This window comes from Aptenodytes patagonicus, chromosome Z, assembly GCF_965638725.1.
Source record: "Aptenodytes patagonicus chromosome Z, bAptPat1.pri.cur, whole genome shotgun sequence".
In the NCBI taxonomy this organism is placed as follows: domain Eukaryota; kingdom Metazoa; phylum Chordata; class Aves; order Sphenisciformes; family Spheniscidae; genus Aptenodytes; species Aptenodytes patagonicus.
Genome location: NC_134982.1, coordinates 38,640,388 through 38,762,283, shown reverse-complemented (window position 1 = coordinate 38,762,283; position 121,896 = coordinate 38,640,388). Strand labels below are relative to the sequence as shown.

Here is a 121,896-nt window from a genome sequence, read left to right as displayed (position 1 = left end):
CTGAAGCTCAGCTACAAATTCAGAGACATCTTGAGCTTCAGGGCAAGTAGCAGGGACTCTGGTCACAACCTGTTAGGTTGCTATTTCATCTCTCCACAACCCAAGGAAACAGAACACACATAACATCGACATACGTAATCGTTTTTAACTGGCAAGGTCTGAATTCAGACAGTATGACACTACAGAAAAAAATGAGGCGGGGGGGGAAGCCAAAGGAAAACACCTTGAGGAAACCTGAACAAAAATGGCAGAACATCTCTTTAAACTAATCTGGTAACAGGCGAAGCCAGCCTCTGCTCTTCCCAGCAGTTTCTGGCTGCCACCAGTCCCCACAGAGCCACTGAGACTGGTAGGCAACCCTGGAAGTCTGTAGCACAAACCCCTGCCGAAGCAAGGCGATGTCCAGTCAGGTCTGAGCCATTTTTTAAAGGATGGAGGCTCCACAACCTTCCAGACAACCATTTCCAGTGTTTCACCACCCTCACAGTTAAAACATTTAAGTGGACTTTCCTGTAGTTCAAGTTTATGCCCATTGCCTCTTCTGGCACAGGGCATCACTGAGAAGAGCCTGGCTCTGTCTTCTCTGCTCCCTACCCACCCCATCAGGTATTTAGACACACGGATGAGATTCTCCCTCCCTCCCTGCCCCCAAGCTTTCTCCAGGCTGAACAGTGCCAGCTCTGTCAGTCTCCCCTTGCGTGACAGACGCTCCAGGCCCTTCAACACCTTTGTGGCCTTTCACTGGAGTCATCCCAGGATGTCCAAGTCTCTCCTGGTCAGCCCAGACGTGGACATAGCACCCAGACATGCCTCACCAGCACTAAGTAGAGGGGAAAGATCACCTTCCTCCACCTACTGGCAATGCTCTGCCTAGTTCACCCCAGGACACTTGGCTTGCTTTGCTGTGAGGGCACTCTGCTGACTCATGGTCAGGTTGGTGTCCACCAGGAACCCTAAGGTTGTTTCCTGCCCAGCTGTTCTCCAGCTGGTCTGCCCCCAGCCTGCAGTGGTGCATGAGGTTATTTGTACCCAGAGGCAGAACCTTTGTGTTTCCTTTTGGACCCCATCAGATTTTCTCCGGCTTGGCAAGTTAGTGACTCTTCCTTTACTCCTCTTTGTAGACAGTGGAAGTTTGTCTCTACAGAGCTGGGGAGAACTACCACTAATGAGTATTCTGACAGTAGATCTGAACACATGAAGGATCAGAGCTTCCTTCTGCTCCTTCTGCTATTGCCTTCTTCCATCACATTCCCTCAAGTTTCCCATGTGATTTTGGCACAGGAGACAGCAGTTCCCTCCTCCCTACAGCTTCAAACCCAAATCCTGTGTTCATGCTTCTTCGGTGATTCCTCAAATGTAAGCTTTTGTTCCTGTCTGTTACACCCTCCCTCCTTCAGCCTCCTCTCTCAACAGGCCACATTAAAGGCAGCACATTAGGAAGGCAGTGTAATATTTTTAGCAGGCAGCATTATTAAATGCAGTCAGAGCAAAACAAGCAAAGTCATTGTGACGTTGACAAGACTATAAAAGTCAAGTCCAAAAGACTAACTGTTCCCGAGTTCCCTGCCTAAAAACGGGCCTGAAAAGAAGAGTTTATTATGAATCTTCTCCACAAGCTACCAGTTTGTGCTATGCCTTCTCTTTTCAGAGAGAAAGGTGTTTAGGGTCTGGTATTCTTATTTTTACTAACAGATCAATGAACTGACTGCCATACATGAGCGAGTTTGAAAGATACTCAGTGGTGAAGGCCTGAAGCGCTTGTCAGTAGGTGGCAGTTTCTACAGCTTAAATTTCATCCCAGCCTCACTCCTCCTGCTCTACCCCGCCCCATTTAAAAAAAATAAAAATCTGACAACTGCATGTAAAGCTGCAAGTATGTTATAAGGCAGGAAGTCCATCGCTGTCTCTTGCAAGCTACGATGTTGTCCTGGTTTCGGCAGGGATAGAGTTAATTTTCTTGCTAGTAGCTGGTGCAGCGCTGTGTTTTGGATTCAGGGTGAGAACAATGTTGGTAGCACACCGATGTTTCAGTTGTTGCTAAGTCGTGCTTACACTAGCCAAGGACTTTTCAGCTTCCCGTGCTCTACCGACTGAGAAGGCTGGAGGTGCACAAGAAGCTGGGAGGGGGCACAGCCAGGACAGCTGACCCAAACTGGCCCAAGGGACATTCCATACCATGTGACTGGGGGGAGTTGGCTGGGGGGGCCGCTGCTCGGGGACTGGCTGGTCAGCGGGTGGTGAGCAATTGCACTGTGCATCACTTGCTTTGTATATTCTTTTATTATTATTGTTATTACTACTACTATTTTATTTTATTTCAGTTATTAAACTGTCTATATCTCAACCCATGAGTTTTCTCACTTTTACTCTTCCGATTCTCTCCCCCATCCCACCAGGGGGGCGGGATGAGTGAGTGAGCGGCTGTGTGGTGCTCAGTTGCTGGCTGGGGTTAAACCATGACAGATGCACTCTGTGCTGCCACTACAGAACAAACCAGAACCGCTGGGAAGTATTCCGCCAAGTAGAGCCACCAACCTGCTCCCACCACCAATTAACGATGCTTTTCCTGGTCAGCAGAGAGCAGCAGCTCTACCGTCAGGAAGCCAGGGTCCATGACTTTCCTGCAAACAAAATCTTCATGGATTCTGACTCCCTCACCCTGGTTTTCAATTCTTCTTACCTCTGCTCGTCCCCATGGCTTGCTTAAGGTGCCACAGAGCCATCCTCTCTCATGAACCAGATCTCCACAAGTGAACCCCGTCTTTTCTCTTCCTCTCCCCCTGCCCCGACTGCTCCTGCTTCTGCTCATTCAGAAGTCACTAAGGTATTAGGAAACAATTCCCCAAAAAGGCAGTCAAAAGTCTCTGCTGTTGCCTAACTACAGGCTGAATTTGCATTTAAGGTTAAATTCTGTCAAACAGATAAGTTCCAATGGCAAAAAAGCTGAACAATTGAAATTTTTTTACACAGGATGCATACATATTTTATTTTGGGAAATACATTAAAAATTGTTTCTTAGTCTAGGATATCTATACAGAATTCAGAATATGCAGAGTGCCCTTTTAAACTCAAGAAACATTTGTCAAATGTACAAAAACATTATAGAGAAACACTTGTTAATCAAAGCACAGTAAATGGATGCCATTTTTCAACAGTTCAAAACAGTCTCTAAACCAGTGCAAATTTTATTGCATTAAAGAAAACTTCCCAGCTCACTTAATAAAATCATAATTTATTCACACTACATCCTTTCATCCTCATTACAATAGTTTATTTTAAGCTCCTAAAAGGAGTTTAATGTGCTTCTAAAAACAGCAAACAATCCCTTTTATTTGCACCATTGATTGATGCAGACTGAAAGAACACATAAAAACCCCATCCGTTTCTCTCCTCATATGCATCACAATATACAGCACAGTAGAATACAGAACCAGAGTCCAATTAAACCATTCAGTTTCAAGACTTAAAAGTTACAAGGGTGTTTGTTTGTTTTTTTAAAAAGGTCCATAATGAAGAGCTGATATACAGAAGGCACCTTAAGGTTTTTATTAGTTAAAAGAAAAAAACCTTTGTTGAAAATGTACAGTTATGTGAATAAGACAATCTGCTTACCATTTAATGAAATAAAGTTATCTGCATTGAAATAATTGTTGAATTAAGTTTTAAAAAGAGAAAACTACCGAGTGGATTCTTCAGTTACTTACATTTTAACAATTTGTTTTAAAAAATATAATTTCTCTTATCTAATTTAATATACATTTTGAAAATATCCCCTATGTTGCAGTTATTCAAGGAAAGCAGTAAACTCAATGAAAGGTATATTCCTCTAGCTGCAGCAATACAAAAAGCCATTAATTCACAGTTAAAATGGAATAAAATTACTCATTCACAAGTGCAACGTAGCTTGAACTTAACCAATGTGAAATTCCACTAGGAACAAGACTAAGTTACTTGCAAAACAAATGAGTTTAGTTTGAAACCCATATACTAAATAAAATATTTTCCATTAAAGTTGTATTGTCTAAGGTTGAGTTATATAAAATGTGAAGACAGGATATGACTATAAGTAACATACAGATGTTTCTAGTAACGTGTACAAGCTGGTACCTATTACTGTGCCAATACTGCAGCCACATCAGTCTCCTATAGCTACGGGGTTTTGAAAGTTGTTATGTCTTGGTAATGTGCCAGAATATATTTATAATTCATAAAGAAAAACTTTGTCACTTAAGAATCCTGATTTTAAACCTTTAAGAACCCATTTGTTGTTTTAATTATACAAAAAATAGCTATTTTGATATGAGCACACAAGCTATATGTAACTGTTTTATAGCTGGGTGAAAGGTGCAAGATGGTATCTTCTCAGCATAACTGACTGAAGCTCAGCATCCTTAGGGCAACAATTCAAGGAAGCTTCTCTGTGATAATTGTTATTCCAACACAAACTTTCTAAGTTCTTGGGCTTACCTGAAATTCATTAACATTTTGCATCCACATACGTAGTCAGTTCGGTTTATACCCTCACTCTGTGCACACATTGCAGGTTTTGAAGTTAATACTGATCTGCAATCATTTTCTTCACGTTTATACTGAGAATTCCAAAATACACACAGAAGAGCCATCTCCTCCTGAACGCTGGCTGCTGAGCTACTAGAAAGAGCATTTGGAGGCAAGAGTTTTGCAAGTGAACAAAATGCTACTTTTTCTGCTTACACTGAGAGGAAAACAGAACCAAGACCAAGCTTATCCACACCCCTCCTTCACAACCCTTTGTCCAGTTCATTCATGCATTATGGATTCAGATAAATTTGGATTACTAGGAGCGGGGTGTCAAACAAGTTAGAAGCATTTGTAGGTAACTAAGTCATTCCTATGTAGCCCAAGAAGTTCATGCTATTACTAACTTGCAGAGAAGAACTTAGAACTTTAGTGCCCAATTTTCAGAAAGATGAAAGTGTTTGCAATGCACTCACAAAAAACTTTTGAAGACTTTTCCCTGTTTATTTTTGGCCAGATTTTCAACCATATGAGTATCAAGCCATGCTAAGCTATTTTATGCCACGCCCTTTTCTTATGTGTGCTCACAGTTCTTTCAGCATTCAAATTAGGGGAGCCTACATGTCAGAAAGTTTGTGTAGGAAAACCTGCAGTCTCTACCTGTTTGGAGGAGGAGACCTAAAAGTCAAAGGAAGAACAGGAAGTGCCATCATGCATTTGAAAGGAGAGAAAGCAACTAGGAAAAAAATACTCAGTTCTTAATTCGTTTCAAATTTTTGTGAACTTTTTTCTCCCCCCAAAAAGCATCTCCTTAGATGAAAACTTAATAAACAAATTGCTTTCAGAGATCTCCCTTTTCATTTGAACTATGGGTTTCATTCATGAACCAGCTGATCAGTTAGCTATTAAAAACTAGGCATTAAAAAAATCCAAATTAGAAAGAGTAAGCACTTACTTTTGTCATTCTATACTGAAGAATTAATTTCAATAGGCAGATTCAAGATTTCAAGTAATTACATGCAGGACTTCTACCACTCTGAAATCCAGGTACATACAACAGGAAGAGAAGTTAATTTGTAGTGTACAGAAACACCAATATGCAGGAGCAAATCAAAGCAAGTTCAATCCTGCAGCTGCCCTTTTCCCCTCAGGCTTTAGGTTTTTATTTGTTTAGTGTATGTACCTGGGGAAAGTCTAACATTTAGCGCGAGATGCTGTGACACAATCTGCTTTGCTGTTTCTACAACACTACTGCCTGATTAATCTATATTTTCATCAACAGATGGGAAGGTTGTTTTGAAATGAAGGTGATCTGCTTACAGATTTGAGTTTATAATAATATTATTTACAATGGTTTAAAACAATTTGGATGTCACCAATTATCTAAAACAGCACTCACTGGACAGATTTTCTTTGCAATTTAATGAGCTGGGAGAATTTAAGGACAACTAAAACTTGATTCATTGCAAGTTGCAATGAATGTGGATACATGACCAGTATCCAGGCCCTTCTTGCCAAGACTGACTACTGTAGTCAATTAGGTATGTGAGGTGAGGAAGTGTCTTATCTACTAGGAGCAATCCACATAATCATATAGTTTGTCCATTTAACACTCAAAAATAGTCTTTGCATAGCTGTATGTTTAAGATCAGTATAGAATTATACAGGAAAATTTGCCATTTTAATTTGTACAAGTTGTTTGGACGACTGCTTCAGAGAGACTTTTACTTTAAAAGGATGGAACCGTGCATGTCAATTATGTAATAGAAAAAGAGAGGAAAATATGAAGAATCAAGCTCTACTCTTCCATTGTGATGTAGGTCAGGTATCAGCAAGCAACTATGCATAAACTCAAAGAATAAAGAATGAGAAAAGAGTCAGTGTGTGCTTTCTTGCTTTTAATTGTTGAGAAAACACAGTATTTTCATCAGGAGAGAATCTGTCCAGGCAATATCCCCATATTAACTTAGGATCAGCACTTTTAGACAAAATACAAGGAATCAGTCTATGATGCAAATGTATTTTGTCACAAATAGTGCAAATCCTTTGTTTTAGCCTCATGAAAAAACAAAAGTTGGTTTTGTTGTTTCATGTAGAAGCTGTTCCAGACAGATTTTCATCCCTCATCATTTTCAAGAATGAAAACTTTTAAGAAAAAGACTAGTATGAAGTAAATACATTCATACTCAGATGCGATTATAGTTTTAGCTATGCTCCTTTAACATGCTACAAATCTTAACTCTTTTTTTCTCTAGGAATAATTCCACCAGAAAAGCCACACCATTAAATTTCAGCAAAAAACCTGGAATAAATCTTATCATATTCCTCAAGTAACAGAAACATTTAAATTGTTGACCAGTATCCAGGCCCTTCTTGCCAAGACTGACTACTGTAGTCAATTAGATACGTGAGGTGAGGAAGTGTCTTATCTACTAGAAGCAATCCGAAAGATGGATTCATCTTTTCAGATCATACACTCAAGCACTTCATTTGTGCTAATATACACTTTGAAGAACATATTTAGAAATACATTTTAATTGAAATATTGAATTTGGACTATCAGTGCAAAATAAGTAACCCACAGGCTAGCATGAAACCATGGGAGAGGGTGATAAAGAATTCAAGGAAAAGACACTTTTTAAGTATACATGCATACAGTATAAAGCATAATTTTTTCAGACAGTATCTGTTTGACAAATGTTGTATGTATCCTAATGCCATTTAAGCTTCCTATCTAATTTTTAGAAAGCCATCCATTTCTGAGCTGCTTAGTGTAGACGCCTATCATTCTTTTGGAGAAAGTGGCAGTACATTCATAGGATCTTCAGTTTGTCAGATAGAGAATACAGAAAAACTGAGTGTAAGTTTCTGGTTTTTACAACTGTAGACATACATTATGAAAAGGTCAGCCAAAGATAATTAAGAATACTGATAGGGACAAGGGTCAGGAGAAGGGTAGCAATTTTAGGTACTGTGATCTGACAAAAGCAACTACATTGCAACTTCCAATCCAAGACTCAAATATTTACATTCATACATACATACTGCACACCAATAAAAAGATCCCTCTTTAGATAAAGGTCATTTTAAAGAAGTAGTGAAGAATCTAAGTATTCTGTGGCAGGAAAGGTATTTCATTAAAATACACAAATATTGGTTGCCCTTAAGAACGTCACCAACTACAGGCTGCTATTTAAACATCACCTTTTTGAACAACTTTATATTGTAGGGGAAAGATTTGAGGAAGGAAAAGGAGAAGTATATACAGGAGAAAAAAGCAGATCAATCACTGAAACCAACTCACCCTATTAATTTAGTTTTAAAACATTTTAACGTACTTTATACTGTGTCTCATGAGATGAAAGACAAGAATATATGTTGTAGTTCAATGAAATTGCTTTGACAAATTGCTCAGTTATCACCTTTTGGGATTCAAAGTGTATATATCACCATGCTCCTGGTTTGTTGACCTCTGCTTTTGTCTCACTGAAGTTTAGCGTGCATCTTCCTCAATTTTATATTAAAGGTGCTCCAAAGCACTTCCTACAACACTCAACCCTGCTGCTTGGTGGAGCATCTATTTTCTGCATCTTTTCAAGAACATCCTTTGGTAGATTTTTATGTGCAAATCTGTATTCATTATCAAAGACCTCTGGAATAGAAAAAGCATAGTTGAAGTTATTTAAGAAACCCTGTACAGTGCACACTACTGTTCCTATAAAATACTTTCGGTAATTGTTATATAATAACAAAATAATTATCTTAACAGCCGCTGATTTTTTTTTTTCCCCCAAAATGCATCCTCTCTGAGAACCTGAAAAGCATCTTCACACTGGAGCATCACAGCGCATCACAGTGGATGCCCATTACTTCTATCACAGTTCAGTTTGCCCATTCCCAGGGTATTTCCCCTTTCACATCCCATAAGGGAGTTCCTTTGCTTGCATAGTCAGGGCAGAGGAGATCAGGAAGGGGTGGGCAATCAGGTGGCTAGACAACATAGGTCTAATATGTGGGTCAGAGAAAGATGGACAACACTGGGAACAAGTTTTCAGACATGAGGAATTAAAGCTTCAAGCTAATAAACTTTGTTTAAAATCACTGATTACTGGTTTCAAACAAAGTAAAAATTAATGGCCCCATCTAAATTACATTTTCATAAAAGCAACACCTACTTGAAGAGTGACAGCACAGTACTTTTCACTAAAACACAGCAATTGAAAAGTTACTTAGAAACTCATGGATGAAAAGTTGATTTTATACACTAGTTTTCATATAAAGTATTAATATATTTCATACACAGGCACTATGCATTTCACATTATTTTTACTTACCAATATCAATGTTCTCTCTTCCAAGAGACACCAGAGACAGGAAAAGAATTTCTCTGTAAAAACTCCTAGGAAATATTTTGAAGGGCAAGTCAGTGAAAGCACCAACTATCCTAAGTTTAGAAAGTCAATGTTGAAGATGCTAATATTCTATTATGTAGTTTCTGCAACTGTTCTGTTAATCTTGCTAGTGAAGAAAGTGAGCAATCTACATGATTCCTAGCTTAAGGTTTTCTCATGCCTGAATATTTTTCCTTAACACATGAAGTTATATTATCACCAAACCCAGCAGTTACATTTTCTATGAAAAATCCCTCTGCCATGTGGATGTGCCACAAAAACTCCAGAAAAACAAGAAATACAAAATTAAGCACCATTTATTTATTAACTCATTCCTGCCTGAGGGTGAAGTACAGGGGGCAGGCTTATTTCGTATCACCCATACTTTGTTTTTTGTTTCAGAATGTCACGATCTATCTCAGAACTGGATTACCACTAAACAACTAAATACTAATTTTTTTCCTTGTGGAACTCAGAGATTCTTCTCTAGGCAGATTAGTTCTTGTTTCTTTTTAGTAACTACAAATCACAGAAGCAGAGATGACTTAGCATGACAGACTTCAAACACATCTTCTATCTGCTGTAATTTACTTCAGAGGCTGTGCTTTTGCATGAAGCCCTCTTTGAATAGTAGTGCAGATGGCAAAATGTACCGTACAAGTGTTATTTACATGTCTCCCTTTGTTTGTGGATCATGCTGTAACCACTTTTCTTAGCCAGTACTCCAGGTTGATAGAATTTCAATAGGTATACCTAGGTAGTTTGCAGACTATTCCAGACACTGCAACAGGATGCTGCACACTTGTATTTATCAATTTGCTAGATCTGGAGCAACACCAAAATCTACATAAGTCATTATCTGTGTTTTTCTTATTCATTTGTAAAATGTCCATTTTGATTAAAGAATTACATTTATCCGTTTGATTTGGATGAATTATGCATCTGGGTACAGAATGCATCTGTTTGTAAACATGGGCATAAACAAATACACACAGTGTTTGGTGGACGCAAATGAAACCGAGTATTCCTGAGAGGTCCTTATGGAATTATCATTATGAAGTGTATACAGTCTGATCTTGTTTAACTTTGAGTGGGGAGAAAGTAAGAAGAGATTACCCCTTTACCTTTGTCGTTTCACATCTGGCTTAACTTTCTGTAGAAGGAAATTGATTGGTGTAGCAACATCATTGTGTTGAATACTTAGTTTGATGTTCTCCAACAAAGTGTTTGTTGCCTGCTGATCTTCTGCCACTGTAGAAGGTCTCTTTTCAGAAGAATCTGGGAAACGCAACAGTATAGATTTACAGTAAAGAAGTTTTTTTCACTTTAATAAGCAGAAGGTATTTCAGAAAGTGAGAGATATTTACAGAACCTCTACTCAATCTACAGAAATTTGTTACAATGGAAAGGCTTTGTCTGCTTAAAGTCTTTACTCCACGACAAAAGTGACAGGATGTATCAAGTATCCATATGCGAGAGCTCCCACATGACAGAGAAATACAAGTGACTGAAGAGTATCCAGCATCAGATGTTGCCTGTGACGGTTTGTTAGCTCAGATTTATTGCTGTACTTAAGTTCACTCCAAGAAGGTTATTTTTACACAAAGGAAAAGAAATAAAACAAAAGAAAACACTGTCACCTTTCTTATCAAAAGAAACTTTTCTTACCAAAGCCCTTCTTAAAAGCCACCTACAATTCATTGATAACTTTGGGCTACATATTGAAATAGATAATGCACAGTTGCATCAAACAGGAAAGAAAATTATCAAGACATTTACCACCATGATTTGTTGCTTACATTGCCACTTCCAGAATAACACTGAACTATTATTCTTTGGAAAACAGTGACTCATGAGGGAATAGTAAGTCCATTTACTGGCAAAAAAATAAGGCTACAGGTTAGGCAGCAAGCACGTGGTGTGTAAATGAAATGTAGACCAAGGCTAGTAATTATAATCACACCAACCTAAAATTTTCATAGAATTGACATATATGATGGTTTACAAATGTAATTGCCTGTTTTCCAAATACTTTCTGACACTGCTGTAGAGCCTATCTACAATACTACTACTTTTCTTCCACATTTAAAACAGTCCTTTTGCTCCTTTATTTACATAAATACATATACTTATGCATCTTCATTCATGTCTGAATGCTCTGGGGATGCTTTTCATCTATTATGCTCAAATCAATGCTTTGGTAGAAGCTGAGGGAAACACCACATCTTATTCTGTGCTCTTGACTGCAATTTCCTGATCAGTCTGTTTATTTTTAGGACACTTTTCAATAAACCCTTTTTTCTTCCTTAGAACCAGAACTAGCATGCTACACAGTTTTTAGTATAGTTTTTAAAAGTTAAAACACAGACTGAGAAGTTTAGGTCAACAAAGGGTTTTTTTTCTGAAAAGTTCTCATAACCAGTCTGCCCGTTTTTTCTTCCTTCCAAATCAAGTTATGGTAGACAATGGCTTTCTTGGAGCTCACTTTTTAACAGTCAAGTAGGCTGCCAAATGTAGATATTAATGGGACTTGCGACCTTTCATTCATTTATAGAAACACAAGATCATTTTTTGTAATACAGTCTTCTTTTTCATGTCGGCATAGATATAACCAGATAATGCAGTGAAAATGTTCAAATCAGATGAAGCTTATTTAGCACCACATCTACAGCAAATCCTGCCAGCCTGTTTATAAGTGTATGACATATAAAGAACAGAGAACATATCTTTTTCACACAGGTTGGTAAAATATTTTCACAAATAATTTGACACCAAGCCTATGTTAAGTACCTAAGGGATTGCACATGCTTCACACACTAAAAAAGCTTTCCAACTTGATGGGCTGTGTACACTTCAGACACTATAAAACAACTGTTTCTTTCCACATCCTCTGCTCCCTCTGCTTTCTGCAACATTTGTTTTACTTACTGAGATTTCTCCAAGATATATACAGGGGCTCCCCTGGCTCTTGGTGGAGGTTGATATTATCCCACAGCAGATCGATGTATACTAGCTTGCTATCTTGAGCAAGAGATGTCAAAGGAAGCTAAAAAACATGAGGAAAGGGAAAAAGTTTTAAAAACATCAGTACAGTCTTACTATTTAGAAAACTGCTCTTTCACTCATTTTGCAAACAAAAAAAGGTTTACTTTATTTATCTTGAATCCAACAAACAGGAACAGTTGACGTCTTCTAGAGGAAACTGCACTCAACCACAGCAAAGTCACAGGTACTGCAACATTCAATTGCCTTTTCTAGTTTAGCCTAAGGTCTGAAGACCATTCAGTTTTCTACAGATATCTGAAGAAAGTATTTATGAGTATGTACTGGAAAATATTTTTTGTGCACCAAACACGTTACTTGATTTGTACTACTTATCATGCCATACCTTAGTATTTTCTGACCTGATTAAGACCTGGTATGCATGTCTATGTGTTGGTCTTCCCAACAAGCAAAAGAATCTGTATTTGCATAAAAATATGAACCATTTATTTCCATTAAAAAATATATGGCACTCAAAACAATAGTTCCATAACTATTTTATAAAATTAAATGCCTCTGGAATCACTAATACCATAAGAATTAGTGGGCAGGAAAAATTTACCACTAGTGTGTCAATTTAAAGTAGTGATTACAAGATATTATCTCCCATCTTGTGTTTTTCCCTGCTAATGCATTGTATTTTTCCAGTATGCTTTAGATTTCATTAGTATTGGTCTTCAACTACATTTCTTGGAAAATTGTTCTTGGTTCTAGGCGTTTGTTTTTTTTCAAATTGAGGGAGAGAATTTTAAAATTAAAGTGCATGCAAGTAGATAGGAAAATACTACTTTTTCACATGCATCATATACAAATACCTATTGAATTTGGTACTTACATACACAAATCATATAGGCTTCAGAAAACATTGCTCATTAAAATGGGAAAAGCAGAATACTCAAAAGATAGCATCCATTCTACGTTCTTTTGTTCTATTCAGTGGAGTTTGAATAGCAAAAACTATTAGTGGAAAAGAACAAAAAATATTGACCAATAACTTAAAAGGTTTGTATACTGAAGAACGTAATCCATACTATGTGGATTACAATGTATTGCAATTTCTGAGTTCTTCACAGACATATCTTGTTTCCTTCTATATATCAGCCTTCTGTTCAATGAATCTTATTCTCTGGCTTTTTAAAACAGAACAGCTTGACTAGAATTTGAATGCTGTTTTCACTCATCTTCCTTCAAGATTCCTTGCAGAGAACAAATCTATCTACTTGTATTATAAAAAAAAAAAAGGAACCTAGATCCAAGCTACTCAGAAATTACTGACCCACTTTTTTTGAACCCAACTCTCAAATTTAGCTTACTCTACTATCTGCAGTTCTAATACGAGGAAGCTACTTACCTGCACTCCTTCATTACAGTGTTCAGATGTTAGAATGAGTCCAGGTAAGTTGCTAGGTAGATCCAGTCGTCGGAAATACCAAACTAGGTTCCAGAAAATTATGGGGTGTTGATTGATGAATTTGGATGTATGAATTACTTGCTCTCCCTCATTTTCCAACAGTGATTCAAGCTCCTTACGCAGTACCAAAGGGCTCAAGTAGGGTACAGATACAGGGAGAGGGTTAGGTCTTTTTATTAAAGGATCCTAAAAACAAAACAACACACACAAAAGAAATTTTTTTTTTTTTTTTTTAAATCAAAGATTTTTCTTCCAGAAATACTCTTCAGGATTACTTGCCCTGAAAAATCCTCCATTGCACAGTTTCTTTTGATATTTGGAAGAAGCCTCTAGAAGTACTGAATACACAATAACTTTAATAGCACCAGCACTTCTGACCGTTGAGGTGTTTTTTCACTTTAAAGAACAATCACCTAAGCTCTTTCTATCATGTGAAAAAGAGAAAATGCTAATTTGTTATAACTTGTTCCTGATTGTGCAGTTTCAAGCTATCTAAGCTGGTACTAAGCCAGTGGTGATGAAGATTGCAGAAAAATGTCAGTAATTACATCAGCTGTGGAACTGAATCATGAGTTCACATGTTAAGACAGCTTCTTGCCAATAAAAAGCACCAGGAAAGAGGAGAAACACTTTGTTTCACATGCAAGAATAATGTAATAGTCTCAATACTGCCTTTTACTGTCTCCCATCTACTCAACAACTAAGCCTAACAGAATATAGAGGAGGAGAGTAAGTAATTCTTGGAAAAGGAACAAACTTCCACTCTTGCAACAGTGTGTTGTTTGCACTATTGTGTTTAGTCTGCTGTAGAAGTTGGGTTATTTTTAAAACAAACTTCCAGCTTTAGAAAGACAAAGACTAGCTACATTCTGCTAGAGAACATTTCAAATCAAGCAGCACTGTTTGTACAATGTACTGAAAAAGCAATTTTAGATTAACTGGACCAAGTTTTTTTTTGTCATAAGAACATGAAAATATGCTTGGCTGTTCCCATTCCCCAAATGGACAAGAACGCTAGTAGTAGAACATTATTCATTCTAAGTTCATTGCATTCAATATTTTGCTGTCAACTGAATGTGCAGCTTCTAGACTTACCACAACTTCTTGCAAACTATTTGGAAGACTAACTGTTGAAATGCCATGAGACGGTCTCTGGGAAAGATCAATGTTTTGCAGTGGACCTCCAACACTGTGGCTCCGAGTCAAGGACACTCCCCTTTTTGGTGGATTATTGGCAGGTGTCTTCATGGTTCTGGAATCTTTACTCTGTTCTCCTGCCACATCACTGTTTGGATTTTAGAAAAGAATATGCTAATATGAAACTATTCAGCATTCCTATGGCAACAGGAAGGAAGTAGAGAAAGGCTGCCAAGTAAGTATCCCAAACCAAGTTTCTCTATTAATAAGGAATCATATTTGCCCAGTTAGCTCCACGGTTTAGAGAGAACAAAACAAAACGCCTCTCAGAACAGTATAACCATCCCCCCAGAAAAGCAGCTAGGTATAACCTAAGACATGAATCTGAAAGCACTGCAATTCTGTATAGGTACCCTTGCTCTGCTACAGCTTTACCTTGCTTAGAAAAACAGCAATGTACAATTTTGTCAACACACAAAGATTATCTTGTTCTGACTGTGCTCATTTTTACTTCCTCTTCCCTTTATGTTTACTTTCTCTAAATGTCATAAGCAGAGCAAAAATATTATAGAAAGCAATTTATAAGTTGCATGCCAAGATAACTGAAAAAATAAAATTGTAAGTGTCAAACTCGTCCAACAAGATAATTTAAGCAAATTCCTATTTACAGGATTGTCAAATTTAATCCATACAATCAAGCCGATTGCAGATCTGGGAATATTTATTTTGTGCCCCTTATAATTGAAACAATGGATAAAAACAATTCAACTATAACACAGAAGAAAAAACACCGAGTGAAACAGAAAATGTCTGTTTCCAAATAATCTGCAAAGAGAGGGAAGAGATTAATTTAGAGGTGACCTTCACTCCTAAATTTGACTTTAGTTAAAAATGTATGACATCGAAGTTAAGAGATTAACATAAGCAATACCATCCTTCATTTTTAGAGTATTAAGACTAACTACTATCACATCGATTTAAGTTTTAATATTCTGATGCAGGCATTAGCTCATTAGCTCACAGGCATTGATACTCAAGAATTCCAAACTGAATAATGATTAAAAAAAGCCCTACTACAGCAAAATGTCAACAAATCCCAGCAAAAAGGTCACAATTCATAGCAGCACTATTTCAGTTCTTCCCTCTTCCAGCATGCACCTTGTCCTTAACACATCTTTCCTTGAACTGTTTCAAAAGTTGTATTGTTGTTCTGAGTTTCAGTTTTACATCAGTATCATTTGTCATAGAATGCATGCTCAGTACAAGTGTTGAGTGCTCCGAGAGCTTTCTGAGTGTTCCAGCAAATGGACTTATTTTTTCCCATACTGCAGTGTCCTTATTGTTAAATTCTAAACACAAGGAAAGGAGAAGTAATGCTTAAATTTCTGTGTGTCTTTAAAAGGTGAGTGTGTTCTAACAATACTGAGTAGAAGTTTTACCTATTACTCAATAGTGGATGGACCTGAAGATTTATTTCTATAGTTGTGTCTCTAAAACCCACTCATTTAGTGGAGCCAGCTTATTTCCAATTGATAAAAGCACACTTAAAACATGCAAAAAGAATGAGAGGAAACAGATGATGGTCAAGTTACAATTGTACTTCTCCACCATATTTGGTACATAAGCCAACCTTCACTTTAGAAGTAGACGAGAAATACTGGAAGTGTTGATACATTTCTGACAGAACTAATAACCCTGTTTTACCTACCTCTGCTCAGCTGCAGAGCTAGTTTCTTCAGCTATGGTGTGGCTGGACTGTGGGTGATCTGAAAAACTGATTAGGTCAGCAGCAGCTGGACTGGACAACAGTTTCTGCTCCACGGGATACGTGGTTAATGGAAGGCTACCACTCTGTAAACTATCTCCTGAGGTACTTTGCTTCAGGAAAAAGCTAAGTTCAACATGAATGGGAGGGGAGAGAAATACAAAGGTTAAGATGTAAGCATAGAGTCATTAAAAAAATTATTATTTCCTACATTTACTTTCAAAAAGTAGCAAAAATATGGAAACACAGCATTAAAAAGCTTGACAACAGGACACAAACTTCATCCTACTCTCTCCACTGTAACTTATATAGGCAGAGTAAACGAACACATACAGAGATGTGATCTGCAAAATAAGAAATCCTATGCTGGACGTAAGACATTACAAGTGACCTTATTTGTCATGGTTCCCCATCAGCAACAATATATCAATAGCTGACGCATCACTGAAAATAGTTGTTATTGCAAGGTGACATTACAGACTAGAAGACCATGCACCATTATAGGCACAAGATAACAGGAATGTGACTTGCTTTGCTAAGGTTTTTTAAGTACACACTCTACAGGTGTTCAGTTTCAGCATTAGAGAACACTAATGGAAGCTCTGTTTCACACCAATAACCACTACAGTGAGAATCCACTTTAAATTACCTTAAAATGAGTTCCAGCCTTCACAGTACAATTAAAAGAGGTAAAAATAGTAAGCGGAGAAGCTTAAACTGGAGAACTACCGGAGAAACAGTAAGCTGGAGCATCTGTAACTAAAAGCTGTTCGTAAATTTAATTTGGGAGAAATTCTTTGCTGGCAGATTTAAAAACTGCTTCATATACTTTTAAAATGTTCATGATCCATTAGCTTTGTTTTAAAAGCTAAACAAAATGAAAACAGACTTATACCTTCTGTACAGTTATGCTTATAAAGAAAATATGAACAGAAAAAGTAGTAAAAAGGCAACCAGTTCTCTGCTTTTTGGTTGTTTTACAATGAAACTCAATAGTTTACATGACTTATAATTTTCTTCAGTACAATCATGACTGTCGAACAAGCAGTGACATTCTTGCGAACATCTAGGCAAAAATACTAGGAGATATAACCAAGATCCTTCTGTGAAAAAATATAACCACGTACAAGTGCGAAGGCAGGAAGAATATAAAACCCACTAACCTTGCAGAGCCACGTAGGTCTTTAAATTCAACATTAAGTAAAGGTAGGAAGGTACTTTTACAGAAAGGACAGGTAGTGTTCAAGTTTGAATCATCTGCTGTCCATCCAGCCATAATTTCTTCATCATAAACCAAAGCACCACAAGCTCTACATTGAGAGCAGCTTGACATCAATACCTAGACCAGCAAAGAATGAATATTATCAGTCTTGTTTCAGGGTTCTTTTATAATTGGTTTTATAGGCTTAGCATCCAGAGGAGTTTAACAGATATCAGAATGCCAGTTGGGAGGCATGAGTTTATCACTACTTACTCACCGTACTCAAGAGCTATCTTGTCCACATAACTTTTACCTATGAAATGCAAATACTAATAATTTATTTTTGTTAGGTATTTTGATACCTGGAAGAAGCATCACCCTGAAATGCTACTAATTCAACATTTGCAATTGCTTGCTCCTATGAAGCCTTCAGCATATACAAATTGTTTTGAATTGTATAAGTAAATGCATGTCTACTTCTCCAAAAAAGAAAAAAAACCCACCAAAACAAAAAAACCAAACAAACACAAAAGAAGCCTTTATGGTGGTGTGATGGGTTGACCTTGGCTGGATGCCAGGCGCCCACCAAGCCGCTCTATCACTCCCCCTCCTCAACTGGATAGGGGGAGAAAAATACAACAAAAGGCTTGCGGGTCAAGATAAGGACGGGGAGATCACTCGGCAATTGCTGTCACAGGCAGAACAGACTCAACTAGGGGAAATTAATTTAATTTATTGCCAATCAAAAGTCAGAGTAGGGTAATGAGAAATAAAACCCAAATCTCAAAACACCTTCCCCCCACCCCTCCCTTCTTCCCAGGCTCAACTTCACTCCGGACTTCTTTACCTCATCCCCCCAGGCAGTGCAGGGGGATGGGGAATGGGGGCTGTGGTCAGTTCATCATACGTTGTCTCTGCCGCTCCTTTCTCCTCACTCTCTTCCCCTGCTTCAGTGTGGGGTCCCTCCCACAGGAGACAGTCCTCCATGAACTTCTTGAATGTGGGTCCTTCCCACGAGCTGCAGTTCTTCACGAACTGCTCCAGCATGGATCCTTTCCACGTGTCCTTTCTACAGGGTGCAGTCCTTCAGGAACTGCTCCAGCATGGGTCCCCCACGGGGTCACAAGTCCTGCCAGAAAACCTGCTCCAGCGTGGACTCCTCTCCGCAGGGTCATAGCTTCCTTCGGGAGCATCCACCTGCTCTGGCGTGGGATCCTCCATGGGCCGCAGGTGGATATCTGCTCCACCGTGGACCTCCATGGGCTGCAGGAGGACAATCTACTCCACCATGGTCTTCACCACAGGCTGCAGGGGAATCTCTGCTCTGGTGCCTGGAGCACCTCCTCCCCTTCCTTCTTCACTGACCTTGGTGTCTGCAGGGCTGTTTCTCTCACATATTCTCACGCCTCTCCCCCAGCTGCTGTTGCACAGCATTTTTTTCCCTCTTCTTAAATATGTTATCAGAGAGGCGCTACCACCGTTGCTGATGGACTCAGCCTTGACCAGCGGCTGGTCTGTCTTAGAGCCGGCTGGCATTGGCTCTATCGGACAGGGAAAGCTTCTGGCATCTTCTCACAGAGGGCACCCTTGTAGCCTCCTTACTACCAAAACCTTGCCACACAAACCCAATACAAGTGGAAAAAACAGAAAGTTGGTTTTTACCTAACAGAAGTCTCATCACTAAACTAGATTGAGAACTGGAGAAAAGATGGTAAAAAATAATTCTGTACTAGCTGAAGAATGGTCTATAATCCTTATTTTTTAGGCTGCTTCTTACTTCATTGTTTTATTCTCACAGGAAATAAAACCAAAAAACCACCACCAAACATAGCTTATAATATATTTTAGATCAACACAGCATAATATATTTTAGATATTTGCCCAATGGCAACATTTTTCTTTTACTATGCTATGCCCATTATATAATGCAGTGCAGAAGTTTGACAAGCCTAGATGTCCAGAAGATCAAACATAAAAGAAAATTACATGGGACCTACGAAAATAACACTACAGCTGAAAGAAAAGTGACCAAGGCAAACGCAATAACCATTGCCTACGTATCTGAAGTCTGAAAGCATCTGCAAGAGATAACTGAAACAGACAGGCATACTAAATGATTATTGTGGTGGGTTTGGCTGGGATAGTTAATTTTCTTTATAGCATTCTTTATGGTGCTGTGTTTTAGACTGGTGACCACCTCCGTGTTGATAACACACCAGTGTTTTAGCTATTGCTGAACAGTGCCTTACACACCATCATGTCCTCTTCTTTCTCATTCTGCCCCCAACCCAGCAAGGAAGCTGGGGGTGGACAAGAGGTTGGGAGGGGACAGCTGACCTCTGCTGACCGAAGAGATACTATATAACATCATACTCAATGATAAAACTCTGTGTGTGTGTGGAGTTTTTCCAAGGTAGCTGTTGCTTGGGGTGTCATGGTGCCAACTGATCACCTTTGCATCACTTGTTTTTTGTTGTCCCCCCTCCTGTTACACCCCCCCCCCCAAATTCACTTATTAAATTGTCTTTGTCTCGAACTTCAAGCTTTTTTTCCTCGCTTCTGCCCTTCTGATGCTCTCCCCCATCCTGATGAGAGGGGAGTAAGCAAGTGCCTGGGTGAGGGCTTAGCTGCTGGCTGTGGTCAACCCACCACAATTATTTAGTAACAACACATAAAGGGGGGAATAAAAAAAAAACAAACAGAAAAATGCTTGAAAGGGAAAAAAAAAAAATCTTGTTTCCTCTCTAATTTCTGTCTCACTTCAAGTTTCGACCCTTTCCTCAGTTGTCTCTTCTCTCTATATATGAGATACATAAAAGCATTTAACACACTTTTCTTTTTTAAAGCTACTGTCACACCCTGGGCTAAAAGTATCAAGCATCTTTGCAGTAGAAACATGGGAAAAAATTGTTTTGAAAAATCCAACCACAATCCAACTAAACAGGTAATTAATGCATACCGTAATATTGAATAATTACGTCTTTCATCTATGAGTTTATTAATCTTACCTCCATTGCATAGTTCTGGAAAATGCTGGATAAACTAGTATTGTGCGAAGAGCTGTGCTCTGACTTCTCAGAATCTAGAACTTTCATACTTCTTGGGAATGAAACTTCACCTGTACAGAAAGAGTCATTTGGGTCTTTTATTCAAGGAAAGAGAAGTTCATCCATTCCCAAAGCAAATAATTTCTGTTCGACCAAGAAAGAAAATTGTACCAGAAGATCTCCAAAGATATGTGTAGCTCTGTAACTTCACTGATACTATAATTACAATATAAATAAATATAATTTTTGTGATTAACATTTCAAAGTTATTTTTCTCTAACACAATATATCACAGACTGGTAAAAGAAAAAAAGCATCAGTGAATAAAATCTGAAAATACAAAGAAATAGAATAATACAAAGAATAAAGAATGGTAAAGAGCAGTAAGATTGCTCAATATATATACTCTAAAAAGTTGTTCAAGATTTCTTGCATGATACATCCATATGTAAATAGCAAACAGGATAGTACCAGGTGAGACACATGATACCAAGTATGCCATTACTGTGCTTAAGTTTTCCCTGGCTAACATTGCAGTCAAACAGATGATCTTTTTCTGTTAAGGCTGGGTTTTAGGGTTATGAGCTTTGCCCGGGAGAAAGGGAAAAAGAGTTGGAATGTTTACCAGAAGGAAATGGTTGGAATCAGTTTTAGGAAGCAAAACTATCATCATTACTTCCTCTGACAAGTCAAACTTCCCTATTAAAAAAATCACTACCAAAATCCCCTCATCATAAAGAAGGCTCCTCTGCTTCTTCAGCTAAAGATTATGTTTATGAACAAATTTTATGTATCTTGTTGATGGCTGCCATTCTTTATAGTTAGTTCTTATAACCCTCCTAACGAACTGGAACTAGAAGATATCTCATCAAGATTTTGCTAAACAGGGCCAGCTTACGTCCAGTCTGCAAGATAGTTCTTCCTCTCTTGATGCATGTGGCTTTACGATATTTGCATCATTAAAGTACTGCAAAGAGAGCTAAACCAAACCCCCAGCTGGTTCAGCAACACATCGTTTTCTCAAAATAAGAATCAAATCTAATTGAATCAAATCTGAACTGAAAATGATTAGATTTACTTCATCCAGTTTTAGAACTGGGGGGGCAGGGAAAGGACAATTTAGCAATAGGCATACATTCATCAATTATTTACCTTCACAACTTCAAATCAAGTATGCATCCAATACCTCCTATTCCACAGTAAAGCTGATGCATTTTTTGTGTGTTGCTTTGTTTTTTTTGTGGGCTTGGGGCTGTGGGGTTGGTTCTGTTTGTTTGTTTTCAGTTTGGTTTTTTTTTTCCCCTGCTCAAAAGATCTGCCTCCATTAGTTATGCAACTATGTGCAGTTCTTGAACACTGCTCTGCTTTTCTGTATTAATATTTCAAGAACTTTCAGGGTATTATGACTTTACATGAATGAGCAGGTGTTCCTGGCTATAATTAGTCAGGAATCTTCATATCACGTACATAGAGGAAGTATTTTTACAGTTAAATCCCTGCATTTTGTATCAACTTTTTATACATTCAACAAAGAGAGAAGCATTAGCTATTTGCTACTGCAAGAGGAGAGTACAGAATGGAAGTAGAAATTTGCTTGTACTTATCTTAAGGGCTTGAAATAATTTCAGATTACCACAGCTTCCACTGTTATGAATGATTTCACACATAAGAGTTTTCCCTTGTTATATTATAAACAAGTTATGGGGGGAAACAAACAAACAAACAAAATCTTACCTGCACTGTAATGCTGTCTTCCTGCATCTCCACTGCTATTGCTACTGCCAAGACTAGTAGTGCTTTGTGCAAGCTCATTAGTAATTAGCCCTGGGACTCCAGTTCTTGATGACAGATTATCTCCTAAAATACTATCTTCAAAACCAGCTGGGAAGTTAAAGTCTGGTCGATTATTTTCTTCCTTTAATAGAAGAAGAAAATTAGCATTTTTGAGTACTTCCAGATCCATTATTTGACTTCCATCTTTATCCTAATAAATAAATAATTAAAGTAGCAGACTAAGATGAAATCCTGATGTAAAAAAATTTATTAGATGTAAGATAAATCTACACAACCCCAAAAAGAGCAGATATTGGACAAATCAGAAGGATATTGGAAAAATGAAAGGCTTTAGCAGTGAAAATACTTAGCTGAGGATCAAACTGAGTGACAAAGCGACAGGGATATAAATTTCTTCATCACAGGAGAAACAGGAAAAATGATGCGGAAATTGTGATTTGGCAGACATTACACAAAAAGAAGGAATTATCAGAAAAAAGGTCTGAGTTAAAGTCATATTTTCAGAATTGAAGACCGGAATGAAACATACCAGCTGAAATGATGCAGCAATAACACAGTCACTAAGACACAGGATGCGACAAAGTATAATATATAATATAAAGGATATTAAAAAAGGGAAGTTACAGAAATAAAAGAGGAGAGTATGAAAAGATCCTTGAAGGAAATTAAAATAAGTCACGTTAAGGGGATTATAATGTGCCATTAAACAACATTCAATGGAACAGGTCAGTATAATAGAAAGGCACACAGGAAAACCTAGGTCACATGAAAAAAAACTCAGGAAAGAAAGCAAACTACTGAATTTTCATTGTCACAGGCAAAATTTGGTTTAAAAAAAAAATTAAGAAAAATGGTGGTTTTTATTTAATAGAAAGGACCCTATTAGTAACATCAGTTAAATTTGTTTCGTGTAGAAATAAAGCCAGACAGCTATCTTCCCCTTTCCCACCTTTTATGAAGGCTGGGGAAAGGAGGGAGGATTTGCAAAAGGAAACAAGAAGCTATCTTAACAGCCTGAAGAGGGGAGACAAATGATCCTTAAAGCCAAATACCAGATTGAGGGGTTAACTGGATCAAGCAGAGGCCTTTCTAAGAGAGAAAACTATGTTTGGAGGCACGATAGCAAGATGTATATGGAAAGGAGGAAGTTATAATAGTCATCCCTCCTTCTCCTCTTTCATTTGTGTCATTATATTCTGAAATGTTTTACTCTGAAAAAGACTCTGTTAATCAAGTGTGCTCACACAAGAACCATAACATTTAGCTTCCAAATTCCTGACAAGTGAATTTACTAGATTTCAGGCTGTCCTTTACTACTTTCAACTTTAATCCTCACCAACCTGACTTCTTAGGTTTGTGATTTTTTTCACAACCTTTTCTTAGTTTTTTAAAATAAGACAGACAGTATGGTATCATTTAAGTTGATATAATCTTGTTCTTACTAGGGTTTCTTGGTGCAGTTTCTTTAAATATAAATAAAAAGATAAATAGATAAAAAAATAAATGGGGGAGGAATGTTGGGAACACAAAGTCAAAGTTTAATTTTACTGCACCAAGACTATTTAATTTGCTTTTGTCCGAGAAGTGTTTTTTTAATGACAGAGGAAAACTCCACCATACATAAAATACAATTTTTTTAGCTAGTAAAAGTCAATAGTTAATAAAAACCACCGTCTCGTGAAACAATCTTCTGTACACAGAAGTTACCCCTCTAACTTTGTCTCCCCAAATTCTTCATATCGAAAAACACTTGCCTCATCATCCGAGTAACTATATTGTGAAGTTACAACTCCCCACATTTTACTGGCCACACTGGCAGCCTGCTTCATGCCTGACTTCAGAACATCCATTTTTGGTCCAGACAGTATATTGTCTAACTTCAGATTGGATAAAGTTGTTACGACAGAGCCTAATGAGCCATGTGGAGAAGAACGACCCAGTCCTGTCAAAGATGAAGACCGTTCCTTTTGAACTCGTGGATGAGTTTGTTGCTTTGGTCGTCCAGTGAATGTTTTGGATCTGGAGACAGAAGGACTTCTCCGATTTTCATAAGACTTGGGGGATGGCAGGACAGGATCCAAAGGCAGGCTTGACCTCCTTTCTTGGGAGTGACCAAGTGTACCAGAGACTTCTGCTTCCCTATCTGGCTTGTGCAGTTCCATGCTGGGAAACTTACTACCCAATGGGTTCTTCAGATTCATATAGCTCTCTATTTCATCTGCCAAATTACGTGCTGCAACTGGTGACACCAACTTTTCCTCAGGTTCTGGATGCCTTGGTTGCATGCTCTCAGTAGCCAGCAAAGATAAAGGGTCCAAGCCTACTTCAACATCTTCCCTTTCAATAGGCTTAACCACTCCATAAAAGCTATTCCTTTTAGTAGTTGCATCTTTGGATTCTGGTTTCTGGTTTTTGGACTCAGCTGACTGTTCAAGGTTCATGTCTTCCACTGTGATCATGTTTTCATCTCTTCCATTCTCAAGATGCTCCTGCCCTTCCCCAAGTTCTTCCAGCACTGCTGAAGACCTATGCTCCAATTCCCAATCACTCTCAGTCACACAACTCCAAGTGCCACTTACGCCAGAAACCTGCTGGTCAACGATACTTTCAAAGCTGTGGGATTTATTCATATGACAGGGTGAAGTTTTGGCCCCAGATAAAGCCGCTGTTAGGATCTTGGCATCTGCTCCCATCATTATTGCTATTTCCTTAGAATGGAAGTCCAAGGTGCCTTTTTTCAGCAGCATTCCTGCTCTGCTTTCACTGCTGAAACTGCAGCTTCTCTCTGAAAACAGTTTCTGCCTCTTCTGTCCTTTTTCACTTGTTTTCTTAGGAGAAACATCACCAAAGACTACATCTTCAACTGAATCCTGAGTTATGAACAGTGGGCTAGAACCAGTTTCTAAAAGAGAAAAGGCATTAATATGGTATCCATAGCCACCAAAAACGTTTATCTCCTGAAATCATGTGAAATCTCCTTATCTCCTTACCGGTGAGAAGACTGGGAGCACCACAATCTCAAGTCATCCATTATGAAGTTACATTAGTATTAACAAGTTATTTTACTGGCTGCAAAGGCATCCTGCAGATCAAAAGTCATCTACTCTTTGACTCCTTGAAGTCAAAGCCTTTTATGGCTTTTACCTCCCTTCCCTGTGCCAATGCCCAGCAGAAAGCAGGTACTACATCCATGAGCTAAAGGAAAGTACAATTATAAGTAAAGATGGCTCTGTTTTTTTTTCCAGAGCTATATTCACAGATCTATACATCAAACTCCACAGTTCATTCTGGTTCTGAAAAAAAACCAAACTATCGTGTCTGCACAACGCAGAACATTACTTTGTTTGTGACACAGCCATATGTAGAAAAAACTAATTAAATTTAGCATGTGGAAGATATAAACTAATCTTATAAATATTCCCATTTTCTCAGGAGAATTGGGAATATTTATTGCCTAGAAAGCTGTGTTAGCTAGGCAAAAACCTCCATAAGTACAGGAATTCTACTATATTAGGATCCCAACAGAGGACCTAATGTACCATATCCACTGCTGGAGGATGTTTGAGTCTCACATTGATCCTGCTTCTTGACTAGTCATCATCTGTCATAAGTGCCAGAAGGGTTCTGGGCAACTCCTTGCCTGAGACCCAAATCTTTGCTATCAAGCTACACTGAAGCTGGACTACACTGCCTTAGTCAAGGACAGGCATAAAGGCAGAAAAAAAAATGAGCCCCATGATTTGGCTTTTATATATCCGTAAGTTTTCCTCATCATAAAGCTCCAGATACGTAAATAAATTTTGTATAGCACAAAGACAACATGTATTGTTCCCAGGTTATACATTGGCAATGTAAGCCACAGGAATAAAGAGACTTGTTCAAGGACAGCGATGTTTAGGTGACAAAAATCGAGAGTAGAGACCCTAATTCTCTTGTCTAGTACATTACTGAAACACTCTCAGTGCGGGACAGGGAAAATCTTGATTTCAATCTACTCAATAGTGATTTTCAACCTTAGAATCTGCAGGTTCCTTCTAAGTCACCTGCAAAGGATAATGGTGGAAAGCAAATGTTGTGCAAGATAGCTGCCCCTTGAATAGAAGTTTTGTTTCTTTTCATAGCATGAAAAAGATTGCAAAACACTATAGCACAACAAGATCAGGACTTTAGCAAGTTCAGTTTCACCCAGTGACTCACCACCACTGCTCTTCCTTCCACTGCTATCAAAAATGCCAGATGGAACTTTTACAATACTGTTACCCCAAGGAGGTGGGTCTGTTGGACTATGAGTTTCTATATTCAGCTGTTGCTTTTCATCAGATTTCTCAGTACAAATCTCTACAAGAAAGAGAATGTGAACTTTAGTTAATTTAACTAAATAATTTCATTTGCACTGTTATGGAAAATATAAACTCAAACACTGTTCCCTTATGTAATTACAACCTAAAGCATCAGTCCTACTAGGTACTGAGCATTTCCTGGAAATAATACCCAGACAGATGACAGTAGACAGTATTATGCAGAGAGTGCTTAGCTGTTCACAAAGTTAGAGCATATGCCAATTTCTTCCCTTGGTATTTTTTTAAATAACCAAAGTAGAGCAGGAACAGCAGGTCTCAGATTTTCATGCGAGGCTATTTGTCTAATGACAGCTTTAGAAGTCCTAACTCACATTAAGGATCTAGTAACACAGATATGAAACAGATTCAGTAATGAGAAAGACAAAATACAGAAAAACTAAGGGCAAAATCTGGATAGAAGACAGAAGATGACTGTATTTTCTACAGCTGGGAAGAGTTTGTAGGAAAAAGTAGTGCCTTTCATTAGGTCAACTGGTACAGCTAAAAAAATGCTCAAGTTTTCAAATATACAAATGAGAGGAATGGAATACAAAATACTGTGTGCCCCAGCACTTGTCCAATTTTTCCATCTATATTAAATTAGGTTCTTAGACTAATATTTTATTAAAAGGCTATTTCTACCTATGTGTATTCCACTGCTATTATCTAGGGCACAGAAGTTGTCCACCAGATTTTATACAGTCATATTTTGACCTTGACAACATTATGAATTCAATACATTAAATATTCGTGGTAGTCTAATGCATGAAGCAGATTTATTACAAAAAGCCTTCATCAATGTAAATATGCATACTTAACCTCCTATTAGGTCTTCAGCTTTAGAAGAAATATCTTTCTCTACTTGTGTTTCAGTTGCATGAAGACTATCCCCATCACCTCTTAAAAGTTCATCCTTGGATCCGTAGCCCTGGTCTGACTGACCACCTGTTTGAAGGAATACAAACACATGCCTCAGATTTGTTTTTCCTTCCTAAACTTGTTTTTCAGTAAGAAAATAAAAGAACTGATATTTATTTGTTTCACATTTTATTTCGCCAGAAAAGTTCATAGTAAGATACCAAAATGCCTAATCTGTAGGCAGATCTACTTGGTGATGGTCACAGCAGAGACAATTAGGCTATAAAATCCAAATTTACTTTTCTAATTATTATATTAAATACAAGTTATTTCCCCAGGAACACTATAGTGACTAACTACTTTTAACGCACTGTATCTCCTTTCATTCCTTTCCCTTCTCATTAGCATGAAATATTTCATTGCTGGGCAAGCTAAATTCTCAAATGCATCTACAAAATAAATTTAGACAAGCGCAGTAGTAATTGAGCAAGCTTCTAACAATGAATACATCCCTGAAAGAATTGTACCATAAACTGTGCTGTATCTTTGTGCTATAGTGCAAAGTATAAAATGTAATGGAAAAAAAAGTAAAAATCTAAACATTTATAAATTGTCTGTTCCTCCTCAATACCAGTTAAACTTGACAGCTGTAACTCATTCTTTAAAAAAAAATTTACAGCAGTCCAAAAAGTCTGCCATAGGAAACAATCCAGAAAGACACTCTTTTCTTTGTTATTTTTATCTGAAGTGCTGCTGCATATGCAAAAATACAAAAATATTGTAGGGGACATATCCCACAGCAACACGTTAAACAGGATTATTTATATGCCTTAGGGTACCTATTAGAATACGTGACAGTATTTAAAAAGATCAAAGTGTAAGTAAGTTACTGAGTGTGAAAGGTATTAGGAAGCTCCGTAAGACTTGAGTGACAGACATAATTTAGCTACAATACATATTACTGCTGTTTATTTTACCAACAAAGAACTAACATGTAAAAAAGAATTAAAAGTTGAGCAGCCATCAATTATTACATTTGGCTACTATATTAAAAACCTTTTATACAGAAAAGTAAGTTCTGACATTCTTCGGTCCTTATTTTCTCTCTATCATCATTTCAATAATGTTAGTATCCCTGCTTTGCACAGAAGTGAAAACGCCCTATCAATAAATGGGTGAATTACCTGCAGAAGTAACATTCAAGGGTAGAAATAATGCACACGTGCATCCAAGGCTTCACACCATATAAGTCTGCACCCCACACCATGATAGCCAAGGACAAATGCGGCACCCAAGTGACAGCAAAGAGCAAAAAGCAGAGCAACAAAGAGCAGAGAGAAGTGAAGTTTAGTAATCTAGGCAGGCATATCAGATGAAGCACAGGAATCAGACTCAAAGTTCTCTTTACACAAGGGCTCAAGATATTAAAAATATGGAGAGTGTGCAAGAACCATTTGTACATTAAGTTTTGAAGTACACACAGAAAGGAAGTTTAGTTGAGACTGTGCACAGGTAGGATGTAATCAGTTCTAAGGGAGATATGAAGAACCATGGATTTTGTCTTGCCGTCTCAAGTGATTAACCTCCTGTGCACTCTTTTTACTCCAGTTTGTCTGGAAGAGTGCACATCACATTTAAGGCAGAGTTTTTCTCCAGCTTATCACCTGTCTTTCCATTCCCAGGGTGTCTCATGAAGACTGTATGACAAGGCTCTGATAATTTCTATATTTATTTCCAAGTTTAGCAACTACTATTAAGAAGCTTGAATATGGCCTTTAAAAGCATAGTTTACTATAACCAAGCATAACATACTAATTCCAGGAATGCTAATTAGGCCTTTCTGGATTACCATCAAGGAGCAACATTTTAAAGTGTTAGCTTCTAATCACCTCAGCAATTTTCACTCCTTTCCTTTAATGCAGAGAAACGTTTTACTCACACACAGACTATCATTTCTATGAATAAATGACAATATGCAAAAATTGAACAGACTCATACGTCAGAGGCTTCATACCTTTTCTGAAGATTGGCACAAAAAGCAAGGTTTATGAGACCACAGCAAGACATTTATTTTAACATAACAGTACTTCTGCTACGGTTCACTCTAAACTAAAGAAGCAGCATGATCTGCAGTAAAGGAATAATATTCAACAACAGTGTATTTCTTTTTCTTTACATAGTTTAACCCCATGCTTCATTCTCTACAGCCTCAAGAGGGGAAGGTGGTGGTTGTGGAGGGGAAATCAACAGGAGACTAGAAAATTTAGCCTTTTGGGGGACTATTAGTAGTGAAACCCAGCAGAATCTAGTACCTGTGCTAGAGTGATTATCAATGGAATCAAGCCTGACTAAGTCACTGACGAAGAGAGTGTGCTCCCCACTGTTAGCATCATTAGAACTATCCACGCTACCATGGCTCACCATGTCCCCATCACTTCCACCCGTGGTACTCCGCAGAGCTAAAGACATGAACGAGAGCTGGTTAGTAAAAGAGGATTTAAACTTTTCAGGTTTTTAAACAAATCTAACCTCTTCAGACAACAGTAAATACTTTTGCTTGCACATATAAATAAGAATATGAAATTCTAGCAACAGAATTCAGACAATTAATTCTTCAGTGTGCGAAAGACATTCTAAGACTGTTTCAAGCATCAAGGTTGCAATTATCAATTTTTATACACTTAAGGAAAGACTTCCCACTTGCAAAAGCCACAATGTTAGCTGCAATCCCTCAGGAAGCATGTCATGCTCTTGTTCAGCAGAAATAAATCCATTTCAATGAACTTATTACCTGGTATCACAGGTACTCGTGGGCTCTGCGTTGATTTCTTTAAGCACTGCCTAAATTGTGCTGTGCCACGAACTACATTTCGTACCTTTGTCCACAGAAATATGCCACTGCGGTTACTGCTAGGCCAAGGAGACTCTAAAACCGCCTACAAAAAGAGACATTGCAATAACAAAAACAGTAAGAAAGTTACACTAAGAAACACAGTACAGTGAGAAGCTTTTCTTTCCATACTCAAAAAAGGCATTTCCTGTCAACCATGTGAAGAAGGGCAAATATTTGAGTTTTTATGAGCTGTTCCCTTTTATCCCACAGCTCTGGATACAATAGCTGAGTAACAATGAACAATGGATCAAGATTTCTTTAAGTAAACAAGGTGGGTTTGGTTCTTATTTATATACTTCGGTAGCAAAAGACCATAGTAGCACCTCTTTTCCTATTACTTTACATAGTTTACTAAGAAGTTTCACCAGCATATTACAGGAACTTGGAAGCAAGGAAAAGAGGGGGAGGCTACTTCAACTAGCCTAATTCCAGTCTTCATCCATCTTAGATCCTGCTATCTTAAAGGATACACCTAGGAACAGATGGTTTTGACATGGAAGCACTGGACAGGTTCCAAAACTTGGAAATGGAATCACTATATATGAATATTTCAACAGAATTTTTGGTTAGCCAAACAGCAAAGGAATGTAAACTGAACAGTGTAAAACCATACAATGTAGATCCAGTGAACCGTAAGCATGTCCAAAATGATTGCTTGCCCAACAGAATCAGCAAATCCGAGTGAAGAGCTGTAAGAAACAATCTTCAAAACATGCTACAGGAGGAGGGGAGTGACAACAACAAGAGAGACATTGGTCCAGTATCCCTTGTCAAGACTTCTCTTACCTTATTGTAATAACCATAAGTGATGGCATTTGGCTGTATTCCAGCATTTTTCATTTCAAAGAGGACTCTCACGGCCTGAACAGGCTGACCCCACAGTCCACAGAGCTGCATTACAACTCTGTAGCAGACCTGACAAGATACAGAAATGCATAAATGGACTAATGAAAAGGATTTTGAAACAGCTTAAGCTCTTCCCTGATTTCCAACTTTTACACATGTAAAAGGGAAAGCCATGTGAGAGCAGCTACTCAGTACACAACACTCAACAGCCAGAAGAGGGAGCAAAAATTAAACAGGAAATCACACAAGCTGAAATAACATCAGCAGTCATATTGTTGAGAATGCTCATTTTTTTTTCCACTCGGCTCTTCTGTTTGCGAAATAAAGGAGGGAAGGAAACACCCACACAAAAAGCAGAATAACTTGCTGCTGTGTGCCTGTGGATACTACCGAAAGAATGGTATGCTGTACACAAACCCATTACCCCTTCAGTTCAGTAAGGCTGCAAAGCATTAATTCAAAGTGCATTTAAATAATAGAGATATTCAAGAACTTCATTCTTGAAGAAGTCTGGGAGAAGACTAGCAACAGTAAGTTGGAGTACGTGACCCAGCTGACACTACGCTGGTGATGAAAAACGAAATGAATTTCCAGTTGCCCTAGTTAAGCAGACTTCTTTGAGATCATTTCAAGGTGGCTTTAAAACAGGTCAAACTGTAAGTATGCTTAACCTGGTGGTGGCAGTGAAACACACTATATCTGCACCTTGTCTTCTATTCCACGTTTATGGTAACATTTTTTATTCACACTTGCCTCATCTAGTGGTTCCACATCAGTTTTCCTCATTTTAATTAGAACATCGTATGCCTGCTGCAGTGCTTTGACCTTGGGATGTGCAACTCTGATGTAGGCTGGCAGACAAATAAACCATAGGCTGTAACTATGACTGAAGAGACACTTAGCCCACTGTGGGGGGCTTACGTAATACTTCTTGGCTAATTTATGGGCTGTTTTTATCTCCTGTAAGGGTGAAATGAAACAAAAAAGCAGACAAAAGATGTAACATCCTGAATCTAGAAGCCATTACTAACTCAGATATTGGCTTCTTAAAAGTAAACATTTAATAATAATGGACAAACTTTCAACTGAAGCTCCCTTCTTACCACTCTCTTACTAAGGCTCTCTGCAAGCAAAAACTAGCATCAGAATTAATCTTTTTTTTTTCTTCCACATTCAAGCATTAATTGTAATTTTCTTTTGTTTTACATTACAGTCTAAAGCTTAAAAACGGGTTTGACAATAAACTGTAATCTCAGATGCCAATTTGTTTGTTTGCTGCCTTCTGCCTCTTTCTTTTGCAAGTGTTGATTCTCAATAGTTACAAAGACCTAACCTCTAACAACATTAACTTATAGTATAAATAGGTAGTGCCAATTTTACCTAAAAACTTCATATCTTTCAGTGTTCACACAGTGATTACAGTAAGACTCATCTGACCTGTTTTGTCCTCTTTGCCATGAGTGCTGGGCTATTTGAAATGCTGCTTCCAGCTGGGTGTCTGCTGAAGGAGAGCTTGAGCTCCTGTGGCCTGTCAAAGAGCTTGAAATCTAGTCGTGGGAAGTTTTTATAGCTATATAGATAATTAAAAAAAAAAAAACAGAAAAGAAAAGAAAAGCTTTTCACATACCTGCTGATAGCAGGAAAGCCATACAAAGACAACTTGTGTGCAAACAACTGACAAACAGGAGCAGAAAGAACCGGGGAGCAGGGCGGGGTGTGGGAGAGTGGAAGGAAAGAAGATTGCACGATCCTTTTAGTCTTATTCACAAAGATATCACAAGAAGATGCCTTGGACATTAAATCTCCATAGACAATGGAAACAAGAACCAGACTGCCATCCATATCATGAAGGTCAGGGAAGCACAGATGATGATTAACAAGGACAACAGTTGGAAACAGAACCTTCGTGACCAGGAAGAAAAAAAAATCATACCCAGAGTGTCTGAAACTCCACGCTTCCTGCACAGGGCTGAAAAACACTGAATGAAAGAAGTCTGAAAAGTGGAGTGGGTGTTTTGTTCTTTTGGTTCATCAGCTGCAGATCAATAGTACTGGACAGATCCATTACCCACCCCCTGTCATTCCCACTGTGAAACAAAGTGCACTGCAGATGCTACAAAATACACATAAATGGCTCAAATGGGAAGAAAGACACTGGATACATGTGGAAAAGTATAACTATAAAGTTGGCAAGAAGTTACTGAAAAATTAAAAGCAAAATCCACATGCCCTCAAACATACACACACACAAAACATTGACTTCTAGAGCTTCAGAAACTTACCAGAATCCAGGCAGTTCATACCTTTTTAAAGATTCTTCTGAACATTATATTAAGGCAAGTCTTGCTCCAAGACGGAACATCTGCCCTGCTTAACGTCATAAGCATTCTAGTTTCACTACATGTGGCTGTTTGACTTGTACCTGTATTTTGGCACTCGGTCCTGTCCGTCATCAGCAGGAGGTTCTGGTGGCATTATGAACACTGTGTGTTCACTTTTTTGTGACTCATCAAGCTCAATCAACCGTGCATCTTCAACGGAATCTACATCAACCTGAAAACAGAGTTTGTACTTTAAATACAGAGTTTGGCTTTGGGATAAAATGTCCTTTTTAACATTAATTATATTAGTATATTTAAAAATATATTTAATATATACTGTATTTGATTATATATAAAATATATAAATTAAATTATATTTGTTGTAATTACTCAAATATCAAGTCACAGCCTCGTCTTTCAATTTTTATTTCATGATCAGATATCCCTAAACATTTTGAAGGACAAAGTACCTTCTCTCCTTTTTCTGTTCCTTTATCCGGAAAGAGCTGGGAAAAGAGGAAAAAAAAAAAAAAGAGTTTCTTTTCAACTCAAAAAAAAATCCTAAATAATTCTATTAAAGCTGTGTCATTTACTGAATTATTAAATAAGAAACACTAAATTTTCACATTACTGTAGAAGCAATTAATCCCTTTTTCAAATACTTCCTTTGCTGAAAATAAGAAAATGCAGTAATCAGCATGCTTTCAATCTGTTGACATTATCTACTAAATATAAAATCCTTAAGTCTATCAAAGGAAAATGCTTTCATTTCGTTTAATTGAAAGAAACTGCTCTTTCCCAGATATTTTCAATATGATAATTTAAGTATGCAATACAGTAACAACCTGCAATAATATCAAATTATTAACAATATTAAACAAAGTGTACTCTAGATGCATACTCTAGATGCATACCCCATACTCAGCAGAAAGAAAAATAAAGGCAAAGAAACTTTTAAACACTTATTTTGTGGTCTGTTTATAAGAGTTAATTGGATCGGAATCAATATTGAATCAAAAGACGCATTCTGTAAGAACTTGGTATGAAAATGAAGGTTCTGTCCAGAAAGAATCATATGTATATACACACACCTTAAAAAATACTTACAATTCTCTAGCTCCTAATTTTTATATTGTGAACTTGGCATTTTACAGATGAAGCTATAAAGTCAATAACCCATCTAGACTAGAACCATGCTGAAGAGACTTTGTTTCAGAAAACAAGAATGGGTAACAGCAATCTTTCTCATACAAAATACAGGCAACAAAAAGGGATCTTATCTACATAAATCAGTTTTGACCACAAGTGGAGCACTAAGCATGTTTTTGTGTTTTAAGTTTAAATTGTGTGAAAAAGAGCAACACAGATGACCACTGGTAGATAATTCCACATTAGAGGGAGGGTGATTAAGATTTAAAGGGAAGACATGGATGACATTGTGCTAAAGTGTCAGCTACTGGTATTTCTCACATTATCTTACAGCTTGACATCCTACACGGCTTTAATGAAAGTTTCCTTCATCAACACAGAAAATTATGACCATGCAAGAAGATGAAGGAAGAAAATGACTCAGCAATAACCAACAAGAATTCCAATCCCTCAAAACACTTGCTGCAGACGGTATCTACCTTTACAACTAAAACCCAAGACAATAACACAAAATGAACAGAAGCACATAATTTAATAGTATTGCTACATGTTTTTCACCTTTTCTATGCAGTCATCAAAAAATGCCAGGCCAGTATCCTTGTCACTCACAAAACTGCACTCTTCAATAAAGCGGCTGAATATCTGTGTTTTGGTGAGATGCGTGTAGAACTTTGTATAGGCACGGTCTCTGCTTTTTAAAAATCCTGGTTATAAAAAGGAACACACAACTAAATACCAGTTATGAGTTCCATAAGAAATTAACATATAAAGTGTCAATATAAAACATTTAAAGTGCTAACACATAAACTATTGGCTTTATCAAAAAAACCAACTACTTATCACTACTTGCATTCGGAAGATTAAAATAACTTTTTTTTTAATAATTATTTTTCATGGTAGTTAACAATACTTGGCAAGCAATCACCCCCATGTAATCTGCTCACTGTGTTTGTTGACTTTTTGTGCAAGAAAAAGGAGATGATGACCTCGTACAAAAGTAGAAGTATCTAACAGTTAAAACAATACTAAAATAAAAATTATGTTATCCTAAGAGGTGATGGGCCTGAAAATATTTGAAGACTTTCCAATCCTTCGACTAAAAATCTCTTCTCAAATCTCTCTTCCAGTAATTAAAAAAACACCAAAACAATCAACAACCCCCCTCTCCTCCAAAAAACCACCACATACAAAACAAAACACCTGTGACATTTTATCTAGCATTCAACTCATGAACAGATCTGAAAAGTTAAGGTGATAAGAGGAGGAAAATAAGATGACCTTTGCTGACTATTTTTTGTTTCTGATCTCTGCTCCATTCTCTATTATCTTCCCATTTATATCAAGAACATTACTTTGCTCTTCATTACCGGGCTTCTGGCATTTTTGCTCAGTACTAATTGAGAAATATTCTTTCATTCCTAAGAGCTGCCCTTATGAAATATGCCACGCAGAGAAGGCATCATGCCACTGAAAGACAGCTTTTCTAATACCAGAGCTATTGCAAAATTGCAGTTCTATGTGCATATATCCATGTTCTAATCAACTTCGAATAGTTTAACTTTATACAACTACAATTTTAAATATTGCCAAGAATTGTACAACCAAAGGAAACTTCGACCTTTTAAAGTTAAGCAGCTCCTCAACCCTAAAATTGTAACACTGCCAAGGCTGTCAGCAGCTGTTTGCCTCACCCTCACCTTGATGATCAAACAAGGAATCAGCAGCAGTTGCTTTATTTGAAGGTGCCTGTGTGATTGGCTTGAGGAATGTTCTGTAACCCTTTAAAATAGATGCCATGAAACGGAGAAAAGCTTCCTGGATCTCCATCTCGAGTTCTATCATCTTCTTCTGCCAGGAGAAATCTGCCTCAATAGGAGTCATCTCCACTGCAGAGCCTTCTTGAGTTTTCCTGTGAACTAGCAATGAGCAACACACACAATCCTATATTAAAATTCAGTGCATTCAAACAGGTAACTTTTGCAAGACGCTGAAGACGGATTTTTCTTTCTTCTACTTGCCCATATTCAGAAGTGACAAACACTAGAAATCCTGTGATTATTTTCCAGTTGATCTGGCCCATATAAAAAGGCAGGTTACCTCAAGAGCTGATTATGTGTTTTTCTAACTCATCCAGCTCTCTGGGACATGAAACAACGAGGAGGATCTCAGTTGAGTTAATGTTACCACATACCCAACTGAATGTAATCTTTCAGTAATACATCAACACAAAGGACCATGTTTTCCCTGTTCTGAAGATTGCACATCTAGAAAAAAAGGACCTAAAACTATTTTTCTAATCAAAATTCTAACATTTTAGTGCACCAAAGGATAGAAAAAAGTAGATGACACTCCGAGTTTACATGTACACTCTTATAAAAACCAGTAACAGGTACTGCTGAAAATTATAGTTCCATGCTTTTTATTATAACAAAAATATCAATTATCGTAATATAAAATTTATATAAATACAAATAAATATTATAACATTTATTATAACATTGCCAAAAGAGAAAAACTGTCTATCTAAAAAAGACCACTGGTTCTGCTCAAGTTAAAATTACGAAGTAGTTCTATATAGGCAGATTGCATGACATACCCTGCTGATAAAACCAAAAGAAAAGTTGAGGTTTTCTAACAGATGAAGTAAAGGCTATCTGCAAAAAAAAAAAAATTATAGAAAATTGAGGCAAGAACACCTACCTCTTAATTAATGCACTTTTCTGTTTCTGTAATTTACAACTTTTGTATATCTTGTATATCTATGAGGCTGTCATTGTCTCCTCCTTCATAATGATGCAACCTAGCATACTCTGAATCAGCTTACCTTAAAGAGCCTGTCTACAGTCAGAAAGAAGCAATACCCGAAAACTGTTAGGTCAGCTACAGTTTTGCTCTTACCTGTCCAAGTCATTAGGCTGAAGGTGGTCAGTTTTTCTTTTTCTTTTGACAAAACACTTTGTCAAAATTTAGCTACTCGATTATTCTTGTAGAAAAGCCATTATCCGAGATATTCAGCAGTATGTGCACAATAGCCGAGATATTCAACATTATTTTACTCATATCCCTATTTCCTCTATTATTTTTGATCAGAACTGTGAATATTGTTTTAGATCAAGATCCAAATGTGTTTTAGCTGAATCTTTGTTTAAATATAATTTAATCATGAGTGAAGGCTAAAAAGAAAGCTCGAATTCTAAGAAGTCAGAGCAAAGCAAATACAAGTCTAAAAAAATAATTCACACCACCTAAGATAGAAGGAAGTCCTTACATTTCTATACTAATTATAATTTAAGACTTGTAGGTGTGTATCAGAAAATTTAGTAGGTTTTTTTTTAATATATACTTTCCCTGCTTTAGGCAGTTTCTGTTCTTACCCCTTCCCATTTTATTTTATATATTTCACCTGCTGCCAGCTGTGGGTGCAGTTTCTTTAAGGTGCTGAGCAGATTTTTACATGGCTTCTTAGGAAACTGCTTCCAGGTGGTGCTCTTCTTATCATCTGATCTAAAACACAGGGGAGGGAAAAAAGGATATGTAAAATACAGACTATATAAAAAAGAATAGCTTCCACAGCCCTAAGTTGCTTCATTTTCAGAACGTAGTAACTAAAAAAAAAAAAAAAAATTTGCGAAGAAATCTTGTCACTGTCCCTATTTGTCAAAAATAAAAAAAAGGGAGTGACACAACTCAGAATTTAATTTCCTCAGATACAGAACAGCATAAATTGTGTTATGAGTAGAGTTTTCTCCAGTCTGTAAGGAGGATCCGCGTTAAGATTTGATTTAGACTTTCTAGTTGAAGTTTCACTTAGCTGATTTCCCTTTCAGAATTTTTATCAGTCTTGCTAATATAATTTAAGCACGCTAATCTGTACATGATTACTATGCAAAGTCTATACTACCATAAACCTGCCATACTGCTACTGATACAAATAAAGGCAATTTGGAATACAACATGGACTTGTTATTGCAAAATGCTGTAAGACCAGTCTGGTAGCTTTACGATCATATGGTACACCGTAACATGTCTATGGCAACTCAGCTCCAGCTTCAACCACAGGCTGGCAGGGACTAGGAAGATTGGGAACTCAGTTCACAGTTTGAAAATTATGTGGCTGATTAAGCAATGGGGTAAATTGGCCTAAAGGGATGCTCATCTTTGTTAGAAGGACAACGGGTACAATGCCAGACCTTGTTTAAGCAGTTGGATATAAAGACAGAGAGAGTAGGGAGTAAATCCTGAGAACTCCTATGCCTCTTTCTGGAAGGCAGAAGGTGGGGGAGAATTGCTGTAACAGGGAGTACAACAAACCTTGTGGCCACAAGACCTAGTCAGTTATTACTATCCGAGCTGATGCTGTCACTGCTTGTTTTGCACTTTGCATCAGTGAAATGTTTGTTCAATTATTATTTGCTCAATTGGCATCAACACAGAACTATCTTAGGAAGGAAGCCAAAGTTTCAGGAGCTAAAGAAAAAATGCACGCTTACAGATGCCTTTGCCCATTTTTTCCCCACCATAATGGCATGCCTATAAACAATGTAAGTGGTACTGTTCCAAAAATGTAAGGAAAAAATCCTGCTATAAAAATAAAACAAACTCTCAAATCTTTGCCCTAAAAAGGCTACTTTCCTTTACCAGCTTTCAGTGTTACTTTCATGAAGATAGTTGAAAACATCCAAAAAAAGGCATTAAGGAAGATGCTGAATGAATAAAAGGCCTTCAGTATTTTTTGGCAGTAAATAAAGCCTCAGTCTATCATAAGGAAGATAGCAGCAAACTTGCTCTAAAAAGACACTAGACAGACAGAGTGATGTACTAGAAAATACTGAATTTTTCAAATGTTATTCTTCTATTATGCAGTCTTTCAAAGTTAGCAACAGTGCTGTTAAATGCTTTTACACCTAAAAAAAACCCAAACAAAAAGCAGCATTGCCACAGAAACAAAGAGGGGCAGAAACAGACATGGATAAAATAAAATGGAACATTAATCTTTACTCACTAATAACGTACTATTTTAGAATTCTGTATCTTCTTCAAGACAAGTGCTTTATGGAGATTTGGTTTTACCTACACATCTCCAAAATTGAAAAATATCCTCATTTCCAGGTTAAAAAAGTTTTCTAATGCAGGTACCAACATCTCACATTTACCTAAGTCAAATGTTACAGATGTCAAATTCCTCTGGAAGTCAAATAAACGGTACAGATGAGATACATGCAAAATGGGCAGCAAAAAAGAAAAAGACCGGTTGACTATTGAAAGAGAAATGGACTTATAAGACAGTAAAAGAAAAGGTGCAAAAATCTTCCCAGTTGAGTGCCTCATAAGAGGTCAGCCACTGGTAGATTTTCAGTTCAGTAACCAATCCAAGTAAGGTTGGTACTTGGTCTTTCTAGCAGTCATCCCAACAGGATCTTGACAACCTTATCTCCCTGCTAAATCCCCTGTTTCTATCTCCTTCATTTTTCTGCAACCCAGTCTTCAACTTCCACTCTACTTATGAACAAAAACATTCAGGTATTTTTCACTGCAAATATCTTCATATAAACAAGTTATCTTCCTTGAGTTTCTTCAATACATTCTTCTTTCACAACACCTATTATAATTATTCTTTTGGTGGCATAATACTTTGATATACAGTGACGAAAATGCTTTTTGCAGTGTTTTTAATGAGGACCTAGGGGAAGGAGAAAAAAAACAAAAAAATAAACGCAATGTGCTCCATTATTTACTATTTCCTTTGATGCTACTAATAAAACAAAGCATTTCAGTAATGTAAAAGAAACATTTGCTTCAGTAGAGGAAGGGTCCCTTTGACACGATGAAAATCAAGAAAGCATTCAACTGACCGATAGATCAAAAGACTAATTCTAACAAGATAGTAAAAACAAAAGATTTGAGAAGTGACATGAGATGAAGTAAAACTGTATTTTCACAGAGAAAAGACATGCACTTTATTTAGTGATGTTCACCTTCATCTTGATCTAGTTTAGATACCTCTATTTATGATCTAATTAATTTAAAATGGAAAGGTAATTCATAAAGTTAGTAATTCATAAAGTTACTAAATTAAACACCTGAAACAGCTGAATTTTCAATTCAGTTATTTGTACTCTCATTTAGATATATTACAGAAAAACAGGAGAGTTACTCTGAATTAGCCGCTCCTCAAGAAGGTGTGAAGAAACTGTTCATGCAACACCTTCAATTTAAGAAAAGCATTAAAAACATAATAATTAAGTGAAAATATTTTAGATTGAATGTAGTCAGGACACCAAATTTTGCTTGATTAATCTCACGAAAAATTTGGCCCTTGTAACTTTGGAAAAGTTCTTTATTAACACTAACATAAAGTGCCCCAAGTGCAAGACAGCATCACAAGCTGTCATGAAGGGTCCTGAAGCGCTCATGTTTATACCAATAATCACTGAACACAGGCAAACCAAATTCAAAAGTGGTAGGTCAAAGTGAAAATGTAAGAAATGGTGAGGCAGGGGAAAAAAAGAAAAAAAACCAAAACAACCAACCCACAACTCTTCCTCCTCTTTTCTAGCTTTTGTCCCATTTCCCTAATAAGCAGTACTAGAAGTGGGAAAAAAAAAAACACAGAACACATTACCATTGTTACTACATTTATAGCAACATCTGCATCACATTTTTATAGGCAGCGCCAAGTGTTGACCCTTGACTTAGTAAGTTTTAATTTGCTATGAAGCATTAGAAATGAGAAAAAGAACAGAGGACAGTAAGAAACAAACCATACTGGATAAAAGTGTTTAATCATTTTATCTCCTGAGCACTTCAGCAATCTCTCCATCTACAGATAAATATAAAAACTCCATAGAACTTACATGTACACCATGTTTGTGTCTAAGTCAATGCACACAATATCCTGTGGTGGATCGTACAGATCAAAGTATCGTGAATCAACTCCAACAATAAATGGAACAGGTGCACTGAGTACGGTGGCCAGAGACAAAGGACAGAGGGGGATATATGGACATTGCCACTGAAATGGAAATATCATCTGAAGGAAAAATTAAATGAAGTCAATGCATTAAAACAAGACAACACATACTGTACAATAAAACCCAAGAAGTTACATGCAGCAAGTTGAAATGAAATTGCTAAAAGCCTTGTAACACTGTCAGAAAAGAGTCTTCAAGTTTGACCACTTATTTATAGCACATCTCTTAGTTACCTATGCAAAAACGTTGATCGTTCTAATAGTTATAGTAATAAGACATGCTAGGGCACGTTAACTAAATGCTATTGCTGGGAAAATGGTCATTTAAACTTAAAAAAGCCTTGTAACAACTGTGGAGTTTGAACTGATTTCTCTCACTGCTGTACAGAACACTTTGTACTTACAGCTACTACAGCTTCAGCAACTCCTGTCAACACAGCTGGTCTAAGAGAATGGAGGAGGATCTTGCCTTCTAATAATACAAAGAGTAACAGAGTGGCACAGTTTTCCGGTCCAAGATTCATGAGCAGAGTGCTAAAGTTTGCTCCACTAAGGGGTGGGTAGGAAAGGGGAAGAGAATAAGAATGTTACAGGCTTTAAAAAAACAAACCAAAACAAAAAAGTCACTACTATCAAACTTCTGACAACTGTTTGGAACCAACTAGTTGAATGGTGCTAATATTACCACACATCAAATATATACCTATCTATCTAATAGTTATCACCTCACTATGAGACTTGTACTGCCACAAAGAAACCTAATTTCAAATTCTACCATGCTACTGCTGAGTTTGTGTTGTTTATGGCACTCTCTCTCATATACGCACAGGCATCTTGTCTTTGTAACAGTAAAACAGTTCTAACTGGTTAACAACTAATGCAAGCACAAATAACACCAGTAGTTTCATATGATGGGTTACCTCAGGCAAAAATCATGAACTAGAGCATCCATTTGATCTTAGAATCACAGTATCAAATTCTAACACCAGTCAAGTAAAATCAATCCATCATTCTGATAGCAACATGCCTTTAGTTTCTACAGTTTAGACTCTATTTCATTTATTTGGACTGTACACACTTAGGAATTGTAATGACATCTTGAAGAGCACAGGGGTGTAAAATCTGTCCTTAGAAAAGTGCTTATATGTTACTTTGCAGTTTGGTGGCTGGCTGCAATTTTTCACTTAAGAGGCTATGTAACAGATATGATTAAACGTGGGATTCTTCTGCATACAGAATATTATATGATAATTTGGGGGGGGGGGGGTAAAAAAGGGAGAATATTTTGGTTTTTAACTTAAAAACAAACCAAAAATCAACAAAACCATCCAAACAAAACCCCATGTCACAATCATAGGGAGCTGTAGCCCAAAAGATGCAGGCTGTATCCACAGAGATTGCATCTACCTTCAAGCACAAATACCAATTTTTAGGTTTAATTTTGAATTTCCAAAATGTTTGCACACTTGTGCATGGACTGATTTCACATAACTGCTTGACGTAAATGTCTCTCTTGGATCCAAAAAGGGAAAAAAACAAGATAACAAAGTCTATCTATGCTATTAAAAAAAAATTCTGCTTACTACACAGGTTCTGAAAATACAAGATATTTAAATACATATATTTTCTTCCTCACAGCCTACTTCTTCTTTCTCCAGAGTTCCTACAATAATCTGGCAATTCATCTTTATTTCAGGATAATTAGTGATATTATTCTTCCACAAGGGACAGGTCTATGTCAAAAATACAATACTGTATAATACTATAAATGCGTATTGAGCTTTCTGTTTATAAGATCTAATAATATTGCAGTAATGTTTGGCTTCCTTCTATGACTCATTCCTATTTGCCTCTGAATTTTTCAAGTAGTATACATTTAAAGCATTAATAATGATACCTTAATGGCAATGGTGTAGAAACTGGCTGAGACAATATTAATGCATCATGGGCAGAAAGCTGAAACACATAAAGTAGAATGTGATTGATATGGACAACTCCAAAGGTAATACAGTATAATATTCCAATATAAATGTATATCCATAGTCTCATAAACTGCCTGGCAGACAGAGTCACAAATGTCATGCAAGAGACACAAATCAGAGACAATCTTTGGGACTTGTGTTCACTAGGTCAACAGAGCTTGTATTAGTCACTGAAACGATTCTCAGAAGTTACAGGAAATTCTCTGTGACTCAGTGTTGAACATGTGACTGCTGCTAGGTGATTAAACAGAGAAGCATGAGAGACAGTGCCCCGGAGGACTAACCTCTGACCCACAGTAGTGGGTGGACAAGTGAGAGAAAGAAAACAAACACCACCACCACCACCCACCCCCTGAGGAAATGCAAATGGTGCCTACAGAACGAAATGGTAATACATGGCAGAAATTTCAAAAGTGCAAGTAGGATGCTGCTGCCATCTGCACCACCTGAAGTCTGAAATAGTTTCCTTTGCTAAGTTACCCCAGGTTTGTATCAATGAAAGAGAAGGCCAACCCATCCATCTCCTCCCCTCTCCCTTCCTGCAGATGGGTATTCAAAGCTGAATAAAAAGCCTAAAGGAAGAAACCAGGCTTTCAAAAGCAAGAAAGAGGGTTTGCCATTATTGTAACTAGAAATGGAAGCAAATGTTTTGCTTACCTGCACAAGAATTCTTGGCCTTTGTGGTGAAGGGAAAGGTATATTGTGCATAAAATGGGATATGTGCCTGAAAAGACAACAAGATGTTAGAAAACCAGCACCAGGGGACTAATCAGGGACTGAAAACAATGGTAATCACATTTTGGAATTACTACGGTACCATATTTTAGAAAGGCTGTTAAGATTTATTTACTGTTTTGGTAGGTTTAAGAGCCTATTTATGCAAACTGAAACAAAGAAGCTCCATTCACTCACATTTCATGTGTGAAACTTAATACTGACAACTTCAGATGTGTATGCAAAAGGTAAGAACACACTGGCATCCAGGCAAGCCATTTAAAATTCCAGGCAGCCTAACCCCATTCTACAGAGTTTCTAATGAGGCTTAGCTAAGAGAAACTATATACTTCATGGCCAGATGTCTAATACAGTTTTGAAGGTAACATCGTATTTCAGCAAACTTTTAGGACCATGAAAAGCATCCTCTACAGAGTTCTCTCACTCACTCACTCACACACACACACAAAATCTGCGTTGGTTGCAGTGCTTGGAAACAGACACAGATGTTCATTGCTAATGCACAGAGTCCCTGAGCTTATATTTATTAACCTAAAATGCAGGACTGCAAACATTAGCATGTATCTTATAGCTCAGCCATTTTTTGTGTTTGACTTAGTTAAGAGAAAGGTAAATAGGCATGGCATATTCTAACAGAAAAGCCACAGTAAAATCCAGTTCATTTTCCCAGCACTGCAAGAGCCACTACTATTAAACAGAAGCAGCAACAATTTCTATCAGTACAACATAAGCTACACAATGCAGGCAAGAGGATGGAGCAAATATACCAACTAAGTAAGTGTGACATGTATAAATCACATGACTTCCTGAGCTGAACTAACTTGAAAAATCTTTTACATACTTTTCAATGGGAAGAGGATGAGGTCCAGAAACAGAGAGTTTGTAGATGAACATAAGAAATTTTCGAAATGCTTCAAAGAAAGGCCAGTGTGAGAGAAGGCAGATGCATTTGTTGGAATTGATGGACTTGGAAGTAACCACTTTCCTCTCTACAGCTGTCAGGAGACCCAGCTGCAATTGTTGTTTTTCTGTTAGCAGCTCCCGGGGATAAGGCTCATAAAACTGAATAGCTGCACCATAAACCTAAAAGATGAAGAAAAACAGCTGAGCAGACCCAGTATTTAACAGGAGATGGGGTTAGAACTTTCAAAGCATCCTTAAGTCTTTGGTGTTTGCACACATGCTATAGTGCTTTTGCTGGTAGCTTGTGAAATGACTTTTCATTTATGTAACATACACAAAGTATCCTTATAAATGAAGTGCTTTGGACTCTTTGTGCCTCTGTTCCTCTTTTTCATTGCACTTTCCTCAACAAAGTATTCATACTCAGTAAATTGAAAGGAAAGGAATCAAACTGCATGCTGCATGCATAGGGACAAAACCCTATCCATTAACTGTTAGGGTCAAAAATAAAAACCCCAAACCTTATGAAATGCTTGTGTTCAGTAAATTCTCCTATCATTACCACACTAAACAATAAAATTATTTTAGCTTTGACTTCACTAATTTTATCAAGCTAAACAGCTACCAACCTTCTCTAATATTCCTTCCCTATTTGTCAGTTTCATGATTAACTGAATTATTCTGGCAAGCTTAGCAAAAGGAGAACAGGGAAAGATGGATACCGCAGTATACATTCTCTCTGAGAAAAATACTGGCAGCTACTGCATTCCTCCTTGCAAAAGAAGTATTAATATGTTGAGGAAAGACTTTTTTTGTTGTTTGGAAATGGAAAAGTATATAAATTTCCCTGATAGGGGACTGAGGCAGTGTGGAAGTTCAGCTGTTATCCCTAATAGAGCCAAACTGCTGTTTATTAGTCACAGAGAGCTAATGACACATTACAATCACTTATTCTCTCATGCAGTTCACACACACAGAGACACAGTTGGCAAGCTGAAGCAACAGCTGGGAGACCAACCCCAAACTAGGGCTCCCTTGCTTCATCAGGTGTACTGATAATCCTGTATTCTTTGTCTGTGTATAGCAGACACTGCCTTCTCACACGTGTGCAACACATTTTTGGTGCCTGTGTGTGCTGGTGGCCTTATACAGATTCGGCAGACGGATAGTGTTCTGAATCTATCACTTCATGTGAATTCAACAGGATCACTGGTCTCAGGAGCTCATGAGTTCTTCAGAGCTTTTCACATGCTACCTCTCAGCACATCCTTTTTCTCCCCCTGCCCTGCTGTTTTCTGGTAACTATTTTCCTGTTAATGCACATAGATACCTACAGAGCCCAATTACACAAATTCACACAGAAGCGGCTTTTAACATAACCATAGGAAAACCATAACAACGTAAACATTGCTAACAGATGTGGTAAGTAAACATCTCTAACATATAGGCTACGTTTCCATTCCCAGAAACTTCTTACTTGAAAGAACAAGGAAATCCATGCGCTGTGAGTTTTGCTTTTGTTAAAGTGTATGGTTCAGCTTACATGGGACTAAACAGCACATACTCTTCCAGCTATTTTCTGTTTTGGTTGACTTCTGTCTTATATGAAGGCTTAAGAAATACAATTTTATAAGGCAAGTATTTAACAATTTATTTTGTAGCATTTCTCAAATACAGAAGAAACAATGCCTATTTATCTCCATAGCAGCCATTTGAACTAAAAGCAAAAACTAGTCACAGTGTGGAGCCATACCTTTTCTGCAGAAGAGCAGGTCAGTACAAATGTTGAGAACACTGGTAGCGGGTATTTGGTTTGAGGGTCCCAGCATTCAATAGTAGCTCCCATAGGAAGGCAGAAGAGAGGTACAGATTCTGACAGTGGGAATGACTCATAGTTCTCTTGAGGATATCTGAAAATCAAGCCTTCAGAATGGGAGAAGGAGAAGTAAGCACATTTGCTTTGCAAGCCCTAAATAATGTAAGCAATATATTTTCCACAATATACAGCAAAGTCTGTTGGTTATCTGGACTTTATAATTGAAGATTACATCTGCAGAAGAAGACAGTCTCTCATTTGACAGTAAGACTAAGTCATCCAAGTAACAATCATTTAAAAATTATGTATGAATACTGAAGCACTCTCTTTTGGTAACTGCTCAAAAAAACAGTACATGGTAAAAACTAATTAGTGAAGATTTTTACTTTAAACCAGTTGGGAATTACCTGTGCTATTTAACTGTGCCACTGGAATGGATTTTATTACAAAGAAATTCCTATGAAGAAAGTGATAATTTATCTACTGTAAAAACAGCAGCAATACCTCCATCGAAAATAGGATGAACTAGCTGACTGTCCACATTTTCTGCTAATCAGTCAATATGTTCAATTTAAACAAATCGTTTATTCAGTTTTCAGAAATATATCTAACTCTTGCTGGTAGAAAATAGGCACACAAGCACTGGTTTACAATTGCTGTTCATCTAGCTTATTTTATGGTACACTGATTTCATTATCTATGCTTTCCACTTCTACTTGGTAGTTTACTCCTTTCAAAGGAATTTGGTGCACTTAGTGCTCAGTAGAAACTCTTTTGAAAGTTTTTTTGGACTTCTTCAGAAAAAAAAAGATAATCTGTAGCAATGGATTAAAAAACTTACACAAGTCAGACTTAAAAGAAAAGACTTTTTGTCATTTATTTTCAGAATATTTTTCACTCTCCTCAAATAAGAAACAAGTGAATAGTTGTGGACTGAAGGGAAGAAACACATTTAACTTTCAAATTAAATGAAAAATATTGCATTAGCTGTGAGACATAAAAAGAAGTATGAGCAAGGTTAAATGGAATTTTTAATTACTCCTTCTCCATCATCACTTACACAAGAAATATGAAGTCTTTTGTTACATCTGAAATGCTTGCTAAACTTTCTGCTAAAGCTCCTAAGCTACCAAACCTGTTATGATAAGAACTAAATTAATACAGAACGATGCTATTTCTATTAAGGCGCTTTTTTTTTTTTTCCTGGGAAAAAGTGAGGAGAGCAAAGAAGGCATTATAGGAGTGGATTTCAACTGACATGCTCTAGGAACAGAATTCTGACAGACAGCACTTAAGCTTTTAAAATTATTATTTGATTTCAACATGGCCTTCAAATCCTTCTGTTAGTAAGTTCAGACAGTCTGCTTCTAAAATTACTTACCGGCTTTATATGCTAAAGAGTTGGAAGCTGGCACAGACTTCTTGTAACAAAGGTATACACTGGAACCCCACTGAAAGACATAAGGTTCATCTTAGAACCAACAAAGATTACAACAGGCAGCACAGAAATCAAGTATAAGTACTTGAATATACTCCCACTTACAAACAAAGCAGACATTTAAATAAAAAGTGTAACAGAATAAAATGACTGGTTGTCTGCTGAGTGCACGTAAATCATGAAATTGAGAATTCACCCTTCTCACATTTTTTAGAGACTACAGGATTTACATAAAATAACCACACCACCACACTACTCTGACTTATTCCAACAGAAGAACAGGGAAAAGTGAAGCAAATAATTTGCAGCTTCACATTTTCTTGGTTATTTAAAAGGAGACTTTTATGGGAACCTCATCAGTGGAAGTGAAATTCTAAATATCATCACCTGAAGCTTTTATCGTACTTCCATAAACTGGTTATTTACAGAGTGTTTTTGCAGTTTGTCTAAATACACTCTACCATTCAAAAAAGATCACTTATTTCAGCCTGAGTAAACTAAATGCAAAACAGACTAAATAAAAGTGAACTGATTGGAAAAAAGTACATGAAGAAACTGTAAACAGTAATTATAATTCTTACATGTCTTAGTAACATAGGTATTATTAATAACTAAGAAAAAAGAGTTTATGATTCATTCCAAGTGTCAGCATCACCAAAGGAGGCATGTGTGTTAAAAAAAAATAAATCCATTGCACTATTCCTAAGTAGCACCTAGACGTGAATGTGCAAACTGAAGTAGGGAGTAATCAGTATGAAGAAGAAATTCCTAACACCAAAGGAAATCAGAGCAACATAACCTAAGAAGTCTCACACATGGTATATAGAATGAAAGAATTATGATGTAGTCATAGAACACAATTACAACAGTGCTAAGAAGAGTTCAAAGAGCTACTCCTTTGGGTTTGTTTCTTGGGTTTTAAAAAAAAAAAAAAAAAAAAAAAAAGAAAAAGAAAAAAGGAGACTCAAGCCTTTATATACTCACCATACCACAATTTAAATTCTTATCAACTTTGCAGAATGTATGAGGAGGGGTTTCTCCTTTGCTAGTAACAATAACACAGATATCGGTCACTGCCAATGAATTTTGAGGTCGTATTGGAGAAGCCCTTCGATATGTGATAAAGATCCGTTGAGAAGAAGCTGAACTGTTGTTAACATTAGCACAACGACCATAAGGAGTAGCTTGAATCACCTCGCAGCCTGAAATAATGCGTTCCTTCCCTTCATATAGAACTCTGCAGACAGGAAGGAAACAAAATATTATGTGCATTCAAATATATATGAAATTACTTAGACAAATTCACAGAAATTGTCCATCCGTTAGCACCTTATGTCATCATTGCAATGTTCTAATGTACATTTTATACATTGTCTTTTATTATGCATGATTTGAGGCAAAGAAACTGTTCAGGAATATTTACATATTATAAGAGATCTCTGTGGGAACAAATCATAGTTATGGAAAAATAAAATCAAGCCATACTGAAAAGCATTTAGTTATAGAATTAGTAAGAATGATGCACTATCAATGAAAATTAAATTCAAAGGAAGCTTTAAATTGCTTGCACATATGATACTTGCTAATTTCTTAGAAATTATTTCCATCACTAAAGTGTCTGGAAAGTAATTTCAAGCTTTTTTTTTTTTTTTTAAGGAATGTTGTTGGAAAAGAACAACAGAAGACAGAATTCTGCTTCCTAGATGAATTTTTACAGAAAAAAAACCCCAAATCCAGTAATAATTTACATTCATAGTTTGAATAACATTCCTTAAGGCAAGGGGGAAAAAAAAAAAAAAAAGACAAAATAATACTCCATTCCACAGAAAAGGAAGAAATAATAACTACAGTTGACTGTACTCCAAGAAAGCAGAACGTATCTTACATGGCCATACAGCAACATTCAGATGGTACCTGGATTTTTTAGCCAGATCAGTAGTTTAGATCACCATATTCTTAGCAAAAAAAGAAAGATCCTTCATAGCAGCTAAATGAGCTAAAACTTTACACTCTGATCTTTCCCAAATATAAAGCTATTAGGACGTGACCATGAGAAGAAATGTGGAAGTTAAACCATACATCACTGCATATTTTTAATGCACAGATGCTATGATAGGGCAAGCTTCATCTCCCATTCCACATCCAAATAAGCAATGGTTCCATTTGCTTGATTCTCTGCAGTATGTACAAAGTACTTGCCACCTTCAAATGAGTTTTCATCTCTACAATACATGGCAAGATTTAGGATAAAGGTAACACATTAAAACTTTGTATTTTGTGACCTGCAGCTTCCCACACGTAGTCCATCACAACTTTACTTTAAAATAAAAAATAACCAGGCAATATATCTGGAATATGCAAATATTACTGTTTATTCTGATTCCACAGAACAAATGCATATCTTGTCATAGTATTGAGGATATATGTGAACTACAGTCCTAGAATACTTTAATAAAGCAAGAAATCACAATAGTTGGGAATAAATTGATGTAGCTACCAGGCTGCCATACAAATTTATTCAGCTAGTTCATGGAGGACAATATCCTTGCCTTCAATAATGGTTTCAGTTGTAAAGAGTCTGATCATCACACTTTTGCTACATTTAAAAATAATGTGTAATCTCAGGTTCAAAACCAGCCTAATACCAGTATTTCCAAGCTGCAACATTAGTTTTAATATACTAACTACTGGTTCAAGATACGGATAGAGAAAGTACATGCTGTTCAAATTACTTCTAAACTAAATAATATTCTGGAAGAACATGTATTCTGCTCTTTTTATTGGGTTACCTGCATCATAAAGTTAAAAAAAAAAAAAACAAAACCAAAAAACAAACACAAAACCAACAACTACAATGGCAGCAGCTCTCAGGCCACCTTCATTGTGCATAAAGAGTTTACATGAACTCTTCACATCACTGCCTTACATTAATCAGAAGAGAATATTAACAGAGCAGTCTCCAATGGAAGTTTCAGTTCCGTTTTATTTCAATTTCATGTATTTTAAATAAAATGCAAGAATTCAAAGTTATTCCAGAAACATTTGTCAGCTGACAGCTTTTGAGAAGGAAAACCATATTAATCAGATAATTCCAGCAGTTCAATTTAATAAGTTTACAAGTATTCTCAGAAAGATACTTAAAGACTGAAGAATTTCTCAGTTGTGCAAATACTTCTAAGAGTTAAGGGGCTGACCAGTGTTCAAGACTGTAACAGTGGGGTCACCTCCCATCAAAAGCAAAAAGAAAATGAAAGCAACCCTCACACCTACATATATACCAGAAGAAGTTTTATTAAAACCACACCTTTTTCTGACCTCATGCATAGTACTGAATTTAAGAAAACAAGCAAACAGAAGAAAACCACCACCCATGGATCACTCAAATTAAACATTTATTTTAATGATTCAGACAAAAACATTCCCAAGTGATGCATGAAATATTTAACATGACACCTTGTGTTTACAAAATCCTCCCTGAGAGAGTAAGTTTACTCCTACTTGTTTCAACTTCCCAGTGTCTGCCTTTGATTAATTAGTACTGATCAGAGTAAGACTTGTTTCCTGCTTCTATGAGCTTATACTTTGGCCTCGAGCCTAAGTAGACCTTATTTACTACATTATTCTATCAAATTCAATAAAGTTTCATTTCAAGCAAAATGTAACCTACAGTTTCCTCTAGATGTTAGGTCCTTTCTTTGTAAGAAAGACCAAAAAAATCTTGTTATCTCTTTGTAAGGCTGTTTCACATTCCAGATGGAAGTTCTCTCATGACCAGTTTTACTGATTTAAAGGTATACTTCAATACATAACAGAGTTTAGAAAATATAAATACTACCTCCTTGCTGCTGCTGAGTTAAAAACCTTAAACCACAGAAAACTCTGCTTCTGGAAAACCGTTTCAAAATACGCGGACGGTTGCAAATTACATCGTGTGGGGCTGTGCTCCAGCTTGACTTCTCTAGGTCCAGCCACATTTCTGCCTCTCACAGTCCTTATGCAAAGTAACTCTTTATAACAACTCTTCATATGTCATTTAAGAGAAGACAGAATGCAAGTATTGAATAATAAAGGAACTAAAATAAAGATACTAAGCAGTAGGAGGGTCAGAGGAGAACCGCTGGGTCAAGCAGAGGGAAAAGATTGACTTACCTTTTATTTCTACTGCTACCACTATTATTATTTGTCTAAACATACAAGTGACTAGTTTCATCATTATTATCCTAAGCTGTTCCAAACACCCAACTGCATTGTCACACTGGTGGGATTTAAGGAACAATGGAAGATGCTGGCTGTTAAGAACATCTTCCAGTTTCTATTATGCTTTTTGAAATTTGAGTTCACTTTCATTTTTGAAATACATCTCTAATAAAGAAAAACATTTGTTCAATCAATACTTCTGCAGATATGTAAAATTATACATATCATAGAGATATGTGTACTTTCAGAAACCAGGTATGCAGAATGAGATGGGTCCTTGGCGCAGAACCACTAACCAAACTAAAGCTTCCCATACTAGTTACTCCCCCCTGCCCCAAAATCAGTATTTCTTTATTTACACAATACAAGTTACCTAACTTCTGCATTACTCAGTAATACAAGAACCTCTGCTTCAGACAAGAAGTCTGATGTTCTTTCCTTGGTCCTTTCTACAGTAAGTGTTACAAATTGCAAAACCACTTACACTTAAAAAGCATTTTTCTGTCAAATTTTCTTCCATTTAAGAAGCAAGTGCTGGAGCTCTCCCATAGACCTAACTCAAGTCTAAAACAAAGAGAGGTGAGATCTTGTTTCAAAGTCTCACCTAAACCAAAACAAATCTCAAATCTCAGTTCTTGTCTATTTCTGGAACATCAGCAAAAATATTGGTTAGGAAAGCAACAGAATGACTATTAGCTGAATTATTTATAGACATATAAGCTTAAGATACTAAATTTTACAGCTATACGTAGGAAAAGGACCTTAGAGATATCTTGTCCTAGGATCAAATCTTTATTTTTCCAACCAATAACAGCCACAGTAAATGCAACATCCAGAGGCACAGCACATGGCCTAACTATATGGAAGTGAGCACCTGCAGCAGGAAGTCACTCTAGCAGCTTATAGACACTTCAACTTAAGAACCAGTGGAAGAATAGGAAGGAAAGAGGATGGAGGGCACAGAAATACAGAACACAAGGACAATGGCAGAGAATCAGTAGAGCATACCCCATCTCCCCCCTTCCTCCAAACAGTATTTGTTTAATTAGTTTCCCTAAAAATAGACCTGAAAGAAATACACACACAAATATTTATCAAGAATCATCTGAATGCTCAGAGTACAAGATAACTAAACTTTATATTAACAATCTTGACACAAGACTATGGATTTGACCCTTTCAAGGGATATACTCTTCCTCTACCTACTAAGGCCACCCAGCACGTCACCTGACTTAATGGATATTTAAGGCTCAAAGATAAAATATTCTTTCACACTTGGTTCTTTAATTAAATGAGTAGAGAACCGCATAAATTAGCCTTCAGACTGTACATTCATCTCTTGCCCAAACTCCACTTTCATTTGAACACACTGAAATTCACAAAAAAAAAAAAAAAGAAAAAAAAAGAAAAAAAAAGAAAGCTTGCTCTAACCATCTTTTGCACGTAGCTGCAAAACAGCAGGAACAGCAGGGGGAAAACATTCATATGCATCATTGCTCAGAAAGAAAAGCCTGCCATGATTTGTTAGGTGTGACACCCTAACTAGATCTGTATAAAACAAAATACAGAATAAATACTACTTGCCAAATACCACAGTTTTCTACCAATAGTTTTAAAAAACATCTCTGTTAAGGAAGCCCTTAGTCAGCCAACTATTTGCCTATTTTGCTTATCAGGTATTCCCTATGAAATCTACCCAAGCATTCAAGGTCCTGAAGTTGTGAGAGACATGAAAATAAACATGTGCTAGCAGAGTCGCTTCCATAAAGGCACACGCTGAAGACTGATGGTTTAGGAATCCCTTTGAGGAATCACTCCCTCTAGAAATTCTTCCTTCTGCTAAAACTTACTGAAGTTTGACATATCATTCAAAGAATAGCTTTAGACTGCAATTCTACAGTCAAATCCCTTTGTAACAGTTATCTCATCTTGCAGTGTCAGTCACACACATGGGAAAAGACTATTTTAAAAAATCACAGTTTCACAGAAGCTTATTAGAACATAGCTTAGATGATCAAGATGAACTGAAATCAGAATGTATCGGGTTAATTATACAACTTGAACTATAATTCTTAGAGCAAAGATCTTGCCATGTAACTAATTTCATTACTAAGATTTCACTATCAGTTTCTTCCTGACTGGACTCTACTTCTTGGTTGGCACTCAAACTGTAGGTCAAAAGCAGGATATGTAGGCCATTGTGCCTGACATGCTTAAACTTATAAATGAAATTAACTAAACTTATTATACTTATTATAGCTTACATATAGATGCATGGTTTTTTACTTTACTCTTTACTATTTATTTAATAACTAAATAAGGGAAAACACACACATTCCTTATTTGCCATCATTGTAACAGTTCCCCCCACCCATGCTCCATTTTCTCTTTCTCATGACATCCCCAGTAATTCTACAATGTCCTTATCCAAACCAGAGAAGTAGAAGTGCTATATAGAGCAATTTAGACAATACTGTAGTGCTGCATGAGTTATTACAGGTTGAGCATTACCTCAATATGCTAGTAGCACAAAACTATAATATTCACCACCTCAAGATCTTGGGGGATTTTGTGATCTTGGTTCTGAATACTTACATTAAACTCAGTATCCTATAAGCAACAAAATTAGCTCAGAGCTTCCCTGCCAGGTTGCCCCCTGCCTTTATTAAGCATTGAACTTAAAGCATTGACTGTAGCTAAAGTTTCCAAACACAGTACTAGTAACTCTTTAGGAACTTATGCCTCAGACACCAAAGAGCGTGTTTTTTGAAATACAAACATGATTAGAGTTACCAAGAGACTACATAATCCAGTGTTTGCAGCCAATCATGTCAGAACTTGTAAGCGACCTCACAAATACTCTGATCTGACAGTAAGGCAGGCTACAAGATTCTAGGTGGATACTTTTAAGATCTTTGTTTCAGTGTCCTACCATTTTTACGTGATATCTTTTACCTTAAGCATTAAAGTGAATTCCACAAAGTGATAATTTTTGTCTTCTGAAGTCATCACTTTCAGATTAAACATGTTATATTTTTGGATTTGCACTATACCATTTCTATAAATTAATTTTGTACTATTCTCTCACCTTTCATAAAAATGCAGCGAACTTCATTTCTCATATCTAATTTGCTCCATCTCCCTCTCTCTATATATATTTCATATCTTTTTAAGTTAAAACATTATGATTCATTTTAAAAAGACAAGTTCACTAGAAGACTGACACTTTTTTCTACTTAGTTCAGGAAGAAAATTCTAGACAGATACACACAATACGCAATATAGGTTCAAAGACAATATGTTTTTAAAAGTTTTCTCACATTTGTTTTCATCATCATCTATTAAGAGTAAGACTTGATCATTATTGAAGGAGGAACTGAATTGTAATAGAAATCTCACCCGATGTCAGTAAGAGGTGGTTTGTCCCGGCCTCTCTTGTAGCAAAGAAAAAGTTCAGGACTCTTTAGACTTCCATAGTTTAAGTTGGCTTGAAGGGCTGTAGGGGTGGCTTCAACACAGGTGTATCCCTCTGGGACAGTTTCACCAGCTGATTTAATTATCACAGCAATGTCAGTAATTGGAGCCTTTGGACCAGTTGACTTTGTTTCATGTCGGCTTATTTCTTGGTCCAGGAGAGTTGCAGTATCTGTATCAGTGAGCCCTGCCACTACAAAATAGTCAGCCACTCGTGGACCTTTGTCTTCTATCATGGTTATGTCAGTACTTCCTGGGGAATATAAAGAGAGAGATATCAAACACTCTGCTTTCAAGCTAAACCCCTTCCCTCAACAAGTATGAGGACTTAAAACCTTTAAAGAAATTTTTGCAAATAAAAAAATTCCTATATAGAGATTTCATGAAAATTCTAGGGAAACTCCAAAACAAACTTTGATTTCTGCTGCTTAAAGACACAGTATTGTCGGTAATTGGATTTCAGTTATAGCACCGTAACAGCCATGTTTTAGCACAAAGAAGTTTAAGTGAGTTAAAGAACTCAAAGCTCCTAACACAGCAGCTACACAGAAAATTGCTTGGTGTTAGCTATTAGACCATTCAAGCTCTTTGCAGGCTATAAGTTAATGCAGGTACCCCTAACTAAAAGCACCTATATTTTTCTGCCATTGCTTAGTGAGTAATTTGACTACAGAATCGGGCTGCTTTTTTTCTCTCTCTCTTTTGGGGGGGGGGGGGGGGGGGGGGGGAGAGAGAGAACAATTTCATGGATAGGCTCACTAGTTTATCTTCTGCACATTTCATCCATTTTGTTTCATAACCTAGACCTAACAGTGCAGTCTTGAGACATTCAGCTGGCAACTGTAACATCTGGAAGTCGTTTACAAAAATTACACATCCAAACCCACATTTCATCAGCTGATCAGGCAGTACACATCACTGCTCAGCTGCACATTCCAGATCTGGAAAGAGTTGTTCTCCCAACGCCAGTGATGTTCACTAAGCATATGATTTTAAAGCGGTGAAACGCAAGTTTCTATTAAGAGCAAAACTAGCTGACAGACTATGCTCAAATATCACAAGTACAATTTCAAGTACCTGATCTCATGAAATACCTATCTTTTTAAAAGTTGAGTGAGAAATATTTAAACAGTAGTTGCCAAGCAATAAACCTTAATACTGTTATACCCCTTCAGGGAGCTAGGGACCACCTTCTTTTAGATCCCCATGTTTCCATCAACAGATTTCTGGGGATCCCATCTAGAAAACTAACCAAGAATGGAAGTCTGGTTCCCATCTTTGAAAACAAGACTGCCACAGCTGCCAAGGTCCCACCTACCAAGGAGTGGTGGTCCATGGGTATTACCAAATATAAGTGCACCAAAATTGAAAAGTTTCTTGTATTTAGAATGTCCTAGTCTGGTAACTGCAGAAATATTGGCCTCTGCTATCAGAAAAGATGGTTTGGCAGAGACAGTATAATCCTGTTCCCTGCAACCTCGTTTCTCCTCCTGTTCTTACCCTGCTCTTTCTTACTGAAATTATACTGAAAAGGCATTTTCCATCTTCACAGTTTACGAGACTCCTAAAACATGTTATTAAAAGTGTTTTGAGTACTCAGCTGAAGGAAAAAATCAGTTACTCATCCTGCATGCTTACTAACAAATCTTAGTGTAAGATTATGCAACTTAGGCACCAACAACTATATTGCAAGGTACTGTAGCATGCGATGAAAGTAGGGAGGGGAAGGGAAACACGTTCATGCAAATTTGTTGTACCTCTCTACTCCAACTAACTCCATTTTTTATTTTCTAACACCGAAATGACAACTTTTCAAATCCTTTCAAACCTGAAAGAAGACTACCCACACCCTTTAAAAGACTCTTCTGCAATATTTTTCCACAATGCTTTTCACAACATCACTTCAGTGTTCTCTAAATACTTTGGCTAACAGCTTTTGTCGGGCAATCCACAAACAGAGATCCTGGGAAGAGACACAGAAGTGTTTGGCTCTCCTGAAAACAGGAAAGCCATGGGACAGCTACTCACATGACTGAGTTTTCAGGCCTAAAATATATGGATGCTGTATCAACAGAACAATAAAAGGTTTATTCAGTTTGTCAGGTGTTCAGTGTCTAGGTCTCCTGAAGAACAAGAAAATGACTCCAAAGCCATTGTGAAGCTTCTGAACCACTTTCAGCTACAGAACTTGCAGCAGTTTACCCTTTTTACTGTCATAAACAACATGAAATCAGTGATAAAGCCCTTTACAGGTAAGCAAGTCAGCATGAAATGCAGTAGTGGTGGCTTCAACTTAATCTCATATAAATTGGTGCTCTCGTTACTGCCACTGCTCATTCCCACCTTCACTTTTGTCCACAACTATAGTTTGTGCAACCATGTAATGAGCTGGAACAAGGAATTGCTCTGGCTGAACCCTAACCTGACAGAGACTGTTTAGTGTTCAACCAGAATAGTTCTCCAATGATTCACTGTGTCAGCACAAAAGCAGCAGCAGTATGCCCCTTTCAGCAGGAGCACTGACTTGCACTGAATTAATCATAAAACTGTGAAGTCTAAGATGTTTCACTTTGCCTCTTAGATTGTTGGACTTGTTCACGGAATTATAAAAAGAAAGAAATAAATAAACAAACCAACCTCTCCCTGCTCCCCTTAAAAGAAAGGAAAGTCCTGAGCCAGAATATCTTGTAATCTGGAAAGTACTGTTTGCACTTGATGTATGTGAAACTAAATTACTGGAACAAGCTGCTAAAAATAGCAAAATGGTTGGCATCATATAAATGTTTGTTTTTAAAAAACAAAACCTTTGTTAAATGATCCAGCCTTTTATTACCTGCTATGTGTTCACACAGCTCAGTATCATGTTCTCTCAATGCAACATTAAAATCGTTGCCCACATTTGCTTTTAGCACACAGAGCAGGAAATGAAACAGTAACAATAACAGCCTACAACATCAAAAATCTCACAACAGTTTGTATTTTTAATCACAGCTGTAGTTCCTGGAATTGCGCTAATGTTATCCTCGAATGTTTTTTAAAATGACAGCTTAGCTTTCCTGGGTAAACAGAGGGAGAAAAATTTATAAGGACCTGAAAAATTAAATACCAAGATTTGGAAGGTTAGAATGCAAATGAAGAGAATCCATTCCCAAATTTTTACCAGTGGGGATCAATAGAACTGTAGCAATTGGTTGCTACAGAGGATACACTTATATCTATGATTTTATATTTTTCTCTTAGCCATGGCTATGTTTTACTTCACAGAAACTCTGTGTAATATGTGGCAGGCAAAAGTCAGTCGCCAGACAATTCAGCTGAGAAGCTTGGCACACAAGCCTCATATGTCAGCACAATATTTAGTGAGTTTTTCAAAATGTTCCTAGTCTCTCAGAACAGTTCCCTTCCTTTTCCACAAGGGTAAGAGAAGTAAGGTTTCAAGTAAGCACTACAACTCAGCTCTTCAAGAATTTATTCTCCAATTTCAGAAAGATGGAAAGCAACAGGATCTCTCAAAAGAGACCTTAAAGTAATAGCTCTTAATTAAGCCATGGTTATCTTCTTTAATGCAATAGCTTTATAACTATAAATAGACACTAAGCTATAAATTAGCAGATAGCCACCAGAACAAATAGCAACAGCAGAATTCAGTTAGTCCAAAGATACTTTGCCTTCTGAACTGAAGGAAAAAAACTAAACGTATGATTTGTGAGGGAACAAGATGAATCCACTGCCATTTTCCACTATTTTTGTGATACCTCACACAAGAATAAGTATGCACGCTGCTCCTCTTAATAGACAAGTGAACAAATATTCTTCTAAGAGACCTTCTATCATAAGTTTTATCACGGCAACTTATCCCCACCATAATTTCAAGAGATACTGTCCTCTGTCAGTTTTCTATGAGTAGGTTTCTGTACATCACAAGACTAATAGGAAAACTCAACATTTAGGAAACATTGAGATTTTTATTGTGACACCCCATTCCCTTGCAGGACAAAACCCAAATACAAAAAAAATTCTAAAAATAAAAACTATTACCTTGGTGTTGGATGATGAAAATGCAGGATATACTGAAAAAAAGCCAACATACAAGTCCCATGAAAGTTTTTTTTTTTTTTTAAAGTCTACAAAGATACTTCAGTTTCAGTCAAGTAAACTGAAAACAAAAATTGGGAATTCTGTTTTAAGAACATGAGCAATACTGTTTGAGGAATTACAAACCTCCAAGACCATACAGATCCATAAGGGCTATAGAGAAATTATTTAAGTGAAGTCAGTTTTTCAATTCATTCATAGGCCACAATAGGAAAGTTTGCTATAAGCAGTTTAGGACCAAAATTATTTTTTAAATAAAAGAAAAAAAAAAAAGAAAAAAGAAAAAAAGTCTTCAGAATAAAAGATGTACTTTTAAAATCCCCATGCTTTTCTAAAAGGAATTCCCACTAGAAGCAATTAGTTTTGTAGATGAAAAACAAAACCAGCCTACAGAGACAACATTTAAAGGCACTTAGTACGACCAGTCTAAGTCAAGAGATCCATTTAGCAAAAATATGCAGGAGTGCAGAAAATAAATTCTTTTCACTGCTAAATGCCAGAAATAGGGCAAGGTGTTTTTCTGTCCCACAGTCCATTTAACGTTGACCTCTCTAAAAATACAACAGCCTTTCTCACAACCATAATGTAATTTACAATTTTTCCATAATGTTCTATCAAAAATATAGCAACTCAACTATTAGCTTCATATAGGTCATAGCCCTTTCTTAAGGAAAGATTTCATAAGTGAAATTGCTTTGGGGGAAGGGTTTCCATTCTAAAGATCACTTTTATGAACTTTGAACAATTATGAAAAAAATACTACATTATTAGAAATTGCTTCAGTTTATTGACTGCTGTCTAAAACACCAGTTAGATTTTTCTTTCAATACAGCTAGACTGCAATTTCTTCTATTTACAGTTAGCTGAACCACAACAAGGAGTTGTTCTTGCAAAGATATAAAAATATGTGAAAGCAAGTTACAAGCAGCCACAATGAAGTAAAGATGACAATGTAAGTACTGTATTTGTATTTTATTTCCTAGCTGTGTTGTTTTTATCACATAGTTACAAGCTTTTCAATTCCAAAATGGAGATCACCAATTTAAAGTTCTCAGTGTTCATTTACAGAGATTGCCACAGCTGAGGACTCCTATTCTTTAGGTAGGAAAAAAAAAAAGTTTTCTTCTGTATTACCTGCAAAACACAGAAAAAGGAGACTTCTCTAACATATATTCATTTGTGGAAGTCTGCTTCAGCTACCTGTCATACTCTGAGTAATAGCAAATATTTATCTTAACATTGTTAGATCCACACCTGTTTTCCCAAGGTTCCCTCATTTCAATTAATTAATGACATCATTTGCTTTACCACTGCACCGGCTGTTTGTAGGCAAGTAACATTTGCTTAGAGTTCTCCATAACATAAGTACAGTGAGCAGTACTTCATTTCTCCAGTGTGGAATTACAGGAAAGTCCTTGTCTGCTCATCTAAAGTAAAGACGTAGATGGAGCAGAAAGGAATACCAACAAAATTATTATGCTAAAGCCTTAATATCCTATAAATTTTCATTTATTTTCTAATACTACTAAATGTTAGAAAGTTGCTATGAGAAAATATGCATGACACGTGCATTTTTTTTTTATCTTTTTAGAAAGTCAGAGAGTACGATTTCAGCCTTTCATTTCAGTCTTTTATTTGAAGATAGTATTCTTTCACTGAAAGAAAAATCTGTTCTAAAAATAATCTGAGATGCAAGATCCAATAACCTTGTCAAATGTTTAGGCCACCTCCTTCATTTTTGAAAAAGGCTCTTGGAAATGACACTAGGAGGGTGATCTAGCAGGCAGCATGTATAGTCTCAAAAGTTTTCAAGTATTTCAGAAAGCATTTTAAACATACTTTGGACATCAGCATAACTAATATGCCGAATAATGTTGTGCAGAGCAGATACAGCACCAACTCAGAAACCACAAGCAACGTAGCCATATAAAAGTCTAACACGCTACTCCAACTATGGTTTGCTTTTCGGCCTATCAACAGAACTTTTGCAGGCATCTTATTTTCAGGACCAAACTGCTATCACTACACAACACTGTCCCAATACCACATGGGCCTACCATGTTGAATCAGAGAAACTTGGGCACTTCTGAACCAACCTGTAATGCACAGTTTAGACATGCTCAAAAAAAACAGTGAAGAAAATAAAACATTGTCCTCCACTTTCCAGGAATTTTCATCCTAGTAGAGACAAGAAGCCATTTTCACAGAAGAGCTTTTGATTAATTAGTCTTTAATTCCTAAAAAGTCATGGCATAATTTATGCTATCTCCCTTTAAATCTGTGATAAAATGACAGAAATCTAGAATTCTAAAGTACAGGTCTGTCCTAATCCTAAAAATATGTTGTGTTGAATTATCCTCTAAAATTAGATTGGAAAGCCAGCATACGTCTAGAAACAAATGGTACAGGTAAATGCAGTTTTTGGCAAGTGGACTTAAAGAAAAGGAAACATAAGCTTTATAAAACTGCATACAGCAGCGACCAAGGGAAAAGGTTTGTCACAAATGCCGATCTGATAATTTACATACAAATGCCATACTTATACCTGACATTACTAAGGAGAAGGTATTCTTGGAAACTCACTCCAGAGTAAGAATAACCACCCATAGAGTGGGTTCAGAGGTAGTCATTTTTAAGGCTTATGTGCAGGCAAATCTGTGAGTAATTGTTTGTTTCAACTGCTGAAAAGAAGTGGCACAAATGCTGGTATCTCAATGCACACAAAGAATAAAATAAATTTATGTCAAGAGTGTGTGTAGATATCAAAGGTTTTTTCAGTTCGCTCCTAACTGGAGTACTGATCTTACATCTTCTCAAAAAAATCAGCATAAGGCTCAGGAGGCCAGCTAGCGTAACTTTACACGGAAAAATCAAGTTGGTCTTAAAAGCCTCTTACTTCCTCATCTCTGAGCACTCTACTACCTGCAGAGAAAACTCACTACATACTATACACAAATTGAATGTAAAATGTTCTTCTCAAGTTTATTTTTTACATAGCAAAAGTCTATGAAATAGAGTTGAACTTTGTTCATAAAAATCTCACTAGTTTCAAAATTTTGCTCTAAGCAAGCGTTCACTAGAAAGAAATGAAATCAGATCAGTAAAAGCCTAACATCAGAGAGATGGCAGCCATTTTTACAGGCAAAACAAAATCTTCTTGCAACTGAAGAAACATACACTGCAGTAAATAGCAGTGAAGTAACTGTACTATCTTATAAAATGCTTCTTTGAAGAAGCAGACGGCTTTTTAATGATACTTTATAAGAAAGACCAGCTCTTTCTTATTATCAGTGACCTTTTCCTTCACTACCTACATGAAGACTCAGAACTGAGATATTCTTGACCCTAAATCACAAATAAAAATAAAGCCATAAAGAGCTTTTTCAGCTTATTTTCAATATAATCAAAGTCCTGAAATCTATTTAACTGAAAATACTGGTGAACTGACGGTCAAAGAACTGAAATTATAAAGGTATTTTTGCAAGTGATTAATGGCTAGCACGACTTTGCAATTTATTAAACTCACTTGCATCTTCTTTCAGATACTGACAGTGCTCAAAAACTACAATGTGTGGAAACTACTACTTACAAAGTACTTGCTGTGTGGAAGCCTACAGCATGCATACACAGATGACTGAAGAACTTAGACAACATGGGATACTTTCCTCATAACTGAAAATATTTTTGTAACCAGACTGCATAGGAAATAAGTTTTATTCCAGACTGAAGAATAACTTCAGCACTTTTTGTGCACGGTGGCTGAAACATCTATCTTGTAAACAGCCTGCACAGTTAAGATCTTTAAGCAAGGTAGATGTTAAACACAACTCAGGACTTTTACACAAATGCTTGGTTTTGCAAGTGAATTATACTTGGCTATTGGCAGTAAAGAAGTTAAAAGAAAAATATATATGCATTCTTCTCTGAGATTTACTCCTAAAGTAAACTGGCCTAAAGATCAGGGAAGACACTGGATTTGCTAAACTAATTTAAAAGACAAAGACTCTACTGCCTGCATATAAGACAGTGTGTCAGGAGGTCATCTGCAACACTTGGAAAATTTACTGGCTACAATCTGAGTAAGAGAGAAGCATTACTATGTTTTTCAACCACTGCGCTAGGCAAAACTTCATAGACAACAGAAGGACTACTGCAGGCACCTCAATTCCCAATACAGAACTTAGTAAGCTATGTGACCAAGTGTTTATACATGCAACTTCCCTATAATGTCCAATGAACTAATCAGAAGAGAGAAAGGGTAGGCAAAATTTGTTTACCTTTCTGAAAATTCAGAGAGAAACTTTCCTTGCTGTGATAGAGAAGGCAGAGATCTTATTCTTTATTCACACAGACAATTCTTTTATCTTGTGCTGAGATTAAATAACGTTACTAGTGAATAGATGGGAAGAACAATTTGTTTCCCCTTTGTAAAAAAGAATCTTCGCTGATGCTTGTTAAATCTTAATTTTATACCACAGCAACCAGTGCAGAATTTCTTTTAATGAGCGACTTTGGAAATGTCCCCAATTCACATTAAAAGCATTACATAACATGCATACACATGTTAGACAGTTAAAATAAGTAACCAGCAAGACAGCATACTTTTTGAGATAAAGCATTATCAGCTATTTGTTAAAACTGAAAATGGAAAGAAATTAAAACAAGACTTGTAAGTGCCTTTAAAGACATGTTTGAAGAAGCTAAATCACTGTCATAGAGAGCAAAGAGATACAGCTAGGTTGCATTAAGCCTTCAGCTTGCCCCCCTTCTTTCTGCACACACTTCAGATACCAGAATCACAGAACGGTTTGGGTTGGAAGGGACCTTTAAGGGTCATCTAGTCCAACCCCCCTGCCATGGGCAGGGACATCTTCCACTAGACCAGGTTGCTCAAAGCTCCAGCCAACCTGACCTTGAACACTTCCAGGGATGGGACATCCACAACTTCTCTGGGCAACCTGTTCCAGCGCCCCACCACCCTCATCGTAATAAATGTCTTCCTTATGTCCAATCTAAACCTACCCTCTTTCAGTTTAAAACTGTTGCCCCTTGTCCTGTCACTACAGGCCCCAGTAAAAAAATCTTTATGTAGTATTTTGCAACAGTAGTAAAGATAAAGGCATGACAAAGTTGGTGTGAAGAAACTGATGACAGTGATTAAAAAGCCAATTTTTTGCAGAAACAGGTGATCTTATATCAAAACAATAAAGTTTAGTCACTTGGTACAGGACAAGTGTTGTGGTTTAACCCAGCAGGCAGCTAAACACCACACAGCCATTTGCTCACTCCCCCCCCAACCCCAGTGGGACGGGGGAGAGAATCGGGGAAAAAAGCAAAATTTGTGGGTTGAGATAAAGACAGTTTAATAGGACAAAAAAGGATGGGAAAATAATAATAATAATAATAATAATGATGATGATGATGATGATGATGATATACAAAATAAGTGATGCACAATGCAACTGCTCATCACCTGCTGACCGATGCCCAGCCAGTTCCAGAGCAGCAGCCCCCCAAGCCAGCCTTCCCCCAGTTTATATCCTGAGCATGACGTCACATGGTATGGAATATCCCTTTGGCCAGTTTGGGTCAGCTGTCCTGGCTGTGCCCCCTCCCAGCTTCTCGCTGGCAGGGCAGGAGAAGCTGAAAAGTCCTTGACTAGTGTAAGCACGACTTAGCAACAACTAAAACGTCAGTGTGTTTATTCTCATTATTCTCATCCTAAATCCAAAACACAGCACTGTACCAGCTACTAGGAAGAAAATTAACTCTATCCCAGCTGAAACCGGGACAAGAAGGTAGAACCTGAAGGCCTGAACTTAGCAAATTTGACCAGCAGTGAGAATTTGGACACTTCAGAGTTTTGTCTCTATGACTGTTCATAAAAAATCAAATCTAAATACAAATACTAAAAAACTGCAACTACTATTGGATATAATGGTTAGTACTAATACTGTGAGTACTATTTTTTAAAACTTCACATTAGTGGAAATGCATAAACAATAGTGCTTTCTTTAGCTTTTTTTTTTTTTAAAAACTATTTCCTAGTTGTATTCCATAGCAACAGAAAGAGCACAGTGAAGGTGGTTCTCAACGTTAACTGTATTCAATAAATCAGAATGATTGCTTTTGTTATAATTGCCTCAAATTTTGTCTTTGCTTAACTGGATGTCAAGACATGGAAGCTAATACTTGAAGTCACTTTGAAAAGCAATGAGCAATGCAATCATGGACTATACTTGGCAATCGAAACTTTAGACTGGTTTTTTTTTAAACACAAAATACCGATATGATTCCAGCACACATATATACCCACACAGGCTTAAATGTAAGCAGCATATGCAAAGACAGTCACCAATATTACCATTTAACATCTAGAACATACTGGAGTATACACACAGGGTTCCCAAACAGCTTGCACTCCAGTTCCTTGTCCATTCCAGCATATCTTCACTATCATTGCTCACATCAGTATGCTTGTCCATACCATAATCACTTTTAAGCAAGCCCATTTCTACTCAGGTAAGTGTGCACCTCCAGCTTATGCATTTCAGTTTGGTGCATGTGGGGCAGCAGAAGTAAGACGTTGTGTATGCATCACAGATGATTTAAAATTACTACAGAATGGAACATTATAAACTAGACTATTCAACAATGTTAAATGAGTTCAAATGAACCAAGGAGGTTATCAAACACTTAAGATGTCATTAAGATGTCATTAGCAACACACAGGGAAGTTACATGGACATGTCTATATATGAGTTCTACAAAGCACATTTTACTACATGTAAGAATATACATGAATATATACACACACACATACATATACACACCACAAAAAAAAGACAAGGTAAGGCAACATTACTTTAAGCATACCATTAGCACTGAACAGGATTAAAACAGAAAAACAGTCCACAGATTATTAGCCACAGTCAGTAACGAGAAAAAGTATTCCTCGATGTGCATTTAAAGACTTTGTTTTTTGGAATGCATATCACATTGTCATAAGTTATGAACTGAAATAACAGTTACAGTCACTTGACAAAAATCACACGAGTATTAGAAAAACTAGAGTTGCAAAAATAACTTCAGAGACATGGAATGCCTACCTTCTACCTGTCTTAACACAACCAGCTGTGGAACAAGAATGGTTGGATGTCACGCACGACTGGGTCTGAACATGCACATATGCAAATACAGGACCATTCCTTCGTAGCAGTCTTCAAGTGAACATTTGAGAATGTAATGGTTGCATAGTTGAAATAGGTTACAAGCTACAAGCTGATTATCTTATAGAGGTCTATAACATTGTGAAAAATAAACTTAAGGACAAGGTGAAAGATAAAAGGCTTCCAATTACATTTAATGAAGTATTCCTATATGATGGCTTTTATCAGTTAATTGAACTTCATCCAGAAAACCAGTTGTATCAAGGTCCAGTACTGCAAATAATCTAAACTGGCTTTTTGTGTCAGATTGCTAAATTGTTGCAAATTTGCACATATTCAAAGAAAAAATGTTAACTCTGTACTAGCTGTTTGTGTACCACACTGTTTTCTGACAGCATCCGAACACAAAAATCAGGCATAAAATGAATGTAATCAGCTTGGAGGGAAAGTTTTCTAAAGCCTTCCAAATAGATCACAGTACTACAGCAGAAAAGGAGCAGAAATATCACATCAAATCACCTCAGGTAAGAAATTCCTATGGAAGCAAAGTCATCAAGCCTAGAAGCAATTTGATGAAACAGTTGCCTTTTTTTTCCCCCACCTGTACAAAAACCAGTTCTCAGAGCACCAGAGTTCTGCAAACTGTGTTTGAGAACAAAATCACTTCTGCTTTAAGCTCCTGAAATGTCAAACACAGCTCTACAGTTAATGCTGAAAAACAAACTGTATTTTATAAATTGATTAAATAAAAAAATCTTAACGTCAAATTAGCAAACAAACTTAAAACCCAAAGACCAAAGGCTAAAACACCACAGGTGGGAAATGAAAAGATCTTTTTCACACTTTTAACTGTAACTTTTACGATGGCTAAAGACATCCATAATTCTTTAAAACTTGACTAAGACAGATGTTTGGTATCTCTTTGGCGATTCGTTACTGACATTTTCGTCAGAGTCACTAACAAATACACCATTCATATAACAGGAAACAGGTGTCTGTATTCTTCCAAAGTAGTTTTCCTTTTCAATTTCAAACTGTGGGCTTTGAAATGATGCAATAGTGTGCTTCATATGAAGAAGGGGTGGTGAGGAAATGAACTGACTTTTGCAAATCCAGTATCGTAATAAGTGATAACTACGTAGCAATAATTCTCTAGTTTTGTAAGGCATATACAGTTTGCCACTTAAGCATCAGTTTTGTTACTGAGAAGTCTTACAGCTTTTCAGACCTGTTTTAGAAACAAATGGAGAACATTTTAAAATAATTTTGCCCTTAAACAAAATATATTATTGTTCTCCATTACCCTGAATTTTCTTTGCATTTTCTATGTTTTCCTGTCCTGTATGCAATTCCTTGGATTACTGGAGCAAACATTATCAAAGGAAGGGAGGAAACTAGTCACAAATTTTCAGGTTTATATTTAAAAAATTGGAATTATTCAGAAAAGACACAAAAGCAAACTACTAACAATTTAAGATTCTGTCTTAGGAAGCAGAACTGTGCTTTTAGTCTGATTTTTTTCTGATTGTCAGCAAAACCAGTTATCGCTACAAAACAGTGGGGCAATGATGTTACAATATAAATGCTTGTATCAAACATAAGAAAGCTTTCAGAAGCAAAATTTTGCGATAGCAATTTAAAAAGCTACTTATGAATTATAAATGACTGACAATATCACTAGGTTAATGGACCCTGTGATCCAGGATGCTCAGGAGTATGAAAATGCCCCTCAGAAAAATCCTAAGTGGAAAAAAAAAAGGGGGGGGGGGGGGGGGGAGGGGGAGAGAAAACCCCCAACTCCAGACTAGCCAGACTCTCTCTACCATATTCAACAGTTCAAGTTTTCCTGTTGTACAGTAATTTCAAGTTGTCCAATGGTATAAAAATTGGAGCAGTTACAGACATGTGAGGCCAAAAAACAAATTCTGAACTGACCTACAGAGTCTAGAGGAGAAGCAGCTGGAATCAATGTAGGCAAGTTTGGTACCAGTAAATTAAGTTCTATTGCCAAGGACAGAAAACAGAAATGGAAAAGATGTGAGAAGGGAAGAATGATAATCAGCAAGCAGTCCAGCTACACTCATTTAATAAACCAGTTTAATCTTGTTTCATCAGTGTTGTACCCAAACTGTTCTTTCACATAATAGAAGATGGCAACTACTCCAGAGGCTGCAAAGAAAATACTCCAAGACAGAAAATATTATAATAATTATAATAATATTCTCAGAGCAATGGAAATACTTTATAAAATGCACTTACTGCCCCAGTTGCAAGCTTTAAAGGTTAGCCATGCTCAGTATTATGTAATGAGTGAAACATCTGCAGCCCTGGAAACATTCTTTGTTAGAGAGCTCTTTCTGTAATTGGAAACTCCGTTGGAACAAAGCCAAATATAGTAGCCTGAAACAAAAATAAAACAGTGAAGAAAAAGTCAAGAGACAATAGTCCAGTGGTGAAGTGCCTTCTGGGAGCCCAGATCTCCTAGATTGTTTTTCGTAGGGTTTTTTTGTGCCCTTTTTTGGTTGGGGTGAGGCCAGACTACGTTTTGGTTTTGAGAGGTCAAAGGAGAGAAGAAAAGATGTTCTGTTTCAAATCCACCTGAGAGGTTACTCGAAGTAAGCTGTAAGAGTTTGAGATATTCTCTTTCTTGTTGCTCTCTCTACTAAGCATTGACATAGTTAAGTATTGGCATTGAAATTATTTTGCCAGAATCTCCAGTGACAAAGATTTGCCAGATCATAGAATCATGCTTTGATTTCATTGATGTTAGCTGCCTACATTACAACCAGCCATACGCCACTTGAAATCGTCTCCTAAGGGCTCCACAAATCCAGAGTGGAAAACCCATTCACTGATTTTGAGGAACATGATTTTCCTCATTTTTATCTTTCAGGAAAAAAAACTCTGCAGGAAGATGTCATTCTTCTCTGTAGGTCTCTCCATTGACAGCTTTATCACATCAAACACAGGCTGCTTCATCAACGCTTTCAGAGCCTCACAGCCTATCCCCACCCCACGGAACACCTTTCCTGGCTATCAAGAGGATGACTCCCATTTCTGGTTGGCCTATGACACCAGCCTCAAATCACTCGGTTTCATGTCAGCATTTTCATTCTCTCTCAGCTGCTTTTCAAGCTTGGCAGGAGCTTATTAACACTTCAGAAGTCTGTCTTTTAATCCTCTTGCCAACTCCTCATTAAGAAACTCTCTTTTGCCAAGATGGCTTAAAAAAAAGTCCAAACCACACGCTTGACAGCAATTAGAATATTCATGCTTTTGGTCTGACACTGCAGCAGTGAGAATCTTACAAGAGGAACTGTCTTTTTGCTCTTTATGCAGTATGTGTAACAAAACTTATGTTTCCACCCCTTAGAAGTCCTTGGTTATCAACTCTTGCTTCTTGCTGTGCTCACTTATATTCCTGAATGTACATATACAGGAGAACTGAGTATCTGAATCCATTAAAGCCCATATTTCAGTCTTCTGAATGTACGTCAAATGCGAGATCATTAGAATATTAAAATGATCTTGTGTATTATAAGAACTTCTGAAGAAAATAATCATGAAAGACAACATATTAGAAAGGTACTACTTACACAGACAAATGTATCAATAAATATTTTCCTCAAACACTGAAAAGATCTGTCAAAGGATAGCAAACCTGAGATTCTCTGTCATAAAGCCTTATCACTCATCAGATGGCAAGTAAATGTGAAGTTTGACATTACACATATTTTGATTCTTCTCATAATATTATCATCTAACACTCAAAATATCTGTACTATATTACTCAACACACTGGTGAAGTTCTCAGACAAAACACTTACAGGAAACTTGATTTTTTGGGATGAACTATACAGATTTTAAACAGTAAAAGTGCTTAAGTCAGATCATCGCTAAAAGCATGCCTACTTAGTTACAGTACAAACTGAGAGAAGGGATGAAAAGGTTATCTCTTAAAATTTCAGCTAACGTTACTAGCAACCTCCAACATACTTGACTAAAAATCTGGAGAAATAACCCTTCAGAGAGCCTAAAACTTACCTATGGTAGGATTCTGAAGGCAAATTTAAGTATTAAGTTATATTCTCTCTTGTGCAAAGATAAAGCAATGCCAAAAGCAATGTCAATTTACTGTTTTATATTGTTGTGCCCTTCATGTTATTGTTATTACCTTTTATTATTTGCAACATCCATTTCTGTCATAATTTAACACATGCACTTGTCTTCCTATTTAGAATACTCTTCCTGCGTGTTTTTATGTATTTTTTGATACATAATGTTTTTATTGATTTAATAATACATTAGAAATGAAAAATCTGGTTTCCTAAAGTAGGCTATGACTATTGTGGACATAATTCACAAATGTTAGCATTCCTATTTCCAATTTAACCACCTAGGAATGGATTAATTCAATTTACTTAGAGGACTGATCTTAGCTTTTTCCAAATTGTTTGGAAATTCAAACAGACATCCTTTCCCAAGATTTGCTCCCACACAACTTACACAACAGCACACTCCTGTCACTCTACCCAATGCTCAGTTGCTGTGGCACGCACAAAACGTTTGAGATCCCCACGTTCATTTCTCTGCACTGGGTGGAGTGGAATTCACAATTTCTCCCTTTGAAAAAAAAAACAAACAAAAGAAAACCAAACCTATGCCAGCCCTCACAATCTGCTCCCAATTGTACGGTAGTGGAACATCCTCATTCTCCTCCACTGATACTGCTCCATCGTACAATTTAACATATTACTGGCTCTGGGAAGAGGCAGGTGGAATGATAGTTACGTAGTCAGAGGATTTACCTGAGACGTGGGCTACCAGCATTTCAGTCCCTGCTGAAAAGAAAGGGCATCACACAGCCCTCTAACACAGTTTTAATGCTTTACACTCTTGGGGTTGTTTTTGTTTGGTTCCCCCCCCCCTTCTTCATCTGTCATTTTTTAACAGGTCTAGGGCAGCATCAATACTCCACACAGACAAAGAGTAGGGATACAAATGGAGTAATATGAGATAATTTTGCACTTACCAACCTGGACAACTCAAGTGCAAAGTATTTCAACTCAGATGCTCAATCCAGCAAGCATACCAGTTAAGTATGAGATTTTTAAAAAGGTACAAGAGACAATTAGGCACTTGAGGCTCATAGCAGTTTTCCTTCTCATATCTGTGCATCATCTGACTATTAATATAGCTATGAAAACAGTTTAAAATTAGAGGAGTGACTTACTAAATAAGATTTTTTTTCCCTAGCAGAATCAGTTAGATCAAAGAGACTAAGAAGGAGAGGTTTTGGGATTAACAGTGCATACACTGTACATCTGAATCTCAAAGAAGAAAGAAGAAAAGCTATAAATGTCTTTGTGCAGGATTTGTTCTGTTTTCTTTAAAATAAACTGAAATGTCACATTAGTCATTACATTCACAGTGAATGAGTCATCATAACCCAAAGGAAATTAAGGCTTTCACATGTAATTATCTTACAAGAAGATGACTACAAAAAAAGTTCAAAGCAGAAATGCAACAAAGTATATACATCAGAGTTTGAAATGACACTGCCTTTTTAAGAAAGTAGGGGTTACATACTGTGCCTTTTTTCAAAGGTAAACTTTCTACTTGCTCTACCCAATCCTGAACAACATACTCCTGTTTTATTATGCATAATGTAGGTTTGGTTTATTCCTAGAAGAACTGTACCAGCATAGCCAGGAGAGCACAAAGGAATTCTGCTCTTCAGAGACATATAGGTATTCTTGTATAAGCCCCTGTGTAAGTACACCACCACCAGCAAAACCAATTTTTCATTTATAAAGTCTGTTCTGTCTATGACTTGTGATTTTCTTATGCCAGCACAACTTCAAGTTTGCCTACATAGTTTATTAGTATTGGAAAACTTTAGTGATATGCTTATACTTTATCCACTAACAAAACATAAACAGTCCTATACAGGGAGAATTACTACTTAAAGCCTAAGGCATAACTAAAAGGGAAAAAAAAAAAAGAAAAAAAAAGCTAAGGATGCATCCCCAAAGTTATGCAAGAATTTAAGGTCAGAAGAAATTCAAGTCTTTCACTGATGATTCTAACTGCAAGAATTCACTTCAGGTCAAGTAAACACTGTACAGGAGACACGCAGACTTGCTTTTTCTTGTTTCACCACAACTTTGAGAAAACAGTAACATGCTGATGCAGGTAGGAGGTTTCCTCTTTTATGTCCTGCTTATCCTTTAATATTCAGAACTGAAAACAAACCTGGATGTGACCAATAAGAGGCATACTGCTCCCATTCATTAACAAACCATATCTATACATCACAGCGGTTCATGACTTAGAAAGCTTACAAGAAAATGACTTGTACTCTTCCTCCTCCTGCCAAATCCAAATTTTATTCGTAGATGTTTGTAGGACCTATTCAGAAAACTAAACTTAACTTCACATGGTTAGCTTTCCTAGGTTCCTTCTACAGGAAGTGGAAGAGGAGCTTCAAATGATAATTGAGGGCAGCTGAAGTCAGGCTTTCATTGGAAATTACTCCCTAAAAAGTAAGTGGTGGATAACAGGGGAAGAAAGGAGCCAAGAAAGATGTGTCTCCCTAGGCTAAAATTAACTTTTGTCAATATCCCCCTTCAGTCACATCTTTGGTGGTTTCAGAAGCTTAACAGGTACAAGACATATATGTTTTACATACATTAAAACATAGAATCATAGAATCATTGAGGTTGGAAAAGACCTCCAAGATCATCGAGTCCAACCATCGACCCAACACCACCATGCCCACTAAATCATGTCCCTAAGTGCTTCATCTACGCGTCTTTTAAATACCTCCAGGGATGGGGACTCAACCACTTCCCTGGGCAGCCTGTTCCAATGTTGAACCACTCTTTCAGTAAAGAAATTTTTCCTCACGTCCAATCTAAACCTCCCCTGGCGCAACTTGAGGCCATTTCCTCTCGTCCTATCACTAGTTACTTGGGAGAAGAGACCGACACCCACCTCGCCACAACCTCCTTTCAGGGAGTTGTAGAGAGCGATGAGGTCTCCCCTCAGCCTCCTTTTCTCCACGCTAAACAACCCCAGTTCCCTCAGCCGCGCCTCATAAGACTTGTTCTCCAGACCCTTCACCAGCCTCGTTGCCCTTCTCTGGACACGCTCCAGCACCTCAACGTCCTTCTTGTAGTGAGGGGCCCAAAACTGAACACAGTATTCGAGGTGCGGCCTCACCAGTGCCGAGTACAGGGGCACGATCGCTTCCCTACTCCTGCTGGCCACACTATTTCTGATACAGGCCAGGATGCCATTGGCCTTCTTGGCCGCCTGGGCACACTGCCGGCTCATGTTCAGCCGGCTGTCGACCAACACCCCCAAGGTCCTTTTCCGACAGGCAGCTTTCCAGCCACTCTTCCCCAAGCCTGTAGCGCTGCATGGGGTTGTTGTGGCCAAAGTGCAGGACCCGGCACTTGGCCTTGTTGAATCTCATACAGTTGGCCTGGGCCCATCGATCCAGCCTGTCCAGGTCCCTCTGCAGAGCCTTCCTACCCTCAAGCAGATCAACACTCCCACCCAACTTGGTGTCATCTGCAAACTTACAGAGGGTGCACTCAATCCCCTCATCCAGATCATCGTTAAAGATATTGAACAGAACTGGCCCCAAAACTGAGCCCTGGGGAACACCACTTGTGACCAGCCGCCAACTGGATTTAACTCCATTCACCACAACTCTTTGGGCCCTGCCATCCAGCCAGACTTTACTGAGCAAAGGGTACGCCTGTCTGAGCCGTGAGCAGCCAGTTTCTCCAGGAGAATGCTATGGGAAATGGTATCAAAGGCCTTACTGAAGTCCAGGTAGACCACATCCACAGCCTTTCCCTCATCCACTAGGCGGGTCACCTGGTCATAGAAGGAGATCAGGTTGGTCAAGCAGGACCTGCCTCTCGTGAACCCGTGCTGGCTAGGCCTGATCCCCTGGTTGTCCCGCTAAACATTTCTCAGGCTATCCACATCCTTGAAAGTAATTCCTTTGGCAAACACACAGCTTATTTTTTATGATTTGTTTTAAGGAACCTGCAAAAGATATTGTCTATGCTTTCAAAAAAAAAAAAAAACCCTCAGTGTACTTAAGTTCATATTACCTTCAAACACATCAGTTTTCTGCCCCTTACACCTAGATACCCAGCAGTTTATATTCTCATTAGGGTCATTCATTACTTAAAATGTTACTGGGAGAACTCAAGCATCAAGAAAACAATGAAGGCATAGGTACAAATGACTCCCTAGTCTAGGTGAGCTGCTGCTGTTACTTCCAAGGACGGCTGGCTGATCAACTGTTGAGAACTGGCCACACCAGTTTCATATTTTGCAATAGTCCCATTCAATGATTAGAGTAACTGACTGAATAACCTGTTGCTGTGACTCAGCAGTTTACCTTATTTTTCCTTTCTATAACTTTCTCTTAGACTCAGATGGATATCCTGTAGAACTTTCACAGCTTAACTATATACCTGTAGATGCCTTGATTTCTTGCTTTTCCTGAAACATTAAGTGCTTGAACTTCTTTTTCTTCATATGCTGCTCCTAGGTAGCTGCTCTCTAGTTGTGGTTCTCTTTCTCCCAACTTCAACCACACTTTTATCCCTTCTTAAAGCACAAAGATATAGTTTACACATTATATAGACATAGCTGGAGGATATCTTACTTGCAAGACTTCTACCTATGTCAGGTTTCTTATCTGGGTGAGAGTATAGTTTCTTCCCCAGAGAATAACAAAGAAGGCTGGAGCCATGTTATGTGACACCAGGAATAGCAGCACTGGGTTGCCCAACAAGGGAAGGAAAGAAAAAAAAAAAGTAAAAAAAAAAAGTCTTGCTTTCACCAGTCACACAATGCCTCAACATGAAAGACTTGCAAAGGAGAAGAGGAGCACTGAAGAATGCACCAGTGGCTACACTTCAGTTTAAGCATTACTGATCAAAGGCTGTAATTAATTATAAAGGCAAAAGCTATCACTGAAATGTGTAGATTTGGATAGAAAGCAAAAACATGGGGTTCTTTGCCTCTCTGATGAAAAATGGCAAAGTTTTGTAGTAGAGCTGCAATCCGTTCACAACTGGAAAACACTTTCATTTCAAGAGGAAGAAAGCTTCTACTACTTTGGAGACTTGTAATTGTAAACTCAGCTTTTGCTGCCAGAACTGAACAACTTAATTTGCAAGTCAATCCCTGATTTACACTATTTTTAACATCTTTTAGACAGAAAAACACAGGCTTTTGGTTGATGCTTGAAAAGCATCAAGTCTCTTTAGAGAGGTTTTTGAGAGTAAAGGAAAGGAACTAAGCGTCACAAAATGTGAAGATGAAAGCAGAATAAGGCAAAACTGGCTCACTGCATTTAACTGAAACAAAGCAAATGGAATGTTTAATGACATGCAAGCCAACCTTTGGGCAAGAAATCATGGGTATGTTTTTACTGTTCTCTGTATCAACAACCTTGAGTTTGCTGCTTTTCAAAAAAAAGTGAAAACAAAGAGTCACATGCATAAACAGAGAACATCATTATAATCTTTGCTATTCTGAAAACTGTTTTCAAGTCTGCTGTCTGCGAAAGCAAACAGTGAACATCAGGACCACATTTATACCCTTGAAGAGCCTGTAAGCAGAAACAAAGGACTAGAGTGGATATTAATCAAGGCAAAACTTTCTGCTCTATTCCAGCTTGGAATGCATAGCAGAGTGTAACTGTATTCCTGAAACTTCCTGTATGCACACATTTTGTGACAGATGCAGTCACAAGAATAACTGAACATGAAACAGTCACACTCCACCAGAACCCATGTTGTAGTCCAGAAACAGTCTTGAACTAACTCACTTCGCTTCTAACAACCATTTGCACAGAGGTCAGAGTTGTGAGCCTTTATCTCCACAAATTTGCAGAAAGAAAGCACTCATTATCATCATGGGCGTGGAGTATTTCCAACAACACTACTTTTTTATCCAGCGGGAAAGAAGCAGCATCATATTTCTGCATAACCGAGGGCAACAATTTTGAGGGATGAATTTTGTACCAAGGCAGAAGCTCAAAAGTAGATAAAAAAATCCAAAGACTTCAGTTTACAGTCTGAAGCACTATAGGAGGAAAGCAGGTCTCGTGCTGTACAGTGCAGCAAACTGATTCTCATTTTACAGATTTGAATAATCAGTAATGGACAACTATCTGGCACGTCACATGGGAAGCAATTTAATAACTATGATTATGATCCCCACAAACTATTTTAGAGGTCACCTACACCAAGATCTTCAGTATCCTGAAGATTATTCAAGAAAGCGGCATGCTGAAAGTGGGCAATCCATTCCTTGGAATAACTAGCAAGCACAGGAAAAAAAAAGTTTTACCAGATAGATTTCTACACTGCAAGCTACCTTTAAACAAAAAGATGCCAGATTTAGAGGCTACAGGTGCTTTTTGTCATTATTTCAGTCAGAAGGCTAAGTCAGTCAGAAAAGGAGACAGTACAACATGAAACCAGTAAGAAGACCACCAAACATGCTAGTCTTTACGCATACTGCTCTATGCCTATGGCTGCAATTGAAATTTATCTGAAAGCTTAACAAGCTTAACAGCTGATCTTAAGTAACAGTCGAAAGACTACCTTACCTTCCTCTTACAACTTTAGCAATATACCTTTCCTACCTCATTCTACTGAGACTTGTTTCCTATTGTATTTTTAAGCACACCCAGACACGTGCATCAAGGCTAACACTGGAACTTATTTGTCCTTAAAGCATATCGAGGTTGAATTCCAAATTCAATTCTCCACTGGTCAAAGGTGGACCTAAGAAAGAACCAAGCTTAGAAAGATACCATTTCAAGCACTATATTTCAACAATATGTAGCAGTGCTACTCCAAATGAGAATTCATACATGTTAAGTCAGAGAGATGTTATCCATACCACCATTTGAATATCCCAATTTTGCTCAAGTTAGATGGTTTTCATTCAGAAAAACACAGAAGTTGATCAGGAAGAAATCCCACACGCAATCTTCAACCAAGAAAACAAACATGTAAGACACGGTCCAAGAAGATCGCATTATGTTTACTTTGGGCTACAGAGAGCCCAACCTTAACCTAAGAAGGAACAGCCAAATGTAACAATATACTTATCTATAAGTATTTAAGAAGATGCCCATTTTCATTTATAAGATAATTTTTTTAAAAAAATCCAATTTTTGAGATTTTAGCAGTAATAAGTGTATATGTGTGCTAGTAACTGTTTTAACATAGAAGTCAGAAGTCATGTAGGCAAGCCAATATTTACATTTCTCGTTTCTACTGAACTCTTTCATTGCACCACTCAAGACAAAATGCATTATTAGCATTTCCTATCCACTGGAAAGGTAAAAAGCAGCCTGTCAGCCAATTATTTAAAAAAAAAAAAATCTTAAAGACTTAGAGTCACATTTATAATAAAAGCATTCTCAAACTATCTAACAGTTTTGATTTTTTTTTTTTTAGTTTGTGTCCTTTGTGCCAAGCATTTGAAATATATATGCTCGTCTGGTTAGTCACTTAAGCTTGGTCATGACTGCTTTTCACAAAAAAAATACAAATAAAACCCCTTTAATTTTCCAAACAGGTATGAAGTAATTTGTATCCTAACATCATTTGTTTCCCCAAGAACATAGAGAACATTTACTGCCTTAACTTCTTACATGCTACCTTAAAAAAAGTGATGCAAAAACTTTTACTAACTTTTTGTTTAGTCTACTCAAGAAAATAGCCAACAAAAGCAAATAATTTTCTTTTTACTAACATGTCCATGTATAAGCTCAAATTTAGCTTGGATAAAACATCATAATAAGCCAAGAAAATACTACAGAAGTCACCAGATGTCACACTAACACAGCTTACAGAAAAAAACAAAGATCAAACGTCCTGTTTGTTTACAAGCTAAGCCCTCATGCAGATCTAAAAGTTTAGCCACAGGCATTGTTTAAAATCAGCACAACAGTCCATGTTTGCAACATGCTTGATCTTAACAGCAAAAGAGAAAATTGTATTAAAGAGATTGGTATAGAACAGGCATTTAATTTAGATTTAATATAATTTTGTTCAGTTTTTGCATCCTCCTTGAGACTGCAGCATCAACAATATGTTAAGTTGTGCTCAGACACCTCGGAAGATCATGTTTGGCATTAACAGCACAGTTAATCAGCTTACATCACATTTAAAGCTTCAGACAGCTTCTGTAAATATTTTTTCCCTATTTGACATACGAAGACCCTAGTATATTACCAGATCCTGTTGCTACACAGATTATCTGGTCATGCAGCAAAGACACATCAGATATCCCCAGATGATAGTACAGGTTGATTAAAAGTTATGGCTCTAGCTTTTTCTTTTTTCAAAAATCTGCAGAACTAAACTGGAAGTTTTGTAACATCTTAACATCTCACTGATATGATCAGCTTCCAAAACATAGCATGACTATTAGTAATGGTGTCTTTATCACTAGGTTGTGGGGCGGGGAAGGGGGGGACGACCTCTGCTATTCAAACATCCTTCTAACAGCCACGACACCGCTGTTCACGATCTCCATTTCGGCACAGATAAGAGTAAGCCCTGTCAGCCCAGAAGCGCTAACACTTCACTGCAGACACAGCGTAATAAGCGCCCGGGGACCTCGCTGCCGCCCGAGCATTGCCCAAGAGCTCGCCTCGCCTCCGTCCCCAGCAAGGGTTAAATCCGCTGACGCTGGAGCCTAGGGGAGGAGCCGGGGCATGGAAAGGGAGAGAAAAATGGAGAAATAAAGGAGGGAGCTGCCCGGGGACTCACCTGCAGCGCCTGCCACCTGCACCACCCCCCGCCGCCACCCCCCTCCGCCGGCGGCCGCGGCAGGCCGAGCGCCGCCCGGAGAGCCTAGCGCTTCCCGAGGAACGGCCGCGGCGGACGGGAGCAGGGAATTTAACAATAATCATGGTAATAATTAAAACTAGAAAGCCTAGAAAGCGCCTCCGCCCTCCCGACCCCGCGCGGTGCAGGGTAAAGGCTAGCCTCAGCGCGGAAGCTCTGCCGAGGCAGGGCAGGGAAGGAAGAAACAGAAGCCCTTCCCAAGAACCGACTTGGCGCCAGGGGGAAACCCTGAACCTCCTTCCCTCTCCGACGAGCAGGGAAGTTTCCTCCAGAGGTGGAAGAGCAGAAGGGGGGAGCCAGGAGGAGGAGAAGGGTCCCCCCGCCGGAGTGCCGGCTTCCTGCCGCGCCCCGAGGAGGGGGCGGTGGAAGACGGACAGGGCGCCAGGTCCAGCGCCCGCTCCCCGCCTGTCAGGCCCCCTCCCTCCCTGCAGCCTGCCTCCCTCCCGCGGACGCTCACCTGCCGCCGGCTCGCCCGCCGACAGCCGCCACCAGGCGCCCCTCGTCCGCCCCAACGGTGGCGGCGCACCCGGCCCGGAGCTTCTCCCCACGCCCGCCGCCTCCTCAGGAGCCGCCGGACCCGCCGCCGCTCCTGTTTGGGGAGGAAGCGGCCACCATGTTACTTTCTCCCCCGCAAACGCCTACAGGCGGCTCCAGGGCCCGCCCCGAAAGGAGGCGGTGGCGGCCGGGCAGGGGAGCGGGCGCGCAGCGCACCCGGAGTCGCTGCTGCGGCCAGAGGGCGCCCGCGGACGGCGGCCGCCGGGAACCGTCGGGCGGCGTGAGGGAGAGCCCTGCGCTCGGCTGCCTCCGCCGCCACGGCCCGGGCACCAGCATGCCTGCCTGGGCCCGCGGCAGGGAGGCGGAAGGTTTGCGTGAGGGAGAGAGGGCTGGCGCGGGGGGGCCCTCTAGGCAGGCAGCGGTGTGAGGGTTAGCGGTCTGTAGGGGTGCCGTCCCCGGCTGGCGCTGCGCTGTGCCCTGGCCGGGGCTTCTGTGAGGTGTTGGTTTGTACCAGAAAAAAACAATGTCAGAAAGGGACCTCGTCCGGTCATTTCAGTCACCTGCCCAGACAAGGCTGTTCGCTTTGTAGGTGATTCTTGTTACCCGAATAGTGCTCGGTGCATTTTCTGTAAGGTGGAAAGCTGTAGTGGTATAGACAGGTTCAGAAGGGCGTGCCTGCGCCCTGGAGAGGACGGGAGTGCATTTCATTAAAGTTGTAAGAGAGCAGTTGTGTCAGCTGAATGTCTCTAACTCCATGGGGCCTGCTGGGATTCAACCCAGAGTACTGGAGGAGGTAGCAGATGTTACAGCAGCACCCCTCTCAGTCATCTACCAAAGGTCTTGGGAATCTGGGGAGGTCCCTGCTGGCTGGAAGCTAGCCAACATTACTCCAATTTTCCAGAAGGGCACGAGGATTATGGAGAAGATCCTACTGGTTGCTACTGAAAGGCATTTCAAGGACAATGCAATCATCAGGCACAGTCAACATGGGTTCAGAAAGGGAAAGCCCTGTCTAACTAATCTGATATCCTTCTACAATAAGGTCATCTGCCTGGTGGGTGAAGGGAAGGTGGTGGATGCAGCTTTTCTGGATTTTAAGTAAGGCTTCTGATACTGTCCCTCACAGCATCCTTCTGGACAAGTAGTCCAGCTGTGAGATGAGCAGGTGCACAGTGCGCTGGGTGAAGAACTGGCTGGACAGCAGGGCTCAAGAAGTTGTAGTGAATGGGGCTACATCTGGCTGGTGGCCAGTCACCAGTGGTGTTCCTCAGGGCTCAATTCCAAGGCCAGTTCTGTTCAACATTTTTATCAACAATCTGGAGGCAGGAGTTGGATGCACCGTTAGTAAGTTTGCTGATGATACTAAACTGGGAGGTGCTGTTGACTCTGTAGAACGACAAGAGGACTTGCAGAGGGATCTGGATAGATTGGAGCATTGGGCAATCTGCACCTGGGACGGAGGAACGCCGGACACAAGTATAGACTGGGAGAGGAGTGGCTGGAGAGCAGCCCTGCAGAAAGGGATCTGGGCGTGCTGGTTGACGTTAAACTCAATATGAGTCAGCAGTGTGCCCTGGCAGCCAAGAGGCCAACCCACATTGTGGGGTGCATCAAACACAGTATAAGCAGCTGGTCAAAAGAGGTGATTATCCCGCTGTATTCAGCATTGTGTGGCTTCACCTTGAGTACCGTGTACAGCTCTGGGTCCCACAATTTAAAAAGGATGTTAAGGTACTTGAATGTGTCCAGAGGAGGGCAACAAAGCTGGTGGAAGGGCCAGAAGGCATGTTGTACGAGGAGCAGCTGAGTACTCTGGGTTTGTTTAGTTTGGAGAAAAGGAGGCTGAGGGTCGACATTGCTCTCAACAGCTTCCTGAGGAGGGGAAGTGGAGAGGGAGGTGCTGATCTCTTCTCTCTGGCATCCAGTGACAGGATGCATGGGAATGGCTCAAAGCTGTGCCAGGGGAGATTCAGACTGGACATTAGGAAGCATTTCTTTACCAAGAGGGTGGTCAAACACTGGAACAGGCTCCTTAGAGAGGTGGTCGATACCCCATGCCTGTCAGTGTTTAAGAGGCATTTGGACAATGCCCTCAATAATAGGCTTTAACTTTTGGCCAGCCCTGGAGTGGTCGGGCAGTCGGACTAGATGATCATTGTAGGTCCCTTCCAACTGAAATATTCTATTCTATTCTGTTCTGTTCTATTCTATTCTAAATAAGGACTGTGTCTTCCCTTGTGGCTGCACATTTCTATCACCTCACAGGAGCCCTGACAACTACCAGATTTTCCATTAAGCCAGTTCAATTCACTAATCCACTAGGAAACTCAATTGGTGTTTTAATGGTTTCATTTTTTTCTGAATTTGTGAGTTGAATAAGGTACCCCAAAAAGTCACTGAGCACTAGAGTTGTCACAAAAAGTGAGACGACCATCCTTTTGGTAGCAGTGTGTCACTATATTGCTCATGCCATCATTAAATTCCACCTACCCAAAGGAGAGAATAAGGCCAAGAGAAAGGCAGCTAATTTATGTCTTTTTGTACCTCTCTGGTCCAAGAGGTTAGATCTCATCGTTGCACCTAAAATAATAGTTTTTTCTGGAATATTGTGAGTTTCTCGATCCATCCTGCCCTTATTATCTTTTAACAGGAGCAAATAATCTAAGCATCAATGGTTTTTTTGTTCAAAAATAATACTCCGTAGCATGCATGTGCCAGGCAGCTTGTGACTGATGCTGAAAACCTATAATTTAAGAATTTTATGTTATAGCAAATCTTTCCATTTAATTTCCATCTGAGTAGCACAAAAAATCCCTGTTCAAGGTAGGTTCAGATAGTTTTCAAGATTTGTCTTGACTTTCATTTGTCACTGATTGTCAAATCTACAGCTCCAGGAGGGCCTCATTGGAGCCTCATTAAAGCAAATAATTTTTTTACTTTGGGTGCCTCTGACATGCATAGGTGAGGATTTATGCAGACTGAGTCTGTGATAAGCTTACTTTGAGTCCTTGGGAATAAAAATACCTTCCCTTTACAGATTCTTGACTGAGCACTTGATAATTTCTTCATAACTGCTGAAAAATTTCATTCCTGTAGCTGCCTCCACAGTCATATGAATTATGGGCATGACATCAGAGACCACTTCATCTTCTCTGGCTTTTGGAATTGACATAAGGAGTAGGAGTTTTGTCCAGAAAGTGGATAATGAAAATGAACAAAGGGATGGTTGCCTGCTGTTCCAAGGACTTCTGGTAATCACGGTCTGTTAAAAATTGCTTGAAGTAATGCTGTCACTGTAGTATGTGGAAGATCCTGATCATTGTTTACTTTTGAATAGCTGTATAAGAGAAAGCTCTGAGTCCAAGTGTTTCATCTTATTGTACAGGTGGTTATGATTTCACAATTTATTCTCTCAGACTGTATGATATGAGGTGGAAACTGAAGATTCACAAGCTCTTTCTGGCTTTAATAATTTAATCAGTGACATACAGAAACAGGATAAACATACAGTCATTGTCATACATGGCTTCAGCTTAAAACATGTATCTGGTTCACTTTAATTAAAATGTAACTGTAATGGACAACTCTATTTCAGCAAATCCATAAAACCACCATTTTGTCTGAAAGTGTCAGAATTTCAATCCTGTCTTGTAAGATTTCTCTAGTTGTCACTGTGTTACAAGATCAAAACCTGAGTTAGACAGGCTCTTCTTGCTGGAAAGGTCTTCATAAAAACAAGCGAGGGAGCAGAAGGGTCCCTTTCTTTATACAGTCTTCCTTAATGAATTAATATATGCTGCCTAAAATACTGGCCTAAATTCAGGAATACTTTGAAATTATTTATTTAAAAAATCAAGTTATCTCAATCTTCTCTGCATAAAATGTGGCAGGATTTTTTGAAATATTTATCTTCCTAAGGCTTTCTCTGTTTATTTTTCTGGAAACATTATGTTCCCTTTCGCTTTCAAAGCTTTCAGTTACAGTCTCTCTGTCTCCAGCTTAGAAGATAATGGATCTTAGAATTGTTTTCAAAATGCTTATGATTCTCTTGAGTATTATTTCTTATTTGAGTCCTCAGCAGCTGAAAAGGAGAGGTTACTCCTGCTAAAAAGGACTGAGCATGGTACCTCTTGGTTTTGGCAACCCATAGAAAATGGGTTTAAATAAGCACAAGATTCTTCCAATGTCTGTTTCTGCTAGGACTCTCCTAGCTTTTAAGCTGTTAGCTTTTGCTTTGTTTTTTTTAGCAGGTTCCTGGGTTCGCTGTTACATAACAGCCACTTCTTTCTACTCAACTGAATCTTCTGTATGCTGCTGCATGTTGAACCTGAGCGGGTAACCTGCATGAGCGAAAACACACGAAAAACAGTCGTTTTGTAAATACCCTCAGATCTGTGATTTATGTGATTTTTTGATCTATCTGTAATTGCTGAGATAATTGATCCTATCCTAATAGGAATATCTCTGAACATAAATGTTGTTTTAAAGTTTGGGTCAGTTTATGCTCACCTATCTAACCTGACTTATGACCTATAGGTACTTACCAAGGTCTTACTGGTTGTGTTTAGTAACATAACCTCATTTTTAATTTCCTTTCAAAGAAAACTCATTTCTTGTAACCAGTTCAGTACCATAGACCCTGAAATTCTCGTTATCTTAAGTCTTCACTTTTTTTGTCATAATAGTCATCATGGATAGCTATTTTTGTTCCATTTAGACTTTTGTAATACAATGATGACAGCAAAGTGACTGTGAAGTTGATTTGGTTTCTCTTTCACTTGTAATCACATTATAGAATGTGTTTAACAGATACATAAAATAACAGTCAAGGTAAGGAGAATATCCTAGCGATTCATATTAAACAGAAGATGTTGATAGTCTGGGGCAGAAATGGTTATCAGTCCTTGGGGAATACTGTGTTGCCAAGATATCTATTAGTATTTTATACTGAAAAGGGCAATATTAGAAAAAATAGATATATAGTTTAGTTTAGAGATGTTGTGATTTCAGCTGAATATATTGAAAATACCTGGAGGAGATGTCTTACAAAAAGACTGAAAGATCATAACTTGCTCAGTTTATCAAAAGGTCTGGGTTGACTTGATTAGAATAAATAAGTACCTTCACAAAGAGTAAATAGGACTTTTTAATTTAGAGAGAAGCAACAAGAAATAATGGCTGGAATATAATGCCATACAAATTCAGATGTGAAATAAGACATAGTTCCTTACCATGTAATAATAACTGATAGAACCCACTGAAAAATGGTAGATATTTAATTTCTGGCTGCTTTTCTGGGAAACATTGTTTACTCTTGTGTAGTCTAAAGGCGGCAATATGAGCTAATGATTTTTCTCGGCTTCAACATCTGTGATTAACTCCAACATTTAGCTCATTTATTTTAAAAAATAGAGCCTACCCAACCAGCCTTTCATTGGTCCTGTGAGGACTGATTGGAAGTGCATAACACTGAGCAAAATTAATTTGTTATTTTATTTATCCTTAACAGAAAGATAAAAGGTAGATGCGGAAAGCTTTGTCAATATTAATAGTATGTTCTTTGTTAAGTCTCACAGATACTGTGGGAAATGGGCATGCTCCTAGAAAACTGAACAAAACAGAAAAGGAAATGGAGGCAAGTAAACATAAACTTTATTATTATATTGCTCTTTTCATTTAAGAATTAGAGGAGCAACAATTCTTACACTAGGGAAGTACAAAATGCTTTCTGAGAAGGGAGCGGGGAGGTGGCTGGGGACTAGAGCTATTGTGAAGGTCTTTGAGTATGAACCCAGGTGTCTGGGAGCTGCATGGCATCAGTTACTCCTCACTGGGAGTGGGGGTTTTTCTCCCTGAGAGTTAACCGCAGGCCTCTGCTGCTTGACTGTAGCTTTCTCGCTACTTTTCTGTCCTCTGACTCTACCCCTTCTCTAGCCACTTCTTCCCTGTTATGCCCCGTTATCTAATCTTGGGGACAGCCATGTGTCTGGAGCCATCCCACTCTGTGAGGACACACATGAGGGGGAAAGCTTCCTATTAAGCAGTTCTCATGCTAGGATCTTTGGCTACATACTAATGAAGACTAGGTTTAGTATGTCTGCAGAGAGAGGTGTCAATGCAATCTGAGACCCGTTAACTCAGGTTGTGATTCCACAAATGCTTCAAGCCAATGAAGGAGGCCTCCCTCACATCCCAGTGCCTAGTTCTTAGTTCTCTTCTTACCTCTTTTATGCTGGCAAGACAGTTCATGTTCTTATGGAGAGAATAAAGCCAGGCAACTAACATATTTAAAAAAAAAAAAAAGCACAGCTTTAGTTTTCTTGTGGCTTCACAAGTGTTTTTGCTAGCAAAAGAAAGGCATCAGCAAGGGCATTCCTCTCCCTAGCTAGTCAGTCAGCTTAAGGAGTCCTTCAGAAAGTACCACTGAAAAGCGACTGCATACTCATAGCAGGCCTAGTTACTGTGGAAGCAGGTAAGTACTGTGGGAGATGTGGGACAGCAGGTAGAGCTGCCTCATCCAGACAGTTCAGGCTTCTATAAAAAAACTTCATGATTTACAATTGGGGTAAGTGAACTTAGAAGCTAAGTCCACTGCTATGATTTTAATCCTGGAAGCACCTACGTGAGACCCTTCCCTCAAGGGGAAAAATAATTCCATTTCCCACTGTCCTGGTTTCGGCAGGGATAGAGTTAATTTCCTTCCTAGTAGCTGGTACAGTGCTGTGTTTTGGATTTAGGGTGAGAACAATGTTGATAACACACCGATGTTTTAGTTGTTGCTAGGTAGTGTTTACACTAGTCAAGGACTTTTCAGCTTCCCATGCTCTACCGACTGAGAAGGCTGGAGGTGCACAAGAAGCTGGGAGGGGGCACAGCCAGGACAGCTGACCCAAACTGGCCAAAGGGATATTCCATACCATGTGACATCATGCTCAGTATGTAAAGCTGGGGGAAGAAGAAGGAAGGGGGGGATGTTTGGAGTGATGGCGTTTGTCTTCCCAAGTAACCGTTACGCGTGATGGAGCCCTGCTTTCCTGGAGATGGCTGAACACCTGCCTGCCCATGGGAAGCAGTGAATGAATTCCTTGTTTTGCTTTGCTTGCATGTGCGGCTTTTGCTTTACCTATTAAACTGTCTTTATCTCAACCCACGAGTTTTTCTCACTTTTACCCTTCCGATTCTCTCCCCCATCCCACCGGGGGGGAGTGAGCGAGCGGCTGTGTGGGACTTAGTTGCCGACAGAGATTAAACCACGACACCCACTCAGTGAGAATAATGGAGTTCGGTCCCATGTTCCAGAGGATATGTAAATACAGCAAATGGGTGTGTATGTGTTTGGGCTTTTTTTCCTTTCACAGTTCCTTTTTCATTTACTAAGTGTGTTACAGGGAAAAGGGTGGGAAGTCAAATGTGAGAATAGACTGGGTGCAGAGGCTGCTTTGCATGTAAAAATAGAATATTTGAACCTGTTGGAGAGTACAGAAGTGATTATCTTTCAGGGCTCCACAGGTAAACAGTTAGCTAGATGAATGCCACCTAGCCCTTTTATTTTCTCAGCTAATGATGTTTTCATTTGAACACAAAAGACTGCAGCATTCCCAGAGGCCTCTCTGTTCAAGTTTTCTATCTCCTGCTTGAAAAACCTGGGGCGAATGACCTTGTAATATATTTCTGGCATTAGATGAGTGAGGAATGAGGTAGGACATCTCCCTACCCAAGGTTTATGTCATTGGCTCAGGAGTGACTTCAGCCTTTCAACTTTCCAAAGTAAATAGAGTTCTCTGCAGTTTACCATGCGTGGTGGTTTCAGTCATGACCTTAGCAGTTTGTGTTGTCTTTGCTCCATGTATTTCTCTTTGCTCTTTTCAGAAGAGTAACTGCTTGTTGTGCTTTTTCACTGAATCTTTGCTACAGTTTTCCACTTCTTTCCTGATTTTGTTACATAACACATAACTAGCAGACAGCCTAGGTATATGATCAAATCAGTTCTATTTGGCGGTGAAATGTGCAGATATGTTCCAGATGCAAGCTGTTCATTTATATCTTTTCAGGAAACAGCAAAATCTAGTAGGCAGAGCACGTCACAAAGGCACAAGAAATACACACAGCTACTGTATTTCTACTTCTTCCCCATGGCTTTTAAACTAGCTTGTATAAATTCCTTAATCTCTCTATGCTAATTATAATATTATATAAATAATATTTTCTGTAGCATTGTGAGATATCAGGATAAAAACACATCAAAAGTGCAAAGTATTGTTATATTTTTACATTACTATTGACTAATTGGAAAACTTAGAACTCAAATAGAAAAATATTTCTCTGCTAAAACAATGTTTTCAAACTTCATTTAACTGTTATGTGGGTTTATACATGAAATATTGCAAACCCCTGCGAAGACTTCGTTTCAATCTGAGATAAGCAAAACACATATAAACAACAGATTTTCCTTGAATTGTCTGAAAGCAAATGTTATTTTACAAATAAAATGAGCAATAGCAAGAATAAGTGTTTGGTTAGCACTGGGTGAAATACACTGATATGAATTAGTTCAGAAATAGTTGCCTGATAAGGTAGTCAGCCTTGCTTATGTGTTGCCCAAGCACAACAGGCTTAGAGTAACTAGATTTAACTGAGAGCATGGACTGATGTCACATGCTGTAGGACATTCTGTGGATATATAACTTCTAAGGTACTTATTGCAGTGATATTCATGTCTTCTTTTTAATGAATGTATGATGAGAACTCAAACTTTATATAACTCTAGTATTCTTTGGCATTTCCAAAACATGAAAGGTGTAAACCATTAATTGTACATTTATTTTTGTTTTTTGAGTATATTTAAAATGATGGTGTGATTAATATTTGCTGAAGAGCTTTATAGGTTCATATTGATTCTGTGATTCTATGGAAGTGGTTGAGTCACCATCCCTGGAAGTATTTAAAAGATGTGTAGATGCGGCACTTAGGGACATGGTTTAGTGGACATGGTGGTGTTGGGTCGACGGTTGGACTCGATGATCTTAGAGGTCCTTTCCAACCTTAATGATTCTATGGTTCTATGATAAGTGGATACTGTTGTATACCAGCAGAAGCTGTTCCTTTGGTGTTTTATATTATGAGTGTATATGGACTGTATAGTAACCTTAATCAATTTCAGAATGGCTCTGTACTGTAGCTTGAAGTCTAAACTTACTTATTCATACACTAAAATACTGTCCTGGTTTCGGCTGGGATAGAGTTAATTTTCTTCCTAGTAGCTGGTACAGTGCTGTGTTCTGGATTTAGGATGAGAATAATGAGAATAAACACACCGATGTTTTAGTTGTTGCTAAGTTGTGCTTACACTAGTCAAGGACTTTTCAGCTTCTCCTGCCCTGCCAGCGAGAAGCTGGGAGGGGGCACAGCCAGGACAGCTGACCCAAACTGGCCAAAGGGATATTCCATACCATGTGACGTCATGCTCAGGATATAAACTGGGGGAAGGCTGGCTTGGGGGGCTGCTGCTCTGGAACTGGCTGGGCATCGGTCAGCAGGTGGTGAGCAATTGCATTGTGCATCACTTATTTTGTATATTATTATTATTATTATTTATTATTATTATTATTATTATTATTTTCCCATCCTTTTTTGTCCTATTAAACTGTCTTTATCTCAACCCACAAATTTTGCTTTTTTCCCCGATTCTCTCCCTCATCCCACTGGGGGGTGGGGAGTGAGCGAATGGCTGTGTGGTGTTTGGCTGCCTGCTGGATTAAACCACACAGACCTTTGGCGCCCAATGTGGGGCAATAAGGGTTGAGATAACAGATCTGACAGAGCGTGTTAAGGCAAATTTGTTATAAGCATTCATCATATTGGTTTAATAAGTCGCTGGTCACAATGTTGATTAATTTACTCTCAAAGTTGTCATGCTTGCTCTCAAAGTTGTGTTATGTAACACCTTACTTGCTGTATGTGTTCCCTGTTGTGCTGTTTATCACCCCTGGGAGCTGGATCAAGGACATCATTTTGCTGCACTGTGTAACACTGCTGGTTTATGATGTGATAAAATTTTTGGTCGTGAGACTAGCTTTTGTATTTGTACTTCTACATTTGTGCTCAGTATTGCCATCATCTCCATACCTCGGGAGTCACTTTTCAGAAACTATTAATAATTACACCTTTTACCTCTTCTCCTCGGGGAACCAATCTATGGGAGGGGTCACTTTCCCCCACTCCTTCACCTTCCCTTTCTCCTTCAGGCGAGTCACAACAGCTCTTGAGAATTTTGAATATCCTTGGGATGTTCAAACCAGCATGGTCCTATTGCTATGTCTCCTGAATGTGGTTCAGGTCGTGATCTTGTTTAAGGTTAAACAATTATTTAAGAATACCATGCAGAGATCAGCCCCCATGACGGGCACTGTGGCTACTCAAACCCCCACGATGGGCACTGTGGCTGCTCCAACCCCCGTGACAGGCACTGCGGCTACTCAAACCCCAGTGACAGGCACTGTGGCTGAACCAGAGAACCAACCCGTGCCAGTATCAGTCACCCCTATACACAAGAAGAAATACACAAGGAAATCAACTCATTTAGTAAGGGATGAAGATGAACCAGGGCCATCATGAGAACAGGAGGAGGAAGAGGCAGAACCCATAAATGAGATGGTAACCACCCGATCCCTATCCCTGAGTGAGCTACAAGATATGCAAAAAGATTTCAGCCATCGTCCAGGCAAGCATGTTGTCACCTGGCTGCTCCAATGCTGGCATAATGGGGCCAGTAGCCTGGAATTGGAGGGTAAAGAAGCCAAGCAGCTGGGATCCCTCTCCAGGGAAGGGGGCATTGACAAAGCAATTGGAAAAGGGACACAAGCCCTCAGCCTCTGGAGGTGACTCCTGTCAGGGGTGAAGGAAAGGTATCCCGTCAAGGAAGATGTTATATGTCACCCAGGCAAGTAGACAGCCATGGAGAGAGGTATCCAGTACCTGAGGGAATTAGCCATGCTGGAGTTATTTATGGTGGCCTGAACAATGAGCAGTTATCCAAAGATCCAAATGAAGTCAAGTGCACGTGACCCACGTGGCGGAAGTTTGTATGGAGCACACCGTCATATGCCAACTCATTGGCAGTAATGACCTGGAAAGATGGAGAGGAACAAACGGTGGATGAATTGACTGGTCAACTCCGGCAATACGAAGAAAGTGTCTCTTCCTCCCTTGTCTCGGCTGTGGAGAAACTGTCCCAGAAGGTCCAGCAACTCAAAGAGGATAGGTCCTACTCCCCACCTGTACGGACCAGTATCTCAGCCATTAGGAGTAAGCATCCCTCTGCTCAAGAGAGAGGATATAGTGGATATACAACATGGGCCACCCCGTGGTTTTACCTACGTGACCATGGGGAGGACATGAGGAGGTGGGGTGGAAAATCCACCTTGACCCTAAAGGCACAGGTATGTGAGTTGCAAGGAAAAACAATCACACAAGGCGGTTCTTCCAGGAAAATTGCTGCTCCAGTTTCCAGCGGGCAGTTCCCCAGACAGAGTAGGAGGGTTGATTTTTACTTCCGATCTTAATAAAGGGACTTTTGATTTGCATTTACAAGAAGTGAGTAACGGATACTATGACCAGGACTAGAGGGGCCCTGCTCCAGCCAGGTGGAGGAAAGGGACAACCGGATTCACTGGACTGTGTGGGTTTGATGGCCTGGCACATCGGACCCACAGGAGTATAAGGCTCTAGTGGACACCGGTGCACAGTGTACCCTAATGCCATCAAGCTATAAAGGGGCAGAACCCATTTGTATTTCTGGAGAGAAGGGGGGATGCCAACAGCTAACTGTATTGGAGGCTGAAGTCAGCCTATCTGGGAATGAGTGTCAGAAGCACCCCATTGTGTTTGGCCCAGAGGCTCCATGCATCCTTGGCACAGACTACCTCAGGAGAGGGTATTTCAAGGACCCAAAAGGGTACCGGTGGGCTTTTGGCATAGCTGCCTTGGAGATGGAGGAAATTAAACAGCTGTCCACCCTGCCTGGTCTCTTGAAGGACCCTTCTATTGTGGGGTTGCTGAAGGTCGAAGACCAACAAGTGCCAATTGCTACCACCACAGTGCACCGGCGGCAATATTGCACCAACCAAGACTCCCTGATTCCCATCCATAAGCTGATTCGTTGACTGGAGAGCCAAGGAGTGATCTGCAAGACTCACTCACCCTTTAACAGTCCCATATGGCCAGTACGGAAGTCTAATGGAGAGTGGAGACTAACAGTAGACTATCGTGGCCTAAATGAAGTCACGCCACCACTGAGTGCTGCCGTGCTGGACATGCTAGAACTTCAATATGAACTGGAGTCAAACGCAGCCAGGTGGTATGCCACAATTGATATCGCTAATGGGTTTTTCTCAATCCCTTTGGCAGCAGAGTGCAGGCCACAGTTTGCTTTCACTTGGAGGGGTGTCCAGTACACCTGGAACTGACTGCCCCAGGGGTGGAAACACAGCCCCACCATTTGCCATGATCCAGACTGACTGCACTGGAACAGGGTGAAGCTCCGGAACACCTGCAATACATTGATGATATCATCATGTGGGGCAACACAGCAGAATAAGTTTTTGAGAAAGGGAAGGAAATAGTCCAAATCCTTCTGAAAGCCGGTTTTGCCATAAAACAAAGTTAAGTCAAGGGACCTGCACAGGAGATCCAGGTTTTAGGAATAAAATAGCAAGATGGACGTCGTCAGATCCCAATGGATGTGATCAACAAAATAACAGCCATGTCTCCACCAACTAGCAAAAAGGAAACACAAGCTTTCTTAGGCGTCGTGGGTTTTTGGAGAATGCATATTCCAAATTAGTCTGATTAGTCTGATTGTAAACCCTCTTTATCAAGTGACCCGGAAGAAGAACGATTTCAAATGGGGCCGTGAGCAACGACAAACCTTTGAACAAATTAAAGAGGAGATAGTTCACGCAGTAGCCCTGGGGCCAGTCCGGGCAGGACAAGATGTAAAAAATGTGCTCTACACCGCAGCCGGGCAGAACGGCCCTACCTGGACCCTCTAGCAGAAAGCACCTGGGGAGACTCGAGGTTGACCCGTGGGGTTTTGGAGTTGGGGACATGGAGGATCCGAGGCCGGCTATACTCCAACTGAAAAAGAGATATTGGCAGCATATGAAGGGGTTCAAGCTGCTTCAGAAGTGATTGGTAGTGAAGCTTCCTGGCACCCCGACTGCCGGTGCTGGGCTGCATGTTCAGAGAGAGGGTCCCCTGTACACATCATGCAACTGATGCTACGTGGAGTAAGTGGGTCGCACTGATCACACAACAGGGTCAAATAGGAAACCCCGGTTGAACAGGAATCTTGGAAGTGATCATGGACTGGCCAGAAGGCAAAGATTTCAGAACATTGCCAGAGGAGGAGGTGACGCGTGCTGAGTAGGCTCCAGTGTATAATAAATGACCAGAAAATGAGAAGCAATATGCCCTGTTCACTGATGAGTCCTGTTTTCTTGTGGGAAAGCATCGGAGGTGGAAAGCTGCTGTATGGAGTCTTATATGACAAGTCGCAGAAACTGCTGAAGGAGAAGGTGAATTGAGCCAATTTGCAGAAGTAAAGGCCATCCAGCTGGCTTTAGACATTGCTGACTGAGAAAAGTGGCCAGTGCTCTCTCTCTATATTGACTCATGGATGGTGGCAAATGCCCTGCGGGGGTGGTTGCAGCAATGGAAGCAGAGCAGCTGGCAGCGCAGAGGCAAACCCATCTGGGCTGCCGCATTGTGGCAAGATGTTGCTGCCTGGGCGGAGAACCTGGTTGTAGAAGTCCGTCACGTAGATGCTCACGTACCCAAGAGTCGGGCCACTGAAGAACATCAAAACAACCAGCAGGTGGATCAGGCTGCTAAGATTGAAGTGGCTCAGGTGGATCTGGACTGGCAGCGTAAGGGTGAATTATTTATAGCTCAGTGGGCCCTCAGGTCACCAAGGAAGAGGTGCAACATACAGATGGGCTCGTGATCGAGGGGTGGACTTGACCATGGACACTATTGCGCAGGTTATCCGTGAATGTGTAACATGTGCTGCAATCAAGCAAGCCAAGCAGTTAAAGCCCCTCTGGTATGAAGGACAATGGCTGAAATATAAATATGGGGAGGCCTGGCAGATTGAATATATCACACTCCCACAAATCCGCCAAGGCAAGCACCACGTGCTTACAATGGTGGAGGCAGCCACCGGGTGGCTGGAAACCTATCCCATGCTCCATGCCACTGCCCAGAACACTATCCTGGGCCTTGAGAGGCAAGCCTTATGGTGATATGGCACCCCAGAAAGAATTGAGTCAGACAATGGGACTCATTTCCGAAACAACCTCATAGACACCTGGGCCAAAGAGCACGGCATTGAGTGGGTGTATCACATCCCCTACCATGCACCAGCCTCTGGAAAAATCAAACAATACAATGGACTGTTAAAGGCTACACTGAGAGCAATGGGTGGTGGGATGTTCAAACCTTGGGATACACATTTAACAAAGGCCACCTGGTTAGTCAACGCTAGGGGATCTGCCAATCGAGCTGGCCCTGCCCAGTCAAAACTTTTACGTACTGTAGAAGGGGATAAAGTCCCTGTAGTGCACATAAAAAATATGCTGGGGAAGACAGTCTGGGTTGTTCCTGCCTTGGGCAAAGGCAAACCCATCCGTGGGATTGCTTTTGCTCAAGGACCTGGGTGCACTTGGTGGGTGATGCAGGTGGATGGGGAAGTCTGCTGTGTACCTCAAGGGGATTTGATTTTGAGTGAGAATAGCCAATGAATTAAATTGTATGATGTTAATTACTATGTAATACTGTATATCATCACTTCTGTGGTGGCTATATGCCATATCAACGGTATCACACTAAGAATCACCCAGATAAATGAAGAATGAACTTGGATGAAACCGGGCAAAGTGCAGCGATGATAGAACCAGACAAGTGCAGCGGTGATGGGACTGAAACTGGCTTCAGCATGCAACAGCCCACCACCACACACCACCTCTCCTGCCCTGAAGGACTGTTATGACAGATGGAGCCCAAAGTCATGGACTAAATGAACTCAACAGACAATTTATAGGAATGGCGCATAGACTACGGGAATGATATATGTGTGTATATATCAAAAGACAGGAAAAGTGGTGGTGATTAATGGGAATGTATTGGGAAGTGTGGGACCTGGGCATGATGTAGATGGTATAGAATAAGGGGTAGATACTGTCCTGGTTTCGGCTGGGATAGAGTTAATTTTCTTCCTAGTAGCTGGTACAGTGCTGTGTTTTGGATTTAGGATGAGAATAATGAGAATAAACACACCGATGTTTTAGTTGTTGCTAAGTCGTGCTTACACTAGTCAAGGACTTTTCAGCTTCTCCTGCCCTGCCAGCGAGAAGCTGGGAGGGGGCACAGCCAGGACAGCTGACCCAAACTGGCCAAAGGGATATTCCATACCATGTGACGTCATGCTCAAGATATAAACTGGGGGGAGTTGGTCAGGGGAGGGGTGACCGCTGCTCTGGAACTGGCTGGGCGTCAGTCAGTGGGTGGTGAGCAATTGCATTGTGCATCACTTATTTTGTATATTCTTTTATCATTATTGTTATTATTTTTCCCTTCCTTTTCTGTCCTATTAAACTGTCTTTATCTCAACCCATGAATTTTGCTTTTTTTCCTGATTCTCTCCCCCATCCCACTAGGGGGGTGGGGAGTGAGCGAATGGCTGTGTGGTGTTTGGCTGCCTGCCGGGTTAAACCACAACATCCAGGTTCATAAGTGGATACTGTTGTATACCAGCAGAAGCTTTTCCTTTTGTGTTTTATATTACGAGTATATATGGACAGTTTAATACATATATACATGTATATATATAATGTATAATACATTATACATTACATCTATAGTAACATTAATCAATTTCAGAATGGCTCTGTACTGTAGTTTGAAGTCTAAACTTACTTATTCGTACACTAAAATACGTACACTTCCAAAATAATAAGTTTTCCTATTTGCAAAACTCTAGAAATAGAAAGGTTCCTTATACTGTTAAAAAAAGACATGAAGGAGCTTCAGTGTGATTAGAATCTGGATCATCAATTAATGACAGACTGGTATTGTATATCCATTATGAGTTTACTGGTTTTGTTTTAAACACCTACAAAATTTTGCAGAACAGCCTATCTTTAAAGCAATGTTACTGACAATGCATTCTAATAGTTAGTTGGAGTAGCTATGATTTAGGTACAGCGAGCTTTCTTCTCAATTCTGAACAAACTAAGAATTTTTAAAACATTATTTTCTATATTCTTCTGGCTTATTAAAAGTATTTCTGTTAGCACATGTTAATCTATTTCTAGGGTCTTCTCGTTCCTTTTGTCTATCTAATCCCATTTTCCTCCTCTTGGTTTTTTTTCTGTTTTTCTAAATAGGAAGTGCACATAAATTCCCAAGGAAAGAAAGTAGTGGTATTTGCAGCTAGAATGAACATTAACCCATAATCTTATTTAACACAATAGGGTATAAAATGCTTTTTGGAGTATCTTGTGGTATGTTATTAGTTGTTACTGATATTCTCTGACTATATAGCAGAGCCAGAGCGATTAACTGTGTCACCTATGTTCATCTCCCATCAAATTACCAAATAGGGAAACATGGTGAGGTTACCTGCTTTTGCATACAGTCTGGGACAGAATTGCCCCTCCCTGGAGCAAATGTCTAAACAAGTCAGGTCACATTTCAGCTGTATTCAGCTGCTTCATAGAAAATTTGTAACTAAGCCCAAATCTGCCCATTGCTGGTAACTTAGTGCCTAGAGCCAGAGGCACATTACAAGATGGAAGCTACTGTAATACTAAAAGGTTTTCCATACAGATCTACCACTGTTGAAGGTATTCTATACATCTTAGTAAAGATACAGTGCATGTGGATTAAGATATTATATATGTGACAAGAGCATTATTTTTTGGAAAAGGACAAAGTATTTCAAACCTTCCTTAGTAATTTATGGCACTTCAGGAGAATTTTTTTTTTAGCTTACATCTTGCAGTGTTCACAAGAATATTCAAACTGAATTACTCACTGTAAGAATCCAGCTTATGCAACCCTAGGTACCTTCCCATTGTTTTTCTCAAAACTTAAAGATGTTTTCCATTACATGCATTGGAGTAAATATAGAATTTGTGCCTATCTACATAAAAAACGATCCACAGCATGTCACTGGCTTGGCCTGATGGTCTACGCTCCAAGTTCATGCCTGGTGAAAAAAACCACCTGCAAGTACATAGATCTTTGAGTGGCATGTGTGAAGGACTTCGGTTTTATCCAGAGAATGCATGTTATGCAAGTAGCTGGTACAACGTGGAACAAAACTTCAGCAAATAAAGCAGAAAATAATGACCAGATCTTCACCAATGTAAGTTCATGTAATTCCCTCAAGTTTTATCAATCTTTGCCCACTATTGATCTTTCCTATTATTTAACATACAAATGCAGTAACAGTCAGCATGCCCTGTTCTTTGGAAACTGCCGTGTTAAACATTGATAATAGCTCCAAGAATAGCAAATCATAGAATCATAGAATAGTTTGGGTTGGAAGGAACCTCTAAAGGTCATCTAGTCCAAACCCCCTGCCGTGGGCAGGGACATCTTCAACTAGATCAGGTTGCTCAGAGCCCCGTCCAACCTCACCTTGAATGTTTCCAGGGATGGGGCATCCACCACCTCTCTGGGCAACCTGTGCCAGTGTTTCACCACCCTCAGCGTAAAAAATTTCTTCCTTATATCTAGTCTAAATTTACCCCCCCTTTAGTTTAAAGCTATTCCCCCTTGTCCTGTCGCAACAGGCCCTGCTAAAAAGTTTGCCGCCATCTTTTTTGTAAGCCCCCTTTAAGTACTGATAGGCCGCAATAAGGTCTCCCCGAAGCCTTCTCTTCTCTAGGCTGAACAACCCCAGCTCTCTCAGCCTTTCTTTAGCTGTTGATTGTATGAGGTAAAGTTGCTGGTGTTTCTTGGTTATTGTTGCTGTCCTACTCCTAATGTTATTTTAATATAATGATGTCTATTGCTTTGATGCACCCTATTCAGTTGTGTCTTCAAATAGTGATTATATAGCAAATAGGAGGCGGACAGGAAAACCTTTTCCTTTCTGACCATTAGGTGGAGCTAAAAATCCTGTAAATGGGAAAGTTGATTTAATTTCTTTCCATCAAGTTATCCCTGCTTCTATTTGGTTTGATGTGCTTTCAGTTTTCCCTGATAGTGTGACCTTTTTATGTAAGGTGTTCTCAGGAAACTTCAGACACTGAAATCGGTTTCTGTGTTACCTAAAAAGCTGAAAATGTTTTCAAAAGTTCGGCAATAAAATCGTAAAAGTGAAGGCTTCATTAATTATGGGTGTTGTCAAGCTGTATTTTCTACAGAACATGAAAAGTGTATCACTGTTTCAATACTTTGTGCTAATCCTTAGTGAATCCTTACAACCATCATGTTTTCTAAAAGGAGCATAAGACAGGGGTAGAGAGGATTTAAGCATGTTTGTATGGTAGTAAAATCCCCTAAATTAATGTGTTTGCCTGTATTATTAAAGTTAAATGAATGTTTAAGCACTTTACTGGATTGCATGTTATGTATTCCTCCTATGTCTGGACTGCTGCACTAAAATATTGAGATAAACCTGCTTACCACATGGACCTTAATACCTATCTACCTACCTACCTTTCTAATATAGATTTTTTCAATTGTGAAAACAGGCTAAAATTAATGATCTGGGAGGTCTTGACACTTCAAATGAGTTTAAATGTGTTGTGTCCTGTTGATGTTGCATTGGCTTTGTGTAGGCAAAGTGTTATTGCACGCAGATACAGTTACAATAGCAGGCTGTAATTTGAAATGCGAATGTCCTAGTTTTATTTGTAATTCACAGAATGTACAACTGTACTGATGCAGGGGAGGAGGGGACGATTTGTGGTTTACAGGATTTATTCTTCCATGTGGTGGTGGGAGGAAGTGCAACAGCACATTCTAAATGTGTTAGCAATAGCATGATTTTTGTAGAAAAAGGGAAAATATTTCAAATTATAGCTACGCCTTCCAAAACTCTGTAAATTGTTTTTGGTTATTATACATAGACAAAGCTGCTATTTAAGTTTCTATTTTGTTCATATTGCATGGAGATAATGTGAAAAATTCTTGGCTGTTCCTCCCACCATCCTTCATACTATAGCCTTTTGTAAAGATTCTGGAATTTTTTTACTGATGCGTGAGGCATTCATAAGAACCTAAAATTGTGTTTAATTGTCTAAACTTCCCTTTCTGCTGTGACACATGCTTCTTTCCATATGTGACATACAAATGTGGAAGCCAGCATTCTTTTAATATGTTTAATTCATGTCTTTTGTTTAAAAAAGCCTGTAAACTGTAAGCCATGAAATATTGTTGAATTGGCTAGATGACACCTGCAAGGCAGAAGCAAATCTTCCAACTGGTTTTATTGAGGAGACAACTGTACTTTAGGAAAAAAACAATGTTTCTGTCAAATAACTCATTATTCTGTGGTATTTGAGGGACAGAAACTGTAAATCATCCTTTGCTATAGTAGTGCCTAATATTGTTCTCACTGAGATGGTAATTACCACTTCCACTGGTTGTCGCTGTTTTGGAGTCCGATTCAGAGAATATTTTCTCCTGAATTGAAACTGTCCTGGTTAGTTGTCTCAGTCCACTGAAGGCTCTTACCCTCTAGAAGAGTCTCTTCCTGCCCCTTGGCACAGTGAAATCTAGTCTGTTTGAGAAGTCTTGAAAAGTCAGGAGGAATTCCATGTGGTTTAGGTTGACGTTGCTTGCTCCCTAAGAATGGGGTGTCACAGTAGCCATGTGGCTAGAGCTGGCCATCCCTTAATATTCTGTAGGAGTAACAAAGATTCTTAGAAGAGAACAAGTAAATAGATACCCAGGGAAGGACAGAAGTTTTTTAGAATTAGTATGGTTTGTTAATCTTACTGCTCAGCACATCCATATCAATATTAATGTAATGGGAATTAATTTTTCCCTGCAACGACTATTTGTGTGCTGAACTGGGCAGCACTTTTGTCATGCTAGTATGGTTAGAGGTTTCATATATGTCTTACGCAACATAGTATGCTTACTTCTGAGTAATTTCTTCTTGAACTATTGTTTCATTCTTGTACAGAATTTTTTTGCTGATGTATGTGGAATTGCACAACAGAACTCTTACTTTCATATGAAACTTTGATCAGATTCATGATAGTGACAGGTTTTATGCTGTGTATCTTCTGTAGACTTTAACCAAAGGATAATGTATTAGAATTACTGGTAATACCAGCTGTGTCACAGCATAACACCAGGACAGATCTAGGAAAGCATTTTCAGTCAAAAATTCCCTTAGAATTACAATTAAAGAAAGATAGGAATATATACCTGTTCTTAGAAAAATGTAAAGGATACCACTGCAACCACGTGGATTCTGTATTATTTACTCAGTATGCAAAGGAATTTTTAAGCATTGCTGTCTGCAACAGCATTCTTTCTAGAATTTTGAAGGCAAAATTGACTCTTCGGTTTTAGTTTGTTTCACTAGTTGTGGATGGGCTACTCAATGATTTTTGAACACAGTATCTTAAATGAACATAAACACAACAACCTCCTGAACATGAGCCGGCAGTGTACCCAGGTGGCCAAGAAGGCCAATGGCATCCTGGCCTGTATCAGAAATAGTGTGGCCAGCAGGAGTAGGGAAGTGATCGTTCCCCTGTACTTGGCACTGGTGAGGCCACACCTCAAATACTGTGTTCAGTTTTGGGCCCCTCACTACAAGAAAGACATGGGGGTATTGGAGTGCCAGGTGAAGGGTCTGGAGAACAAGTCTTATGAGGAGCGGCTGAGGGAACTGGGGTTGTTTAGCCTGGAGAAAAGGAGGCTGAGGGGAGACCTCATCGCTCTCTACAACTACCTGAAAGGAGGTTGTAGTGAGGTGGGTGTCAGTGTCTTTTCCCAGGTAAGAAGCGATAGGACAAGAGGAAATGGCCTCAAGTTGCGCCAGGGGAGGTTTAGATTGGATATTAGGAAAAACTTCTTCACCAAAAGGGTTGTCAAGCATTGGAAGAGGCTGCCCAGGGAAGTGGCTGAGTGACCATCCCTGGAGCTATTTAAAAGCTGTGTAGATGCAGCACTTAGGGACATGGTTTGTTGGTGGACTTGGCAGTGTTAGGTTTACAGTTGGACTCGATGATCTTAAGAGTCTTTTCCAACCTAAAGGATTCTATGATTCTATGAATTTTATTTTGCAAGGTAGGTTCAGGATCAGTCAGGTACAAATTCAGGCAGAACACACTTATATCATGCCTTGATTAGGTAAGGATCAAAAGCAAGAGATTGAGTTTAAATCCAGTTCTTGAGCCAATGGACAGATGGTGAACGGGTGCAGGCCCCAGATGATGCTTCTCACAGCTCTTTCTCCCAAGAGCTGTTCTCACAATAGTCTCATCTGAGGTTGCACAGTTCATTGCACAGTTGCATCGATTAGACCAGATCTTGAACAAAGACAGCTAAACCCCTAGTTCACTGGGAAAAGAGGTTTCAGAAGAAAAACAGAGAGAATGATGGTTACAGGACTGGTCAGTGCAATTAAAGCCTGTTATTGTACTCAGGTTCCTGATGTATATTTCATATACATATATACCAGTCTTGCCAGTAATCAACATATAATTGCAGCATGTGGAAATCGTTGCCCCTGTTATGTAACTGTGTACATTCTTCTTGTGTGTAATGTGCCTTTTTTATGTAGACCCAAATAGTGCACTTCATTTGATGCATGAGTAATGCTGTTGACTCCCCAAAAGCTTTGCTGAACTGGATCCACAGGTTTTTCGGAACTTGTTTAATTTGTTAGCTTAAATTTTTAAAGGCAAGCATTTTGCTGAAATTCTATGAGTGCTCTAAGCTGAGTCAGACTAGCACTGCCACAGAAAAAGGTGGATACCACTATTTTTATTCCCTGCAGCTTGCTCCTGACCCAACTGCCTTGATCCTTGGTGTCAGAACAGGTCTTCATATAGGTCATGATGATTTTAACCTGACAGTAATGCTTAATTTAGAAACACGATAATTAATTCTGAAAATTAATTAACCAATCAACTGTCCAGATTGTTTTGCCATTGTAAAAGAGCAGGCTAGCGCAGGGGTAGAGACAGGAACAAGAAGTCAATGGCAGGGAGAAGGCAGGACCATCTCTTTTAATGGACATGCCAATTCAGATAATTTTCGTTTACTTTCCTAACTCCAGGGTGCATGCTCTTAAATGTATACATCAAGGCTGTGCTCTTATATAGAGATCTCAACAGGCTGAGAAATGGGCTGATAAGAACCACATGAAGTTCAACAAAGGGAAGTGCCAAGCTCTGTGCCTGGGAATAATCCTATGCACCATCACATGCTGCAGACTGACCAGCTGAAGAGCAGCTTGGCAGAAAAATCCCTGGGGGTCTAGGTGGACACCAAGCTGACCATGAGCCAGCAGTGTGCCCTTCAAGTAGAGCAAGCCAATGGTGTCATGGGGTGCACTAGGCAGAGTATTGCCAGCAGGTTGAAGGAGATGATCCTTCCCCTCTGCTCAGTGCCAGAGTGACATGCCCGGGTTCTGTGCCCAAGTCTGGCTTGTACCAGGCTCCCTGGTACAAGAGAGACATGGACATCCTGGAGTGAGTCCAGCTAAGAGCCAAAAAGATGATGAAGGGCTTGGAGCATCTGTCATACAAGGGGAAGCTGAGACAGCTGGGAGTATCTAGCCTTGAGAAGAGAAGGCTAAATATAAATATAAACACCTGATGAGGGGTGCGAGTAGATAGTGTGAGACAATAAGTACAATCTGAAATACAGGAAATTCCACTTAAACATAATAAAAAACTTTTTTTATTGTGATGGTGGTCAAACACTGTACCAGGTTGCCGAGAAGAGTTGTGGACTGTTCACCCTTGGAAATACTCAGAACTCAGTTGGATACAGCCCCTAGCAACCTGTTACAGCTGACTCTGCTCAGAGCATGGAGTGGGACTAGAGACCTCCCAACATGTCTTCCAGCCTCAGTGCTTCTGTGATGCTATGAAGTGGAATGCATGGTGGATGGAAACAAGTCATTAGGTACCCACAGTAATTAGTATTGTCACAAAAATCATATTGCCTATTATATTTCTTACTGTTATTTATGTATATCTTGCAGAATAGGCATGACTAGAATGTACAATACTCTTTTCAAGTGCAGATAATGTGCCATACAACTTACTAACGTAAGAGGAAAAAAATGAGGTATTCACAATGAGTTTTCATTTAGTAAACAACATACAAATATTACAAAGAAGGCTGGGCGTATTTTCACTACCTTGTCTTATTAATTTGTTTCCTCAAAAGTTTTATTCTAATTGATATCTGCAGTAAACTTTTTATTAACAACAGTGGGAGCTGTAATGAACCAAAAAAAGTAATAATTTCTTGTAACTTCCATAGTTGCTGGAAAAGGAGAGAAAATATCAGTAAGTCCACATGATCAAAATATATTATTTTAAATGTTATTACAAAATCATGTAGGAGTTATAAGATGATATCAAAATGATATCTGGAAACTACCAGAAGATTGGTTTGCTACAATCTGTATCTAAGATGTCAGTAAAGAGAAATAGGACATGGGTTTTCCTAAATAAATAATTGAAATTATTCTTAAAATCATACAGCTGTGCAGAAGTAACTTTTACACAAAAGTTTGAAGAAATAATATACTTAACATAAGAGCTTGTGAGCATGTATAGCATATGTATAAGCATATTGTATGAGATACCTACCATTCTAAGAAGTAGGTGATATAATCTGAAAATTGATTACTATTCATGATACTGTACCTATCTTCTTACATAAAAAGAAACAGTTTTGTAAAAAATTTCAAAATTACTGAGTAGTTATTTTATGAATGGTTCATTTCACTGTGGAGCATTAAATGTGGTCTAGCCATGATACAGCTACAAAAGTTTCCACACTTCACTGATACTGATAAGCAATATGTGGATATGCGAAGAATTTTAGTACCACATGGGTGGAGCTAAAACTTAGATGCTGTTATGAAACAATTAAAATAGATCCCCACACAATTCACATCAAAGAGCAAGAAAAGAAATGTACACATTTTAAGTTATTTATGTACTTTGATTGAAGCTTTGTGAGAAAAGCTAGGAAGATCAGTGCTGGGTTAAGAGTATCAGAAGAAAAACGCTGTTCTTAGCAACCATAGTTGCTAAGAAGGAAGAAGATTAGTAGGCTTATTAATTGTATACTTATTCACTGTAACAGTCCATAGGTCATGTCTACTCATTTTTTATTCAAATATAGGCTGCACTAGAGTTTGCTTGGAAGCCAACAGACTTGAGCAACTTGAGGAAGTTCATAAGGGTTGTCTTTTGAAAGAGGGATGTTAAAGTGAACATGAAAGTTAAGTCATTCTACAAAAGCAAATACAAGACTGTGAGGCTGTTTCACCTGGGGAAACAGAACCTTTGCATCAAAAGTATTAAATTATATATACCTTCATGGTTTAAAATGGTGTCTCAGCTTATGAACACCAGCCATTTTACAGCACAATGCTTTATTTTTATGTTTTGATTCAGATCTAAATGAACCATTATCTGCCAATAACCTAAGAAAATACAACCTTTTTCCTCAGAATAACTGTCATAGATGGGTGGCCTCCAAATCCTGAGAGATTCATGCAATACCTGTTGGAATCTCTGCCTGCTCCTGGAGGGATGGTAGACAGATCACTTGGAGTATAATCCAAAGTAGAGTGAAGTTAAGAATTTTGCCAAGAACAAGTTTTTAATGTATTTTTTAAGTCTGAGAATTAGCACTGTCAGAGGTGGAGTGGCTGTTTAAGATAAAATGTCCTTCCACTCCGAATTAGGTACCTACATCCTTTATCAATTATTGGTGCAAAATAATTCTGAGTATAGTTATTACTTAACGTTATTAGCACCATTTCCATGAGGATGTTTGGTGCTCCAAATAGTGTATACTACATTTTGAGAAGACCCTTGTGGTTTTGGAAAGTTAATATTTTTTCTTCGGAATGACATTTACAGATGTCACTGTTAGTGGTTCCAAAACCTGAACATTCTTATGAAGCAATAGCACGGAGCTGGGGTTTTTTGCTTTGCTTTTCTTAGTTGCAGCTGTTCTGAGAAATACTACATGCCTGTAAAAGGAAGCCATGATGTTTGTTTTCTGCCAGAAGCTCCATAATCTTCCAGCTTTATCAGAAGGAGAGCTTTATACGTAGGCACCACTGAAGGGATTTAGCAAAAGTAAAGTACTGACATTAATTATTTGGTGGAATAAATTATTGTATTTCTGCTACCTGACTAGTTCTGCCCTTAATATTTGTGTAAATGTAGTTACTGATCAGAGGGCTGATCAAGTAGAAAAGGATGAGGGAGAAGATTCCCTAATTTGTGAATCTATTTCCTCTCCTTTTTAAACCAAGGGTGTTGATTTTGATACAAAAGACTAGGAAAGTACAAAAAGAAAAAAAAGAGAAACTAGGGGAAAGGTCAAAGATGAAGTATGAGGCAGTCCTGGTAAATATATATAGCAGTCTGGCAATGTTTGTCTGACATATCCTACCGTATTACAGAATAGGGGGGAAATAGGGTCTGCTGACTGCACTCAGGAAGCTTGCTGTCTGCTGACTCACTGACTCGCTGTTATGTCACATCCAGAAAAAGTGGTTCCTCAGGAGAAGAGGACTTCAGAATTAGCCTAATAGTTCTGATGAAAGTCAAGGAAAAAAACCTGAGTTTTTAAGTGTTTTTAAGTGTAAAGGAATGGGTTCTAATTTTACATGCTAAGCATTTTTTTTTAATGGCAGTTTAGCTAGAATAGGAATATTGACTGAGCTAAAAGCATACCTGCAATAAAAATTGATTGTGAAAAAATAAGAAAAGCTGGGGAAGCCCAGGCTTAACTTGTTAGGGGTCAGGAAGAAAGACTAGTGATATTCTTATAAGTAATGGTTAAAGGTAGGTTCCACCTGCTTAAGATACTAAGGGGAGATGCCTCCCAGATAGTATTTTGCAGATGTTCAGAAAACAGGTCTTCAGAAAGTAAGCCCTCTGGGATACTCCCCTTGCTGGGGCAGCAAGGACATGGATATTCAAATGGATCTGTGTGCACCTGTGGGCTCAGTGCCTGCTTGCTAGGATTGGGTGAAAAGTCACTCGTAGAGGATTCTGGGTGTTCATTCTTATGTGATATTATCAGCAATTTCATCAATTAAATAATTGTTACTGAATATCTGCCTTAATTCTCATTTGAAAGACCAGTCACAACCTTAATACTATTTACTTACCAAGCAGCTAAACTGGGATGAATTTCTGAATCTACTGGCCTTATTTCTTTAAGGAAAAGAGGAGACATTCTGTTACCTCTTTTTAGCTAGCATGTGGTAACTTAGAGCATTCCCTTCTGCTTCCCTTTTGTATCATCCTTCTGCTTTTAAGCTTAAGTATAGAAACCTTAAGTATCTGGCAGAAGGTGGCTGGAAGGAGCAAGAAGTTGGTTTGGCAGAGCATGACAAGGGTTCTTAGGTCTTGAGTGAGTTTTTTTCTCTTCTCAGCAGCTGTTGGTTACTGGGGCTATGAAATATACTTGCTTTAAGGGTCCTGAGACCATCCCTCCTCCTGAAGGTTTAGCTGCCTGTGCTCAGGACCAATTTAGTACAGTTGAGGACTGTCCCCTCCCTCCAGTGACCTTGGAGAGATCCCTCCCAGAGACACCCCTTCCAGACAGCACTGCAGGAATTCCTCATCTTCCTGTGGGAACTGATCTAAGGCGCTGCTTTAGTGCTTGGATCTCACCTCAGCTACAGCTGCCGCTGCATCGCAGTCCTGCCTGTGCCTGGACATTGGCCTGCTAATCTGGGCCCAGACCCTGACCCACAGGATGACATCCCAGCCTGACCCTGGACCTTCCTTATCACTATGGGCCTGCCTGGTGATCACTTGTTACTCTCACAGGGCCTGATCCTAACTCTGAATTGCTGACTTGCATTCCTGGCTTCACCTTGACCCTGTCTCATCGCCTTGAACTTGCCTGATGTCCTGGGCTCTGGGCTGACTCTGGCTGCTGTTTCTGGTATTGTGGCTTAACCCCATCAAGCAACTCACCCCCACAGAGCCATTTGCTCACTCCCCTCCTGTGGCATGAGGGAGAGAATCAGAAGGGTAAAAGTGAGAAAACTCGTGGGATGAGATAAAGACAGTTTAAAGCAAAAGCTGCACATGAAAGCAAAGCAAAAATAAGGAATTAATTCATTACTTCCTATGGGCAGGCAGCCATTTCCAGGAAAGCAGGGCTTCATCATATGTAACGGTTACTTGGGAAGACAAACACCATAACTCCAAAAGTTCCCCCTTCCTCCTTCTTCCCCCAGCTTTTATTGCTGAGCGTGACGTCATATAGTCTGGGATATCCCGCTGGGGTCAGCTGTCCCCTCCCAACTTCTTGCCCACCCCCTCACTGGTGGGGCAGTGTGAGAAACAGAAGAGGCCTTGATGCTGTATAAGCACTGCTCAGCAATAACTAAAACCTTGGTGTGCTATCAATGCTGTTTTGGTCACAAATCCAAGACATAGCACCATAGAGCTACTATGAAGAAAAATAACTCTATCCCAGCCAAAGCCAGTACACCTGAGCAGGTCCTACTCATCTTGCTCAGAGGCTGTGAGACAGATCTGCGGCTGACAAGCTTTTGGGGTCTCCCTCAGCCCCCAGCTGCCCTCGCTTTAGGGAGTAGCCAGCCTGTGCTGCATGGTGACAGTTAGCTCAGGCCTTCTTGAGTCCTCAGCCCAGACAGCCAAACCTCTGAGAGGAGGGGTGCACTCACAGTACTTACACTTACTAAGGGATAATACTTTTCTGCTATCTTGCTTTACAGGATAAAGGATTAAACAGAGTTCTTGCTAATTTTGTATACATTACATACATGTGTAAAGGTTTGGCATTTATTTTGGTGTTTGAAGCAGTCATACTGCCAGGTATCCTGGGAGAAAATTGCGCCTGTGAACATGCCTAACAGTCAGAACAATGAACAGTGATTTTCCAGACCCAGGAAATTAGGAGCTTAGAAACGAGAATTAAGTCTGCTTATAGAAAACTGCTGACCAAAGGGGGGAACTACACCAGTCTGTAACAGGTACACATGATGCATATGCCTTCCAGGAGTATATCTGAAGAAAATCTACAAACAAAATCCCATTGCAGCTTCAGCTGGTGTTGTTGCACTCCCCAAAAGAGACTGATCGCCTTGAGCATTCAATTACATCTTTCCCTTTTGTAGTCAAGCTGCTCTGTTCCTTACGTGATCCATTGTATGGCTGGAATATGCAGTTCCAACAAACGAGCTTTGTTCTTGTGCTGTACATGTAATTCAAGCTGTTTTTACCTTTGACCTGAAACCTCTTATGAGCACAGTTTCACTGGCTTACTGTAGGGTTTTTCACAGGCTCAACATCTATTGTTGAGCCCTGGTTACAGACCAGAGCTTTACAAATAGAATATCAGGGTACTATGCCAAGCCCTCATTCAAACAGTTTCAAAGTGAAATCCTAGGAAAGACTACCTGCATATGAAATTTGACTTTGATGAGAATGTAATTCTACCAAGTTTTGTTCTATGATGATCTTACTGCATGATTACAGTGTTGCATGGGGAGACACAACTTCTTTCGTTTCACCAATGCTGATGGAACAGATTGTTATCCTTCACTAAGGGTTACCAGAGTTTCAGATCTAGCAGTTGAGCTGCTTGTGTGAATTATTCATTCATTAACTCACGTGAGGCAATGTGAGATGAGTTAACAACGTTATTTAAGCTATCTGAAATAGCCAAGTTTATTCTGACAGACATGGGTTGGGGAGCGTTACACAACTGGCTCATTTGGCAGATCTGAGAGGGCATTGACATCTGACGTGGCATGGAACAGTAGATAGCTGGGAACAGGTTAGGGGAGCAATTTCTTCTCCGTTTCTTTGTATCATTTTGTCTTTGCATTTAATCTGTTTGCAGGGGCATCAGAGAAATATGAACTTCATGGTTTTGTTGACTAAAATGCCTTTCAAAAGGTAACAAAATATAGCATAAGAGCTGAACTTCTTCCACTTTCAGAAATTCAACTAAGCTTATGGAGATACTATTTTTTATTCTGTTGTAAGTACATTTTCTTCTCCTTCTGGGCTCCATTTCAATTGCTGTTACAGGCTTGGACTGTCATGGACTTGCTGATGTTTGTACTGTTGCTTTAAGTGGAAACAGGAGTTGGCAAGGAACAGTCCTTCAGTGTCTGTCTGTTTTACTAGTTTTCCTTGGACTTCAGGGGACAGAACATTGAGAAACAGCCTCCCACAGCCTAACCCAAGTTGCTTGTTGTCTGCCTTGAACCTGTCTAAGTGAGCTTAGCTGATCTTGCCAGAAGTAAATTAAGAAACACTCCCAGGAAGTCCTTTGCCAAAAAATCTAAGGAAAAAGTAACTTCATACAGCAAAAGGAAGACAAGCAGCTTGGGAAAATAACCTCTTCCACTTGCAAAGGTGGATCTGGAAGAGAAGATGCTGGCTAAAGTCTCTTAGCCATCTCTTAAAAAAAAAAAAGTATTCTTAAATTAGCCTACTGAATGTACAATCAGTGAAGGTATAGGTTTCACACAAGCTAACAGATTAAGTACCAGGCTTCCCACACTCTCCCACTGACATGAAACCTACAAACAATTTTCCTTCATTAGGATTCATTTTGATTTAGTTAGTTCAGGTGAAGAATACTTTCTTGCTCAGAGTAAGGAAACTTTTCCCCCTCCTGTAGCAAAGACAAAGCTGTAAGAGTGCTAGATTAGATACAGATACCTCTAAACTAGTAGGAGCTTTTCCACTGTCTTCAGTAGGCATTGATTCAACTCCTAAGCACAGAGTTATTCAGATGTTTGCTGTGGATGAAATAAGGCCTCTTGTGAAATGTTAAGAAACAAAAATGTAAACTCAGGAAGGACCAATAGGTCAAAAATCAATTTTATGTGCAAAACTGTAACTCACAACCCACCAATATAGATGTCCTTTACAAGAGAATCAATATGTTTCTAACGCCCAGAATCGCAACATTTCAGAGCATACACAGGTACTGTTAAGTCTGCCTGAAGGCAGACTTGCAAATCTGGAAGCTTTGTGTGTGATAGAATGACTGTGGCAACATTATTCACAAGCATTTTGAAGTACTTAAAAGTTGAACAGTACATTATTCAAGCCCAGAGATGAAACAGCCACTCCAAAGCAGCTCTTCTGCAATTCACTAGCTCCTCTCAACCCCACAAGGGCACAGCAGATGTTTGGATTGTATTCTGTGGGCAAGACTTCAATCAAAGAGAAATTTAGGACTTGGGGACTATTAAATCCTGGATTAAAATATCGAAGTGGAATTTAAAATCGTTGCCAAAACAGCTGTTGTTTACTGTTCCTTAACAAACCAGACGACTTGAGAAAAACATCTTTTGACAAGCAGATTACAGGAAGCCCAGTATTCCTTTGACAGATATTTCAGGCAGCCCTATATTTGTACTCCAGCTGCACTGTATACCCCTTGGCAGTCTGTGTGCTCTGTTCTCTATGCAAACCTATTGTCCCTAATGCACATAGCCAGGAAATCCCATGGGAGAAAAGGGAATCAACATGAATGAGTGTCACAGTGATTAAACAGGTCAGTTTACAATAAATATGAGTCATCCTTGGATGAATCCTGTTTCTCCAGTCAGGAGAACTCATTGATGAGTTGCCTGTTCTTGGTAAGCCTAAGGTTCAGCCCTGTTGGCTGTCAGTTGTCCAGTTGTCCCTTACTCCTCCTCCTCTTTTCAGTCACTCCTGTTCCATTTGAGATGCTATCAAAGACAAGAATCTGGTTTATAAAGTCTTTTCTTCTTTGGCTTATTGATGTTCCTGAGCCTCTGTTATGAATTTCTTGGACAGACATATCTACGTAGGACTGTAGATCAAAACTTCCCCAGAGACTGAAGGTCACTGAGTGCATCTCATATTTGTTTATTAATAACAAAGTGAACTCAACATTTTTATTTTACAGTTGGGAAAACTGAAGCACTGAGAGCTAGAATTCAGCTTCTAAGGCAGCCTGATACTGAATGTCTGACTTGGGCATGCCTTTCAGAGGCATTGAGTCTCTGGGAACTCCAGTTGGAGCTGAGGAAAAGTTTGCCCTTGTGCAAAGTCTTGTTAGCTACCTGCCCAGACTTTCCAATTTGAAAAAGGACAACACTACATTATAAAGCACAGTAGGATATTCATCTAAAAACAGTTACATTAGCATTACTGGTTTATTAAGTTGGCTTTACTGCTGTTCTTGAGCACTGTGGATGAGGGGCTCTGTTTCTGAATATGAGAAAAGCATTCAAAAGTAAAAAAACCGTTAAACCTCACAGCATCCCTGTGGAGCATTTTTAGAGAAGATATGGAAAAACGAAGTAACTAGTTCCGAATTCTGTAAGTTAGGGTAAGTCAACACAGAAGGACTCCAGTTCCACAGCCTTATGCTCCAGTCTGACTGGGAGACAAGCATCTGCAGTCTGGAAGCCATGTAACACTGTTAATGAAATGGGATGCCTAAGATCTGCCTTTCAATGCTCTGCCTCTCAATGGAGCTGATGAGTTTGAGAGGAATGGCATGCTAACATAGTGATGAAAACTTCTGGATCACCAGTTTTGTGTTTAGCCAGTATGAAGTCTAGGGGATGCCCTCTGCATTACCAGTGGATTTCAAACCTTGACCTGTTCATTCTCACTCCCCTGCATCACTGACCGGAATACGTCATCTTGTGTACACGTGGAATAATTCTGGCATCTTATGCCTGCTCTGCACAGTACAGTTCAGCAAGCACCCAATAGCCTACTTTAATAGTAGTGTTTGATTTAACAGGTTGGTGAACTCTGTAATACAGTAAAAGATGAGTCATTTTTATAGATTGTGGCAAAGCAGCCAAGTGTTTAACCAGGGTTTGTTAACATTTCCATGCACTAGTTGCACACCAGCAGCTCATATTCAAAGCCAGTAGCTTGTCAAAAGGACACTGTTCACTGCTCCCAAGGGACACTAACATGCTTCTGAGAAACCCGTTTAGCCTTGTTTAAGAAAGAAGCCACAAAGGTGGGGAGCTTGTGGAAACCTCAGAGTAGCAAGGAAGGACATATGTGAAGGAGCAAGAGGAAGGCTGCAGTGGAAGCCTCCTTGGGTTCCAAAAGAGGAACGTTTCCCACACTGTCAGACCTGAGACTTGATTCTGTCTCCAAAGGCTTTTGCAGCAAGATCTTTTGAAGCTAAGTCAGCATAGAACCCCTGAGGTCAGTAATGCTAAAATGATTTACTGTAACAGTCTGTCTGGCCTTATTTTCTCTTTCTCTATCAAGTAAAAGGAAATGTAAATATAGAAAGCTTGAATGTTTTGTAGTGCATGCCTCTTAGCTTTCTGTGTAATGTATAAGAATATATACCCTTCCGGTAAAGAACCTCTTTGAGCTTAATGAAGGAAATTCTGAGACACAGATGAAAAAGGAGTAGTAAGTTGCTAATAAATAGCTGGTTTCTAAAAGAGAAAAAAGAATGTTGTTTAGGTGGAGAATTACAGGAGGTATCTTAGCTTTTGTGGTGGGAAAGTCTTATATGAGAGCCTATGGGAGAAGGGGGGAAAGTACTGCTCTAAATGCAAATGCTCTGGCAAAGGAGCTACCTTTATCTTTGAGGAAGAGTGGCTGATTGGGTTTCTGTGGAACACCTTTCTCCTAGGATCTTGAGACAGAGTTTAAACCTTTTCTTAAAATTACCATCTTTGGCCAGTTAATGTTTTATTTAGGAATTAATCCTTTATGTATTAGAGACCTCTGGCAATTTTCTTCTGTCATAAGGAAAACAGCATAGAATAGTATTCTTCATTATTGAGGGAAAACAAAAAACTGTGGAAAGAAAATACTGTTCACATATGGTATCAGCCAACAATCAACCCATCTTTCCTTACAGGTCTTTCCTTTACAAGTGCATGGGGCTTGCAAGTGAATGTGACAGAAGTGGCTGAATCCCATCTATGTCAGTATCAAGATAGGGTACCCAATCTTGCTTCATTGTTTGCTTCGGAATCCAGAGTCAGGATTCAGCATAGCGATAATGGGTCCTGGGTCTGATTATAACAAAAGCTTTTCATCATAACTTAAAAAACCAGACTGTACAACAGTGATAAATAAGGAAAATGAAACTAAAAGGATAGGGTCTCCTATGCTACATCCAGAGAGATTGGTTTAACTTTTTTAGGATTGCCTGTGAGAAGCTTATTTATGCTGTATTCCCGTGTGCTGCATGGTACAGATGTATTCTAGAAAGCTAAGTAAATATGCAGCACTCATATAGACTATACTTTTTGTGGTCAAGTTTAATATCTCTTTTAAAAAAACCTGATCTGAAATGCTCTCTGAAAGTGAAAATTTCTAGTAGCATGTAATACAAACTCCTAAGGGCAGTGGAGAGGGCTAAATCAGTGAAGAGATTCTTCTTGAATGTGTTCAGTCTTTTGTTGAACTTGAGGAGGTTGCAGAAGAAGGCACAGGAGGCACAGAAATAAAGACCTTCCTATTCTTTTTCGATTTCAAGACAGCTGACTCATTGATATGACTTCAAACTATGGAAGTGTTTCCATTAGTGAAGGCTTGGGTACTACTTGTCAAGTCAACACTATTAAATGTTTTACTGCTCAGTGAAGCAATGTGGGTTTTGGTGGAATTGTTCTCCATTCAGCATTGCCAGTGATCTGCTGTATGACTTCAAATAAGTCACTTCTACTTTCCATATCTCTCATAAATAATAACAGCAACCTTTTTCATTCCTGCATCCTGCCCAACTGTAAATGCGTTACATAGCTTTGCACCTTGTTAAGCACTGCGGTCCTAAAGAATAGTTAGGTACTTGCAGTGCTAATGAACAACAAAAAAGTTTTATTTTCTTTTAAGAAATAGGGTAGATAATGTAATAACTAATCTCAGTCACACCTTGTCATGTTGCAAAGGTCAGGAGTTATATGATTAATAGTAACAAGTCTTATGGAAAACCCCAGTAACTCATTGCACACTTATGAAGGGCATCTGAATGTTGCTCTGTCTGTCTGAAATATTATGTTACATTGACAGTCATCCTCTTGAAACAAGGAAATATACTCCACTATAAATACCTTGAAATATGAATGAAAGCATCGGATTTCAAAATGAACATGGCTTATTGGAGATATTGAAGAGACGGTCTAAATAAAAAGATGGAATGAAATTTACTGAAGTTGAATGCAGGATGTTGTCTGATATCAAAATATCTACACAGGCACTGGACAATGAACAATTTGTCAGGCAGGTGTTCTTCAGGGAAGGCTCTGAGAATTACAACAGATGGCAGGTTAGCTCTATGTGGTCAACATTGCTTTAATACTAGGACAGAGGCCAATATTGTAGTGAGATCCTGGTAATATAGATTGACTAGGAGGGTTTCAGTTTAAGCACAGTGCTTCTACTTGAGAAAGAGCTGAGATAATGGATGAAAATGAGTATCATCAGGCTAACAAATGTGACTAAAGAAGGGCTGGATGAACTAAGTAATTCAACCTAAAGAAGAGAAGAGGAATACTTGGTCTCTATCTTTGTAGAGGACAGAAGGGCCACCAATGTGCTTGAAATGCATTGGGAAAGACTCAGCATAAACATTAGGGAAACCTTATAAATGATAGGACACAGATTGCCTGTGTGTGATGTGAAACTTTCATTGTCAGAGAGTCTTAAAAACAGGTTGAACAGATTTCTGTCAGAAATGACAGATACTATTGCTCTTCCTTTCAGACAGGGGACTGAAATAATGATCTATTAATGTGTCTTTTAACCCTTTCTTTCTAGGATAACTGTCATGCCATCAGCTATTATAGAGTCATTATCATTACCTAGAAAGTGTGTGGAGGAAAATATACAAATCTCTGCATCCACAGGACTTCTTAAGGGCGCAAATTGCAACTTTGTGTGACGGCCATGAGTGCACTTATAAGCCTTAATTGCCTTAACTGGTCTCACTGGGAACCATCACCCACACACCCTCTGCCCATGGCCCAGGAGTCCCATTTAAGTCCAGGCTTGAGCATCCTGTCCTGGCCTGAGCTGTGTTGTACATGTAACTTTCTCCATTCCTGTCTTCTATTGCTCCCGAATTGTTTGGATTTCCTGACTTCACCTAGAACCTGATGCATTATTTTGCCTTATCTGATGATTACTAGACTGTTGATGGCACCTGTTATCATCACCAACCTGAACCTGACCCTGCTTGGGTACCCTGTTCAGACAGACCCTGTGGGAGTTTACCCTGTCACTGACGGCAATGCCTGTGCTGGGGTCACTCTTGACTCATGGCTTTTTTTCCCTTAAAGAGCAGTCTGACTTTTTGATCCCCGACACTTAAAGCCATTGCCTTCAGAGATATCCCCGTTCTCCACCAAAGTAATTCCTACCAATACCAAAATGAAATTTGATAGACCAGCAACCATACTTAATAAACTATTGTTCTGACTTATTAAAATTTCTCAGTGTTGCTTTTAGATAATACAGGCTTCACCAACATGAGGGGTTTTGTGCAGCTTCTTGAGCAAACATGACGGTTGTTGAATGTTACTTGTGCTCCACTACTATACCAGTTTTTTGTCAGACCACCAGTTTGCAAGTAAACCACCATACAGAAACAGATTTTTCTTATCTGTCTGTTGTCTAGAATGTACTAATCTTTAATATAAAAACACATCTCTAGCAGAGTGATTGCCAATATTAAATTATTCTTCAACCCCTTAATCCTTCCCAATCTCACAGATGTCTGCTGAAATGGCAGTGAACTCTTAAAAATAATGTCCACATTAGAATGCCTTGAAAACAACCAATAGAGTGTTCTCTGATTATGTTATAAATTCTGACTGAGAAGATCACTTTACATATAGGCAAAGATGGCATTCATGGGTATAGCGTACAGAGTAAAACAAAGACATTTTGGTGAAACAGAAATAAGTGAAGCTATTGGAGTAGCTTAACAGACTGATAATGTCGTCATAGCACAATCCATTTAATGTGTTGTAGCCAGTGTTCCTACGGCATCAGTCAAATGCAAATGGTAACTATTATTCTATGCAGCTTAGTAAATATATCACAATTCTATTGTCTAGGAAGGACCCTGTGGTTTAGGTCTACTGTTATGAATAAAAAAATCCCTGACCAAATTCCCTGAAAATGAAATCATATTAAACTCCCCAGGCTAATACTGAAAGGACTATCTTCAAGGGACTCTTTGTATGCATCACGTTGAGAATTCTTGAATGTCACTGTTATCACTGATGATAACTATGAACTGCTACAGCACTGACTAATGTTGATGGAACAGCATTACATTCTCAAAGAGGAATAAGCCATAACTTTATATAAATACGCAGAAACATTTTTGGAATGCTGATTTCTTAAAAAAAGTGCAAAGCAATCTGAAAACTGACAGCTGGGATTTTTTCAGTAGCACAGACTTAGCAGTCTGTCTACCATAATTCCTTTGCTCTATGCCCTCTTCTAAGCATATGTGCTGCATGTGAAGAAGGCATGTCCTTGTCAGAAGTGCTTAAGAACAAAATTATCTGGCCTCTGGCTAGCAGAATGATTTCTTTTGTAGCTTTTAGGCAGCTATAAAGTATGACTTCAGATATGTCCCCACAGACACCTCAGTTGGTGGCTTATGGTTACATGTCTCTGCTCTCAGTTGCATTGAATATGATATTGCCATAGTTTAAATCCTTGTAATTTGCTGTCCTTTATCCCCTAGCAATAATAGGCCTATTCCTTAGTTCTAGAACAGGGCCTGGATATTTTTGTCCTGTGTTTGTGTTGTACCTACCATAACAAAATCCTCACCCATAACTGCATCTCCTGGGTGTTAATGCAATACAATTAAACAATTATGGGATCATGTTAACATTAATACAAAACTTGCTGTATTATTTAACTGATGGTACCTAGATAATTGCCAAATACCTAGGATATTTTTCTTTCTGCTGGTATGTCATTATGAAGTAACTTGTCTTTCAAAACACACTGCCTTATTGATAACTTGTGTCATGGCCTCATCTAGTGTGTTTGACTATGTAAAGCCCGAAAACTATAGGGCTATATGTGGGCTGACGGGAGTTATAACATATATGTCACAAGAGACATGAAGGCCTGCTGTGATCTTTCTGAAGGTGCTGCATGTTACCACAACAACATGTTGCTGCCTAGCTTTCCAAGGAGATCTGTCAGGGTTACAGACAACAGTAACCGAATGAATAAAAATTTCCTGTACAGTACGTAGATATGTGTAATTGACTCCCAGTCCCTCTCAAGCCAGCATGAGTCGGTCCATTTCCCTCTTCTTCTGTCTTAAACATGTCACATCTGTTGTGGGGGTGGTTCATACTTACTACATGGGCAATAGTACCTGTCTGCCTGTAGCTGATAGTACTTTTGCTTCCCTTTGCCTTTCTTCAAGTGTTCAGAGGAGAACTACCTTTTACCCAATTCCTCGCTTTTGAATCAGATGTCAGGTTAACTCAGTTACAGCTGAAGAGGTAAGAGGTAATGATCTTTGGACAGCTTACAAAAGATAAGACACATTGGAAGATAAGTACATTCCAGAGGAAATGGAGCATGTAATAGAGAAAACCTGCAGATCATGGTGTTCAGAAACAAAAGGTGGGAGTGCTTTACTTTTGGGCAGAGCAGAATAAGGATGCTATTCTTTGTAAAGACAATTAGTGTGGACTCACAAAAGGATGATCATGCCTCACAAATCTGATATCCTCTCCTTGAGAGGGAAAAACCTAGTAAGTCACAGCAGGGAAACTATTGATGTGATTAACCAAGACCAGGGGAAAGCTTTTCATGCAGGAACATACAAAAGGCTTAATCCCCAAACCAGGGAGTAAGGTAGATAGACAGCTTAAGCGGATAAGGAGTTAGTTGCAAGTCCAAAGACAGAATGGTGCAAAGCAGGATTACAAAGCCTAGAAATGGATTACTGTGAGATTGGAAAGAAAGGGGAAAAGTGAGAGAGCTGAGGGAAGATAGCCTTGACAGTTGTGTTATTTCACAGATAACAGTCTCGGGGTGTCCAACACAAGTATGTTGATTCCCAGTTCAATAGAATCACTTGCATCTCACATGACAAAGCAACTTTTATAAACATGGAAAAGAAAAACGTGCTTCGAATATTAGAAATCTTTAAGGCCAGAGGAACTGTTATAATCAATTGACTTGATTATTTATGTTATGGGCCCTGAAGCATCTATCTTTCACAGCTCTGAACACCTTTTTCTTTGCGTCCCTACGGCAATACTGACTGCTGAGAACTACTGCACTGCTGGTGCTACCGGTAAGAACTTGAGGCACAGAAGGCATGTCGGAGCTTTCTTGTGCTTCTAGCTCACTCCAGACAACCTCAAACTGTGGCTGGAGGCAGTCCTTTAAAGCCTGCCAGCTTCCTAAGGTTGTGACTGGACATCCTTTCTTGACAACTCCAAAGGGCCACCCTTCTGTGCTCTCTCTTTTGCAGAGCACGGATAGCTTTTCCTAATGTGGTTAAGAGTATGTCACCACTTCACTGCTTTGAACAGTCATCCTAAACAGTCAGTAAAGACTCTGGTTAGCTCTCTTGCTGTGGAAGTATGCCTACTCTTAAATAAAAGTAGCTTTATTATGTTGGGAGAGCTCTCACTCCCCCATTTTTGACTCCCTAGGATATCCCTCCATCCACCGGCTGTAAGGCCAAGTGAAGATCCTTGTATCAGATCTTGGCAATACACTAGCGCTCTGGCTGTCAGTTGGCTCTGGCTCAGCATATTAGACTATACCTGTTCCTAAGGGAATAGTATCAGCCCACTCAGGTCCCTACAGACGTTATCACTGCTCTCCCCTTTGGCCTTTCTGTTACCTTGTTAGTGAACAGCTGATACCCTGGTCTCATGAGGTTCATAGCTGAAGTGAAAGTACCTGCAACCAGCTGGAACTGTCTGTGAGGGCCCCAATGGCACTGACGGGGCTTACCAGCCCTGCCCAGCCTCCCCCAGGGCTTCCCCCAGCCCTGCCCAGGGCCCAGGACCGCATGGCAGCCCCCCGGGCCATCAGCTTCTGCCCCAGCGATGCCATAGTAGGGCTGGTCTCCAGCTCCCCTCAGCCCTGCTGGGCCCCTGGGCTGATGTCCCAGCCTGGCCTCAGCCCATCCCGGTGCCCACCAGGTTCCCAATCCTTGGGGCTGGGGCTGCCCACCCCCCACCCCGACTGTCCTGCCTCTGGCTGGGGTAGTGGGACCCAGGCCCAGCCCTGCTGCCCCCACAGGAGGGAGCTGCCAGGAAGCCATTAGCCCACACTGGGCCCTGACACTGTAGCAAGAGGAGCGCAGCCACTCCTCTTTGCTGTACTGAGGTCGTAAGAAAAGCTGGAGGACCTGAATTCTATCTGCTGCTGCTATCTCTGTCAGAAATACGTTACAAAGCTTGTGAGGCTGAAACCTGAGCTATTCCCTGTCATGGAGGATATTATAATGAGTTTAGAAGAGATGCACCAGAGGATAGCTATGTTTGTTGTCTGATCCATAATTTCATATCTTTAAATTTTTTTTCTGAAGTTAAGGATAGGTGGGTTGACTTCTGTTCTAAAATGTTAATTAAATGGACTTGGATGGATGAATGTGCTAACGTGTTACTCAGATTGAAAGAATGAAACTTCTTTCATTAGATGCGTTACATGACTTTAAACATCTGCCTTTGCCCCATGGAAGAGAAGGGTAGGGTATATTATTACTGCCTTCCTCTTTTAGCAATGGCTGGTTGTTATGGTTTAACCCGGCAGGCAGCTAAACACCACACAGCCCTTTGCTCACTCCCCCCCCTCAGTGGGATGGGGGAGGAAATCGGGGGGGAGGGGGAGGGAAGGGCGGGAGGAAGAGCAAAGTTCATGGGTTGATGTAAAGACAGTTTAAAGGGACAGAAAAGGAAGGGAAAATAATAATAACAATAATGATAAAAGAATATACAAAATAATGTATATGCAGTACATTATATGTAATAATGCAGTTGCTCACCACCCGCCCAGCCAGTTCCCGAGCAGCGGTCACCACCCCCCAGCCAGCTTTCCCCCAGTTTATGTACTGAGCATGATGTCACATGGTATGGAATGTCCCTTTGGCCAGTTTGGGTCAGCTGTCCTGGCTGTGCCCCCTCCCAGCTTCTTGTGCACCTCCAGCCTTCTCAGTTGGTAGAGCATGGGAAGCTCAAAAGTCCTTGGCTAGTGTAAGCACGACTTAGCAACAACTAAAACATGGGTATGTTACCAACATTGTTCTCACCCTGAATCCGAAACACAGCGCTGCACCAGCTACTGGGAAGAAAATTAACTCTATCCCAGTCCAAACCAGAACACTGGTGTGGCATGCTTTTGTGTTTTCTGTTACTATTGCTTTACTTGATGCTGTCCTGCCTTCCTCTTCTTCATTCTTGACTGGGACCACACCTACCTCTGTTTTAAGATATTTGAGGAATTTGGTCCATCCAAGAGGTAACATCACCCTCCTCCTTCCCCCTGCCTTGTTACCAAGACAAGGTTTTCGGGAAGCAAGTTCCTAGTTTTTCAGAATTTTGGATAAGCCCCTCTGAATTCATTAAATACAGAAGGGAACCTGGTTGTGAAGAAAAACATGTCCAGAATCTGAATTCTTAGCCTGCCAAGGGCTGTTGAAGGGTTGATACTGTCTCTAATTATTGCGTTCTGGCAGAGTGTGTCCCTGGGCTGCATGAGTCACAGGTGTTCCTGTACTACAAATAACGGTGATAGATACTAGTAA

General features: G+C 39.1%; 1 protein-coding gene across 1 annotated transcript; it reads right to left on the bottom strand.

Moving 5' to 3' along the window:
• Positions 1–2,969: 2,969 nt before the first annotated feature.
• On the bottom strand, positions 2,970–80,977 carry DENND4C (DENN domain containing 4C). The gene is made up of 33 exons (XM_076361956.1): positions 80,837–80,977; positions 56,133–56,460; positions 49,521–49,773; positions 48,480–48,549; positions 47,036–47,205; positions 45,221–45,462; positions 44,302–44,368; positions 43,560–43,618; positions 42,067–42,211; positions 41,547–41,722; positions 38,096–38,196; positions 36,390–36,608; positions 35,251–35,396; positions 34,014–34,049; positions 33,645–33,775; positions 32,660–32,792; positions 31,976–32,182; positions 31,163–31,291; positions 30,275–30,419; positions 29,796–29,942; positions 27,445–27,570; positions 26,483–26,623; positions 24,040–25,187; positions 22,226–22,406; positions 20,453–20,562; positions 17,407–17,582; positions 16,187–16,369; positions 14,437–14,626; positions 13,282–13,527; positions 11,817–11,934; positions 10,013–10,166; positions 8,832–8,896; positions 2,970–8,149 (listed from the first exon to the last, which is right to left on the bottom strand). Exons 2-33 carry the CDS (start codon positions 56,441–56,443, stop codon positions 8,013–8,015), a joined length of 5,862 nt encoding a protein of 1,953 aa, XP_076218071.1. The 5' UTR covers positions 56,444–56,460; positions 80,837–80,977; the 3' UTR covers positions 2,970–8,012.
• Positions 80,978–121,896: the final 40,919 nt, after the last annotated feature.

Coding starts and splice junctions, on each gene's coding strand:
- DENND4C (XM_076361956.1), bottom strand. CDS start 56,443: ATGATAGAAGACAAAGGTCCACGAGTGGCTGACTATTTTGTAGTGGCA. Junction 20,563..22,225: donor AAGACAGCATTACAGTGCAG/GTAAGATTTTGT, acceptor CTTTCTGTACAG/GTGAAGTTTCATTCCCAAGA. Junction 8,897..10,012: donor CCAGATGTGAAACGACAAAG/GTAAAGGGGTAA, acceptor AATATTTCCTAG/GAGTTTTTACAGAGAAATTC.